The 142903-nt window shown below is 42.1% G+C and overlaps 3 protein-coding genes and 2 pseudogenes across 9 annotated transcripts; 3 read left to right on the top strand and 2 right to left on the bottom strand.

The window, feature by feature from the left end:
- Positions 1–33992: 33992 nt before the first annotated feature.
- ZNF182 (zinc finger protein 182) lies at positions 33993–61480 on the bottom strand. Of its 2 annotated transcripts, none has more exons than XM_077888483.1 (6): positions 61305–61480; positions 60881–61064; positions 59926–59984; positions 43263–43389; positions 42869–42961; positions 33993–36891 (listed from the first exon to the last, which is right to left on the bottom strand). In XM_077888483.1, the coding sequence occupies exons 3-6, from the start codon at positions 59938–59940 to the stop codon at positions 35264–35266; spliced, it is 1863 nt and encodes a 620-aa protein (XP_077744609.1). In that variant the 5' UTR covers positions 59941–59984; positions 60881–61064; positions 61305–61480; the 3' UTR covers positions 33993–35263. The 2 variants fall into 2 exon arrangements, with proteins under 2 accessions (XP_077744609.1, XP_077744608.1); XM_077888482.1 differs by having other exon boundaries at positions 33993–36894; positions 42869–42964; positions 61305–61476.
- A 5887-nt stretch (positions 61481–67367) lies between these two features.
- LOC144308188 (sperm acrosome-associated protein 5-like) lies at positions 67368–90607 on the top strand. 5 transcript variants are annotated; one of them, XR_013374782.1, is made up of 6 exons: positions 67368–67581; positions 67988–68146; positions 69756–69834; positions 85157–85325; positions 89019–89130; positions 90021–90607. XR_013374782.1 is itself a non-coding variant. In XM_077888540.1 (4 exons), the coding sequence occupies exons 1-4, from the start codon at positions 67425–67427 to the stop codon at positions 85167–85169; spliced, it is 408 nt and encodes a 135-aa protein (XP_077744666.1). In that variant the 5' UTR covers positions 67368–67424; the 3' UTR covers positions 85170–85567. The 5 variants fall into 5 exon arrangements, 4 of the variants coding, with proteins under 4 accessions (XP_077744666.1, XP_077744665.1, XP_077744664.1 ...); XM_077888540.1 differs by lacking the exons at positions 89019–89130; positions 90021–90607 and having other exon boundaries at positions 85157–85567; XM_077888539.1 differs by lacking the exons at positions 85157–85325; positions 89019–89130; positions 90021–90607 and adding an exon at positions 70839–71006.
- A 27060-nt stretch (positions 90608–117667) lies between these two features.
- ZNF630 (zinc finger protein 630) lies at positions 117668–129645 on the bottom strand. Of its 2 annotated transcripts, XM_077888450.1 has the most exons (5): positions 129065–129645; positions 125540–125641; positions 120073–120199; positions 119717–119812; positions 117668–119529 (listed from the first exon to the last, which is right to left on the bottom strand). In XM_077888450.1, exons 2-5 carry the CDS (start codon positions 125552–125554, stop codon positions 117803–117805), a joined length of 1965 nt encoding a protein of 654 aa, XP_077744576.1. In that variant the 5' UTR covers positions 125555–125641; positions 129065–129645; the 3' UTR covers positions 117668–117802. The 2 variants fall into 2 exon arrangements, with proteins under 2 accessions (XP_077744576.1, XP_077744575.1); XM_077888449.1 differs by lacking the exon at positions 125540–125641.
- Positions 123990–124105, top strand: LOC144309309 (small nucleolar RNA SNORD22; annotated as a pseudogene).
- A 9603-nt stretch (positions 129646–139248) lies between the features above and the next one.
- LOC144309125 (retinol dehydrogenase 12 pseudogene) lies at positions 139249–140196 on the top strand (annotated as a pseudogene).
- Positions 140197–142903: the final 2707 nt, after the last annotated feature.

The following is a 142903-nucleotide window of genomic DNA, read 5'->3' as shown; positions in this document are numbered from 1 at the left end:
TTGGGTAATAGAGGCATTTTAACAATGTTTGTTCTTTCAATCTGTGAGCATAGAAATTCTTTCCATTTCTTTGTGTCATCTTTAATTGCTTTCATTAGTGTTCTATAGTTTTCAGAGTACAGATGTTTTACCTTTTTGGTTAAGTTTATTCTTAGGTATCTTACTGTTTATGGTACAATTGTAAATGGGATCAATGCCTTGATTTCTCTTTCTGCTGCTTCATTACTAGCGTGTAGAAATGCAACAGATTTCTGTACATTGATCTAATGTCCTGTGACTTTACTGAATTCATGTATTAGTTCTAGAAAAATTTTCATGGTGTCTTTTAGGTTTTCTATATAGAGTATCATGTCATTGCAAATAGTGAAAGTTTGATTTCTTCCTTGCTGATTTGGATACTTTTTCTTTTTGTTGTCTGATTGCTGAGGCTAGGACTTCCAGTACTATGTTAAATAACAGTGTTGACAAGACATCCCTGCCTTGTTGCTGACTGTAGAGGAAAAGCTCTCAGTTTTTCCCCCTTGAAGATAATATTAGCTGTGGGTTTTTGCATATGGCCTTTATGATGGTGAAATGATTTAATGCCATTGTGTTACCTGTAAAGTTGGTGTTTCTGGTAATGGTCTCTGTTTCTCTCGAGTCTTTATTGCTTTTGGTCTTTTGTCCCCCCTACTCAAAGAGTCTCCTTTAATATTTCTTGCAGGGCTGGTTTAGTGGTCACAAACTCCTTTAGTTTTTGTCTTAGAAACTCTTTTTTTTTAAATAAAAGATTTTATCTACTTATTTGAATGTGCGTGCACATTCTCTTCAAGAGAGAGCATAAGAGGGCGAGAGGAGGCAGAGGGAGAAGCAGACTCCCCGCTGACCAGGGAGCCCAATGCAGGGCTCAATCCCAGGACCCCAGGATCATGACCTGAGCCAAAAGCAGACACCCAACGACTGAGCCACCCAGGCACCCCTGTCTTAGAAACTCTTTATCTCTCCTTCTAATCTGAATGACAGCCTTACTGGATAAGGTATTCTTGGCTGCATATTTTTCCTATTCAGCATGTTGAATATATCCTGTGAGTGTCTTCTGACCTGCCATGTTTCTATGGATAGGTTTGCTATGAATCTGATCTGTCTTCCCTTGTAGGTTAAGGACGTTTTTCCCCCCTTGCCACTTTCAGGATTCTGTCTTTGTGTATTTTCTGAATTTGACTATGATGTCTTGGTGATAGCCAGGTTTTGTTGTATTTAATGGGAGCTCTCTGTGCTTCTTGGATTTGGCTGTCTGTTTCCTTCCCCAGATTAGGGAATTTTTCAGCTATAATTTCCTCAAATAAACCTTCTGCTCCATTTTCCTCTTCAGGAATTCCTATGATATGAATGTTATTATGCTTTAAGGAGTTGCCTGAGTTCCCTAGGTCCACATTTGTGATCTGATACCTTTCTTTCCCTCTTTTTTTTAGCTTCATTATTTTCCATAATTTTATCTTCTACATCACTGATTTGTTCCTCTGCTTCATCTATTTTCACTGTCATTAAATCCAGTCAGTTTGCATATCATTTATAGCATTTTTAATTTCAGCCTGACTAGTTTTTAGTTCTTTTATCTCCACAGTAAGGGATTCTCTAGTTTCTTCTATACTTTTCTCAAACCCAGCTAGTATCCTTATGATGATTGTTTTATTTTTATTTATTTATTTTTAAAGATTTTATTTATTTATTCATGAGAGACACAGAGAGAGAGGCAGAGACATGGGCAAAGGGAGAAGCAGGCTCCCTGCAGGAAGCCTGATGTGGGACTTGATCCTGGGACCAAGGGACCACAACCCAAGCCAAAGGCAGACACTCAACCACTGAGCCACCCAGGCGTCCCGTGATGATTGTTTAAAATCCTAGTTCAGACATCTCACTTGTATCTGTATTGATTAAATCCCCAGCTGTGATGTCTTCCTTTTCTTTGTTTTGGGGTGAATTCCTCCATCTTGTCATTTTGTCTGGGTCAATGTTTTTTTTTTTGTTGTTGTTCTTTGTGATTGTTAGGAAAGCCTGTTATATTCCTGCTCCTGAGAGTAATAGCTATATTAGAAAGAAATCCTCTACTGTCTTGGGCCTGGTGCTTCAGGGCCTGTTTCAGAGTGTGCACTCTGCTGCTGTGTTGTGGCTGCTCCTTCCCTCAGGTCAGTCCTCTGCAAAGTGTCTCCTTGCCTGCAGTGGGGGATGTTTCGGCCTTGTCCTCTGTGTAGCAAGTTTAACTAGGTGAGTTTGGGTTGCCTGTTAAAAGAAGCAGGATCCTATTTCCCCAAGATCTGAGGCTTTGCAGCACTCTATCAGCAGTAGACTTGGTGCATGCAAGAGGTTTGTGCTGGTCTTCTGGGAGAGGTACTTCTTTGCTGATTCTCAGGTGGATTTGCACCTGTAGGATGCAGGGGGGCGGGGCTTGGTGTAAGTGGCTCCAGCCTCCACTGGGGGGCACTGTGTTGCTCACTGAAGTTGGTCTGTCCTGTTGGGCGAGTGGGTGGGGTGTATGGTGTCACCCTGCTGTCTTTCCCCGGAGTGGAGAGTTGGTGCTCACCACTTTTCAGAAATCCTCACAGAAGAGCAAACAATCTCCTCTCCTGTGTCCCTGGTTTCCGTCAGATCCCTGGCTTCACCTTGTCTGTGCTTGAGCTGTCTGCCGGCCAGGCAGCCCAGTACTCCTGGGTTTTATCACAGTCAGTCACACCACTGCGTTTCAAAGCTCCAAATTTTAGGGACCCGCACAGGTCAGACCCACACAGATCCTCTCAGGGAGGATCTTGCCACACTGTGGCTAGTGCTGGTTTGTCCCAGGAAGCCAGGCCCATGACCACACAGCAGTTCAAAATTAATGGCAAAGCGCAGCAGACAGTGGGCACCAAGGTTTGCTGCCCTCAGCAGGTGTCTCTGTTCCTATGCTGGTGAACAGGGCAGCACATTGGTGCCCACCAGCTCTTTTGTCCCCAACAAGGCTGTGCCGCCTCTCCCAGATGCACTCCAAGGAGGGGAACTGTTTCTCTCCGTGTGACCCAGGGGATCCTCAGACCATGCTCCTCACTCCCAGGCCTCTGCCCTCCTTCCCCACGCCTGCTAAACCCGCCAGGCGTGACCCCAGTGATGGCACAGACTTCCAAAACTTTAGACTTTGAGCTCTATTGCTAATAAAAACTTGCAGTAGTCAGCATTTCTCCTTTTCCCAGGCAGTGGCTTTGGGGAAGAGTTTTTCTTGTGTAATCCCCTGTGCACAGCTTTCACTCTGGTTCCCCCTCTCTCTTTCTCTCTCACCCCTCTCTCCGTGATCAGGGCTCCCTCTCCTCCCCAGACCTGCAATTCTTTTCTCCCTCAAATCAGCTCTCCACAGCTCCTACCTTCCATCATGTGGCTGTTTTTCTACCTTTAAATGTGCAGTCTTTTGCTCTGAGTCCTCGGATTGATTTCTCGGGTGTTCAGAACGATTTGACATTTATCTAGCTGTGTTTGAGGAATGAGGAAAGCTTAGGGTCCCCCTACTCCTCCACTATCTTAACTTCTTCCCATTGCCCCATTTTTTTTATTGGGTTGTCATCTTATTGTAAGGTTTTTGGTATATTCAGGATATAATTCCTTATACAATATATGATTTACAAGTATTTCCTCACAGTCTGTGGCTGGTCCTCTTATTTTCTTAATGATGTCTTTTAAGGAAATATTTTTTAAAAGATTTTATTCATTCATGAAAGACACAGAGAGAGAGGCAGAGACACAGGCAGAGGGAGAAGCAGGCTCCCTGTAGGGAGCCTGATGTGGGACTCAATCCCAGGACCTGAGCCAAAGGCAGATGTCCAACCACTGAGCCACCCAGGCATCTCGAGGAAATATTTTTAAAATTTAAGTGGAGTCCAATTCATCATTTTGTATGGATGGCGCTCTTAACATCTCATCTAAAAAATCTTTGTATAAGCTACAGTCACAAAGATTTTCTCCTATGTTTCTTTTTTTTTAAATATTTTATTTATTCATTCATGAGAGACAGAGAGAGAGACAGAGACAGAGACAGAGACACAGGCAGAGGGAGAAGCAGGCTCCATGCAGGGAGCCTGACGTGGGACTCGATCCCAGGTCTCCAGGATCACGCCCTGGGCCGAAGACGGTGCTAAACCGCTGAGCCACCTGGGCTGCCCTCTCCTATGTTTCTTTTGCAAGATTTTTTCATGTTAGACTTTACATTTAGGTCTATAATTCATTTTGAGTTATGGATGGTGGGATATAAGAGTCTAGATTCATTTTTGTTCTATTTTGCATATGGATATGCAATTGTTTCAGGACTATTTGTTGAAAAGATTAGCCTTTTACCATTAAATTGCCTTGGCACCTTTGTCAAAAATCAGATGATCAAAAATGTAAGGATTTATTTCTGAACTCCATTCTGTCCCATTAAGCTCTATGTCTACCCTTAGCTAAAAATATAGCTTATTGTATCTTTTTGTTAAGCTTTGGATTCAGGGAGTGTAAGTCCTCCAGTATTGCTCTTTTTCTTTTCTTTTTTTAATATTGCTCTTTTTCAAAATTATTTTGGCTACTCTATGTTCTTTACATTTCCATATAAATTTCAGAATCAGTTTGTCAACTTCTAAAAACAAAACAAAAACCCTGCAGGGATTTTCATAGGGATTACACTGAATCTATAAATCAATTTGGGGAGAATTGACATCTTGAAAATATTGAATCTTCCTGTGGTACCTGGGTGTCCTACTCTTGATTGCAGCTCAGGTCATGATCTCAGGGTTGTGAGATTGAACCCTGTGTTGGGCATGGAGCCTGCTTAGGATTCTCTCTATCCCTCTCTCTGCTCCTCCCCCCTTTCTCTCTCTTCCTCTCTCTCTCTCTCAAAAATGTGTTAAGTCTTCCAATCCTTGAGCATAGTATATCTCTCCATTTTTGAAAGGTCTTATTTAATTTCTGGTGATAATGTGTTGTATTTTTCAGTGTATGGGTCATGAAGTTCTTGTGTCAAATTTATTCCTAAATATTTTATTCTTTTTTCATTCCATTATAAATGGAATGACTATTAATTTTCTTCTTAAATTGTTGTTAATGTATAGAATGCAATTGATTTGGTTTACTTATCTGTTATCCTATGACCCCACTAGACCCATTTATTAATTCTAGTAGATTTTTTCTTACTGTAGGTAACTCAGGATTTTCTATGAAAAGATTGTGTTGTCTGTGAATAAAAACAATTTTGCTTCTTCTTTTCCAGTATGTATGCCTTTAATACATTTTCCTTGCCTTATTATATTGGTTGGAATCTCCAATGCAATGTTGAGTAGAAGTGGGGAGTACAGATATTCTTGCCTTTTTTTCTTTTTTAAAAAAAAATAATTTATTTATTTATTCATGAGAGACACAAAGGGAGGCAGAGATACAGGCAGAGGGAAAAGCAGGCTCCATGCAGGGAGCCCGATGTGGAATTCCATCCCAGGACTCCAGGATCACATCCTGGGCCGAAGGACAGCGCTAAATCGCTGAGCCACCCAGGGATCCTTATTCCTAGTTTTTAAAGGCTTTTACAGATGAAAGGTTATTGAAATTTGATAAGTGCTTTCTCTGTGTCTGTGGGATGATGGTCATGTGGTTTTTGTCTTTTATTCTATTAGTAGGATGTTTCTCATTAATGGATTTACTGGTTGTTTATAATTAGTTCAAGGGATTTCAGGGCTGTTCAAGGAAAAAGATGTGGTCACAAACTGGCAATAGCCTATGACAAGCTTGAAAAGGATGGGGGCAGCCTGGGTGGCTCAGTGGTTTAGAGCCTGCCTTCAGCCCAGGACCTGATCCTGGAGACCCGGGATCAAGTCCCATGTCAGGCTCCCTGCATGGAGCCTGCTTCTCCCTCACCTGTGTCTCTGCCTCTCTCTGTGTGTGTGTGTCTCTCATGAATAAATAAATAAAATCTTTAAAAAAAAAAAAAGGATGTGTGCAGGGGATTTCCTTCACAGCAGGTGAAGGCCATACCAATCTGAAAGGGAGGAGGACAAGGGAACTCCCCAGCAAGAGGTATCTGAGAGGGAACTTATATGTCATGATAGGTGGGGAATCTCCTGGTTAAAGAGTTCCAAAGGCAGCAGTGGTTTTGTGTCTTTTATAGATAGATCTAGGGTTTATTTTATCTATGGCAGGCAAATTTTGCCTGCAGTTTTGAGGGTATACAAAGCAGACAGGCTCTAACTGGCAAAAAATTCTGCTTATTGGGGCTATATTTAAAATACATAGGGAGGGGTACCTGGGTGGCTCAGTGGCTGAGCATCTGCCTTTGGCTCAGAGCATGATCCCAGGGTCTTGGGATCAAGTCTTGCATCCGGCTCCACACAGGGAGCCTGCTTCTCCCTCTGCCTATGTCTCTGGCTCTCTCTGTGTGTCTCTCATGAATAAATAAATAAATAAAAATATTAAAAAAAAACATGGGGAGGGGATCCTTGGTGGCTCAGTGGCTTAGCGCCTGCCTTCGGCCCAGGGCATGATCCTGGAGGCCCGGGATCGAGTCCCACATTGGGCTCCCTGCATGGACCCTGCTTCTTCCTCTGCCTGTGTCTCTGCCTCTGTGTGTGTGTGTGTGTGTGTGTGTGATGAATGAATAAATAAAATCTTTTAAAAAAGCACATGGGGAAACAAAGGATTCCAGAAAGGGAAGTGGGTACGGGAATAGGGTAGATGGGGAAGGGCATTAAGGAGAGCACATGATGAGATGAGCACTGAGTATTTATCCTATATGTTGGCAAATTGAATTTAAATTAAATAAGTCAAAAAAACCCACATGTGGATATTAAAAATTTTGGAAACAATGATTTTTGAACTAATGGTACTGACCTGCTGTGAAAAAGTAAACAACATAAGACCAATATATAGGGACTGTCATTGGCTCATTTATATAACAATCTGTCCCCTGTCCCCATGTTGTTTTATAGCTAAAATTGTAATTCTTAACACATGAGCTTGGGAGCAGTGTAAAGCATCTCTATTCCTATGAAGGTCAGTTTGCATGGCTTACTGAAGTTCCAGGGAGTGTTAATAGAAGGATAGAATGTTGCCGTCAGACAACTTTGCTTGTTCTCTACTGTGCATTCAGCACCTAGGTCAACTAAAATAGTCACGGGCACAGCCCACGGTTAACCACATATTTCTGTGAGATTAGCCTCTGGATATTGCTGTTGGATGTGGATACTTACAGGAATAGGCGTCTCTTGGTAAAAGACGTTGATGGAGGAGCTTGGCCAGGCAGTTATTATGCTACGTGTACTAAAATCAGGTTGGCAGAAGCAAGGACAACATGAAGTTAAATGTGCCATCTTGTGGATGGTTGTGGCAAAGGCAATATGCAGGTTTGGTTTGGTGGGGAAATTGTATCTTGTCCTTCTTCTGATAAGTGGGCTCTGATGCTTGGGTTCCCTGCCAGTTGCCAGTAGTAGTATGTAGCATCAGTGTGATTCCAGTGTGTGGGATACACTTTGCAGGTGCTCTCGGCAGTTTGAAAAATAAAAAGCTGTTAATTTAGCCACACACCAAATTATATCGTGAACTACGGGGTACTAACATATAGATAGGATCTTTACATGGGGACCAAAGTATCTCCAAAATAGACATTAACTGTATTATACATTTGGCCAATTTCTGTCCCTTTTTATCTTGACTTCGCTGTGTTGCAGTAGAAGACCACCTGCTCTATCACTTCTGTTCTAAGGGAGATTTTTCTAAGGCAGACTCAGAGGTTGCCCCTTGGAAGAAGGTGATGGGACCCACAACTAAATTTCCTCCCAGATTAGCCTTGCCTCTAATCTTGTGATTATTGTTTCTGTCTCTTCTATTGTGGGATTCTGGACATTTTTAAAAGGATTCTCCAAGGAGAGTGACAGTCTCACTCAAATATTTCTAAAGCCTTGTTAATGGTCTTGGTAGGCCCAGCAAATGTGATTGTAGCTGTAAGCAATGTGGATTTGGGTGGAAAGACTCCCAGGCAGAGAGCAGTTAGATTTCTCCATGGGATCGTATATGGGTTTTGTGGGAATTGTCCTTGCTGTAATACCTAGGAGCTCTGCTTGTTCACTGTGGCAGCTAATGAATGTTGCATCTGTTGCAGAGCCCACTTCCACTGAGTGTAGGGTCAAGTTGCCCTCGGTGTTGTGGAATGTTAGGAATTCCCAAGCTGATCATAGACTGATATTTTAGACATGCTTTGACCTAGGAAAGATGTAGTATACATTGCTCTCCTTGTATATATTGATTAGCAGCCAGGAAGGAAGTTTGTGGTAAAGTCCCCTGGGTCACTTGGTTAGTACACTTTCTTTCTCCTTCAATAAATGTGACTTGTTTTGAAGGAGGAAAGAGATCATTATTATTAATAGGAGGAGAGGCCAATTTTAAGGGTGTACATTGTTGGCAAGGTTTAATTTATCATCATCTGGGGAATAGGTAAGAGGTGTAATTTTCTCTCCGTAAGCCCCATAGGGTTTGTTGGTATTAGGTCTGGACTACAACATTTTTAATTTGATTGCACCAATCATGAGCATCCTGGTTGTAGTATTGGTGCACACCCTCTCTGGGAATACCTTAAATGAGATTCATAAGTAGTGGCCCATTGCTCTATTTGTTTGATGGCACTAGTTGGTGATAGTCAATTTCATCTGATTTGGAGTAAAAGTTAACCCATAGAGTTAGAAGGCACCTGGGAGTCACAAGCCATGTGTTAGAGTCTGGCTTAGCCAGACTCGGTGGTGCTGGTAGTAGTAGAGGAAGAGGAGGAGCGCTAGCCTCAGTGTTGGTGTCTGTGATCATGTTAGTAGGACTGAGCCATCTGAATAGCCAACGGCATAGTTCTAGTGCTCCCCATCCTGACCTATGTCACTTGTCACCCTGAGCTGTGCATGTGGCATGTTGTTTCCAGAAAGACCTTGTCAGCAGTAGGGTGTAGATTGCCAGGGCAGGGTGATCCATCAGTGGGTGTGTAGCTGACACTGGTGAAGGTAGGAAGTTCTCGGGTAAGGAGGAGGCAGAGCAGCAGAGCAGAGGTGAAAATCGGAGGTCACCTGCGGGCAGCAGTGGGGAGAGAGAGGAGGGGCAGGTATTTGTCCCTTGGGAATCAGTCAAATGGCCCTACTGGTCTAGGAGGGATTAGTTCTACCTCCTGGGTTTGGGGAGCAGGCCCAGGTTTGTTCCATGGTGTTTTTAGTGGAGTATGTGGGCAGCAGAGAAGGACGCCTCTTTCCAGACAGTGCTGAGTGGTTTGCTCAGCTTACACTAGATGAGGAGCAGAAGCAGGCTGAGAGGATGGTCCTGGAACCAGTGGTCCATGGCTGGTCCCTGTCAGGTTGGAAGTTCCAGTGGTTAGGCTCTGGGTTTTCTATAGGAGAGAAAAGAAAGGTGAAAGATACCATGTGGACATTGCTTTGCTGTTTGGTGGCAATGTCAGGGGTCCCACATCTGTGAAAACAGATTGAGTTATGTCCAGTGTGGATGTGTGCACTAGCAGAGGTCATAGCGTCTCTATTGGTGGCCTCTTCATTTGTTGTGATTTTTAATATTTTATTTTATTTTATTTTATTTTATTTTATTTTATTTGTTAGAGAGAGCAAGAGAGCAAGAGAGTGAGAGAGCAGGAGTGGAGGAGAGGGAGAGGGAGCAGACTTCTGGCAAGCAGGGAGCCTGACTCAGAGCCAGGATCGTGACCTGAGCTGAAGGCAATGCTTAACTGACTGAGCCACCCAGGTACCCTTGTTGTGAATTTTAATGATGCAATTATGCCACGGTGTGTGTGTGTGTGTGTGTGTGTGTGTGTGTGTGTGTGTGTGTGAATTTAATGTAATCAGGACTGCGGGCAGTACTTTTGAACTTGAAGGATCATTGTTCTCTCAGGAGTCCTTGTTTTAAAATACCATTATTTTTTTCTATGCTCTCTCTTGCCTGTAGGATGGCAGGGTAGGTGGAAAATCTAAGCTATGCTATTTTTTATTGAGGTATACTTCACATATTATGTTAGTTTCAAGTATGTTGTGTAGTGAGTCAATATTTTTATATATCGTGCAATGATCACCACAAAAGTCTAACTAACATCCATCACCATACATTGTTACAAAAACATTTTTTCCTTGTGCTAAGGACTTTTAAGATTTACTCTCTTAGAAACTTTCAAATATGCAATACAATATTATTGACTCTCGTTACCATGGTGGACATTGCATCCCCAGGACCTATTTAGCTTATAACTGCAAGTTTGTGCCTTTTGTCTCCTTTCACCCATTTGCCCACCTCACAACCGTGCCACTGGCAGCCATAAATCCATTCTCTGTATCTATGTGCTTGGTTTTCGTTTTGGGTTTCTTTTTAGATTCTACATATAAGTGAGATCATATGGTATTTGTCTTTCCCTGTCTGAGCTATTTCATTTAGAATAATTCTCTGGGGGGCACCTGGCTGGCTCAGTCAGTAGAACATCAACTTTTGATCTCAGTGTCATGAGTCCAAGCCCCACATTACACATGGAGCTTGCATACACACACACACACGCATGCACGCACACACATACATACATACATCAGGATAATGCTCTGAAGGTCCATCCATATTGTTGCAAATGACAAGATTTCATTCTTTTTAGTGTCTGAATAGTATTTTTTATATATACCATATTTTCTTTATCCACTCATTTATCAGTAGACACTTAGATTCTTGGCCTTTTCCATTATGCAGGACATACTAGAAATCTAGGTCTGTGGGGTAACTCGCTCTGCCCCAGAAAGGACCTCAGTTTCCCAAACTGCCCTGTATGCTGCCAGGAGTGGCCTCTCCAGTGGCAAATACATTTGGGCTGAGACTGGAAGTTGGTTATAGTAAAAGTCCATGGGTTGGAGTTTGCCTGTCCCAGAGGCCCCAGGAGGCAAATTTCGGTGGTGGAAACTTCTACCTGTATGTCCTGCCCCTGGGGCACTATTGGGAGAGCTGAAACTAAAGCCCCCTTTAGTTTATCTAGTGCCTCTTGTTACTCAGATCCTCACTGAATATGGAAGACCCCTGGACTACCCAGTAGATAGGGCCCAGCAGATAGCATGAGTGAAGAATGTGTAGGCATCAAAATCCAAACTTCTAGCAACCATTTAGCCTCCTCACAGATGTGGGAGGTTGGAACACTAGGAGATTTTCTTTTACCAGACTGGAAATAGTTCACCCTTTTCAGTTCCAAATGTAGCCCCCAAGCATAACAGAGTAGAAGAACCTTATATAGAGTACCTTAGACCTTGTACCTTATGGAATGGGACAATCCTCTATCCCCTCTCTGGGAGGCATTCACTCATTGTTGTGGGTCCTTGAGACAGAGACTTGGCTAGGTCCAGTGAAGAGGATATCATCAATATGATGCCAAAGCCACTTTTGGTAGGAGTGAGGGGCAGGCATCTGGGTCCTGTCAGCAAAACCCATATGCAATGGCAAGACTATTGACGTCTCCCCACGGACGACCAGGAACAAAACAGGTCTGTTGTTGACCCGCAAAGGTGAAGGCAGATTGTGGTCAATTCTCCTGTGATATTTTCACTGAATGAGACATGTTAGCCAAGCCTGTAACTCCAAACCATTTACCCATGTTATTTTGAATGTTGTTCATTAAAGTGCTGTTATCTGAGGGCACCTGGGTGGCTCAGTCAGTTAAGCATCTGCCTTTGGCTCAGGTCATGGTCCCAGGGTCCTGGGATTGAGCCTCCAGTTGGGCTCCCTGCTCAGCGGGGAGTCTGCTTCTCCCTCTCTCTCTGTTCCTCTCTCCCTCTGACTGCCCCTCACTCGTGCTTTCTCTCACTTGTGTGCATGCGCGCACTCTCTCTCTCTCAAATGAGTAAATAAAATCTTTAAAAAATAGAATTTAAAAAACTAAGTGGTGCTATGTGGTAAAGGAGCTCTAGTGAAGGGAAAAAGCTTTATAGCTTTATAGCCTCCACTCACTACCAGCGGCTGTCAGCACAGGCAGACGGGGGTTGAATGATGAAATGGTAGTACCGCTTCTTTACGTCAGCCATGACAGTACGTCATCCTTCAGCACCTTGCCATAATTGCTACTGTGGTGTCCTTACCACCCATGCCAATGAGGGAATGTTAACTGGTTATCAGTGCCCACCAATAGCGTACAAGCCTTAGTCTGTTACTCCCTGATGACTGAGACAGCCCGTTCCAATAATGGAAACAGGCATAGTCTCCAAGGGAACAACCAGGACAAAGATCTTTTGGCATTTTGCCTCCCCGAGGCCCTCACCTCCATCTTGTCTTCCCCCAGAGTCTGTGCTGTTAGTCCTCTCCAGGCTGTATCCTGGTGAGAAGCTGCCTGGAAGCAAGGCCCAGCACACCTCTCGTGGGTTCTGAGTCCCTATCCAGGAAGACAGCAACCTCCTTAGGGGTTCTGTGAGGGTCAGGAATGAAAACTTCCTTGCCTCGGTCACTTTAAGTAATGCTTTACCTGGATGAGCCCAAAGGTGGCGCTCTGGGTATCCCTCCAGGGACAGGCTAGCCGGTTGACACTTGCAACAGAGTAATTCAATGTCACAACAGCTGAGACATGCTGGCTGCTTACAAATATGTCTCCCCCACCCCACCCCACCACAACCACAACTGCACTAAGGCAACTGGCCTCAGCCTGTCACAGTGGTCTCCAGGGAAGAGGACATCCTCTCATCCCCAAGCCCCTGGCCCAGCCACGGGGAGCTCCTCCTTCTATGGCCTGATACGGAGTCAGGAGTAGCCCTCCCTCAGTCCAGGGGCAGACACTCCTCTTCTTTTTCTCTCAGGCCTACAGGCCTTATGGTATCCAGGACCTGCCTGGTATCAGAGACCCAAGCAGGCGAGCTGATCGCCTTCCCTGGGCAGCTCAGCACCTCTGATGCCAAAAGTCAGTTCTAATGGTGTGAGTTCATTCAAATACTGGTGTTACTGCTTGACCGGGCTAATGAAGCACAAGAGAAGACCACAAGGGCACCTGGGTGGCTCAGTTGAGCCTCTGCCTTCGGCTCAGGGCATGATCCCGGGATTGAATCCCACATTGGGCTCCATGCAGGGATCCTGTTTCTCCCTCAGCCTATGTCTCTGTGTCTCTCATGAATAAATAAATACAATATTTTTTAAAAGAGAGAGAGCATACCACACACACACACACACACACACGCACACGCACACACACACACACACACACACACACTGGAGCAACTGAAAAGAACAGTGCCATGCCAAACTGACACGGAGGCATTCCAGAGTTGAGCCCCAACCACTTGAAACCATCCAAAATGAATTTGCCATTTGAGTGTCCTCCTGACTAGGTAGACATGCCAGTTCCCCGTGCTTATGGCCTCACGTAGTGGGTTTGAGGATTTGGGGCTAATCAAAGAAAAGACATGATCACAATATGTCAGTATTTCTCAGCAAGGTTTTGTTTTGTTTTGTTTCGTTTTTGTGGTGGTGCTAGGACAGGGTGCATGTGACTGAGGTCCCTCATAGCAGGAAAGCTCCCGATTCAATGGCTTAGGGCCACCAGCTAGAAAAGTAAGAAGGCAGTGGAACTCCCAGTGAGGAGGGGTTTTGGGAGAATGAGGTATTGCACTCGGTGATGTCACTCAGCAGCAAGATGGGAGCCTTTGTCAGAGGGCTCTGACAGGCGACAGCTGCTCAGTGTCCGTGACCCCAGGGCTTGTCTCATCTATGGCTAGCAGATTTGGGGTACAGATTTGCAGGGTCCGTGAAGCAGGCAGGCTCTAAATGGCTGAAAATATTATTTGGGCTATATTCAAAGCAAGCGGATTTGTAAAATTTGAGTTTGGCACTGGCAAGCTTTGAAGTAATGGTCCTAGTTTGCTATGAAGAAGTAACAAATAGAAGAAGGCCAGGATTTAGGGGCCATATTTGCTTCATTTATGTAATAGCCTTTGAATTTTATGCGAGATAATAAGAGCATTTGTTTTGCAATAGATACTTGGTTGCTCCAACATTGCTTATTTCAAAAAGACTAATTTCTCTACTGAATTTCATTGTTCGTTGTTCATTGAATTTGTTGCAGTTCAGCTGATTTGTACATCTATTTCTAGATTGTTTGTTCTGTTTATTTGCTGGTCTGTCCTTGTTCTTCAAGTCTGGATTATTGTAGCTTTATAGTGCATCCTGAAATCAAGTAGTGTGAGTCCTCCAATTTTGTTTTTCCTGATCAACTGGGATATTCTAGGTCCTTTGTATTTCCGTGTATGTTTGAGAAGCTGTCAACTTCTCCAGAAAGTGTACTGGGACTACATTGAACCTAAATGTCAGTTGGGGGAAAATCGATGCCTTTACAATGTTTAGTATTCCAATAAATGCTATTTAGGGCTTGACATTCTTTCACTAATGTTTGTAATTTTCTCTACAAAGATCTCATGCATATTTTGTTATATTTATTCCTTGGGGTTTTTAAAAAAACATTTCTTGCTATAATTGTAAATTGCATAATTTTAAACTTTAATTTTCCAGTTGTTGCTGTGATATAGAAATACAATTGTGTGTATACAATTTTATATACTGACATTTTATTAATTTTGCTAACCTCACTTATAAAATCTAATAGATCTCTGAAGATATTTAAATTTTTTTACATTAAAAATATAATCTGCAAATTATGACAGTTTTATTTCTTCTTTCATATCCTTACTTTTTAAATTTCTTTTTCTTGATTTACTGCATGGCTAGGGCCTTCAGTTCAATACTGAATAAAAATGGTGTAGTGATAACCGATATTCTTTCCTTCCTCTTGATCTGAGGATAAACTTTAACTCGTTCACCAGTAACAATTATGTTTGCTGTAGGATTTATATAGATGCCCTTTATTAGATTAAGGGAGTTCTTGTTATTTCTAGTTGACTAAGTTCTTTTTTTTATTAAGATTTTAATTTTAATTCCAGTAGAGCTAACATACAGTGTTATATTAGTTTCAGGTGTATGATGTAGTGATTCAATAATTCCATACATTCCTTAGTGTCCATCATAAGTGTACCCTTTAAATCCCCATCACCCATCCCTCACCCACCTACCTCTCCTCTAGTACCCACCAGTTCTCTATACTTAAGTGTCTGTTTTTTGATTTGTCACATTGTCTTCCTTTGCTCATTTGTTTTGTTTCTTAAATTCCACATAGGAATGAAATGATATGGCATTTGTCTTTCACTAATTTCACTTAGCACTATACTCTCTAGCTCCATCCATGTTGTTGAAAATGGCAGGATTTAATTCCTTTATATGGCTGAATAATCTAGTGTGTGTGCGCACACACACACATACACTCACACATCACATCTTCCTTATCCACTCATTGGTCAATGGACACTTGGGATGCTTCCATTATTTGACTATTATTTGATGTTAAAGAATACTGCTATAAACATGGGGGTGCCCATATCCCTTTGAATTAGTTTTTTTCTGTTTTGGGGAGAAATTACAGTAGCATGATTACTAGATTGTAGGGTAGTTCTATTCTTAATTTTTTAAAAGATTTTATTTATTTATTCATGAGAGACACAGAGAGGCAGAGACATAGGCAGTGGAGAAGCAGACTCCCTGTGGGGATCCTAGGACTCTGGGATCATGACCTGAGCCAAAGGCAGATGCTCAACCACTGAACCACCCAGGTGCCCCTCCCACTATATATTCTTTCCTCCTTTACCAAAGATTAACCATATAATTGTAGCCATGTAATTGTATAATTATCTATTTGGTTCCAGTACCGTACTATTTTGATTACCACAACTTTGTACTGTACCTTGAAGTCTGGAATTGTGATACCTACAGGTTTGTTTTTCTTTTTCAAGATTATTTTGGCTGTTCATGGTCTTTTTTGGTTCCATTTAAATTTTAGGATTGTTTGTCCTAGCCCTGGGAAAATATGTTGGTAATTTGATAGCAACTGCATTAAATGTGTAGATTGCTTTGGGCAGTATACACATTTTGGCAATATTTGCTCTTCCAACCCATGAGCATGGAATGGCTTTCCATTTCTTGGTGTCTTCTTCACTTTCTTTCATCAGCGTGTTATAGCTTTAAGAGTACAGGTCTTTCACCTGTTTGGTTAGGTTTACTCCTAAGTATCTTATGGCTTTTGATGCAATTGTAAATGGGATTGATTTCTTAATATTCCTTTCTGCTGCTTCATTACTTGTGTATAGAAGTGTAACAGATTTCTGTATATTGATTTTATATCCTACAACTTTACTGAATTTGTATATCAGGTCTAGCAATGTTTTGGTGGTGTCTTTCAGGTTTTCTTTATAGACTATCATGTCATCTGCAAATATAAATGTTTTACTTCTTGCCAATTTGGATGTCTTTTATTTCTTTTTGTTGTCTGACTGCTGTGGCAAGGACTTCTAGTACTATGTTAAATAACGTTGGTGAGAGTGGACATCCCTGTCGTGTTCTTGACTGTAGAGGAGAAGCTCTCAGTTTTCCCCCTTTGAAGTTGATGTTAACTGTGAGTTTTTCATAGATGGCCTTTATTATATTGAAGTATGTTCCTCTAAACCTACTTGGTTGAGGGATTTTCATGAATGGATGTTGTACTTTGTCAAATGCTTTTTCTGTGTCTATTGAAACGATCATATGATTCTTCCCTTTCTTTCATTAATGTGATGAATGAGATTGATTTGTGAATATTGAACCATCTTTACAAAACAAGAAAAAAGGACTCCTGGGTGGCTCAGTGGTTGAGTGTCTGCCTTTGGCTCAAGGCATGATCCTGGGAGGAAGTCCCGCCATCAAGCTCCCCACAGGGAGCCTGTTTCTCTGCCTATGTCTCTACATCTCTCTGTGTCTCTCATGAATAAATAAATAAAATCTTAGAAAAAAAAGCTAGAAGAAATCTCACTGGATGAATGATTCTTTTAATGTACTGTTGGTTTTGGTGTGCTAGTACTCTATTGAGAATTTTTGCATCCATGTTCATCGGGGATATTGGCCTGTAGTTCCCGCTTTTAGTGGAATCTTTATCTGGTTTTGATATCAGGGTAATGCTGGCCTCAGAATGAATTTGGAAGTTTTCCTTCCTTTTCTATTTTTCTGGAAAAGTGTGGGAAGAACAAGTTTTAACTCTTCTTTGAATGTTTGGTAGAATTTGACTTTTGAACCATCTGGGCCTGGACTTTTGTTTGTTGAAAGATTTTTTATTACTGATTCAATTTCTTTGCTAGTTATCAATCTGTTCAAGTTTTCTATTCCTTCTTGTTTAAGTTTGGTAGTGTATATGTTTGTAAGAATTTATCCATTTCTTCCAGGTTGTCCAGTTTGTTGGCATATAGTTTTCCATAACATTCTCTTATAATTGTTTGTATTTCTGTGGTGTTGGTTGTGAGTTCTCCTCTCTTGTTTATGATTTATTTATTTGGGTCCTTTTCCTTTTCCTTTTGTTAAGTCTGGCTAGAGGTTTATCAATTTTATTTTTCAAAGAACCAGCTCCTGGTTTCATTGATCTTTTCTTTTTTTTCTTAGTTTCTATATCATTTCTGCTCTAATCCTTATTATTTCCTTCCCTCTTCTGGCTTTAGGCTTTGTTGTTCTTTTTCTAGTTCTTTCAGGTGTAAGGTTAGTTTGTTTGGGCTTTTTCTTGCTTCATGAGGTAGGCCTGTATGCCTTTCCTCTTAGCATCACTTTTGCTGCATCCCAATGGTTTTGGATGGTTGTGTTTTAATTTTCATGTGTTTCCATGTACTTTTTAAATTTCTCCTTTGATTCCCTAGTGGACCCATTCATTCTTTTCTAGCATGTCGTTTGCCCTCCATGTAGTTGTGGTCTTTCCAGATTTTTTCTTGTGATTGACTTCAAGTTTTCTAACATTGTGGTCAGAAGAGGTGCATGGTGTGACTTCCCTCTTTTTGAATTTGTTGAGGCCTGTTTTGTGTCCTAATGTGTGACCTATTCTGGAGAATATCACATGCCTGCATGAAGAAAAATTGGATATTCCACTGTTTTGAGATGGAATGTTCTGAATATATCTGTTAAGTCCATCCGGTCCACTGTGTCATTCAAAGCCACTGTTTCCTTGTTGATTTTCTGTTTAGATGATCTGTTCTTTGATGTAAGTGGGGTGTTAATATCCCCTCCTATTATTGTATTATTATCAATTAGTTCCTTTATGTTTACTCATTGTTTTATATATTTGGGTGCACCTATGTTGGATGCATAAATACCTACAATTGTTAGATCTTCCTGTTGAATAGTCCCCTTTATTATGATATTGTGCCCTTTTTTAAAAAAAATTTTATTTATTTATTCATGAGAGACAGAGAGAGAGAGAGAGAGAGAGAGAGAGAGAAGCAGGCTCCACACAGGGAGCCCAACGTGGGACTCGATCCCAGGTCTCCAGGATCACACCCTGGGTCGAAGGCGGTGCTAAACCACTGAGCCACCCGGGCTGCCCTATAGTGTCCTTCTTTATCTCTTGTTACAGTCTTTGTTTTAAAGTCTAGTTTGTCTGATATAAGTATTGCTATCCAGTTTTCTTTTGACATCCATTTACATGGTAAATATTTCTCCTTCCCCCTCACATTCAATCTGCAGGTGTCTTGAGGTCTAACATGAGTCTCTTGTAGGGAGCATATAGGTTGATCTTGTTTTTTTTTTAATCCATTCTGACACCTGTGTCTTTTGATTGGAGCATTTAGTCCATTTACCTTCAGAGTAATTATTGATAGATATGAATTTAGTGCCATTTTTTACTTGTTTTGTCATTGTTTCTGGAGATTTTCTCTGATTCTTTATTTTTTGTTATTTTTGGTCTTTCCTTCCCACTCAAAGAGTCCCCTTTAATATTTATTGCAGGGCTGGTTTAGTGGTCACGTACTCCTTTATTTTTTGTTTGTCTGGGAAACTCTTTATCTCTCCTTCTGTTCTGAATGCTAGCCTTATTGGATAGAGTATTCCTGGCTGCAGATTTTTCCCATTCAGCACTTTGAATATATCATGTCACTCCCTTCCTGATTGCCAAGTTTCTGTTGATAAATTTGCAGCTAGCCATATGAGTCTTCCCTTGTAAGTCAAGGACTTCTTTTGTCTTGTTGTTTTTAAGATTTCTTCTTTATCAGTATATTTTTCAAATTTAATTACAATATGTCTTAGTGTTGGCCTGCTTTTGTTGCTTTTGATGGGAGTTCTCTGTGCCTTGTGGATCTAGATATTTGTTTCCATCCTCAGATTAGGGGAGTTTTCACTATTGTTTCCTCAAATAAATTTTCTGCCCCGTTTTCCCTCTCTTCTTCTTCTGGAACTCCTATAATACATTATTACATTTGATGCAGTCACCGAGTTCCCTAAGTCTATTGTCATATTCCATAATTATTCTTTCTTTCTTTTGTTCAGCATCTTTGTTTTCCATTATTTTGTCTTCTCTATCACTAATTCATTCCCTTGCTTCTTCTAGTCTATCGTTCATTGCATCAGGCCTGTTTCCAATCTGTTATTGCATTTTTCATTTCGGATTCTTTTTTATTATTTATCTCTGTGATAAGCGCCTCCAAGATGTCTTGCAGTCTTTTCTTAAGCCCAGGGAGTATCTTTATGATTGTTGCTTTAAATTCTCCATCAGGCCTGTTACTTATATCTGTTTTGGTTAGATCTGTGGCCATGGCCTTATCTTGTTCTTTCAATTGGGATGAATTCCTGTGTCTTGGCATTTTGTCTAAGTCTTTACCTTTTTCTCTGTGTTAGAAAAGCCAGTTATGTTTCCTGCTCCTGGCAGTAACGGCTTTATGAAGAAGAGGGCATGTTGTGCCCAGGGCCTGATGCTCTAGGGAGTGCCTCTGGTGTGTGCTGCTTGCGCTCTGCTGTTATGTTCTCACTGTTCTTTCCTTCAGGCCAGTCACCCATAAAGGCTCATCTTGCCTACTGTGGGCAGCATTTTGTCCTTGGCCAGAATGTGAAGAGTTGTTTTTTGTTGTTGTTTGGTTGTTTGTTTGTTTGTTTTGTGGGGAGTTTTAACTAGTTGTATTCTGGTCTGCTTGTTAAATAAAACCAGATACCACTAGCACCAGAACTGAGGGGCTGTAGCACTCTCTGGTCAGGAGACATGACATGGGCGTGGGTTTGGGCTGGTCTTCTGGGGGAAGGGCCCACTGTGCTGGGACTGAGGCAGGTGTGACTGAGAAGGGGCAGTCCTGCCAGAATGGAGGGGCAGGGGACTTAGTATGAGCAAGTCAGGAAGCCACTGTCAGTGCCATGCTGCTTCCCTCAGGTGGCCGTGGGTATGCTGAGGCTGGGAGAGGGACATGGCACCAGCCAGCTCCTTTGTGCCCAGAGAGGCATCTCTGTGACCACTGCCTGATCAGGGAAGAACTCCAAGAAGAGCAAATAATCTTCCCCCATGTGTCCCAGGCATTTTTCAGATCACTGTTTCCATGCCAACTGCCCCTGAGTTGTTTGCTCCCTTCTCTCCAGGTGCTGGGATAGTGCTCTCCAGGCTCCATCCCAGCCAAGTCTGCTGGTACAGATGCATCTAGTTTCTTGGGTTGGTCTTTACATCCTATATCTTTCTCCATCCTTTTGCTCTCTACATTTTTTTAAAAATAATAAAGACACCTCACTGTTCTTGAATGCTGAAAGTCAGAGGTGGCACTATAGTCAGAACACCAGCAGATGAGCCAATACACAGGCCCACACATGTAGCTCAAGCACAGGCTTGGTGATGGGCCTTTATCGCTCAGAGCCCAGAACGCGTCCCATGTTCTCTGTGAGCATCATCCAAAATTAGTATGTCAGCACCATTCTGGTGGCCTGATCTCATGAGAGCCCTTGAAAGAAATGTGGTGCTATGTAGTAAGTGCAATCTGTTTGTGGTACTAGAACCAGACCTGGGGACCCACCCAGATAGCACTGGCCCCAGCTGGTTTCAGGCACTGGAGAGAGACTTAGAAAATTTAGAAGCAGCTACCCACTCAGGGCCTGGAGTCCCCATTTGCAGTGTCTATGGGCAAGACTAAAGAAAGTTGTCTCTCATATGCTATAGTTGGGCTCAGTACTCAACTGGTCTGACAGTTTTGGTCTTTTAATTCTCTGTGCTCTTGGCCTCTCAGATCTCCATCCCCTCAGCAGCTTTATGGTGCCTCCAAATAAATACTGTATTTTATCCAGTTTTTTAGTTGATCTCAGCAGGATAATTGGTCTGCTAAAAGTTTCTGTGTCATCACCAAAAGCAGAACTTTCTCCAATTAGATTTTTGTTTCTCAACATGTGACAAAAACCAGGTTGAGTGCAGGTGTTCTTTTTTGTGGGTTTTTGTTGTTTTTTTTTTTAAAGACAAAAATTAAAAATTAAATTTTTTTTTATTTGAGAGAGAGAAAAAGAGAGAGACAGAGAGAGAGAATGTGCATCAGCAGGGGGTGGGGCAGAGGGAGAAACAGACTCCCTGCAGAGCGGGAGCCCGAATCATCCCAGGACCCTGAGATTATGACCTGAGCCGAAGGCAGACACTTAACCAACTGAGCCACCCAGGCACCCCGCAGGCATTCTTTCTTGAACAGAGAAGATGTTCCTGCATATATTTTCCTCATCACCCAGCGATGGCCATTTAGATGTAGTCATTACATGTCATTACAGAATCAGTGATGTTTGAGGATAAGGACAAAAGATAGCTTTCAAACCCTACAAATAAAAGGTATTGTGTAGGACACAATAATCATGAACACCAAATTACCTGGGCAAGCCTACCTTGCCCAGAGGCCTGGTGGCTGTATTTCTGTAAGATCACATCTCCACACGGAGTTCTCTGAGCAGGGCCTGTGTGCTACCACTCCTGTCAGGGGAAGTCCTCAGCCTTGTCTTCAAATGTCCCCAATTTCGTGATGACTCCATCTAAAGTTGTCATTCTATTAAAGAAGGTCATCCAGAGGATGTGACCACCAGGGGACCTATGAGATGGACCCAGGCAATCAGAGGCTCCCACCCCCCTCTCCTGCCCTTGGAGTCCCTGCCATTTGCATAGTGGGAGCTGTTCTCAAGGAGCCTTAAGGGTGATACATGACTCAACCCCGCTAAGACATCTATAGTAACTTATAAGACTTGGGCAGGCAGATACGGAGATCCACTCATCTCATGGCCACCTACGACAAGCCTCGGAAGTTCCCTTGATTTATTAAAACTGCCACCTGCCAATCTGGAATGGGCGGCCTCCTTCTCTGGTCTGTCGTTGCTCTCCGTGTATGGGGGCCGGATTGTAAGACAACACCTGGTGAGCTGTCCAAAAGTCCAAACAAATCCACCAGTTTGCAACCCTCCCAGAACCTTCCAGGGCATACTCTGAAACTGGCTCCTGGTACTCAGAGGGCAGCGAGAGAACAATAAAAGAGGCAGGCCAGTCCAGGTTAGTATATAGCCAGCCAATTTAATAAGCAAGGAAACTTACAAGATTTGTCTTGGGGAGAAGTGAGATGAGTAGACCCCCGTGCCTGCCTAGCAAATCTTGAAAGTTTATATATAGAGAGAGTGGGTTTTTTTTTAAAGATTTATTTATTCACAAAAGACACAGCAAAAGGCATATGCAGAGGGAGAAGCAGGCCTGATGGGGGACTCGATCCCAGGACCCCAGGATCACAACCTGAGCCAAAAGCAGATGCTCAACCACTGAGCCACCCAGGTGCCCCGAGAGAGAGAGAGAGAGAGAGAGAGAGAGAGAGAGAGAAGGAGGGAGGGAGGGGGTTTAACTGTTCAGTCGAGTATACTTGCAGGTGTTCTCAACAGCACCTCATTATTTCAAGGCTGTGTCCTTGGAGCCACCTCTGTGAGCAGGAAAGGCAAGTGGAGCCCACGCTTCAAGGACAGGGTGGGGAATAAGGAGCCTCCAGGGGTCTGGGGCTGGCCCACAAGTTAACTGTCAGACACTTCCTTTCGATGACTTTCTCCAACACGATGGGCCTTGGGAAGGAAGCATCCGTAGGGGAAATCCTGAGCTGGTCACAGCCTCTTTGTGGGGAGGTGGTGATGTTCCCGGGCTGCCATGTGGGTGTTGGGATGCCCCATAACACTGGCTGGTCTGATGTGTGTGTCTGGGGAACCATGCAGAGTGTACTGCCCCAGAGAAGGGAAACAAATTGCTGTCTCAGTGAGCTGGCTGCTGCCTGCACCAGTTCATCTGCCCAACGGAGGCTGAAGCTCGAGTTAGAAAGCTGGGAGAGGAGCTGGGGTTACAGAAAGGCATGCAGTGGTCTACTGCTTCACCAGCTTCGGGGCTGGCAGACGAGGTAGGGGAACAAGAGAATAAACTGGAGACCTTCGCATGCCATTTTGCAAAGCTGGGAGGGGGCAAGCTGCAACAGATTAAGGTCTGAGCACTCGGGGTAAAATCTGATAAAGATGCCGAGAGGTGGAGTCCTTGGGAAGGTGAAGAGAGTGAAGACATGTGGTGATTGATAGTAGAAAAGGTGAAGTGCCCTGTGCCATATGACCCCTGATACAAAGGAAAAATTTAAATAGTAATCCTAGACTTTTAAAAAATATTTTATTTGAGAGAGGGCACAAGCATGGGGAGGGACAGAGAAACAGGGAGAAATAGACCCCCAGCTCAGCGGGGAGCCTGACGCAGGACTTGATCTCAGGACCCCGGGATCATGACCTGAGCTGAAGGCAGATGCTTAACCACTGAGCCACCCAGGTGCCCAATCCTAGACTTCTGATAGAGAAATGTACCCCAAAACTCGTAGGTGAAATCTTGCATTCTTTCTCTGTCCCTTGAAATTGTAAATCATATTGTGTCTTTGAAAAGTAAACACCCTGGGAGATAACTAAAACGCTGCCCATGATTGCGTGAGACTGAAAAGAAAAAAAGGAGAAATAAGCTTTTATAATAGTACTACAGAAGCTCCCTCGCCCAAAATGTAGTCCACAGCTTCCATAAGATTGCTTGTCAAGGGCAAATTCAAATCTTAAAAGTCTTCTCCCCAAACGTTAGTGAAAAGCCTTAGCCATGTAAGCCGGTAACCTTAATTTGCTCCATCTTCCACAGACACAATTTGGATTCAGCTGTTATCTATAAACTAATGAGCTTTGCCTTGTTCCTGATTCATGACTAAAGCTTTGGAATGAAAGCTAAGGGGTCTCTGTGTCTCTGTTTATGGATACATGTTATATATACGTGAGGTTTTCCTACCTGTGGAGGATATTGCTAAAATTGATTTGTAAAAGAGTGTGATGTAATTGGCTTAAAGAAAATTGACTTTTAATAGTACATGTAGGTAAAACTAAAACTTAATTTTCTCTCATCTGCTAGAAAGACAAAGTTTTCTTGTACTATTTGTCTGTTCCTTTTTAAAAAAAAATATTTTATGTATTTATTCTTGAGAGAGAAGCAGGCTCCATGCAGGGAGCCCAACATGGGACTCAATCCCGGGGCCCCAGGATCAGGCCCTGGGCCAGAGGCAGCGCTAAACCGCTGAGCCACCCGGGCTGCCCCTAGCGGTCTGTTCCTAATGAAGTTGTGAAAGGTTTTCCTTTACCTTTTCAATAACTTGCCTAGAAAACAGACTCTGTTTTATCAAAATACTTCCCTGTGCGCAAATGTTGTCTTAATCATGTCTTTGCTTAAGAAAACAGTGTTCTCTATTGAAAGAGCTAAGTTTTTTTGTAACTATGTAACTTTCTATATTTGGCTTTGATGTCTTTGTCACTGATTAAATGGACAGCTATTGTTTCACAGTGATCTATGATTCTGTTTCATCAAGTGTTTTTACATTATTTTGATATTTTTGACAAATTTCACAAAAATCAAATTCCGAAGTCTTTTTTTCCCCCAAGATTGAATTATTTTAGAGAGAGAGGGAGCATGAGCAGGGGGAGGAGAAGGAGAGGGAAAGGGAGATCTTTCTGCATGCTGAGCACAAAGCCTGATGAGGGGGGATGGGGGCCTGGATCCCATGACCCTGCGATCACGACCTGAGCTGAAACTAGAGTCAGACCCTTAACCAACTGTGCCACCCCGGCAGCCCAAATTCTGAAGTCTATTTTTTTTAAAGATTTTATTTATTTGAGAGACAGATTGTGTACAAATGGGGAAGGGAAGAGGGAGAGGGAGAAGCAGACTCACTGCCAAGCAGGGAGCCCAATCAGGGACCAATGGGGGGGGCTCCATCCCAGGACCCTGAGATCACGACCTGAGCCAAAGGCAGATGCTTAACTGACTGAGCCACCCAGGAGGTGCCCCTGAAGTCTTTTAGACCTCAAACTAACTTTGGGATTTTCTAGAGGTTCCCTGGAACATCCCAAAAGATGTGTTCTCTCTCCTTGTAAAAGCCAGGTATTAAGGTGATTAGGCTTATTTGATGTGTTAAATTACATGGGAAGCATTGTCAAATAAGGAGTGATACTAAATTTTAATTGGGTTATATTCATATAAATACATTATATTTGTATAAATATAAGTGTTCCAGAAATTATATGAGATTTCTAAAACTGGAATGCCTGGGTGGCTCAGTGGTTAAGCATCTGCCTCTGGCCCAGGGCATGATCCTGGAGACCCGGGATCGGGTCCCGCATTGGGGTCCCTGCATGGAGCCTGCTTCTCTCTCTACCTGTCTCTTTCTGTGTCTCTCATGAATGAATAAATAAAATATTTAAAAAAGAGAAATTTCTCAAACTCTGATATTTCCTGGTATAATGTTACCAATAATAATTCTAGTTGTTATTTTTTTAAAGGCTATCACAGAAATAATCAAATTTCCCCCAGATTTTTTCACCACGCTTCCCAGACTCCCTCTCTCCCAACAGGGCCTCAAGAGGCCTGTCACTCCCTTCCTTGTCTCCTGGGCCATAGCAAAATTTGTCTTGATGTGTCTTTTCCTTAACATGCCCTGTTTGTATAAATGAAAGATACATAAGAGTTGTTCTCTCCAAAGAAAGAAAGAAATTTCCTTGTCAATTGCATTATAATGAACTCTCATCAGATCTCTAATCAGGACTATTTTTTTTAAGTCTTCTGTCATTTATAGATGGTTGTTCTTTTACTGTAATGCTTTTGCAAAAGTGTCCCTGCAAAAGTACATCATCTTCAAGGAGATTCACAGAAAAGACTGACTGGTGCAGGTTTCTGATAACAAATGAATTTGCCTTCGTGTGGGAGGGGCAACAATGCATCTTTCGAATGCTTCCCCACGGCTACCTGCACAGCCCCACAGTGTGTCATGGGATGATAGCCCGAGACCTGTTCCTGTTCTCTTTCCTCACATGGTGAAATAAGCCCATTTCATTGATGATATAATGTTAACATGCGAAGACTTTCCTCTGCTGTAGGACACTCTGCAGACTTTGCTGGAACATTGGTGAGGCAGAGGATGAACCATGAACCCACAGAAAATCCCAGGCACCACTGTAGTTTTGGGAAGTTGTTTGGGTAAGGTGTGCCTTGTCTCAGAAGCTGTGATTGATAGAGTGCAAGCCTCCCCAATCCCTGAGAACATGAAAGAAAGGCAGACCTTTGTAGGAGTTTTGCAGTTTGTGGGGGGGAGGACTTTTATTCTCCCCTGGCACGGTTCCTTCATCCTTTATACTGCCTCATAAAGAAAGGGCACGTGTGGGCCTGGGGATCAGAATAGCAAGCCCCTTTTGAGAAGGCAAAAATACTAATGGAGCAGATTAAAGCTCTGGACATCTCCCGAGCCTGTAGAGCTATCATTTCAGTTAGATGTGACTCCAGAGGTATGAGTTGGGCACCTGTGGCAGAAACAACAGAAAAAGCGAGTACCCCTAGGATTTTGGTCCCAGCTCTGGAATGGGGCAAATGCCAAGTATACCCCCACAGAGTGACAGTTTCTGACAGTATGCATAGTGCTCCTTCAGGCAGAGCCTCTCATGAAGGAACAACACATCATGGTAAGAACCTCCCTCCCTGTGAAAGGGTCAGTTCAGAGTATGTTCCATCTACCCACGTGCCGTGCTTCAAGCCCTCATTTTTGAACGAGTCACATGCCTGTTTGCAACAGAAGAGCACCTTGCCCGCCAGCCCACTGTCTCTAGAAATACAGGTGCTACGAAGCTCTTCCACATGCCCCTGCCCCTAGTCCTGTGGCAAACCTGAAACTCATAGAGTGGGAGTGGGGGGGATTCCTGTTGATGCCTGGTAGACAGGTGCCTAGAAACAGGAACAAGCCATGGAAGCCATAAGGCTGAACTAAGAGTGGTTTGGCTGGTGATCACTCATGAGCTGCAGCTTAACCTTTTGCACAGACAGTTGGCTGTTTTAAAGGGATTTAATCCTATGGCTTAGACAATGGGAAACCGAGTGGTGGATGGTCATGAATAAGTCCTCTTCAGGTCAAGATAAGTGGAAAGGCATTTGGGTTCACTTTCAAGAGCGTGAGGCCTTCTTCACTGTCTTCTACACCCTGGGTCATAAGGCTCTGACACCCCCTGGCAATCGGGCAGCTGATGCCCCTGCTTGGGTACAAGGCCTAGCAACAGATCCTTCAGTAGATACGCACATTAGGTGCAAAGGAAGAGTGGCCACTGTATCTCCTGTGTGGGATGGTACATGTCCTTGAAATGCAGTGACTCAGTTAATGTGGTAACAGCATGTCCTGTGTGTGCTAAACAGAGCCCAAGACAGCTGCCGATGGGAGTCTGAACCATCCACTGGAGTTCCCAACTGGTGAGAGATTGGTGAATTGATCATATTGCTCCTGCCTCCCCCGAATCAGGGTTCTATATATGCTGTGGTTTGTATGGACACTGCATCTGGCCCAACCCAAGCTTCCCTCCATCACTTTGCAAACCAGGCTGCCACCATTAGGGGTAGAGAAGCTGCATACCGTGTACAGGTACCCTCGTTGAGCAGAGAGTGATGGGGGGGGTCACAGTTCCAAGGTCATGATGGGCGAGACTGGGCAAAAGAACATGGCCTTGAACAGAGGTTCCATCTCCCCTACAACCCACAAGAAGCAGGTTGGTAGAAAGGAAGAATGGAATGTTAAAGCAGCAGGTTAAATTACTAACAGGTGAACACACATTGGCCAGGTGTTGTAGCCTTTAATATAGTTGGATGGTCAACCAGTAGGGTCTCTTGTCCCCTATGCCAGACTGGGGGGCACTATGGAGACACCCAATACTCTAACGGTATGGAAGTCACAGGAGGCAGCCATTGCCCTTTCACCATGGCTCGACACACTATGCTGCTAACACTCTTGGGAAAGGCATTATGTACTGAAATTTGCAATGGGACATTTCACCAGGACGGGTGAATTACTTCACACCCCTTGGTGAAAGGGAACAGTGGTTCTCTTCTCCATTGAGATCCCACTGTCCTGCTATAAGCTGGACCCGCTGAAATGCACTATGCCTGAAATGGAACATGCACTATTGAAAGAAGGGAAAAGAAGGAGATCCTGTCATTAATCCATCTCCTCTTGTCTGACAGTACTGTCTCCAGCAGCCAACATATATGGTGTGCATAACCTGGTCAAGTTCCTAAAGCTTCCAATCTCCCTTTCCTCAAGACCAGGTGGGCACATTCTATTTTCCACTGGTATGATAATCTGGCTGCTGTCTTTGTCCCTTCCATTGACCTGGAGGGTGTTATAGCATACATAGAAACCTTAATTCACCCAACAAAATGATAGCCAGCAGCACCTTCCTTTTATTGAACACTAAAGGGTCTCTAGTGAGAAAAAATGTCCTCCAAAATAGGGTAGCCTTGGACATTATTACTGCCTTGCAAGGAGGCACCTGGATCACTGAGTGATCCAGTCCCCAGCTTATAGGAATAAATAAATCAGTGATCTGGGTCATAGGGTTCTTGATGGAAAGAAACTTATTTTGGGAATTATCATTTTAATCTGTGTTTTCTCTTACATGTGCCTATTCTGTTATGTGGGTGTCTGCCTCAAGGGCCCAAAGGAGCCTCCAAAGGAGCCACTTCCATGCTAGTGATACTTCTTGGTGACTGACACGGCCCATCACAGAAGAGGGGCTTGTGTAAGATTATAAGAACCAATTGCAAGGGCTGGAGTGTTGGAGGAGGACTTCCAGTTCATCTGTGAGCTGGACCCAGGCAGTGAGAGGCTTCTCACCCCATCTCCTGTCCTTGGAATGTATATTATGTCCACCATTCCCACAGTGGGAGCCATTTTCAAGGATGCAGACCTCAGAGAATAATGTACTGTTGAGCCCATCTGGTTGGTATATGTGACCAAACCTAGTTAAGGTCTCTGTATAAACTTTTAAGATCGTGGCCAGTAGGTGTGGAGATCTACTCACTCATCTTGTAGCCACCCTAGACAAGCCTCTTAGCAAGTTCCCTTGCTTATCAAACTCACCACATACCAGTCTAGAATAGTCTGCCTCTTTGGTCTCTCTTTGCATTCCGTGTGGAGTGGCCAGCTGGCAAACCAACATCATCCGTGGGTGATGATGGGAGCTTCTTGCCTGTAGAGTGCTGAAAATTTTCAGGGGCAAAAGATTCCTTATCCCCTTTGGCCCCTGGAGATGGTCTCTCACCTCCCAAGGGAAATGACCAGACTTGGACAAGATATAATTGGGCAGCTTTGTTATGTAGTCCATGAAGCTACCCTTTCCTCAGTCTTCAGAGGCCCCTGAGCCTAAGTAGGTGATCAAGTTACCAAACCAGACCTGATCTTCACCTTTGAGAAAGCCTTGAATGGCAGAAAAAATCTACAGTTGCATAGGTAAGGACTAGGAAGGTTGGTGATGGTGGGTGGAAGGTTCTAGCTGGTGAGAGGGAGATTTGACATGCCATTGACATATACCTTTGGTCTTCCTTAAAGGAGAGGAGGTAGGCCACTGGTGATTATAGGACAAGAGGGTGAGCTCCTTGGTTTAAATGACCTTTCCACATTCCCACAGCCCTTCCACCCCGTATTCTTTGCTTAGCTTTGAGAAAGAACCATGCCTGCCTTCCTTTTCCTCAGATCTCATCCCTGCCTCCTTCAGCTGGAATAAGCCCTTCTAGGTCATTCTCCCTTTCCCAGGCCTTTTCATTCTCCAACCCTCCAGTTGTCATCAGTCTCTTTTTTAATGCAGACATTGATAGATCTGTCCTTACCTTTGTGACCTTTGTTCCTTCTGCTTCCTTCTCTCCTCCTTGTGAGAAGCTGTAAGCTGCTTTTTCAGATTTCAGTCAGATTCCACCCCACCCACATGTAAACTCCTCCTCTCAGGGATCTCCGTTACCTGGCCCCATCTATTATTTGCTCTTCTGTTCCCCAAATTGACGCTATGGTATTTTTCTTTGTACTGACAACAACTAGAAAAGAATGTCTGTGTTCAAGCTTATATATAGCAGCCTTGCAAAATTCACTTAAGTCTATCAGTTCATTTATAGATGCTTTTGGGTTTTTCTGTGTATGTACATCAACTGTAAAAATTGAGGGGTTTATTCCTTTCCAGTCATTACTCCTTTTCACCCTCTTACTGTATATCACTAAGTCTGCCAGTACAGTGCATCCTAGTTCTCATTCCCAATCTCAGGAAGAAAGTTTTTACTGTTACCATTTTTTTTGAGACACCCTTTGTCAGACTAAGGAAGTTCTCTCTTATTCCTAGTTTGCTAAGAATTTATATTATGAATGGGTGTTGAATCGTATGAGATCCCCTTCTCTGCATCTATGGGGATTATTATGTGATTTTCTCCATTAATTACATTGACTAAAGTGTCAATTTTGTTGGCATAAAGTTTTTTTTCATAATTCCCTTTTTTAATGTTTATGGAATCTGTAGTGAAGTCCACTATTACCACTCCTAATTTGAAAGTTTGTTTTCCCTTTTTCTTGATCAGTTTAGGCTTTCTCGTGTTTTTTAAAAATATTTTGTTTATTTATTCATAGAGACACACACACACAAAGAGAGGCAGAGACACAGGCAGATGGAGAAAGGGGCCACATACAGGAAGCCGGACATGGGACTCGATCCCGGGTCTCCAGGATCACACCCCAGGCTGCAGGCGGCACTAAACCACTGCGCCACCGGGGCTGCCCTTTCTCATGTTTCTTAACCCTTTCAAAGAACTCCCTTTGATTCTCTTATTGTTTGTCCTCTAGAAGACATGAAAACAAATGTGATGGAGGAAATTCCTCTAAGATAATAGATAATAAGCATAGATAATAAGCTAGGAGCTTGAGATAGCTAAGCTATCACCCTAAGGGGTGAAGTATAAATAACAAGCTGCCTGGCTTTTTTTTTTAAGATTGTATCTATTTATTCATGAGAGACACAGAGAGAGGCAGAGACACAGGCAGAGGGAGAAGCAGGCTCCACACAGGGAGCCCGACGTGGGACTCGATCCCCGGTCTCCAGGATCACACCCTGGGCCGAAGGCAGCGCTAAACCGCTGAGCCACCCAGGCTGCCCCATACAATGTATTAACTAGCCACATTTTACTTAAATTCCCCACCAGTTGGTGACACTCAGTATTGTTCCATTGATCACAGATAAAACCCAGAACACTGCAGGAAGCTAACTGGTGAGCTACAGCTGAGGCAAGCAGGGGATGTCATTGGCCCCTTGTTTAAACTTCAGCTCGGGTCTTCATAACCAGTGAGGCTGATGCAAGAGATCCGGAGACACGGGAGACACGGAGCTAAGGGTGTATGAACGTTACATAACAAAGGAATCAGGGAAATGTCCATCACCCTGTTTGTGCCCTATTCTAAATGTGTTAACTACCCATCTCTTTCCGTTGCTTCTTGGTGGGTTTTTATATAGATCTTGTGCTTTTAAAGTGACAATAAGCCATGTGACTGGAGCATTTTATTTTGGTCTGTGAGCCGTCCTACTCTGTGACCTTTGGATAGCTTGCCTGGTAGTATGTCGGAGTCCATCATTATATCCGGGGGGATTTCTCATAGTAACAATTCCCAAAGGGTGAGGTGAAAAGGGATCATAATTCAGTGTGGAGTCTTCCTAAAGAAATGAGATAATGTGAAGTAGCTGGCTAAAAAACCGGGGGGGGGGCAGTGCTGATCTGGGTGGTTTACAGGGCCAGTCAAGGGTCACAGGGCTGATCTTCGGAATCTGAGTAGTCTCCAGGATCCTAGGAAACAGGCTAAAGACGTCATTATGTTTATCATCTTAGAGGTTTTAGCTAAAGCAGTAAGACAAATAACTGGCATAAATAATGGGAGACAGGACTTGAAGCTGGCCTATGGGCACAGCAGAGCTGATTTGGGGGTGGTATCAAGGATACATTGTGCTGGGGCCTCTCCCTCTCCCACTGTATACAAATAAGAACAAGAACATAGAACACGGGAGGAACATTTGCTGAGCACTGCATCACAAATGTGGGCTGTTCCCATCCTATCTGCTTATAATCACTGCAGGGTCTTCGGGGGCAGCTCCTCTTTGTGCAGAAACCCGTGACCATCTCCTGCCTCCTCCACTCAGTCCCCCCTAACCCTCATTGCCAATACCACAAGATCCTGCATCACCAAAACCCCAAGACCCTAAAGCCCAACTCCACAGATCCCAGCTGCTCACCAGAGAGCACCCTTTGTTCCCTGGATCCAGTGGCCTGTCCCGCACTGACACCCATACTCTTCCTCTTCACACTTGCTAATGCTCGGCCACGTTTTGCCACTTGTCTTGACTGTTCTGTTCTCAGCCCCATTTACCACCATCATCCCCAGTAGGCTTCACATCCCAACTTACTCCATGCTGTCCACATGTCCAACATCCACTCTTGGCCCATTCACTCAAACTACTTACTCCCACTTTCCCCCATCATCACTCCTACTGACTTATACTCTTTCTTCCCCAGTAACTCACCCCACTGGCTATTTAACCCATTTTCCCCCTACTCTTCCCTGTTCGCCCCACCCCGCCTCTTCAGTCCCCCCATTCCTCCAACACTCGGCCCTTCATTACCCTCCTCTACTTTCCCCTAATTCATCCATTTACCCACATCCTGCTGTCACCCTCCCTTTCCCTCCTCGGTCCACACTGCACTCACTTCCACTCACACACATGGCCCATCAGACTGCCATCTGTGTCTCAGGACACTGGTGTCCACGATCAACCTGAAACGGCAGATCCAACACCCTATTCACACCGCACTGCAGGATGACCTTTGAGAGGCCTGAATCCCCAGGAATATTCCTTATGAGCAGGAAGATGAAAGGCTTCATTCTTAGGACCTTTGGGTAACCTCTCAACTGACTGCACCAGAAGCAAGTCAGCCAGCCGCATATTTTTTCTCCAAGTTTCCTTCTTCCTAGAAAGGCACTAAATGGGACATGTCTGACTTACAGAGCTCATAAAAGTGGGCCCACACCTCTTTTTCTTGCAGGATAATTTACAGGAAAAAAAAAAGGCCCAGAAGGGCACAGACAGGTCCTGGAGGTCTGACTCACTCACTTGTTTTGTTAAATCCGAACACTGACCATGCCCAGGTTTTACATAGCTCGGGTTACCCAGTTCCACCAGAGAGAGCCCCGGAGAAAAGCCACAGACCTGTGAGGGCCACAATATGGCACATGGTGGGACCTCTTATTCTGGAGCAGACATGCTGCTACCTGGTCTTTGGTAGCATTCAGACCGTGGCTACAGATACATCAACAGCAGTAGTGTGACCTAGGGGGTGAGCTACCCAATCTCCCTTTGTATTCATGCTTTTATCTCATAAAAATATACATACACGCAAACTACAAATGAAATGATTTAAAATCATTTTGTTCAAATATGGAAAGACAATGGTGGGCTTTATTACAGGATATTTTCAGAGGTCACCAGGCTCACCAAATAAATGTATTCTGGTCTCAATTACTTCCGGTTTCCATGATGTCATCCCAACTGACCTAAGAATCACCTTATTTGGCACCCTCAGGAAAGCAATGCCTGTGTGCCTTCGGAACTGGCTGGGTACCTGTTGTTCTGACCCATTCTTCTCCTTATTCACTCAAAAATAATTAAACTCTCCATTGAACATATGTGTGTTAAATGTTATGAAATCCCATGTCTAGAATCTAACTTCATAATCACTGCCATGGAACAAAATATTCATTTTTAAAAGTTTAATTCATTGAAAAGGTAGTACATCCACATAGCACAATTTTCAAAAGTTATGAAAGGACATACAGTTGTCTCCCTCCTGGTTCCATACCCCTAGCCACCCACTTCCCTTCCCCTTCCCCAGAGGTAATCAGGGTACTCAGCTTCTTTTGTAACTTCCCAGAGCTCATTTATGCATATATGCTCAATTACGTACTTGCCATCTATTCTTTTTATATACGAACAGTAGCCTATTATATTCACCATCCTGAACCTTGCTTTTTGCACCTAATAATAATGTATGTTGGAGATCATCCCACATCAGTACACTCAGGACACTTGATGTCCAAGTTCTCTTTATATATTCACTTTGTCTACCTAGGAGTTTGCTGCATTAAATGGATTTCAGGATCCAGACCCCTGCCACCTGGACAACTTTCAACCATGCACCAGTGAATATCTGATGTGCGTTCATCATTTTGTACGTGCATGAGTATATACATTTCCAGGCGCGGAATTGCATTTGTGGTTTTCATTACTTCAGAATAGTTTTTAAGTAAGAGTTTTTCCTGGACTTGCTGTTTCCTGGAGGTTCATGTGGGATAAGAAACCAGGGCGACATTCTAGGCGGATAAGTTTTTCTTACAATTGCTTTTTTTTTCTTTTTCCATTTGGTATTTCTTTTAGAGTTGACCTCTAAGAGTCAGTAAACTGGGCAGCTGTAGGGTTCTTCAGAAGGAACACTCCCCTTCTCTCACCCTAGCCCCTGCCAAGTGCTCTGCTCATGAGTACAGACTACTTTCTACAAATATGGCTTGTCTGAGCAATCCCTTGTCGAGGCCTCTCCCTTGGACCCCCAAATGGGTCTAAGAGACCTCCTACCTCCTTCCTGCCCATGCCAGCTGGTACTGCTGTGGATGGTGGTTGGCCTTGCACTCAGAGGCTATCCTGAACCTCTACTAAGTGTCCTCACCAGTGCTGTCTCACAGCTGCAGCCCTGAGTGTTCCCTTTGACGTCTCCTGCCCCGGTGCTCAATCTCCTCTGCCTCTGGCAGTACTCTCATCGGGATTTCGGCTATCTTCTCATTGTGTCACATTAGAGATGACACTTTTGCTTTTGCTCCTTGTAGTGTTTTGGTGAAGACTGAGCTAAAAAGAAGAGAGGCTGACTTTTACTCCCTGTATTTGAACCAGAAGTCAGAACGTACTTTTGAAGTGTTAATTCAACGGACAAAACTTTCCCTCAGTGAACGTAAACAGGCACCCTTGATCCTACTCTCTAATGTGCAATGAGCTTTGACTTACGGCTGTGGCCTTTCCCATGGGCCTTCTTTCCCGTGTGTGTTCTCTGATGCACAATAAGGTTTGATTTTTGGGTAAAGGCTTTTCCACATTCTGTACACTTGTAGGGTTTCTCTCCAGTATGAGTTCTCTGGTGTACAGTGAATGTGGATTTTTCCCTGAAGGCTTTGCCACACTCGGTGCATGCATAGGGTTTCTCTCCTGTGTGTGTTCGCTGATGTATTATGAGCTGAGACTTTTGGCTAAAAGCTTTCCAACATACAGGACATTCGTAGGGTTTCTCTCCTGTGTGAATTCTCTGATGTATAATGAGCTTAGACTTTTCTCTGAAGGCTTTGCCACATTCGTTACATTTGTAGGGTTTTTCTTCCGTATGAGTTCTTTGATGTATAATGAGGTATGATTTCTGGGAAAATGCTTTTTCACATTCACTGCATTCATAGGGCTTCTCTCCTGTATGACCTCTCTGGTGGAGCATGAGATAGGATTTCTGAGAGAATGCTTTCTCACATTCATTACATTCAAAAGGTTTCTCTCCTGAATGAGTTCTCTGATGTACGCCAAGGTTTGATTTTTGGGTGAAGGTTTTCCCACACACGTCACATTCATAGGGTTTCTCTCCCGTATGAGTTCGCTGATGCACAATGAGGGTTGACTTCTCATTGAAAGACTTCCCACATTCGGTACACTTATGAGGTTTCTCCCCCGTGTGAGTTCTTTGATGTATAATGAGGGTTGACTTATCACTGAAAGTTTTCTTACACTCATTACATTCATGGGGTTTTTTTCCTGTATGCGTACTATGATGTATAATTAGATCAAGCTTCTGTATGAAAGATTCCCCACATTTAGTGCATTCGTAAGTTTTCTCTCCTGTGTGGGTTTTCTGATGGACAATGAGGTTTGACTTCTGAGTGAAGGCTTTTCCACATTCATTACATTCATAAGGTTTCTCTCCTGTATGAGTCCTGTAATGTATTATGACAGTTGACTTTTCTCTGAATGCTTTTCCACATTCTGGACACTCAAAAGGTCGCTCTCCTGTATGACTTCTCAAGTGTATAATGAGCTGAGATTTTTGGCTAAAGGCTTTTCCACATTCAGTACATCCAAAAGGTTTCTCTCCTGTATGAGTTCTCCAATGTACAATGAGGTGTGACTTCTTGCTGAAGGTTTTCCTACACGCGGTGCATTCAAAGGGTTTCTCTCCATTTTTAATTCTCTCTTGTAGACTAAGACCTTTCTTTCGCCTGAGGGCTTTCCCACACTCTCTATATCCATGGGGTTTTACTCCAGGAGTTGTTTTCTCATATTCGGTATGGAAGAATAATTTTGCACATCCATTATCATGTTTCTTTCCTACAGAGCTTCTGGTAAATAGGTCTAAATTATCTACCATACTATTTCCAAATGACTCATGCTTATGGGATCTTTGTATTGAAGCAACAAGGTTTGTATTCAGATGAAATGCATTTCCAAATTCATTATAGTCATAGCCAGTCTTGGTGATAATTGTTTTGTCAGGGAATCCAACTTGCATCAACAAATATCTATCTTGGTCAACTTGGTGCTGTCTCTCAATCTGTTCATCAACTTGACAGGCTTCTTCTAGAAGGAAAAATAAATCATTTTTGTAATTTAACATTCTATAATGGACCTTCTTTAAAAATACCCTACCCTATAAAAGCTGACAGTATTATCTCATTTTATCTGAGTTCCTAGAGAGAGTCTTAACCATCAAATCTTGTTCTTTTACTGAAATCCCACCTGCTAGTCTCTTTGTTACCAAGAACAATCTTACCCTGACATCTCAGTATTTCTTACCTTTACTTTTACATCATCTCGGATTTCCATAAACTCTGGGGAACTTATCAACCTTTAAGCATACATGACTTACGCTATTTCTAACTAGGTAAAATGCAAGTGTGGTTAGTGGATTCAAATCTTACAACAATCCCAAATCCACATTCTTAGTGAATAGGACAAAGATCTAGAATAATTAACCTTACAAAAAACAAAACAAAACAAAAAACCCTTAAAGAACTTTCCCATTCTGGATTCATCTAAGTTTGCATTCATAGTTCAATATTACCTTCTGCTCCTGTTTTCACTATTTTCTGCTCCTGTTTTCACTATTTTCACTAAAAACTATGTCTATATTAATGCCAACTCCTTCCTCATGTTATGCTATAATCAGAATTCAGATAACTTTCAAGAAGCAATTCAGTCTTTCCACAAAAGCTTACTCTGATCTTCCTAACTTTAATTTTTTAAATTTCTAAAGTAGTCATCTGTACTGCTCACTTAGACAGTTAAAGTTGCAAAGATTTGCCTTAAATATACCATATTTCATCAACTGTAAGATGCATATTATTTCACATTTTAACACATCTCTGAATCCAAATGTACCTTATAACCAATGGCATGTCATCAATTAATTGGTGCCAATTTTTCTTAGTATGTATTAAAATCAATTGGATCTTGAAGTCAGTAAAATATGGTAAATAATTTTTGCATATATAATGAATTTTAATGATTTCTGTAGTTTTCACCTTCTCCTAAAATTTTGTATCAAAATTATCAAACATACAGAGAAGATGAAACAGTAAAAAACTACTCATACTACCACTTAGATTTAATAGTAATAACATTTGAAATAGTAAAACTGAATTTTAAAATGGAGCATGTTGTTAGGACATCCTTAATTTCATTAGCAAAGCACTAATTCTTGTCATACATGAACATCAGAATCACAGAAAAAGTTTTTTTTTTTAAGATCTTATTTGAGAGAGACTGAGCTGTGCAGTGGGGAGGGGTAAGGAGGTGGAAGACAGATCAGCAGACTCCCTGATGAGGAGGAAGCCCCATGCGGGGCTTGATTGCAGTACTCTGAGATGCCCAACCGGCTGAACCACCCAGGTTCAGAAAAAAAAACTTTTACAAAGTACACCTAATAGAACACAAGCTCCACCAAGCATCTACTAAATCTGGTGGTAAGAAGCAGCATAATTAGGGCCATAAACCTTCTAACCCAGGATCAAATCCTGACTCAACCACTCACCTGCTCTGTGACCTTAGCAATTTAATCTATTCATATTTTATTTCCTACCTGGAAACAGGAATTATAACAGTGCCCACCTAAATATGTTGATGGGATTAAACTATTTGTAACAGGGCATGCATGGCACACAGGAAGTACTTTCAACTGTTTACTAAAACAACTGATGCTACTCCTGCAAGAACAACTATTATGATTAAGAGCCACTACACTACTATAAAAAGGAATTATATTTAACTTAATCCTGGGATCAAGCCCTGCATCAGGCTCCCTGCTGAGCAGGAAGCGTGATTCTCCCCTTCTCTCTGCCTGGCACTCCCCCTGCTTGTGCACTCTCTGTTAAATAAATACAATCTTGGGACGTCTGGGTGGCTCAGCCGTGTTGAGCATCTGCCTTCGGCTCAGGGCATGATCCTGGAGTTGTGGGCTGTGAGGAGCCTGCTTCTCCCTCTGCCTGTGTCTCTCATGAATAAATAAATGAATCCTTAAAAATAAATACAAAAAATCTTTAAAAAAACTGTACATAGTAGGCTACCATTTTTCTAAGGAAAGAAATATATATTTATATACACTCATCATGTAAACAATGGAAGAATATACCTTTCAATTTTAATGAATGGTTACCTACAGAAGGAAGGAAAAGAGTGAAATGAAGGGAAAGAAGCTGAACTGCTTCAAATACACCTTGTTTTCTAGACTTGACTTTGGAACCAAGTATTTTACATTATCATAAAGCAAAACTGAATTTAAAAGGATTCCACAATAATAATATATCCTCATCTGTATTTCTAAACCATTTCCAACCATGAAGTCTTGATTATCAATGATACCAACATGATTACCTCAATTGATTCAAACCACTATAGACAGCAGTCTCAGAATAATATTAACAATATTACCATCAGATTTAAGATTAACAGAGCAGCCCAGGTGGTTCAGCGGTTTAGCGCTGGCTTCAGCCCAGGGCATGATCCTGGAGACCAGGATCGAGTCTCACATAGGGCTCCCTGCATGGAGCCTGCTTCTCCCTCTGCCTGTGTCTCTACCTCTCTCTCTCCTCTCTGTATTTCTCATGAATAAATAAATAAATTTTTTTTTAAAAAATGATGTAAGATTAACAAATTAAAAACCTTTAAGTCCGGAATTAGATTTGGAAATACCGATTTTTTTAAATGAAGTGGAAATACCAATTTGAAAACATGATATGTTTTCTTTTAAAAGCCTTTTTGTGAGATGCCTGGGCGGCTCAGTCAGTTGAACATCTGCCTTCAGCTCAGGTCATGATCCCAAGGTCACAGGATCAATCCCTGCACTGCATCAGGCTCCATGCTCAGAGGACAGTCTGCTTCTCCCTCTGCCCCTCCCCCTGCTCATGCTCTCTCAAATAAAGAAAGAAAATCTTTTTTAAAAATATTTTTTACATAGTTCCAAGCTCTGTCAATTTTTAAAAGGCCTAGAAACAATTCCCTAACATCCAAATTGTGGTCTCAAAACAGTATTTATCACAAAAAAAGGAAAAAACACAGGGTTCCTTAGAGAAATGTCTGATTCCAGGCCATGAATTGAACCTGGAACAACCTGTAACATCCGAAAGCAAGGAAGCTACCAAAGACTCAGGAGCCAATTTGAAGGGGTTTCTGTTGGCCAGAGATAGGGCAATTTGATTCATAGTGAGAATAAGGCAATGGATTAAAACACACAATAGTCATCTTTTGAATAATGCTACAAAACCAAGTCATTACTTTTAAAACTGGTAAACAAATAGAAAAACATACATAACTGAAACAGAGCTCATGCAACTAACATATAAGCAAATAACAGATGAAAGGCAGTCCTCTTTATAGAAGTATTCCAGCTAATCAACAAAGAAGGAACAACAAAATATCACCATTTTGCAAACATTTTTTAAAAATTTTTTAAAGATTTTATTTATTTATTCATGAGAGACACAGAGAGAGAGACAGAGGCAGAGACACAGGCAGAGGGAGAAGCAGGCTCCATGCAGGGAGCTCGAGGTGGGACTCGATCCCGGGTCTCCAGAATCACACCCTGGGCCGAAGGCAGCGCTAAACCACTGAGCCACCAGGGCTGCCCACATTTTGCAAACACTAATGAAGATATAAGCAATAGTCACTACTGTTAACTACAATAAACAACCAAGCATTACACGCCTCCTGATGGAAGTATGTCACACCAGCTAGGAAGTAAACTTGTTAAAAGAAAAAGTAGAACCCTGAATCTGATCAAATTTCAGAATCTAACCACCAATTTATAAGAAAAACAAGGGACAGACGACTATATTAAATACCATAAGGCACGCAGCAAAGTCCAGATTGTGGGAAACTAAAAGACAAATTGACTAGTTACTTTAAAAAAAATAAAAGGGGGGTGGGGGAAAGATAGACAGGAATCATTTGTAGGTTTTGAGAAACAAGAATCCGAGCACACTCTGCATTCAAATCCTGATTTCTCAATGATATTCACCACTAAAAGGAATCAAAGATCCTTGGAGAAGTTGCTGATTCTGGGTCTGAAACAGGGAAAGTACAGCGTGAACCTAGAACATATTTTTGTGTTAGAAAGTACTCAAAGAAAGATGGGGTCATGTTAAAAGACAGAGGAGCCAGCCTGAAAGGACTCCTACTAGACAAACTGAGGTCAATTTGAACATCAAAATGAATAATGAGGGTTGCCTGGGTGGCTCAGTCAGTTAAGCATCTACCTTCAGCTCAGGTATCCCAGTATCCCAGGATCGAGCCCCGCATCAGCTCCCTCCTCAGCAGGGAACCTGCTGCTCCCTCTCCCTATGCCCCCTCCCTCTGCTCATGCTCTCTCTTGCTTACTCTCACTCTCAAAAATCTTTTTTTTAATAAACCCAATAAGATGTATAATAACAGTAGACTTTAATGCATTGGAGCATACTGGAAAATAAAAATCTGAATCCATACTGATACTAAAATTAGTTCATTAATGGGATGGGGTAAGAGAAGAATGCCAAGTTATAAATATATAAGGAATGATAGAAAATTCACTCTTCTTCCAACCATCTTATAAATTGATTCAGGCAAGAATCATCTGTGAGTGTTAAAACACTGGACAAAAATTTTTGAGAACAGAATATTCACCATTTGACAGTTCTACAAAATGTTAAACACGTGTCTGACAATTCCATTCCCATGTACATACTCAAAACATACATCACCATAAAAATTCTATGCAGGGATCCCTGGGTGGCGCAGCGGTTTAGCGCCTGCCTTTGGCCCAGGGTGCGATCCTGGAGACCCGGGATCAAATCCCACGTCGGGCTCCCGGTGCATGGAGCCTGCTTCTCCCTCTGCCTATGTCTCTGCCTCTCTCTCTCTCTCTCTCTCTGTGACTATCATAAATTAAAAAAAAATTCTATGCAAATGTTCATAGCAGCTTTTTAAAAAGATTTTATTTATTCATGAAAGACACAGAGAGAAAGAGGCAGAGACACAGGCAGAGGGAGAAGCAGGCTCCATGCAGGGAGCCCAATGTGGGACTCTATCACAGGACCCAGGAATCACGCCCTGAGCCGAAGGCAGACGCTCAACTGCTGAGCCACCCAAGCTCCCACATAGTAGCTTTATAATAGCCAAAAAAGTGGAAACAACCTAAATATCCATCAACAGATAAATGGATAAACAAAAGTGGCATATCCAGACAAGAGAATATGATTCTACCATAAAAAGAATTGAAGTCCTGATACGTGCTACACTATGAATGAACCTTGAAGCCGTCAAGTGAAAGAAACCAAACATAAAAGGCCACATTTTGTATGCTTCCATTTATATGAAATCTCTGGAATAGGAAAAACTATTGAGGCAGGAAGTAGTTGCCAGGGCATTGAGGGGAGTGGTGGTTGGAAATGGAGACTGACTGATAGGGGTGAGGGTTTCTTTTTGGGGTGATAATGACATTATAGAATTAGATAATGGTGATGGCTTCATAACCTGGTGAGTATACTAAAAATCGCTGAATTTGTATACTTCAAAAAGAGTGAATGTTATGGTCTGTGAATTATATCTTGATAAAGCTTTTTTTTTAAAAAAAAAGACAATCAAGATGAAAACAGGCAAACAAGTCTGATAGGACTATCTAAACTGGATAGAAACAGGTAATTCAATTTGGAATTAGACTATCAGTCCCTTGGCCCGTGATTCCTTTGGGCCTGGCTTCAGATAAGGCAATGGGAAATGAAAATGAGAGAAGTGGCAGGGCTTGGGGGTGGGGACTGGCACTTAACAGGACATGTATCCACTGGGGAAAGTAAAGGAGCAGAAACTTCTGGGTAAGCACCAACTTAAGGGAAGTGGTCTGGTAGGTGTGGGACAAGGGTGAGGAATGTCAGTCTCATGTCTGGGGTGTTCTGGTCTCTTGTCCAATAACATCAAAGGGTCACAACCCTTCTCCAGACACCCCTGAAAGCTCTTTCAGAGGTCCTCACCCCTGGTTGACAAGCTGGCACCTCCTGTCTCCATCATCTGAGTCAACCCCACTTACCTGGAAAGCTCCAAACTGAGATTTTTCTTTCTGCCAGGCATGGACCTTCTAACTCCAATTTGAGGATGAGATCTGGTTTGGTATCCTGCTGCCCTGCTAATGATAAATGACAGTGATACCTCCTTGGGTCTTCAGAGCCTCTGAGAAATAGGAAGGTGGAGTTTGGGGCAGCATGAGAGACCTATCACTTGACTCAATGGTCAAGTCAAACCATTTCACCTGGGTTTTGAGTTCACAAACACCCTGTCAGGAAACTTTGATCCCGGAACATTTCAATGTCAAACTTTTCAAGCAGTTCGGAGACCTTACAAGTTTTCCAAACTGAGAAAGGAATGGCCCTCTACCATACACAATAATCAGAAGCAGCAAAATTACTCGATGTAGCCATTCTTACCCACAGAGACCAGGTTGCCGTAGGTCTCCAGCATCACTTCTCTGTACAGAGTCTTCTGTGAAGAGTTCAGGTACTGCCACTCTTCTGGGGTGAAATCCACAAGCACATCCTCAAATGCCACGAGTTCCTGTAATTGCACATTCCTTTTACTCTAAAACACTGACAACTGGGTGATGAGGATGCAATGTAGGGAACTGCTGACTGGGTTCCCAGTTCATGATGATGACTTAATACAGGATGCCTACTTCCTTGGAAAATTACAAACCAGGGTAAAAAAAAACCTATTCCATCAAGTATATGGAATATTCCATAAGAATATAGGATATACGTAAGACGATGCAGTATTTGCACAAGGATAGACAAATAGTCCAGTAGGACTACAAAGAGAATCCAAGTATGTATGGACACCTGAGTGTCAACAAAGTTGACACTGGCAAGGCAGTGGGGAAAAGATGATCTTTTCAAATAAATATGGACAGATTAGCTGGATACCTATATAGGGGGAAAAATCACATTTAACCACTAACTCACCATACGCAAAAATAAGCTACAGATAAATTATAAATCTAATGTGAAAGATAACACAATAAGGGGCCTATAAAAGAGTACAGGAAAATGTTTTCATAGTCTTGGGGTAGAGAAAGAATTCTAAAACAAGATGTGAAAAATGCTACTCATAAAGGAAAAAAAAGGTTTATAAATGTTACAAGATTAAAAGTACAACAGGGAAATACAAATCAAAACCACGATGAGAAACCACAAATCAAAACCATCTCACACTTGTCAGAATGGCTAAAATTAACATAACAGATGTTGGCAAGGATGTGGAGAAAAGGTGGTGGGAATGCAAACTGGTGCAGCCACTCTGGAAAACAGTATAGAGGTTCCTCAAAAAGTTAAAAATAGAACTACCCTATAATCCAGCAATTGCTTTACTAGGTATTCATCCAAAGGATTCATAGATACTAATTTGAAGGGATACATGCACCCCAACATTTATAGCAGCATTTTCTACAATAGCCCAATTATGGAAAGAGCCTAAATGGACAAAGAAGATGTGGTGGTATATGTATACAATGGAACAGCACTCAGCCATAAAAAAAGAACGAAATCTTGCCATTTGCAATGTGGATGGAGCTAGAGAGTATTATGCTAAGTGGAATAAGTCCATCAAAGGAAAATAAATACCGTATGATTTCGCTCATATGTGGAATTTAAGAAACAAAATGAACATGGAAAGGGGAAAACGAGAGAGAGAGAGACAGACAGGCAAGCCAAAAAACAGACTCTTTTTTTCCCCAAAGATTTATATCTATTTATTCATGAGAGACACAGGGAGAAGCAGGCTCCATGCAGGGAGCCTGACGTGGGACTCAATCCCAGGTCTCCAGGACCATGCCCTGGGCCGAAGGTGGCACTAAACCGCTGAGCCACCCGGGCTGCCCCAGACTCTTGACTACAGACACCAAACTGATGATTACCAGAGGGGAGGTAGGAGGGTGGGTGGGTGGGAGGATGGGTGAAACAGGTGATAGGGATTAAGGGAGGCACTTGTGATGAGCACCAGGTATTATATGTAAATGTTGAATCATTATATTGTGCATATGAAACTAATATAACACTATCTTGGGGCACCTGGGTGGCTGGTTGAGCATCTGCCTTTGGCTCAGGGTGTGGTCCTGGGATCAAGTCCCACATCTGCCTATGTCTGCCTATGTCTCTGCCTCCCTCTGTGTGTCTCTCATGAATAAATAAATAAAACCTTTTAAAAAAACACTATCTTAACTAACTGGAATTTAAATAAAACAAAAAAAATAAAAGTACAACAGTAAAAAGGCAAGCTTTAAATGGGGAGATTCTCTGCAACATTCAAAAGTTATGAAGGGATCTTATCTGGAACATATAAAATCCCTGCAAACCAGTAAGAAATACACAACACAGGAAAACAGAGAAGAGATGTGGATATGTACTTCACTAAAACAAAACCCAAATGACCTATGAACATAAGAGAATGTACTCAACCACATTAGCACTCTGGTAAATGAAAATCTCTGGTGAGACATTCCTATGCTCCCACCAGAAAGGTTCTAATTAAGCACACTAAAGTATCGTAAGATTGTGTTGAAATGAGAACTCTCATACTTAGTAGGAATATAAACTGGCATAGTTGCTTGGGGAAGTTAATTGACAGTATTTACTAAAGTTAATGATTTGTATACATTATGACCCAGTAATTCTATTTCTAGGTACACAGCATAAAGAAAATCACGCACATATGCTCTAGATGTTCACAGAAGCACTACTTCTAAAATGAAATTGTAGAAAAGATTCAAATGTCCCTCAACAACACAATGGGTAAATTGTGGCACAGTCATTCAATGGAATCCTGTGTGATAATGAAAATAAATGAACTACAAACTGCATATCCAACACAGATGAATCTCACAGATGTACTGATGAGCAAAAGAATCCAAACACAAGAGTACACACTGCATGATTCTCTTTACACATAGCAAGACAACAGGCAAGGTGAATCAATCATGTTAAAAGTCAGGAGACTGATTATCTTTGTGGGTGATACTGATTGGGAGAGGGCGTGAGTGGGAATTCGAAGGTCCTCCTTACGTTCTAATCTTGACCTGGGAAGCAACTACTCAGTGCATTCACTTTGTGATAATGCATCAAGCTGCACACATATAAACTGCATTTCATGTACAATTAAATGTATTTTCTATCTTTATACTTAGAAATTATTGTTAACAAAAGTGCAAAGGCAATTCAAAGGAAAATGGGAGTTTCCTTTTCAACAAATGGTGCTGGAACAATTGGATATACATATGCAAAAAAAAAAAAACCACTCCAGTAAATACCGCCAACCTATATAAAACTTAAAACCTCAAAACAGATCACAGACCTAAATGCAAACTCTAAACCTATAAAATTTCTAGAAGAAGATACAGGAGATGGCCCAGCAGTTAAGTATCCAACAAGCTCTTCTCAGCTAAGGTCTTGATCTCTGAGTTGTGAGTTCAAGCCCCATGTTGGGCTCCACACGGGGTGTGGAGCCTACTTAATAAAATACACACACATGCACACACACACACAGGAGAAAATTTCTTTAACCTTCTTAGATGGGACAGCAAAATTCAAAAGACATTGTTCAAAGAAGAAAAAGCCACAGAACCAAATAAAATACTTATAAATCATACTCTGGCAAAAAAAATGTATTGAGAATAAAGAACTCTTAAAACTAAAAAAAAAAGGCAGAAGAAAGATATTAAGCCAAAGAAGGTATACAAATGACAAATAAGCACACAGAAAGATATTTAACATCATTAGTCGTGAATAAACTCCAAATTAAAAACCACAATGGGAGGGGCACCTGCCTGGGTGGCTCAGTGACTGAGTGTCTGCCTTTGGCTCAGAGTGTGATCCTGGGGTCCTGGGATCAAGTCCCCTGCATTGCACTCCCCACAGGGAGCCTGTTTCTCCCTCTGCCTATGTCTCTGCCTTTCTCTCTCTGTGTCTCTCGTGAATAAATAAATATTTTAAAAAATAAAAAAAATATTTTAAAAATAATTTAAAAAATAAAACCACAATGGGAGTTCAAGATGGTCCTATGGGAAAACCATGAAATCACCTCCTTCCACGGACACAACAAACTTATAGCTAGATATAGAATACTCTTCCTCACATAAGCAGAGTGAATGGCAGGCAGAGGGAGAGGGAGAGGGAGAAGCAGGCTTCCTGCTGAGCAAGGAGCCTGACACAGGACTCGATCCCAGGACTCTGAGATCATGACGTGAGCCAAAGGCAGATGCCTCCCTGATTGAGCCACCCAGACACCCCATTTTACTGTCAACTTAAAAATGACTGTTAGATGCAAGTTATATGTAAACCTAACGGTAACCACAAAGAAAAATTTACAGTAAATACATAAAAAGACAAAGGAATCTAAACATAACACCAAAGAATACAAACCACAAGGGAAAAAAGAAAAGAAGAAACAAAGAGGAACTAAAAAACAGCCAGAAACATTGAACAAAAGGGTAGTAAGTACATACCTATCAATAATTAAATGTAAAGACATGGGGTGGGTGAATGGTGGGGGGGAACCCTTTTATATGCTGCCTGTAAGAGACTCATCAAACCTAAAGACTCACAGACTGAAAGTAAAGGAATGAAAAAAAGATTTAACATGGAACTGGAAATGAAGAGAGATTGGGTAGCAATACTTGTATCAGACAAATTAGACTTTAAGACAAAGATCATAACAAAAGACAAAGAAGGGTACTACATAATGATAAGAGAATCAATCCAACAAGAGAACATGACATTTGTAAACATCTATGCACTGAATATAGGAGCGTCTAAATATACATAGCAAATATTCACAGAAATAAAGAGAGAAATAGCAATACAATAATAGTAAGAGACTATAACACCTCACTTAAATCAATGGATAGTTCATCCAGACAGAAAATCAATAAGAAAACATTGACCTTACACAACACATTAGGCTACATGGACCTAATAGACATACACAGAACACCCCATTCCAAAACAGGAGAATGCACATTCTTTAGTGCACGAGGAGCATTCTCCAGTATGGACCACATGTTAGATCACAAAACAAGTCTTAAAAAATTTTTTTAACAAGTCTTAAAAATTTAACAAGACTGGTATCATATCAAGCATCTTTTCTACCACAATGGTATGAAACTAAAAATCAGCTACAAGACACAATTGGAAAAACACAAACATGTGGAGACTAAACAACATGGTATTAAACAGCCAATCAAGAATCTTCTCCCTCTCCCCTCCTCCCATCTGCTTGTGTACACACTCTCTCTCTAATAAATAAAATCTTAAAAAAAAAAAGAAATCAGGGATGCCTGAGTGGCTCAGATAGTTAAGCGTCTGCCTTCAGCTCCGGTCATGATCTCAGGGTCCTGGGATCCAGCCCTGTGTTGGGCTCCCTGCTTGGCGGGGAGCCTGCTTCTCCCTCTCCTCCCTGCTTGCGCTTTCTGTTGCTATCTCTGTCTCTCTCAAATAAATAAATAAATAAATAAAATCTTTAAAATATTTAAAAAAAAAAGTGGGACACCTGGGTGGCTTAGAAGTTGGGCATCTGCCTTTGGCTCAGGGCTCACGTGATCCTGGAGTTCCAGGATCGAGTCCCACAGTGGACTCCCTGCATGGAACCTGCTTCTCCCTCTGCCTGTGTCTCTGCCACTCTTTCTCTCTATTATCATGAATAAATAAAATCTTTTAATAAATAAATGATTAAAAAAAGAAAAAATCAAAAAGAAATCAACAGGGGTGCCTGGGTGCCTCAGTCAAGTGCTAACTCTGGATTTCAGCTCAGGTCATGATCTGAGTCTTAAGATTGGGCCCTCTGTTAGGCTCTCTTCAACATGGAATCTGCTTGGGATTTCCTATCTCCCTCTCTCTCTGCCCATACCCCCACTCACATGTGCTCTTTCTCTCTATAAAATAAACAAACAAATAAAAATCTTTAAAAAATATAACATGAGACAAATGAAAATAGAAACACAATGTTCCAAAATCTTTGGGACACAGCAAAAGCACTTTTAAGAGAGAAGTTCACAGAAATACAGACCTACCTCAGGAAACAAAAAAACATCAAATAAACACTGTCTTAACATTCAAGGAAATAAAGAAAGAAGAACAAAGCCTGAAGTTAGTAGGAAAAAAGGAAAGAATGAAGATCAGATTGGAAATAAATGGAATAGAGACTAAAAGTACAGAAAACATCAATAAGGGGCGCCTGAGTGGCTCAGTGGTTGAGCATCTGCCTTTGGCTTAGGTCATGATCTCCGCGTCCTGGGATCAAGTCCTGCATCAGACTCCCCACAGGGAGCCTGCTTCTCCCCTCTGCCTATGTCTCTGTCTCTCTCTGTGTGTCTCTCATGAATAAATAAGTAAAATCTTAAAAAAAAAAAAGAAAAAAAACATCAATGAGGCTAAGAGCTGCTTCTTTGAAAAGGTAAACAAAATCAACAAATTGTTAGCCAGAACTCAAGAAAAGAGAGAGAGCCCAAATAAATACAATCAGAAACAATCAAGGAGAAATTACAACTCATACCACAGAAATGCAAAGGATTAAGAAAATACTATCAACAATTATATACCAACAAATCAGACAGAAATGGATAAACTCCTAGAAACATACAATTATCCAAGACTGAATCATGAAGAATTAGAAAATCTGAAGAACAATTACTAATAATGAAAGTAAATCAGGGGCAGCCTGGGTATCTCAGTGGTTTAGCATTGCCTTCAGCCCAGGGCCTGATCCTGGAGACCGGGGATCGAGTCCCACATCAGGCTCCCTGTGTGGAGCCTGCTTCTCCCTCTGTCTGTGTCTCTGCCTCTCTCTCTCTTTCTGTGTCTCTCATGAATAAATAAAAAAATAAAAAATAACAGATTTACAAGTGCATCAAAAAAACTAAAATACTTAGGAATAAATTTAACCAAGGATACAAAAGACATGTATTCTGAAAACCATGTATTTTGACAAAAGAAATGGAAGATGACACAAATAAATAAATGGAAAGATATCATGCTCATAGGCTGAAATAAAAAATATTGTTAAAATGCTGTAGCTAAAGCAATCTACAGATTTAATGCAACCTCTATTAAAATACCGAGAGCATTTTTCACAGAACTATAACAAATAATCCTAAACTTTAAAAGGAACCACAAAACATCTCCAACAGACAAAGCAATCTTAAGAAAGAACAAGGCTAGGTATCATGCTCCCTGATTTTAAACTATACTACAAAGGTAATCAAAAAAAGTATGGTACTGGGACAAAAAGAGACACATATAGATCATGGAACAAAATAGAGACCCCACAAATAAACCCATGCTTATATGGTCAACTAATCGAGAACAAAGGAGGCAAGAATAGAACAATGCAGAAAAGACAGTCTCTTCAATAAATGAGTGCTAGGAAAAGTGGGCAGCTACATGCAAAACAATGAAACTGGACCGCTTTCATATAGCATATACAAAAATAAGCTCAATACCTGGGTAACACAGTAGGAAGATTATTCACTCTTCTTGGAGGGTATGCCTGAGAGGCAACACTCATGGAGACACCTCCATGGGAACAAAGAGGCTGGCCAATGCCATTTCAATTCCCTACCCCTCAGCATACACAGGGCCATCTGTAGCAAGGAACGTGTCGCTGACGCCGGCTACCTGACTTGCTTACACCAAGTCTATTGCTCCAGCACTCGGGTGGAACTGCCCTTCTCAGTCACGCCAGCCTCAGTCCCAGCACGGCATGCCCCTTCCCCAGAGGCCAGCACAAACCCCTGTCCACCCATCTCCTGACCAGAGGGCTCTGCAGGGCCTTAGTTCCAGTGAAGTTGGTGATGGGTCTCGTTTCACAGGCAGACCACAGCACACCTAGTTCAAACTCACTACATTCAGACCAGGGACCAAATGCTGCCCAGAGCAGGCAAGGAGAGCCTCTGCAGATAACTGGCATGAAGGACAGAGCAGCTGGAACTACAACAGCAGGGCTCAAACAGCACACACAGGAGACACTCCATGAAGTGCCAGGCCCTGGGCACTACACAGCCTCTTCATAAGGCCATTACTTTCAGAAGCAGGATAAATAAATGGTTCTCTACCACACAGAAAAAGGCAGAGACTTAGATAAAATGTGAAGATAAAGCAAACTCTTAAATGAAAAGAGCAAGGCCATGGCCAGAGATCTAACCAAAACAGATATAAGTAAAAGGCCTGATAGAGAACTTAAAGCAACAATCATAAGGATACTCACTGGGCTTGAGAAAAGAGGAGAAGACATCAGTGAGACACTTAAAAAGAGAGATACAAGTTAAAAAAAGAATCAAGGATACCTGCGTGGCTTAGTCAGTTAAGTGTCCAACTCTTGATCTCAGCATTGTGAGTTCAAGCCTCACACTGTGGGAGGGGGGGCTAATTTAAAAAAAAGAAATAATCAGAGATGAAAAGTGCAATAAACTAGAAACATGGGCAGCCCTGGTGGCTCAGTGGTTTAGCGCCACCATCAGCCCAGGGTGTGATCCTGGAGACCCGGGATCGAGTCCCATGCATGGAGCCTGCTTCTCCATCTGCCTGTATCTCTGCCTCACTCTCTCTCTGTGTCTCTCAAGAATAAATAAATAAAATCTTTAAAAAAAAACCCTAGAAACACACCTGATGTAACAAACAGCAGGCTGGAAGACTCAGAGGTAAGAATCTGTGATGTAGAAGACAAAGTAACGGAAAGTAACGGAAAGTAACGAAGCTGAATAAAAGAGAGGGAAGAATTATGCAACATGAGAATAGACTTAGGGAACTCAGTGACACCATCAAATGTAATAACATTCATATTGTAGGAGTCCCAGAAGAGGAAGAGAGAAAAGGGGGCAGAAAATTTATTTGAAGAAATAGTAGCTGAAAACTAATCTGGGGATGGAAACAGGCATCTAGATCCACAAGACACAGAGAATTTCTATCAAAATCAACAAAAGCAGGCCAACACCAAGATATACTGTAATTAGATTTGTAAAATATAATGATAAAGAATAAAATCTTAAAAGCAGTAAAACAAAAGAAGTCCTTAAGGATGCCTGGCTGGCTCAGCTAGTAGAGCATGCAATTCTTTATCTTGAGGTTGTGGGTTTGAGCCCCATTTTGGGTATAGAGATGACTTAAAAAATAAAATCTTTACCAGTTCAATAAAGTGCACACCTTAAAGAAAAAAAAATAAAATAAAAATAAAATCTTTAAAAAAATTAGTCCTTAACGTACAAGGGAAGACCCATAAGGCCAGCTGCAGATTTATCAACAGAACCTTGGCAAGCCAGAAAGAAGTGGCAAAATATATTCAAAGTGATCACTGGAAAAATCTGCAGCCAAGAATACTCTATCCTGCAAGGCTATCATTCTGAATAGAAGGAGAGATAATGAGTTTCCCAGACAAACAAAAAATAAAGGAGTACGTGACCACTAAGCTAGCCCTGCAAGAAATATTAAAAGGAAGTCTTTGAGTGGAAAGGAAAGGCCAAAAGTGACAAAGACAAGAAAGGAACAGAGAAAATCTCCAGAAACAACAACAAAAGAAACAAAATGCCAATAAATGCATATCTATCAATAATTGTTCTGAATGTAAATGTACTAGATGTTTCAAAAGACATAAGGTGTCAAAATGGATTAATAAAAAACAAGACCTGGGGAATGCCTGGGTGGCTCAGCGGTTGAGCGTCTGTCTTCAGCTCAGGGCATGATCCTGGAGTCCAGGGATCTAGTCCCACATCGGGCTCCGTGCATGGAGCCTGCTTCTCCTCCCTCTGCCTATGTCTCTGCCTCTCTCTCTGTGTCTCTTGTGAATAAATAAAGAAAATCTTTAACAAAAAAAAACAAGACCCATCTGTATGCTGCCTACAAGAGATTCATTCATTCATTCATTCATTCATTCATTCATTTTTAAAGTAATCTCTACACCCAACATGGGGCTCAAACTCACGACTCCAAGAGTCACATGACTACTGACCTAACTAGCCAGGCACTTCACACAAGAGAATCATTCTAGACCTAAAGACATCTACAGATTGAAAGTGAAGGGATAAAGAAAAATTTATCACATAAATGAATGTCAACAGAAAGCCAGAGTAACTACTTATACTGAACAAACTAAACTTTAAAACAAAGACTGTAACAAGAGAAGAAGGGCACTATAGCATAATAAACGGGACAATCCAACAAGAAGATAGAACAATTGAAAGTATTTATGCTTCCAACCTGGGAGCACTGAAATATATAAAACGATTAACAACAAACATAAAGAAACTAATTGATAATAATAGTAGAGGATATTAACACCTCACTTACATCAAGGGACAGAAAATCAACAAGGAAACGATGGCTTTGAATGACACACTGGACCAGATAGACTTACAGATATATTCAAACATTCCATCCCAAAACAGCAGAATATATATTCTTTTCAAGTGCATATGGGAGGGGATCCCTGGGTGGCTCAGGGGTTTAGCGCCTGCCTTTGGCCCAGGGCACGATCCTGGAGTCCTGGGATCGAGTCCCGCATCAGGCTCCTGGCATGGAGCCTGCTTCTCCCTCTGCCTGTGTCTCTGCCTCTCTTTCTCTATGCCTATCATGATTAAATTAAAAAAAAATCAAAAAAAAAAAAAAAAAAAAAAAAAAAAAAAAAAAAATCTCAAGTGCATATGGGAGATTCTCCAGAATAAATCACAGATTAGGTCACAAGATAGGACTCAACAAATACAAAAAGATTGACTACAATGCTATGAAACTTGAAGTCAACCACAAGAAAAAATCTCTTAAGACCACAAACATATGGAGTTTAAACAATATGCTCCCAAACAATGAATGGGTCAACCAGGAAATCAAAGAAGAAATTTAAAAAAAATACACAGAAACAAATGAAAATTAAAACATAAAGGTCCAAAACCTTTGGGATGCAGCAAAAGCAGACCTAAGGGGGAATTATATACCAATACAAGCCTATATCAAGAAGCAAGATAAAAGGGACACCTAGGGGGCTCAGTGGTTGAGCATCCGCCTTCAGCTCAGGGCGTGAACTCAGGGTCCTGGGATCGAGTCCGCTGTCAGGCTCCCCACAGGGAGCCTGCTTCTCCCTCTGCCTATGTCTCTGCCCCTCTCTCTCTCTGTGTCTCTCAAATAAATAAATAAAATCTTCAAAAAAGAGCAAGAAAAAAACTCAAATAAAAAACCTAACCTTACACCTAAAGGAGCTAGAAAAACAACAACAAACGAAGCCCAAAGCTAGCAGAAACAAGGAAATAATAAAGATTAGAGCAGAAATAAATGATACAGAAACTAAAAAAAAAACAACAATAGAACAGTTCAATGAAATGAGGAGCTGGTTCTTTGAAAAAATTAATAAAATTGATAAACCTCTTGCCAGACTTACCAAAAAGAAAAGAGAAAGGACCCAAATAAATAAAAACACAAATCCAAGTGGAGAGATCACAACTAACAGCATGGAGATCAATTATAAGAGAATATTATGAAAAACTATATGCCAACAAATTGGACAACCTAGAAGAAACGGATAAATTCCTACAAACATATAAGCTACCAAAACTGAAACAGAAGAAATAGAGAACTTGAACAGACCCTAACCAGCAAGGAAATTGAATTAGTAATCAAAAAATTCCCAACAAACAAAGTCCAGAGTGTTCACTTCGGCAGCACATATACTAAGAAGTCCAGGACCAGATGGCTTCACAGACAAATTTTTTTACCAAACATTTAAAGAAGAGTTACTACCTATTCTTCTAAAACTATTCCAAAAATAGAAAAGGAAGGAAAACTTATAAATTCATTCTAGGAAGCCAGCATTACCCTGATACCAAAACCAGATAAAGACACCACTAAAAAAGAGAACTATAGACCAAATATCCCTGATGAATTCACATGGATGTAAAAATTCTTAATAAAATACTAGCAAACGAAATCCAACAATACAGTAAAAAAATCATTCACCACGATCAAGTGTAATTTACTCCTGGGTTGTGAGGGTGGTTCAATGTTCACAAATCAATCAATGTGATACATCACATTAATAAAACAAAGGATAAGAACCATATGATCATTTCAATAGATGCAGAAAAAGCATTCGACAAAGTACAATATCCATTCATAATAAAAACTCTCAACAAAGTAGGTTTAGAGGGAACATACCTCAACATCATAAAGGCCATCTATGAAAAACCAACAGCTAAAATCATCCTCAATGGGGAAAAACTGAGAGCTTCTCCTCTATAGTCAGGAACAAGACAGAGATATCTACTTTTCCACTTTTATTTACCTGAGTACTGGAAGTCCTAGCCACTGCAATCAGAGAACAAAAATAAATAAAAAGCATCCAAATTGGCAAGAAAAAGTAAAATTTTCACTACTCGCAGATGACATGACACTGTCTATAGAAAACTTGAAAAAAAAAAAAAAAAGAAAACTTGAAAGACTCCACCAAAACACTGCTAGAACTGATACACAAATTCAGTAAAGTCTCAGGATACTAAATCAATGTACAAAAATCTGTTACATTTCTATTTACCAATAATGAAGCAGCAGAAGAAAATTAAGGAATCAATTTACAACTGCACCAAAAACAGTAAGATACCTAGGAATAAACCTAACCAAAGAGGTAAAAGACCTGAACTCTGAAAACTAAAATACTGATAAAAGACATTGAAGATGACACAAAGAAATGGAAAGACAGGGGTGCCTGGATAGCTCAGTCAGCTAGGGCTAAGACTCTTGATTTCGGCTCGGGTCATTATCTCGGGGTTGTGAGATCAAGCCCCACATCAGGCTCTATGCTCAACGTGGTGCCTGCCTGAGATTGTCCCTGTCCCTCTGCGCCTTCCTCCTGCTCGCCCACTCTCTCTCCCTCTCTCCAATAATAAATCTTAAAAAAAAAAAAGAAATTGTGGAGATGACACAAAGAAATGGAAAGACATTCTGTGCATATAGTTTGGAAAAGCAAATATTGTTAAAATGCCTATACTACCCAAAGCACAATCTACACATTTAACGCAATCTCTATCAAAATACCAACAGCATTTTTCACAGAGCTAGAACAAACAATCCTAAAATTTGTATGGAACCGCAAAAGGCCCCGAATAGCCAAAGCAACCTTGAAAAAGAAACACAAAGCTGGAAGCATCACAATTCCAGATTTCAAGTTATATTATAAAGCTATAGTAATCAAAACAGTATGGTGCTGGCACAAAAGTAGGCACATAGATCAACAGAACTGATGAGAAACCCCAGAAATAAGCCCACACTATATGGTGAATTAATCTTGGACAAAGCAGGAATTTGCATTCTACAAATGGTGTTGGGAAAACTGGAAGGCAACATGTAAAAGAATAAAACCAGATCACTTTCTTATATCATACACAAAAATAAATTCAAAATAGATGAAATGTGAGACACAAAACCATAGAAATCCTAGAAGAAAACACCAGCAGTAACTTCTTTGACATGGGCAGAAACAGCTTTCTAGGTATGTCTCCCGAGGCAAGGGAAACAAAAGCAAAAATGAACTATTGGGACTTCAACAAAATAAAAGGCTTCTGCACAGTGAAGGAAACAATCAACATAACTAAAAAACAACTTACAGAATGGGGGAATATATGTGCAAATGACATATCTGAAAAAGGGTTAGTATCCAAAACCTATAACAAATTAACAAAACTCAACACCCCAAAAACAAATAATCCAATTTTAAAAATGGGCAGAAGGAGCACCTGGGTGGCACAATCGGTTAATCATCCAATCTTGGTTTCAGCTCAAGCCATGATCTCAGGGTTGTGAGATAGAGCCCTGTATTGGGCTCCATGCTCATCACACAGTCTGCTTGGGATTCTCTCTGTCTCGCTCCCTTTGCCCCTCTCCTCTGCACACTCGCTCTCTCTCAAATATATAAATCTTTAAAAAAAAATGGGCAGAAGACAATAGACTTTTTTCAAAAGAAGACATCCAGATGGCTAAGAGACACGTGAAAAGACACTCAACATCACTGATCATCAGTAAAATGGAAATCAAAACTACAATAAGTTATCCCCTCACACCTGTCAGAATGGCTAAAATCAACAATCATAAAAAAACAGCAAGTGTTGGGTGCCTGGATGGCTCAGTGGGTTAAGCATCTGTCTTCAGCTTTTTTTTTGGAGGGGGCTCCCTGCTCAGTGGGGAGTCTGCTTCTTTCTCTGTCCCTCCCCCACCCGTGCTCCTGCACTCTCAAATATAAAATCTTTAAAACATTTTTAAAAAAAACAGGTGTTAGTGAGGTTGTGGAGAAAGGGGAACCCTCTTGTACTGTGGGTAGGAATGCAAACTGGTGCAGCCACTCTGGAAAACAGTATGGAGGTTCCTCAAAAATTTAAAAATAGACCTATTCTACAATCCAGCAACCACACTACTAGGTATTTACCCAAAGAATAAAAAAATACTGGGACGCCTAGGTGGCTCAGCAATTGAGCATCTGCCTTCGGCTCAGGGCATGATCCCGGGATCCAGGATTGGGTCCCACATCGGGCTTTTGCGGGGAGCCTGCTTCTCCCTCTGCCTGTGTCTCTGCCCCGCCCCGTGTCTCTGATGTCTCTGATGAATAAATAAATAAAATCTTTTTAAAAATGCTAATTCAAAGGGATATCTGCACCCCAATGTTTATAGCAACATTATCTACGATAGCCAAATTATGGAAACAGCTGCATGTTAACCAACTGGAATTTAAATGAAAACTTAAAAAAAAGACAGCATGGTACTGGTAAAGGGTTAGGTAAGATATATAGATCAATAGAACAGAGTCCGAATATAGATCCACAAATATGGTCAACTGATTTATGACAAAACTCCAAAAGCAATTCAAAAGAGAAAAATGATCCTTTCAACAAATGGGGTTGGAACAAATGGAATTCCATATACAAAATAATAACCCTCAACCTAATCTCCACACCTTATATAAAAATTAATTCAAAAGAGATCATAGGTCTAAATGTAAAATTTTAAACTATGAAACTTATAGAATTGGAAAAAATCTTCACGACCTAGAATCCAGCAGAGAGTTCTTAAACCTGACACCAAAATCACAACACATAAAGGAAATAATTCATAAACTGGACATTTTCAAAATTAAAAATTCTTACTCTGTGAAGAGAGTTAAGAGAATTAAAAGAAAAACCATACAAACTATGTATCTGACAAAGGACTTGTACACAGACTATATAAATAACTCTCAAGTCTCAATAGTGAGAAAACAAAAAATCCAATTTTAAATAGGCAGAAGAGCTGATTGCACACTTCATCAAAGAGGATATACGAAAAGTAAATAAGCATATATAAAGATCTTAAACATCACTAGCTATTAGTGAAATGCAAATTAAAGCCATGATGAGATACCAACTATACTGCTAGAATGACTAAAATTAAAAATGCTGACAATATCCTGTGCTGGCAAAAATGTGAAGCAACTGGAATTCTTATACGTTGCTGGTGGAAATGAAAAATGACTCAACCATTCTGGAAAACAGTTTGGCAGATTCTTAAAAAGTTAAACATACACTTACCGTATGACCCAGCAATCCAATATTTATTCTAGAGAAATGAAAACATATGTTCACACAAAAACCTATGTATGAATGTTTAGTTGTACTCATAATTTCCAAAACCTGGAAACAATTCAAATGTCTTTCAACAGGAGAATGGATAGATAAGCTGTGGTACCTCTATACCATAAATACTATCCAGCAATAAAAAAAAGAACTGATACACACAACTTATCTCAGTCTCCAGGGAACTACAGCAAGTAAAATACCCTCAGTTTCAAAAGGTCACACACTCTATGATTTGATTTTTTTTATCACATTCTTGAAATGACAAAATTCTAGAAATGGAGAATGGTATTTCCCAGGAGTCTAACTAAGAATGGAAGGACTGGGGAAAAGGGGTGGATTTAGCAATAAAAGGGCAACATAAGGGATCTTTCTGGTGGTGGAACTATGTCTTGACCATATCACAGTCAACATCCTGGTCATGACATTATACCATAGCTTTGTTAAGATGTACCATTGGGGGAAACTAGGTAAAGGATACACAGGATTTCTCTGTATTATTTTTATAATTGCACATCAGTGGATTATCTCAAAAGATCATTTAATTTTTTTAAAAAAGGTTACGTGCCATATGATTCCTTTATATGACATTCTTGAAGATTAAACTATAGTGACACAGAACAAATCTGTGGTTGCCTGAAGTTATAGGTGGGGAAGGATTAGACATAAAGGGGTAGCATAAGGCATTTTTTTTTTTGGCCTGATGAAACCATTCTCTATCCCATAGATTAGTTACACCAATCTGTATTGGTGACATACCTTCATCCCAGCACTGACTTTAACAATGCCAAATGTGTTCACATTTATTGTACTGGACAATAACAACAAAAACAATTACTAATGCACACTAATTTTAAACATTTTTTAAGTGAATAGAAAAAGATGGCTGGCTGTGAGCACCTACAGGACTCTGTCTCTTGGCCAAGTGAAAATCCTAAGTCTGACTTATAAAATTACGTCAGGAAAACGATTCCAAGAAAAGCAAGTTCCCTAAGATATTTCATTCCCAAATTCCACTTTGACATTGTGTCTTCAGCTCACTAAGGAATGCCATAAGAAATATCTGCAGGAAACCAGGGATTGCATTTATCACTGCTGTAGCTGAAGACAATTCCACCATCCATATGAAGACTCAGAAAAGAAATGCCTTGGAAGGCAATTACAGGAAACCTTTACTTCCCTGAGGACTCGGTGTGCTCTCTCCTGATAACTAAGGGGAGCCAGCTTCCTAGTTAAGTTTCCCTCTGGCAGCCAGAGGCTCAAAGAGATATCTGTAAGTCAATGTTAGTATATGTTACATCCTAAGTCCTCCATGTCTACATTCTAACTTGGCCTTGCGGCTGCCTCTCATTTCCCAATCCTAATGCTTATTTACAAATAATTTCCTATTTATGTCAGAAATTCCTACATAGCTCATCACATCCATGGTTCAAAAAGGGGGGGGTGCGGTGGGGAGGAACAGACAACATACTTACCTGGGACTTGGCCATTTCCTGCTCTTCTTGGGAAAAGGCAGAGACGTGTGAAGGCTGAACTGGAAGAATGGAGAAGTGTACAGCATATGAGAGTACTCATCAGGCTTATCTGCCCGGAACTATCTGCCTAGAAATACCCTCATTGGCTGGGAATGAATCCAATCTGTGGAAGTTTGGGCACCCTTGTGGTTTGAACACCCACCTGTGTATTCTTGACTCTTCCTCACATAAGCATCTAACACAAAAGATTTTTTCCTATATACACTTGTGTACTGACCCAAAAATTGTATTTCCAGCCATTTTCCTTAATGAAATAATGTATTCTAATGTATCACGATTCCTCTATAAGTACCTTCATCTCATCTCTGACTTTATAGATGCCAAAATTAACCTTATATGACTCAAGATAAGAGATTATTAAGAAAATACAAGGGAAGAAATGCTACACAGCTATTAAAATATTGTATGGAACTGTATACTTTAGTATCTGTGTACTTTTCTGTACATATTTCTAAATTAAAAGTTTTTAAAATGTCACAATAAATTTTTAAGCTGAATCACAGTAAACTTCTGAATGAAAAAAAGGTAGGTTATAAAACTGCAGGAACTCATTTCAAACTATATGTGAAATGTTTAAAAATGCATACCCCTAATACACACTAAAAACTGTCTAAGAATGGACGTTTAAATTTAGGGGGATAAAATCAATTCCTTTTGATTTTCTTTCCCTCTATTTTTAATTAATCTGTAATTCAAATGTGCTAGCATTTGTTAAACACCAAGAACACTGAACTTTGAAAACTATCATCCTCGTGATATTTGAATCCCGACGATCCCACCCCCCCGCCCCACCCCCCGCAGACCCCGTAGCACTAGTGTCTCCCACCCCGCCCCCCAAACCCCAAGCTTTAAGCTCTGAGGTGAGTCCTCTCAGGTGCCTCTTCCTTCTCCTCACCTCACTGGGGCCGGCTTGCCCAGGAGTCAGAAGGAAGCCTTCGGGTGCAGATTCACTTCAGAGGTTGTATTCACACCAGGCCCCTACCCTGGGGCGCGTGGGCAAGGGGAGAGGGGCAGAGAGGGGGGCGCGCCTAAGGAGGGGCCTGAGAAGTGCGTATGAACCCTTAGCGCAGGTCACTGTGCTGGAAAATGTGTAAAAGTCAACGTTTAGCAAGCCCCATTCAACCCTGACTAGTCCCATAACTTTGTTCACTATCGTGCCCAGAGACCTTCAATCGGTCTCCCATCACCCCATCACCCCCTAACTCCCCACATCAATGACCCCCCACCACCAAATCCCCCTTCGTTCATCCCCCGCAGAAGTCCCCATCACAGCCCATCACCTCTAGCGCTCGCCCTCTCAACCCCCACCCCCCTCTCACCCTCTCGACAATAGATTTTCTGCTCACTGCAGAGAAGACCAGTACAAGAACTGGCTCCGAAAAGCACTTCCGCTTCGGGACCGACTCGGTCTCCGCAGCCTACAGGGCTGCAGCAGCTGGGCGTGCGCACGCTCAGTGGGGGCTTTGAGCCCGCGTCCGCCAATAGTCACCACTGGGCCCCCTCTCGCCCCCCTCCCCCTGGCCCCACGCGAACGCGGCGGGGCCGCGGCGCCTGCGCGGAGGGAAGATGGCCGCACCCGCGCGGTCCCTGCCTTGAGATGGCCGCGCCCACGGGGCCTCTTCCCCTCGAGGGCTGCTGCGTGGGGCAGGTGTTTACTTTGTTCTGCCGAGGCTGTCATTCCTGAGACTTCGAAAACCATTTTCCTTATGGCAGGGAGGGGAATTGCCCAATTGAGGAAAATTCTGGCGGGCGGGAATTTGGTGTCTTGAACCCGAAGGGCAGCATCGGGTGTACAGGTGTAACTGAATAGGAAGCCGGGATGCGTGGCAGAACTGCGCGGCGTGCACAAAGGCTGGGAGGTGGAGAAAGATCACACTGGCTCCCTCCAGTGTCTAGAGCTGGGAGTTTTGAGGGACGGCATAAAAAACAAGCTGAAGAAAAAATAAACGGCGACCTAGGATTCTCACACCCTGGGGTGAAGGGAATGTGTTAAGCAGGGGCTGACGAGTTGCTTTCTCTGGATGGCCAGGAACGAAATCCTTTCCTCGGAGGTGACAATTTTGCTGACCAAAAGGAGCTGGCCACACAAATAGCTGAAGCTATGACCATTCTTTTTTTTTTTTTTTTTAAGATGTTTTATTTATTCATGAGAGACACAGAGAGAGAGAGAGGCAGAGACACAGACGGAAGCAGGCTCCATGCAGGGACCCCGACGTGGGACTCGATCCCAGGACTCCAGGATCACGCCCTGGGCCAAAGGCAGGTGCTAAACCACTGAGCCACCCAGGGATCCGAGCAATGAACTTTCTGATGGAGGGCACATCTTGTTGCAAAGGCCCGGAAGTGGGATCTAATTCCATGTGTTGGAGGAATGGAAACTGGCAGTGTGTTGGGAGCGTAGGAGGTGTGAGGGAGGGAGAGGCAGGTGGGTGCCAGATGCACAGGACCTCCTTTGCCAGGAACAGAGCTCATGCTTCATTCTAGACAGAATGCGAAGGCGTAAAAGGGGAAAGATTTTTTTTAAGATCTTATTTATTTATTCATGACAGACACACAGAGAGAGAGAGAGAGAGGCAGAGGGAGAAGCAGGCCCCATGCAGGGAGCCTGACATGACATGGGATTCGATCCCAGGTCTCCAGGATCACACTCGGGGCAGAAGGCAGCACTAAACCACTCAGCCACCGGGGCTGCCCAGGGGAAAGATTTTTAAAAGACCCCCTCAGAAGCAATCTCTCTCATTGTTTATTGCGAGTCTTGGACCACTAGAACATGAGCTCCACCGAGATTTGCTTAAGCACTTCCTGTAGGACAGTATTCTAGACCTTGGGAATACAGCAAGGGAGAGGACAGAACCAAACAAACACGATGGAGACAGCCTGGTTTCAAACCCCCACCTACCAGCTTTGTAACTAACTAGGGCAGAACTCTCCTCTGTGCTGTTTCCTCATCCAAAAAACGGGGACAGTGACAAATGAATTGATAATTATGATGTAGGATGAGTTAGGGGCAGATGGGGCTAGACAGGGAAAGATAAGGTAAAGGCCCAAAGTCAGGCTCCCATAAACCTGTGGGCTCCCATAAACCCCAAGGACACTGAGAGGCCCTAGAGTCAGGCTTCTACTCATCCCAAGAAAACAGAGATAGGGCAGCAAAAACAAAAAGAAACTTGTCTCCCTAGCTCCAAAATGTTAGGGAGAATCTCCCTTTAATAGTTACTAAGTAATAATCAAAGAAACTCACCAGACCACAAAGAAATAAGTCATTAAGGCATTATCAACAGTCCCTGCTCAAACTAAGACTGCACAAGAATCTCAAGGCCATGGGCTACCTGGCTAGCTTCTCAATAAAAGACTGCCACTAAAAGCCCTCAGTCACAACTCTTGTCAGGACCTGTCTCACTTCTGAGAGCTTTCTTTGTATCTTTGCTTAATAAACTTCTATCGCAAAAAAATAAAAAATAAAATAAAAATAAAATAAATAAACTTCTATTGCTTTTGTCTGTGAGATTCATTCTTCCACTCCATGAGACAAGAACCTAGCTTTCCCGTATCATTTATGTTTAGAACAATGCATGGCACATAGCAAGCACTACATGTTTTATTATCATGATTATTTAAATAAAATTAGGTGTGTATAAGTATTAAGCTTTTTTTAATAAAAAGGAAAAAAATTAAAAGATAACCTGCAGGCTCCTTTGGAGAACAGACTACAGATGGCAAGGGTAAAAGCAGGAAAAACAGTGTGGCTTCAGCCAACAGGCCCAGCAAAGTGATAATGGCGGCTCGGACCTAGCTCAGTATCTCCTGTGTGCCACATGCTGTATAAAGCACAGGACACGACCTACTTCACTCATATAGTCCCCACTATCTGTGAACAGTCCCATGGCCTCCATTTGTCAGATGAGGAAACTGAGTCCTGGAGAGACTAAGTAACTTGCCCAATGTTACACAGTTTCCTAAGGTTGGATCCTTGACTTCTACCCAATAATATTCCTCTTTTGTTTACTTAGTATCCAATACAACTTCCAGAAAGTATCTGAGGGTCTTCATCCCAGAACCATTAAAACTAGCCAAGGAAATGATTCTATCAGAAATCTAGATGGAGCTTCCTAGCAGACAAAGCAAAGAGAGGAAACAGAGGAATAACTCCTACCTCTTGTTCCCCGAAGGATCAGCACTTCTTGGGTACAAAACATGTCAGTTCTCTCTGAATGCATTAGAAGGTGGGAAGTAGGAAGGGCTGGACCTGTAGGGCTCATCCCAGCCTGGCCTCTTCCATCTTACAAATATCATCCCCCCAACCTTGTTCACATACCCCTGTGTGCAGAGAGAATCTTTTAGGGTTGGTGGGTATTGGGATACAGTGAATGCCAGCTCCAGAAATGTCCCTGAGCCAGGGATACAGCCCCCAAAAAACTGTCCCAGGGTTCACAATGCACAACCACAAGCTTTGTGAGGCCAGCTTTTCTGCGCAGAGCCAGGACTCCCACTCTGTCCTGGGCATCCTCTGCCGTCAGTCCCCACAGGTGCAACCTCCTCATACCATGGTCTAAGCAGCACATGGCTAGGTGGACGGGTATGGAAAGCTAACAGTAACTGATCCCACCACAGAATCTGTAAAATGTGACATTCCCACCCAAAGGCCCCCCCCCCCACTAGTGAGTCATTATCACAATTGCTCTTAAGAGCCATTTCATCCAAGGAGTGTCTCGCTGGCTTGGTCAGTAGGGCATGTGACTCTCGATCTTAAGAGTTATGAGTTCAAGCCCCACATTGGACATAGAGCTTATTTTAAAATAAAAGATACTGGGGATCCCTGGGTGTCTCAGTGGTTTAGTGCCTGCCTTTGGCCCAGGGCGTGATCCTGGAGTCCCAAGATCAGGTCCCACATCGGGCCTCCTGCATGGAGCCTGCTTCTCCCTCTGCCTGTGTCTCTGCCTCTCTCTCTGTGTCTCTCATGAATAAATAAAATCTTTAAAAAAAATAATAAAATAAAAGATACATTTCATCAAAACTATATTAGTGTGAAAAATAAATAAATAAATAAATAAATAAACAAACAAACAAACTATATTAGTGTGGCCAATTGTGAGGAGTCATTTTGGGCCATAAGGTAACAGGTGAGTTTGTCAGAGCACACGAGCCAGTTCTTTGAAGTTGCCATGCTAGCTCTGAACTACTTGCTTCCAAGAGAGGAATCCCCTTCCATTCTTCTGAAGCCACTGGTATTTGTAGTATATACCATCACTTGTATATGAATCCTGAACAATATGTCAGACTTCTCTGTCTTGGCCAATGCAAGTGTCATTAAATCGGGGGCTTATGGGACTGGTTGGGGGCAGGGGTGAATAATGGTGAATGAAGGACAAATTGTGGGTGAATGCAGCAAGGAGAGATGGAGGGTGATGAAAGGTGAGGTGAATGAGTAGAGTGGAGTGAAAGTGGGTAGTGTGGAGCAGCATGAGGGAATGACTATGCATTTAATTTTGAATTAATGTGAGATCATGCATAAGGGCTGAGTAAATGATGGGAAAATGAGGCATGGTCTAAAGTGACAAAAAATGAACATGGGAGCAAACTGAGTGAATGGAGCAATTCAAGGTGGTGAATGTGAATAGAGCTAATAAAGCAGCAGAGTGCAAGTTATTCTGAGCACTAAGGACCAGAGTGTGAATAAATGATGGTTTATGGGGCATATAAGAGCAAGGGAGGTGAATTTAGGGGGAGTGGGAGTGAATGGAGGTAATGTGGGCCATAGAGGGAAAAATGGGGAGCACAAGGGACAAAGAAGAGGGAATAAAGATGTATACAAGGTAGAATGTGAATATGTGAATCAGGCTGAGTTTGAGTGGCCACACTCTGAAGGAGAAAGGGAGTGACTAGAAGTGAATAAGGGGCAGACTAGGGTAATGAGGGGCTCTAGGAATGTCCAGGGATCCCAGAGTCAATCAGCTCAGGGGAAGGAGCTGATGCATGTGCATGAATGGACCTAATGCTGGGAAGAATGAGAGGGAATGGAAGCAAAGAGCAGAAGAACATGAGGAACTGTGGGTGTTGTGAGTCAAAGGGCAAGATGAAAGTCACATGGCCCCACGGGAATTAAGGGGGGGGGATAGGGCCCAGTGTTAGCAAAAAAGTGGTGAATTCAAGGCAGAATGTGACTGAATGAAGGCACTATGGGCACAACAGAAACAACTAGACGGGCAATCAGGTGCAGAACAGGAGTGGTAAGTGGGAATAGGGGTTACATTGGAAATGAATTCCAATGAACGAGATCATTTCAATGAATGAGAGGCTGAGTGAGAGTAAATGGAGTCGATGAAGAGAATGTGAGGAATGGGGGTGAGCAAGCATAGAATGAGAATCTGTGGGCAACGCGAGCTAGTGTTTGGGAGTAATATGGAGAATAGGGATAACATGGGAGTAGCATTTGAGAGAATAAAGGGGAAGAAGGGACAGAAAGAGAATGAAGGAGGGAAAGAATGAGGCCCAGAGTCCATGAACAAAGCCGAAGGATGGGCCCTTTGAGAGTGAATGAGAGTCACTTCATGCAGTGTCCAGAAGTGGAGGGGGAAGTAGAAAATGAGAGTCTGAGAGTGAACGGAGGTGAAGAAATATGATGTGAGAGAATTGGGGTCATGCAAGGAGAGGGTTAAGGAACTGTGGCAATATGAGGCCCAGGGTGACTGAAGGTAGGTGGACGAGAGGCACTATAAGTGAACGAGGGAATAAATGATGGAACAAGAATGGAGGTGGAAACAGTAGTAGGGTGTGCATCTACATGTAATGTGTTGTGTATAGTATGTAATGGAGGGCAGAGAGTGAATGGGGCTAACGTGGGCCAGATTCCAGTAAATTGGGGTGGAACGGTGCATAATAAGTGAAGTGAAGGAAGTGCTGAGAATGGAAGGGCATGGTGGTAATATTGTGTGGAGCGGGAGAAACTGAGGCCATAGTAGGCACAGTGTCGTGAACAGTACTGACTGCTGAGCAGAGTGGGGGGAAGGGAGACAATGAGGGGCAGTGTAAGTGGAAATGGAGGTAACCAAATGGTATAGCATGATTAAAAACAGTGGAGTGGGACAGTATTTAAGGAATGTGGGGGAATGTGGGCTGATCATGAAGCCCAGGGCCTGAGTCCTGTCTGTGCTCTGCATCTCTGGCCCCTCTCTTCCTGCATCTCTTTCTGACATCTCAGGGTTTCTCCCTGGTTTTGCCTCCTCCCTTCTCTGTGTATAGGTCAGTATCTTTCTTTTTCATTGTGTGCCTGTCTCTAATAAGGGTAGCACTGGGAAAGATGTTGAGGTGTCCAGCCCTCTGGCTGTGTGTTCCAGAATCTACCATGTAGCTATTTCTTCATAGAGCCCAGAGTTCCAGAGTGCCGCTAGTTCTAAACAGGGCAGGGTGAGTCTAGAGCAAAGAGTTGGGCAGGAGGGCCTATGGGTGTTATAATGCAGGCCTGGGTCACCATGGTGGTGACCCTGGCCACGCTGACAGTTGCCCCTGTGGATGCCAAAATCTATGAACGCTGTGAACTGGCAATGAAGCTGGAGAAGGCGGGCCTCAACGGCTTCAAGGGCTACAGCATTGAAGACTGTGAGACTCCAGCTGCCCCAAGTCCCACACACACCCCCAAGCCACCCATCACACTCAGACCCAGGCCCCCCTTGTCACTTATCATCTCCCTGGGCCAGGGCACCATCCTCTCGGTCATCCCCAGACTGACTTCTCTCATGTCCTTACCATCACTGCCTTCACAACCATCACCCTCATCTCTACCATCAATACCATCGCTACCATCAAAATCATGACAAGTACTATCACTATCACCACTGCCATCACTGAGATCTCACCAGAATCACCAACATCATCACCACCACCAAACCAGGATCATCACCCCCACAACTGAGATGACAACCATCCCCGCCCCCTCCCCCTTGTCCTGCCATCCCCTTGTCCCAGGACCCATGCCTACCCGCTACCTACCCCCTCCCTGTCCCAGGGCTGTGCATGGCACACTATGAGAGTGGCTTTGACACCTCCTTCGTGGACCACAATCCCGACGGCAGCAGTGAATATGGCATTTTCCAGCTGAACTCCGCCTGGTGGTGTAACAATGGTGTTACACCCACCCAGAACCTCTGTCACATGGAGTGTCGTGGTGAGGCAGCACTGGGGACACCCTGAAGCCCTGCCTGGCCCCACTGCCCAACACACAGAGTGCAAGGTTGCCTAAGCCATAATCTCCGGTAACAAGCAGAAAAATGATAGGGAAAGGAACAGACTTGCCTGGGCTGTTAGAGACACCATCCTGTATCTTTACCGACTACACTGAGATGTTGTCCAGGTCAGGAGGGCTCAGAGCTCCTGGACCTCACTGAGAATGGAGGCTGCAGTTTTCTGGGACTCAGAAAACAGGAAACTTGGCTCCATGCAGAATGGAGGGGGAGATTGTCCTGATTTGGGGCTGAGGTTGTTCAGGCTCTGAGGGAAGAAACATGTATCTGGCTGTAGGAACAGAAATAAAGTGTATCTGTGCAGAAAGGAGAGAGTTTTCCAGACAAGAGTGTGGTGTTATTGCAGACAAAATTTAATAGCAGTAGTTGTTCAGGGTTGGCCAAAATGGTGCTGGAGGTTGTCTGAGACAGACCAAAATGGGAACTGAGGTTACTGGGGGCTAGACCAAATGGAGGTTGAGGTTGTCCAAGTCCTGCTACAATAACAGAAGAGGTTACCCAGGATTGGTCAGCTTGAAGGTTGAGGTTGTCCAGGACTAGCCACCACAGAGGTTGAAGCTGTCTAGGACAAGGTAACATGAATAGTACAGTTTCTCAAGACTGGCTAAAATGGGTTAAGGTTGTTCACTTTGATGACTTTGTGTGTTTCACTTCACATGGAAGTTGAGGAGGGATCAGCTCCAATGGAAGCTGAGGTCCTAGAATGGTCAACATGGAGGTTGGAATTATTTATAACTAGTCAAAATGGCAATTGACCTTGTCTGAGGAAAGCATCCTCATCCTATGGACCGACAGGAAAGTGGCTTCTCCAGCCCAGCCGTCCGTGCTGCAGACCGTCTGCCCCTACTGCCTATGTCCTCTGGTCCTACCCATTACTCCTGCCAAAAGGACATCTGGACACTTCGAATTTTTCCATAAAACTTGATCGTTGGATCATTAAATCTTTAGAACTGTTAGGAACCAAGGGCCTCCCTTCAGTAGACTTTTCCCTGATTCCAACTACCTTAAGTTTGCTCAGATTTGTGGGTGGCTTCATCCCCTCGACTAAACATTTAGTCCTTTGTTAGGATGACATCACAGAAGCACTGAAATCAACAGTCCAATAAAATACAAACTAGCCGTGAAAAAAAAAAAAGGCAATTGAGGTTGTCCAGGACTGGTCACCATGGTGGTTAAGATCATTAACCAGTCAGAAGGGCAGTGAAGGTCACCCTGGTTGAGCAGTTGGGATCATCAAGAACCAAACACAATAATGACTGAGGTTGACTGGAACTAGACAGCATGCAGATGGAGGTCATTTGTAACCAAAGTGGCAGTTGAAGTTATCTAGGAACTAACAACATAATGTTTGAAGTCAGCAAGACTGAATTCACAACCAGCTGACAAGTGAATCCAAGGTCATCCAGAATCAGCCAATGTAGTAGTTGAAGTTATTCAGGCTCCAAGGAATACAGAACCCCTGGGCCAGCCATATACTGTCACCCTGTCCCCAAAGCACCAGATCACTATGTCTCTTTCTTCCTTCCTCCCTAGACCTGCTCAACCGCCATATTCTGGATGATATCTTGTGTGCCAGGCAGGTGGCATCATCAAAGAATGGTATGACTGCCTGGTAAGTTCATGGGGGTGGCTTGGGCCCTGGGCAGCTGGGATAATGGCACTGCCACCCCATCAGCCTATACACTTCATCCTCCCATCCTCCCTCCCTTCATTTCCCAGGGATTCTTGGACCCGGCACTGTTCTGGCCATTATTTATCTGAATGGCTCAAGGGATGCAATATGCATGCCAAATCTGACTCAAAGAAAATTAATTCATGACTCAGTTTCCCAGAGATAGAGATTTCCTGGATTTAATAAAGGATGCTATCTATAAATAATGCAAGAGACCTCTGATGCCTAACTCTTCATTTTCCCAATGCCTGGAGGTATCCCCATTCAATCACTTCCTCCATACATTCAGAGTTCTAATCAGAGACACCAGATAACTCAGGGTGTAAGTAAGAGCGCAGCTTCTCCTGGGTTCAAATATCATCTCTACCACTTATGAGCTGTGTTGTGTTGGGCAAGGCATTTAATTTCTCTGTGCCTCAGTTTCCTCATTGGCAAAATGAGGATGATAATGATAGCAACTATTTCATAGGATCATTGGGAGAATCAAATTAATGAGTGTTCAGCAAGCACATAAAGTGCTTGGTACACAAGGCAGGTATAGGTCTGGAAACAGAAGGGCAGGATGAGTGTCTGTGAAAATTGGCTTTCCTTAAAAAGCATCACTTTCAGAAGTCACTACAGGGTCTTTAATTAAGGTCTTCCCCAGGGAAAATAATATTGGTTTCAGCTTACACTGGAGGCTCAGTGGGAATTAAAGTGTTCACATTCTCCCACATCCTCCCACACTTTCCCATTCTAACATTCTGCACACCCCCTCAGCCCCACCCCGCCACTCCCTCTTTCACCATGAGTATCCTAAATTTCAAATGACAGGGTGGGAATTTAGGCCAGGAATTCAATATATACACAGGGTAGTAATTTCTTTTCACGAATGCCTGGATTTTGATGTGTCTTGGGCAGAGAATTTAGGATTTTAAACTTGCCACTCTTTCTCTTTGTACCAGCCCCATCAGAAGCCGCCATCCCCGTGAGGAAGCAGTCCCCTCACGTCTTTTGTACTTTTTGGTTGGGGGTGGATATTCACCCACCTAAAGCCTTGTTTTCAGTGTTTGTTTCCTCCAGGGTAAGCACAGGTGATCATTAAAGCACATATCCACCAGTGTAAGAATGACCGAGCCTCCTTCCTAAAATGCCAATTTGATTTCTGCCTTCAGCCCCAACCAGCCTAGATGACCAAATTTCACATTTCCCTGGGGATCCATAAAGGGGGCCATCACTCTCGGTACCAATTTCAGTATTTATCAAAAGCAGCAAAAATAAACTCTGCTGAATTTAAGTAAATAAGTGGGTCTCCTAAAAGCCTATAGGTAGCTCATAGCATTTCTGGAAAGACTGCATGATCAAGCCCAGGAAGAGGAGAGGTATACACATAGACACAAAGCCAAAACTTTTTTATTTTATTTTTATTTTTAAAAAGATTTTATTTATTTATTCATGAGAGACAGAGAGAGGGAGAGAGGGGGGCAGAGACACAAGCAGAGGGAGAAGCAGGCTCCATGCAGGGAGCCTGATGTGGGATTCAATCCCAGGACTCCAGGATCAGGCCCTGGGCCAAAGGCAGGTGTTAAACCACTGAGCCACCCAGGGATCCCACAAAGCCAAAATCTTGACTGTAGAACAGGCTAGAGCAGAAATACTGGCAGTATCAACTGCTGCTACTTCTGGAAACTGGTGCCCTAGTGGTGTTTTCTTCACATCGTTCCAATTATGCACCCTTTCTAATAATGTCTAACATTTATATTTATAGTCATTTTTCCTTTAGGGATTATCTTTATTTTTTTAAGATTTTATTTATTTATTCATGAGAGACAGAGAGAGAGAGAGAGAGAGAGGCAGAGACACAGGCAGAGGGAGAAGCAGGCTCCATGCAGGGAGCCTGATGTGGGACTCAATCCCGGGACTCCAGGATCACGCCCTGGGCCGAAGGCAGGTGCTAAACTGCTGAGCCACCCAGGGATCCCCATTATCTTTATTTTTTAAAAATATTTTATTTATTTATTTATTTATTTATTTATTTATTTATTTATTTGACAGAGAGAGAGAGAAAATATGCACAAGTAGAGCAGAAGGCAGAGGGAGAGGGAGAAGCAGACTCCCCATTGGGCAAGGAGTCCCATGCAGGCTCCATCCCAGGACCTGAGCAGAAGGCAGATGCTTAATTGACTGAGCCACCCCGGCACCCCTAGTAATTATCTTTAAATCTGTAGCTTTATATCAATTGGCAAACTCTTTTTTTCTTGTGGATGGCACTTATTCCCCATCATGAGAGCCATCAAAATATCTAAACAGATTTTGTTACTTTTTTTCTATTGAGAGTTTGGTGTTAAATCTGGACTATTTCCCTCCCCAGAGGACTATGTTTATTGAAGTTAATTAAATTGGGTTTCTCTCGATACCTGTGCCCAAATTTATAGCAAGGCTTGGCTTCCAGCTAAAGCTTCTCATTATATTCAAGGCCCCAAAGACTGAAGACATGAACCACCTCTCTGATGTAAAATAGTCATTCAACACACACCCATGGTAGCCAAGTACAGAGGCCATGATTTTTGCATCAAGACCTTGGCTCATGCTACTCCTTCCTCTTGGAATGTTCTTACCCCTAGTATGGCTGGCACCTCATTTTCAGGTCTAAGCTCAAATGGCACCTTCTCAGAAAAGCCTTCCCCCACCATGTTAGCTAAAGCAGGATCCCTCACCCTGCCTTTTTCTTTTCCTTTGACTCTATAAAGGATTTCCCATTTTCATTTCTTTCACAAAGTTTCTTTTCTCTCTGAGGTCTTTAACTCACAATGAGCTTTTACTATGGAAGAAAGTTTTTCTCATATTCAAGAGAGGTCTGGGGCACCTGGGTGGCTCAGTGGTTGAGAGTCTGCCTTTGGCTCAGGGTGTGATCCCAGGGGCCTGGGATTGATCCTGTGGGGAGCCTGCTTCTCCCTCTATGTCTCTGCCTCTCTCTGTGTATCTCTCATGAATAAATAAATAAAAATCTTTAAAAGAGAAGGGAGAGAGAGAGAGAGAGAGAGAGAGAGAGAGAGAAGTCAAAGGGTTTTTCTCCTGTGTGGGTTCTCTAACATATAGTGAGTTTTGACTTTGTCCTGAAGGCTCTACTACACTTCTCAGACATAGAGGGCTTCTCTCTTATATGAGTTTTTTTTTATGTATAATTAAATATGATTTCTGGGAGAAAGCTTTCTCACATATATTATACCCATAGGGCTTCTCTCCTGTGTGAACTCTCTGATGAATAATGAGATGTGATTTCTGTAACAAAGCTTTATCACATTCATTGCATTCACACATTCATTGCGTTCACAGGATTTCTCAAGTTTTTCTTCTATATGAGCTCTCTGATGTAACATGAAATAGGACTTCCAGGAGAAGACCTTTCCATATCCATCAGTTTTTTTCCTGAATGGATTCTTTGATGTACATTAAGAGTCACCTTGGGGCACCTGGATGGCTCAGCTGGTTAAGCATCTGCCTTCAGTTCAGGTCATGATCTCAGGGTCCTGGGATCTAGCTCCCTGCCCCTGGCCCATCAGACTCCCTGTGCACTGAGCAGGGAATCTGCTTCTCCCTCTCCCTCTGCCCCCTCCCAACTCTCTCTCTCTCTCTCTCAAATAAATAAAATCTTTTTAAAAATTTAAAAAGGGGTGCCTGAGTGGTTCAGTCAGTTAAGTGTCTGCCTTCACCTCAGGTCCTGATCTCAGGGTCCTGGGATGGAGCCCCATGTCAGGCTCTGCTCAGTGGGGAGTCTGCTTCTGCCTCTCCCTCTGCCCCTCCCCCCACTCACTCACACTTGCTCGTTCTCTTTCTCAAATAAATAAAATCTTTAAGAAAAAAAGAAAAAATAAAACAAAAAAGTTTTCTTTTAAAGATTTTATTTTTTTATTCATGAGAGACACAGAAAGAGAGGCAGAGACACAGGCAGAGGGAAAAGCAGGCTCCACGTAGGAAGCCCGATGTGGTACTCAATCCCAGTACTCCCAGATCACGCCCTGAGACAAGGCAGAGGCCCAACTGCTGAGCCACCCAGGTGTCCCAGAAAACAAAAAAGTTTACAAATAAATCAAAGTATTGACAACAGAGTAATGAGGAAAATACCAAATAAATAACAAAACATCTCTTTCCACCAAAAATAAATAAAATAAAATAAAATAAAATAAAATAAAATAAAATAAAATAAAATAAAATAAAAACATGACAGATTAGAAAGGGTATTTTCACTCAGTAGCGGGGAGTATAAACTTGCATGAACTTTTTCAAAGGCAGTTTGGCAAGGTCTATGAAAGTTCAAAATGGGGGGCACCTGGGTGGCTCAGTGGTTGAACATCTGCCTTTGGCTCAGGTCCTAATCCCGGGATCCTGGGATCACGTCCCACATCAGGCTCCCCCAGGGAGCCTGCTTCTCCCTCAGCCTATGTCTCTGCCTCTCTCTATATATGTCTCTCATGAATAAATAAATAATTTTTTTTTAAAAAAGTTCAAAACATGCCCATCTTTTGAACCAGAAATTCTAGAAACGCTCAGCACAGTACAACAAGACAGGACATGAAAGATTATTGCCTTGCCATGCAACATGACACAGGCATACAAGACAAAAAAATGTGCAGCTGTTAAAAATCTCTGTCTTGGCAGTGAAATATCTTCTATCAACAAGTATTCATGGAGTAGGGACTATCCCAGCTATGCCAGTAACCAGCTCTGTAACCCCACGCCACTTGCTTATCTACTGTGGAACTCAAGTTTTCTCATCTGTAAGATGCGGATATTAAAGGTACCCACTTCTCCCACTTCTCAGGATACTTGTGAGGACTAGGGTGGTCATGTGTATAAAGTACTTAGTATAGTGCCAGGCCCAGTGCAGGCTCTTTAGGTGTTAGCTGCTGTTCCTGCCACTAATATTCTCATCATCATCTGTATTATCATTATCATTATCATTACTCCTACCACCTTCATCAATGTTACTATGTGAAGGGAAAACAGTGAGTTGCAAAACAGTTTGTGTATTATGAGCAAATGTTAGCAAAGGAAGGTTTATATCAACTCTATACTTTTATGTGCATGTAAATATAAAGAAGGAGGGACAGAGAGGTGTCCAGAGATGGCAATTAAATTCACCATAGAATTGGTTATCTGGAATGAGCAATGATACGAAATCCTGAGATACTTTCTCTTTTTATATTGTACATTCTTAAAAGAGTTTGAGGTTTCGGTGCCACTTCTATTGCCGCGAGGGGGAAAAATGACAAAATAATATAGACATTTTTAAAAAGGGCATAGGGGAGGGGTGCCTGGGTGGCTCAGTGGGTTAAGCATCTGCCTTCAGCTCAGGTCATGATCCCGGGATCCTGGGATCAAGCCCCGCATCAGTCTCCCAGCTCAGTAGAGAGTCTGCTTCTTCCTCTCCTTTCTGCTCCCTACCTCGTACTCGCTCTCTCTCAAATGAATAAATAAAATATTTTTAAAAAACAAATAAGGAAACCAAGGCACAGAGAAATTGGAGACTGCCTAATAGACTTAGGCAGCTATTATGAACATTTTGGCCCAGAGTCCATGCTCTTAACCAACACACATTACCCTTCCTTTGCTTCTAAGTGTTTTCACACAGGTCAGGGAGAGGGGAGCAAATAAGAACTCACCTGGAAATTAGTCATGTCTGCCTTGTGAAGAGAGGGCAGTGGCCTAGAAAAGCAAAGCTATTGAGAGAGGGGGGAAAGGAAAGAGAAGAGTTTGTAACAGCATGGGAAAATGGAAAGTTCACCAAATCATCAGGCTGGCAATCCATAAATGCCAGCTGGTAAAATGGCCATGCTGTAGCCAAGAAAAACGGGAAAGAACATTCGTTTGCCTCACAGAGCCCCATCATTCAACAACTCCGCTCTGTTATGCACCTCCAGACCTCCCAACACTCCCCCTCACCCATCACTGGCTCTAGACACTCCCTATCGCCCCAAATACCCCCATTATTCACCCCACAGCCCCCATGACTCACTTCACAGATCCCCCGTCACTGACTCCAAGGACCTCCCATCACACCCCCAACACCCCAGAGACCCCACCTCCACAGCCCCCGTCGCTCACCTTAGAGGCTCCCCATCACGTACTTCCCCAGACCCCCAAGGCCCATCTCAGAGCCCCCTCCAAGTACTCACCTGGCAAGTTCGCGTCTTTGCAACGCCCACACTGGCCGGTGCCGCTGCAGCCGCAGACCAGCCCCGTCTCCCCGCCGCTCCCAGTGAACCCTCCGCCCTCCATCCCCTACTCTTCCTGTTTTCCACCCGGATTCCGGCGGCGCCTGCCTGGAGCTTCTCAAATCAGTCCCAAGTTCCTGGGACGAGCCCTGTCTCGGTGTTTTACCCCACCGTCGAGGGGCTGGGGCTCTGCCTCCGCGAGCGCATTTGGCCTCGCCCGAGCGGTCAGTGCCAGCGGCCAGTGCCGCCGCCGCGCGTTTGCGGTTCTGCAACTGCGTGGACCACACGGCGGGGAGGCGGGGGAGGGGGATGGCCGCGCCCCTAAACTGATTTGTCACGGAGCAGGCATCTTTCAAAAGTTCCAGTTCCGTACAGCGGAGGTCTGCGCCTCGGAAAGTTCAGAAGAGAGGGGATTTCGGGAGGACTTTGAAAACTTGCCGGGAGTGAGGTCCTCGGCGCAAAGGCTAGTGGTGGGCGAGTTACGCGCGTAAAGGCGGGTTTAATGGGAGCTGGTGTGGACAAACTAGGGCTCAGGACAAGACCACCCCCTCCGCGGGAAGATACCGCGGCAGAGTTGGGGCTGGGGGGACCGGGAAGAGCACAGATAGCCCCGGGAACCATGAGTGGGAAGAAAGGAGGCAAACCGGGAGTGAGCCCTTCCTCTACAGATCGGTACCCCTGGGAGAGGGGGAGAAAGTGGAGGGGTCGTAGACCTTGCAAGAAAGTAACACTGGGGGGCGCCTGAGGGGCTCAGCGAGTTAAGTGTCTCCCTTCGGCTAAGGTGTGATCCCAGCATCCTGGGATGGAGAACCCTGCTCCGCGGGGATCCTGCGTCTCCCTCTCTGTCTCTCTCTCCCTGCCACCATCCTGCTTGTGTTCTCTCTCTCTGTCAAATAAATAAAATCTTGAAAACAAAAGTAACACCGGGGAGAGGGGAGAGGGAGAACTGGGGAGCAACAGTCCTAATAGATACTATTGGGCTAGCCGTCCTCTGTGGGAGATTCCAGAAGTGCAGATGGAAGAAATTGCGTCCTGGGAGGATGAGATGTGTGAAGTGACCAAGGAGAGTCAGAGACAGAAGCCTGGGGGGATTGGGGCGACTTGGACCTAGATAAGAATCCAAACCTGACGGTAATCTGCCAGGCACACATTCCATCCCTCCTTCTAGGAATCTGCCCCCAGAAAGTTGTGTTGTGGGAGGGTCGAGATGCCAAGTCAGAGTCCGATAGCGCCCCCCCCCCCTTTCCAGGCCTGCAGGTCTCAGTTACCTGTGGAGGAGCAAAGGGGACACAGTGCTTGGGTGTCTTAAACACTCTACCCTATTAATCACTCTACCACTTAGTCGTGTGAAAGGTAAAATGCACAGGCTAATTAAGGAGATGATTTTTTTTTTCAGGCTATTGCAGTGGGGGAAACTCGTTAATGAGGAACATCTCAAAGGCAAGAAAAGGGACCTGGGGTTTCAGAAAGTGTTAAATAACAAAATTTAACCAAGTAAATTTGAAGATCTAATTGGTTTTGTTAAATGGTTCATAAATCCAGCAGCACCTCACCTAGCAAGTGGAGAGGTGCTCTAAGGAGTTGTAAGAAAGGCAGGTTTGCACAGAAGATGGGTGGAGGCAAGAAAGTTACTAGCCAAAGAAAAGGATTGTACCAAACCAAGCCTCACTCTAGAGGGAAAAGCAAGGTGTCTTATCATGCAGATTATCTCATCTTTCTTGGAAAGGAGGATGGAAAGGGCCCAAGTGGCAGATTCATTGGTATGGATTGAAAAATCCCTTGCTGTCTGGTTAAGACTATACTTCTGCAGGAGATTGAAGCTGCAATTAGATTATGTCTTGGGGGAATAAAAAAATATAGATTTCAAGGGGTATATTCACCCCAATGTTTATAGCAGCATTATCAACAATAGTTAAACTATGGAAATAGCCCAAATGTCTATCAACTGATGAATGGATAAAGATGTGGTATATATACAAACAATGTACTATTACTTGCCCATCATAAAGAATGAAATCTTGCCATTTGCAATGATGTGGATGGAGCTAGAGGGTATTATGCTAAGTGAAATATGTCAGAGAAAGACAAATATTATATGATCTCCCTCATATGTGGAATTTAAGAAAGAAAACAGATGAACATAGGAGAAAAGAAGAGAGGAAAACAAGACATAAGTGACTCTTAATAGAGAACAAATAGGGTTGATGGAGGGAGGTGGGTGGAGGATGAGCTAGATGGGTAATGGGAATTAGGGAGGGCATTTGTTGTGATGAGCACCAGGTGTTGTATGCAAGTGATAATTCACTGAATTCTACTCCAGAAACCAATATTGAAGTGTATGCTAACTAACAAAATTTAAATAATAATTTAAAAGACTATGTTTTTGGGAATATATTTGAGAACTTGGTCTAAGTGACACCATTTTGAGCCTGTGGGTTGTTTTGTTTTTGTTTTTGTTTTAACAAGAGGCAGGTAAAAAAAAAAAGTCATCCTTGAGTCATGAACAACAGAGATGGGTCTTATCTTGGAATATGCAAAAGTATTGGGAATTGCTATGGACTGAATTGTATACCCCTCAAAATTCATATGTTTCAACAAAATGTCCCCAAAATGATGACATTTGGAGATGGGACCTTTGGGAGGTTAATTAGGTTAGATGAGATCATACAGGGGACCCAGATTGGATGGGTTAGCATCCTTAGAAGAGACACCTCTGCCACACGAAGAAGAGGTCATGTGAGGACACATTGAGGAGGTGGCTCTCTGCAAGCCTGGAAGAGAGTTCTCCTCAGGAACCAAATCAGCTGGTGCCTAGATTTTGGACTTCCCAGCTTCCGGAACTGTGAGACATTATTTTCTGTTGTTTAAGCCCCCCAGTCTATGGTATTTTGTTATGGCAGCCTGAGCTTACTAATACTGGGAAACTTGTAGTTCTCTATTTCCTGGAACACAAACATGTGGCGGTATTTCTTCTCTATCGGTGCTTTCTGGAAGAACAGGACTCATTCATATATAAAGTCTGACTCTGCCAGGCCCCTCCAGTCCAGCTCACCTTTGCCCCTCATGGCTCCCATTCCTTCCTACTCTACCAATCATTTAAATCTATGTCATCCCACTGTGCCCCAGATTTCCTCATTCAGTCCCACTGTTTATTCACTTCCATCCACTCTGCTTCATAGCCACCATTCACGCATACTGTACCCCATATTAATACCTTTTTTTAAAAAGGTCTCACATATCTATTATTGAAACAACCTGCAAATGCAGAAGTACAGAAAAATCATTTTCCCAATTAAACATGTCCAGCTGTCCAGGAGTGATGTTTTCAGCTTGATAGGGTGAGATGCTAGTGACCTTGAAACAGCGTAAACAGAGGATCCCTGGGTGGCTCAGCGGTTTAGCACCTCCCTTCAGCCCAGGGCATATGATCCTGGAGTCCCAGGATCGAGTCCCAGGATCGAGTCCCAGGATCGAGTCCTGCATCGAGCTCCCTGCATGGGGCCTGCTTCTCCCTCTGCCTGTGTCTCTGCTTCTCTCTCTCTCTCTCTCTGTCTGTCTCTGTCTCTCATGAATAAATAAATGAAATCTTAAAAAAAAAGAAACAGCATGAATATGTGTGCAATCTCATGTACAATTCCTTACACACCTACCTTGGTTCTTCCCTGATGTCTCCTCTTGGAGTTGCACCTGGTTTTATCACCAGTTTTCATTCAAACCCATTGAGGAATAAGATGATTCTGCTTACATTTCTTGGTCAAGAATCATTTGATCTTGAAAGTCTCATGAAAAGACATGACGAGGAACAAAATCAATCATGCACACCACAATAGCAAAGAAAGGGAGAGAGAATTAACACCTTTTTTATTGTGGTAAAATACATATAACATGAAATTTATTATTTTAACCATTTTAAAGTATACGATTCAGTGTCATTTAGTACATTCCTGGTGGTGTGCAACCATCACCACTATCTAGTTGCAGACTATTTTCATCACCCCAAGATGAAACTCTGTACCCATAAAGCAGTCATTCCCTATTCCTCCACCACTGTCACCCTCAGCCCCTGCTTCACAGTAATCTGTTTTCTGTCTATGGATTTGCCTATTCAGGATATTTCATATAAATAGAATCATACACTACATGGCTTTTGTGTCTGGCTTCCTTCACTGAGCATAGTGTCTTCAGGATACATCCATGTGGTGTCATGTATCAGTATTCATTCCCTTTTTAAATACTCTATTGTAGAGATATACCACATTTGGTTTATCCATTCACTGATTGGTAGACATTTGGGTTGTTTCTATCTTCTAGCTATTGTGAACACTGCTGCTATGAACATTTGTGTATAAATTTTTGTTTGAACACCTGTTTTTTAAAAAATATTTATTTATTCATAAGAGACACACACACACACAGAGGCAGAGACACAGGCATAGGGAGAAGCAGGCTCCATGCAGGGAGCCCAAAGCAGGACCCTATCCTGGGTCTCCAGGAACACGCCCTGGGCCAAAGGCAGGTGCCAAACCGCTGAGCCACCCAGGCATCCCAGAACACCTGTTTTTAATTTTATTGTGTATATACCCAGGAGTGGGATTGCTGGACCATATGGTATTTCTATGTTTAACTACTTAAGGAACTACCAAACTGTTTTTCACTATGGCTACACTATTTTACATTCCCACCAGCAATGTAGGAGGGTTCCAATTTCTCCACATCTTGCCCAACAGCTGTCATTTTCTGTGTTTTTTTTTATAGCCATCCCAGTAGGTATGAAGTGGTATCTCATTGTGGTTTTGATTTGCATTTCCCTGATGACTAATGATGGTGAGAATCCTTTCATGTGTTTATGGACCAGGTGTATATCTTCTTTGGAGAAATGTCCTTTCAAATCCTTTGCCCATTAAAAAAAATTAACTAGGCTCCATGCCCAACATGAGGCTTGAATTCATGACCCTGAGATTGAGAGTCATCTGTTCCACCAACTGAACCAGCCAGGCACTGTTGCCCATTTTTAAAATGGATTTTTGTCTTTTTGTTGTTAAGTTGTAAGAGTTCTTTATATATTTTGGATACCAAACCCTTATCAGATATATGATTAGTAATACCTTCTCCCATTCTCTAAGTTGTCTTTTTTACTCTCCTGATAATGTCCTTTGATGCACAGAAGTTTTCGATTTTGATGAAGTCCAGTTTACGTATTGTTTCTTTGTTGCTGATGGTTGGTGTCATATCTCAGAAACCATTGCCAAACCCAAGGTCATTAAGGCCCTATGTTTTTGTCAAAGAATTTTATACTTTTGTTCTTATATTTAGGTCTTTGATACATTTTGAGTTAATTTTTATATGTGATGTGAGGTCAGGATCCAACTGCCTTCTTTTGTATGTGGATATCCAGTTGTCCTAGCACATTGTTGAAGAGACTGTCCTTTCCTCCATTTAATTGTCTTGACACACTTGTTGAAATCAATTGACCATACATGGATGGGTTTGTTTCTGGACTTTCAATTTTATTCCACTGAAATATATATGTCCATCTTTGTGCCAGTACCACACTGTTTCCATTGGAATTTTGATAGTGATTACATTAAATGTATACATTGCTTTGAGGAGTATTTGCCATCTCCACAATGTTAAGTTTTCCAATCCATGAACACTGGATGTCTTTCCATTATTTAAGCCTCCTTTCATTTCTTTTACTGATGTTTTGTACTTTTCAGTGCACAAGTCTTGAACCTGCTTAAATTTGCTCCTAAGTATTTTATTCTTTTTGATCCTATTATAAATAGAATTAATTTAATTTCTTTTTCAGATTGTTCATTACAAGTGTACAGAAAGACAAGTATTTTTGTCTGTTTATCTTGTATTCTGCCACTCTGTTGAATTCAGTTATGAACTCAAATAGTTATTTGTGGATTCGCTAGGACTATATATATATATATATATATATATATATATATATATATGACTATATATATATATGAAATATTATCTGGGAATAGAAATAGTTTTACTTCCATTCCAATTTGAGTGCCTTTAATTTCTTTTTCTTGTCTGAAAATTGCTCTGGTGAGAACTCTGAGTACAATGTTTAATAAAATTGGCAGAAGTGGGCCTCCTTGTTCCTGATCTTAGGGAAATACTTTTGTTCTTTCACTATTGAGTATAATGTTAGCTATGAGTTTCTCATAAATACCTTTTATCAGGTTGAGGAAGTTCGCTTCTATTCCTAGTTTGTTGAGTGTTTTTATCATGAAAGGATGTTGGATTTTTGTCAAATTTTTTTCTGCATCAATGAGATGACATATTTTCATTAACATGTGGTCCAAGACATTTCCTAATGTGATTTTTTCCTGAGTTATTTACAAGTGTGTGACTTATTTTCAAACATTTGAGGATTTCCTAGTTATGTTATAGATATATAATTTAATTCCATTGTGGTCAGAGAACATATACTATAGAACCTCATCCTTTGAAGTTTGTTGGAACTTTTTTATAGATGAGCATAGGATCTATTTGGGTAAATTCTCTTTGTGCACCTGAAAAGAATGTGAATTCTTCAGTTGCTGGGTGTGGTGTTGTCTATGTACTAATTATATGAAATTCATTAATTGTGTTGTTCAAATCTTTTATATCAATTTTTTTCTGCTTATTATATCACTCAGAAAAGTACTTTAAAGTGCCTAACTATGTTGTGGATTTGCCTATCTCTCTTTTTAATTCTATTGAGTTTCACTTTATTTATTTTGAACCTATATGATTAAGTGATATAATAGGCAGAATAATGGACACCCAAAGATATTCTGCCCTAATTCTCAGAAACAAATATGAGTTTCCATATACATGAATATGTTTTGTCATATTGACAAAAGGGATTTTACAGATGTAATTAAGATTATTAATCAGTTTATCTTAATGTAGAGACATTATCCTAGATTACCCATATGGGCCTAGTGTAATTACATGAGCCCTTAACAGCCGATGTTGGGGGATGGAGGCAGGAAGATGGCAGCAGAGTAGGAGGACCCTAGGCTTGCCTCATCCCACAAACAAAACTAGAATAACCATCAGATCATCCTAAATACCCCAGAAACCAACCTGAAGGCTGACAAAACAAACTCCACAACTAAAGGGAGAGAAGAGGCCACCTTGAAAAAGGTAGGAAGTGTGTGGATTTAGTTTAGGGGACCAAACGGATGGATCACAGGCTTTGCAGAGGGGAGGGAGCCATGATCACTGAGAAGGCCAAGAGAAGAAGAACACACAGGGGAACACACAAGGAAATTTCCCCAAAGCCATTGGATTGGAAAACAAGAGGGGTTGAATTTCATGAGTTCTTGCAAGCAGTTACCAAAATTGAAACAGGAAAAAATAGAACATGTGAACAGAGCAATAACCAGCAAAGATATTGAATCAGTAATTTAAAAACTCCCAACAGAAATATCAGGGAGGGAAACAGAACATGAGAGACCCCTAACTCTGGGAAACGAACTAGGGGTGGTGGAAGGGGAGGTGGGCAGGGGGTGGGGGTGACTGTGTGATGGGCACTGAGAGGGACACTTGATGGGATGAGCACTGGGTGTTATTCTATATGTTGGCAAATTGAACACCAATAAAAAATAAATTTATAAAAAAATAAAAATAAAAACTCCCAACAAACAAAAGTCCAGGACCAGATGGCTTCGCAGGCAAATTCTACTATTTTAAAAAGGATTGATACCTATTATTCTCAAACCATTCCAAAAAATAGAAAAGGAAGGAAAACTTCCAAATTCATTCTATGAAGCCAGCATTACCCTGATACTAAAACCAGATAAAGATACCATTAAAAAAGAGAACAGGCCACTATCCCTGATAAACATGGATGTAAAAATTCTTAATAAATTACTAATGCTAAGTGAAATAAGTCCGAGAAAGACAAATATAACATGATTTTACTCATATGTGGAATTTAAGAAACAAAACAAATGAGCAAAGGGAAAAGGAGAGAGAGGCAAACCAAGAAGCAATCTCTTAACTATAGTGAACAAACTGATAGTTATCAGAGGGAAGGTGGGGGGGGTACATAAAATAAGTGAAGAGGATTAAGGAGTGCACTTGTCCTGATGAGCACCAGGTGTTGTATGGAAGTGTTGAATCACTGTATTGTACACTTGAAACTAATGTAACACTGTATGTTAACTGACTGGAATTTAAATGAAAACTTGATAAAAGAACAGATGCTGGGAGGTGGGAAAGGAAGGCAGAAGGGAAAGTTAGAGATTTGGAGCACATAAAGAAGTTGATGTGCTATTGTAGGCTTAAGGATGGAGGGGGCCATGTGCAAAAGAACTGAATTCTGCCAACAAACTGGATGACTTTGAAAGTGGATTCTTCTCCCAAAGCCTCCAGAAAGGAAGGCAACCTTGCCAGCACCATAATTTCAACCTTATGAGACCCTAAGAAGAGAGCCCAGCTGAGCTGCATGTTGCTTGGAATTCTGCCCTATGGAGACTGTGAAGTAATAAATGGGTGTTATTTTAAGCTGCCAAGTTTGTGGTAATTTGTTAAAATAGCAACAAAAAATGAATGATACAGGTAGATTAAAAATTTAGAATTGTTAAATTTTCCCTTGACTTGACCCTTTTATTATTATGAAATTTCCCTCTTTATATCTAGCAGTACTTCTACTTTACAGCCTACTTGACTATTAGTATAGCTATAACAGCTTTCTATTATTGGTTTCATGGCATATCTTTCTCCACCCTTTTATGTTCGACTTTTTTATACCTCTTCATTCCTTTCTATAATTCTTGCTTCCATTTGGGATCAGATTAAATAACTCCCTTTAGTATTTCTAGTACTACAAGCCTACTGGTGATCAACTCTCTTAGGTTTCTTTGTATGTAAAAGGCTTTATTTCACCTGATTTTTTAAACAAATGGGATAGATTGGGTATAGAATTTTCGTTTGGCAGATTTATTTCCTTTCATCAGGGCAATAATTTGTCCACATATACTTTCCAATATAAAAGTACCTGCCACACTGGCCTCTGAACACTCTGTTCTTCCTTTTATGTCCTTTCTAAACAGGAATAGAAAATGATACAGTCCCTACTGAGATGTGCAGTTGAGACTTAATTCACAAGGCCTGGGCTTTCCAAACCTGACACCTTCCAAATGTCTTCAGGACTGGCACTTAATAAGCAGCTCCTGAGAGATAACCTCTGAATCCTTGGAACATCTTGCCTGATAAGATATGGTATGTCTTTGTATACCTAAGTCCTCAGGCCACACCAGATAATCTATGCTAACAATCTGATTTATGGAGAATGTACATTTTTATATGTCTGGATGTTCAGATCACACTGTATTAGTTTGGCCCCTAGGGGGCTAGAGACTAAATAGCTGAGTCACATAAGTGCCCATTGCTTAAGACTGACCCCTAATAAAAACCCTGGACTCAAGGCTCCAGGGAGCTTCCCTGGTTGGCAATACTTTATACCTGTTGTCATACATCATTGCTGGGAAAATTAAGTGCTGTCCATGTAACTCCATTGGGAGAAGAAACTGGAAGGTAGCACCTGGTTTCTCCTGGTCTCTGCCCTGTATACCTTTTTATTTTTTTAAGATTTTATTTATTTATTCATGAGAGACACAGAGAGAGAGAGAGAGGCAGAGACACAGGCAGAGGGAGAAGCAGGCTCCATGCAGGGAGCCTAACGTGGGACTCGATCCTGGGTCTCCAGGATCACACTCTGGGCTGAAGGCAGCACTAAATCGCTGAGCCACCTGGGCTGCCCTGTGCACTTTTTTCATTTGATTTTAATCTGTGTTCTTTTGCTATAATAAACCACAATCGTGCATACAATCACTTTTCTGAGTTCTATGAGTCTTTCCAGTGAGTCATTAAACCTAAGAGTGATCCTGGAGACCACATATTTGGCATCAGGAATGATGTTCACTAAAATGACCCTGGTTCACTGAAACATGGCAAAGGCATTGTTTGAGAAAAGGATGAGGTAGTGGGAGTTCATGAATCTTTGATGCCTGGATAGCTACCAAGTCACCCATGGTATAAAATGGCAGCTATACTGTGATCAGTTACTAGAGGTAAAAGTTACCAGTGGAATTCAGAAGTGACAGACCTAACTCCTGAGCAGTTGGGTCACTGAATGTATTAGGGTCCTCCAGAGAAACAGAACCAATTATATATTTTTTTAGATTTTGATTTATTATTGGTTCTTTTTAAGATTTTATTTATTTATTCATGAGACACACACACACACACACACACACACACACAGAGGCAGAGACATAGGCAGAGAGAGAAGCAGGCTCCATGTGGGGAGACCAATGTGGGACTTGATGCTGGGACTCCAGGATCACGCCCTGGGCCGAAGGCAGACTCTCAACTACTGGGCCATGGAGGCGTCTCTTATTATTGGTTCTATTCTATATTATATTATACACATTTACCAGTTTATTAAATACAAATCAATAGCCAGATGAAGAGATACATAGGGCAAGGTATGGGGGGAAAGAGTACCACTGTCCTAATGTCTCCATGTGTCCAGCAACCCATTATCTCTCTGAGTCCAGTCCTTTTGAATTTTTATGGAGGCTTCATTGCATAGTCATGATTGCCTAAGTCATTGGCTATTGGCTGATTCAACCTCCAGTCCCTCTCCTCTCCCCATAGGTCAAGAGGTGGGGCTGAAATTTTCAAACTTCTAATCACATGGTTGGTCCTCCCGGCAACAAGCTTACCAAGAGTGGGCCCAGGAGTCACCTTCATTAGTAACAAGACACCCATGTCACCTTTATGTTTCTGAAGCCCTCTTAGGAACTGTTGATGAAAACCAAGTATATCTGAGAAATATATTTTGGTCATCTGAATGACCAAATACATATTTCTTATCAATTACTATATCATAGATGCTAAGAAAATTAGAGTGATTCACAAAAGAATGGAGAAATAAAAAAGGGAGGGTCAAGGAACTTTAACAGGGTGGAAATCTTTAAACAGTTATTGAGAAATGGGATTAATAAAGCAGATATTAATGGAGCCAAAACCAAGGCCTTAATGCAGCTCTATTGGAGGTTGGGTGGACTGATGGGACCCTCTGCTGGTCCACCAACATTGACGTGCCCTAAACAAATCCACTCTATTCTCCCTAGTTTGGAGAAATTTTAAAAGCCAGAATGCAAAGGTAATGATGGGAAAACTGACCTTGAGTTACCATGGGTAATGGTTTGGCAAATTTATCAGGATATGGATTGATGAAGGAGCCACAGGGTCCCTGACAGATCCCTGGACTGGGGACTCAAGGCTATATGAACATGAGTAAGGCTATATGAACATGAGTGAGTAAAGTGGCCAGGGTAGGGAAAAGCTTTCTGGGATTCCTTGACATGGAATCCCATTGCACAGTTTTCCAAAACTTGTTGGTGAAGTCCTCACACCTATATTGGGAGAATATTGAGCTGTAGTAGTTGATGAAATTAAGATGAAAGTTTGGATGAAAATTGAAATGTCTTGGGGCACCTGAGTGGCTCAGTCAGTTAGGTGTCTGCCTTCAGCTTGGATCATGATCCCAGGGTCCTGGATCGAGCCCCATGTTGGGCTCCCTGCTCAGTCTGCTTCTCCCTCTCCCTCTGCCCTTTCCCCCCCCCAACCTGTGCTCACTCTCTCACTCTCTCTCTCCTGTCTCTCTCTCTCACTCTCTCTGTGGATGTGTGCTCTCTCGAATAAATAAAATCTTTAAAATAAGAGAAAATTGAAATGTGTAAATGGACTTGATGTGAAGTGGTTGCCATCTCCCTTACCTGAATGTGTTATTGGGATAAGTCTGACTGCAGAACACTTCTCCTACCTAGTATTGTAGGACAGAAGGCATGTAAATTTACCCTCCATTAACTGAACATGCTAAACAGGAACCTACAGAATTGCCAGAGCCCACACAGGTTCTTAATTAGAAACAGTATAGAATACCTGGTGGATAGAAGGTAATAGACTGGAACTTATGACAAAAGTCCATGAGTGCCACCCAGTGGCGATCACTAAGAATCTGGACCAGAAAATTTCCAGACACCAAATAATAGACACTGGTTGAGAAAAAATTACTAGCTTGCTATTAGGCATCAATTGAAACTGTCCCCATGACTGAAGGTCATACAATGATCTTGAAATATGAAATACCCATAATGTCTTGGGTAATGTCAGAGAAATGCTCCAAGAAAGAAGGCAGTGCCCAGAAGAGTTCCATAATAAAATGGAAATGGTTTACATAGGAACACACTCCCAGAGGAATGCAAGAAATCGTATTCATAAGCAGATAGACTCCTCTCCTGAGGGCTGATTTTGGAATCACCTGAGGCACTCCCAAATCCTATAGCTATGTGGATGGGTCCTATAAACAGCTCTAAATTGAACAACAAAAAGCTGCTTAGTCTACAGATGGCAGTTCCAAGGTAGACAGATGACACCCTGTGTGGAAGGCCACCACACTGCAACTGACTGATGTAAAAACGCTGGTGGAAGATGGTGAGAACAAATCAATTCAGTGGGCTGAATTGCATGCTGTTTTCCTTGCAGTGATGGAAGAAATAGCACAAGGATAAGAACCACTATATTTGAGTTTCTACTGAATAATGGGTAGTAGCCACTAGCTTGGCCATATGGTCAGGCAGATGGGCAATAGAAAATTGGATTATTAAAGGGGTCCCCATATGGGTCACAGTCCTGTGAAAATCACAAGTGGAATTTAAACGGTGCAGTAAAGTAGAACATGTCAATGCCCCTCAGAAGAACCCCTTTCCAGAAACCAAAGGAACTGGCAAGTGGATATCCTGGTGTGTTGGCTCGAGGCAGTCCTCCGGGTCTATGAAATGAGTGGATGTGGGATAGATGCAACAATATAGACATGAGCTAATCATTGACATATTCCTCCAGCACCCACTGAGACACAAAATGTCAATAAGAACTGTCCTGTCGAAGACAAGATGGAGACCTCAGATAACTATGGAGCAGATAGTCCTTTGGGGAAGGTCCCACACATAAACTGGCAAGTAGATTATGGCAGACTACTGCTGATAGCTCCAGGAGGCTGTCAACAGGTCTCTGTTTTTTAATTGAGATATAACTGACATATAACATCATGTAAGTTTAAAGTATACAGTGGTGTTGATTTGGTACATTTACATATTGTGATATGATTACCGCTATAGCATTAGCTAATGCCTCTATCATATCACATAATTATTTCTTTTATAAATGGGTCTTGACAGGAATAGACACTGTGCCGGGCTTTGCATACTTGGTGGTAGCTGCAAATATTCAGAATACTATTTTTTTTATTTTTATTTATTTTTTAAAGATTTTTATTTATTTATTCATGAGAGACACAGAGAGATAGAGGCACAGAGACATAGGCAGAGGGAGAAGCAGGCCCCATGAAGGAAGCCCGATGTGGGACTCAATCCCAGAACTCCAGGATCACGCCCTGAGCCAAAGGCAGATGCTCAACTGCTGAGCTACCCAGCGTCCCCAGAATACTATTTTTTAAACTGGAATAGAAGATGCTATAGCAATTGGAACCCCTGTGTTACATTTTTTCAGACTGAAGAACACATTTTACAGCTCATAGTGTCTAACAATGGACAACGAGATATCACATCAAATGGATATATCATTTTGCATATCATCCTCAGAGTACTGGTTTGATAGAGAATTAGAACAGGCAATTGTGTAAAACGAGGGAGATAATGGCATGGAGAGTTGCCTTACACCCCTTCATGAACATATGCCTGCATTTAACATGATGGGCCAGAGGAGGGTCTCCACTAGATTCCTACAGTTTTCTGAGAGGTCTGAAGCTGAGGGTGGGGAAGATGCTGGTAATACAATACAATTCTTTCCCAATCTGACATCAATTTTCTTCTTCCCTCCCTGAAGCAGTCATCCTGAGACCCCAGCTACACCTGCAGATGCCAGAAGCAGGCATGATCCTTAAATGAGAGACTGTAACTATACTTCTAAACTTTATTCCAGCATTCCTAAGGACCTAATAGGATGGATTATGCCTTTGCCTGTTATATAAATGGGCCAAAGATGACCTCTGTGTATTGGTCCCTAGGTTGTTTATATCTTCACTGCAAGCTGAGACCAAATAGCCCAAAAGCCTGCTGGTGCCAAACTTAAATGTTTGCAAATCCAATTATCTTATAACCCAAACAAGCAGATTTTTCACCAATTAGAACCTACCTGCTTTGCACATCCCATGAAACTTCACCCTACATCTGCTGGCAATAGGTAAGGTAAGCCCTGGGCTATAAGAGACCCAAGTTGCCACTCCCCTTCAGAGCTCTCTGACCCAGAGACTCCCCACTTTGCTGCTGAATGGCATCACCTAGATACATAAGCTCCCTCTCTGATCCTCTATCCCCCAGCAGTTCCCTCGCCCTCTTGCCCTTCTTAGTGGCCCTTAACGTTAGCCTCTGTACAGACTCTCACGGTGAAGCACTTACCCTGCCTGCCAACCCTGTCCAAGTGTCACCCAATAAAGCTTGTGTGTGCTACCGCCACCTTGTGGTCATATAGTTTTCCTTGATCAGCCCCCACATACCTCAAACTCCTGCAAGTGGCAATGAGGAGGAAGAGAGGATCTCTGGAGATAATTAGGAAATAGAGATGGGGGCCACCCAGTCAGTAGGACAACCAACTGGCAAAAATCCTGGACAGCCTCTAATGGCTGGAACTCAAAATTTGAAATGCCACTGCTGCACTTTGGCATGACATTATTCTGTGCTGCATTACGTATTTTGCATCATCTCCCCATGCCTCATCACCTTAGCCAGGCAGTTATACCAGTATTTGAATGAATCCAAGCTATTGTAAGTGACTTTTGAGGTCAGAGGCACTGAGCTGCCTGAGGAAGGAAGTCAGCTCGCCTGCCTAGGTGCCCCATTAAACAGGGCGATGAAGAAGACCTGTAGGCCTGAAAAGAAAAGAGGGAGAAGTGCATGCCCCTGGACCAAGAGTGTGCTACCCCCACCCCATCACAGGCTATGGTGGGAGGAACTCCCTGTTACTGGCCAGTCACTCAGGGGTACTTTGAGAGGAGAGCTCATCCTCATCTCTGGGGACCACTATGACAGTTAAACAAGCTTATAAGGCAGAGACATCAGGCCAAGGCTGGTCTCCTAAGTGTGGCTTGAGGAAGCCCCTTTGCACACAGCCGCTGGCCTGACTCTGATCTGCTATTGCAGATCCCATTCTAGTCTCTCCCTGGAGAGGTGTCCAGACCCCCCTTGGGTTGAGGTGGCCAAATCATTAAAGTGACTAAAGACAAGGAAGTTTATATGCATGCTCCTTCCGAGACTCCTAAACTGGGGGCTGTCCTGCTGAACAGGGGCTCCAAACCAGGAGAGGTACACTAGGCCTTCCCCTTGGCAGCTTCTCATCAGGACAGGGCGACAAGATAGAGGGGAGAACCCAGGAGAAGAGGACTAGTGTCCTCTAGAGGAAGAGTCAGCACTATCCCACAGTGGTAGCAAAGAAAAGACTCTACCTTCTTCCCATTACCACCTGCAAGGTAATATAGACAAGAGACAAATGGGAAGGGTCAAGAAGGAGGGGCTGGTTTTCATTTGAAGGAGGAGACTCCTCTTCTTCCTCCTCCTCCTCCCTCTTCTCTCTCCCTACGCCCACCCCCACCCTGCTCTTTCACTCAGATATCCACCTAATAGGGGCTGAAAGAAAAACAATTGGCTGCCATAGTACAGGATGGAAAAGTGGAGTCCCTGCTAAAGGATCCTGCACAATTGATAAGGAAGGTAGGAAGCCCCCAGAGGAGACTTTGGACCCCAGTCCACATATACCTTGTTGATGCAGATTTTTATGGCTTAGAGGACAACCCATCCTACATGAGGCTTTATTGCCACCTGAGCAGACTGTCAATAGAAAATGCTAGCTGAGGCCAAAGATCTCCTCCATCAGCTGGGAATGCTGGAGTGGGCTTATCAGGTAACAGATGGTGTGCTGCATGACTTGGCAAGTCAGAGGAGGCGGAATTGAATCCTGAGTCCACACAGTTGTTTCTCGGGGGCGGGGGGGCAGGGGGGACTCCTGACAAATATAAGTCATCTTTACTGACAATGATAGCTAATGCTAAAACAATACAAGAAGCCATAGCTGCCCTGAATTTAATAGAAATTCATAAAAAACATAGAGCCAAGTGTTTAAGGCCACCTGACCTAAATCAAAATTACTATCAACAGTGAAGCCGCCCCTCTCCTGAGCCAAACAAATCACCTAAAGCCAGGCCTCTGCTTAAGCGTAAACCCTAAGAAAACAAGACAGGTTATACATTAGTCAGGATTCTCCAGAGAAACAGAACTAATAGGATGTACACATATAGAAAGAGGTTTATTATAAGAAATTGGCTCATGTGGTTAGAGACACTGGCAAGCCCCAAAATCTACAGTCCTCAAGCTAGAGCCCCAGGAGAGCCAACAGCATAGTTCCAGTCCAAAGACTTGCTGGCTCAAGGCCTAGGAAAAGCCAATGATTCAGTTTGAGTCCAAAAGCAGAAAAAATAAACCCACCACAACAAAGTCCCTGCTCAAGGCAGTCAGGCAGGAAGAAATTCCTTCCCACTCATGGGAGGGTCAGCCTTTTTATTCAAGCCTTTAACTGATTGCATGAGGGTCACTCACATTGGGGAGGACAATCTGCTTTACTCAATCTACTGATTCAAATATAATCTCATTCAGAAACACCCTCACAGACAACACCCAGATTAATGGTTGGCCATATACCTTGGCGCTCCATGGCCCAGTCCACTTCACACATAAACTTAACCATCACAGATTATATCGAACCCTGAGAGACAAGAGGGTCCCAAATTGGATGCTGTCTAACAAATAAGCCGAGTAATCACAATACTAGGATTAGGTTATTAGCTACAGCAGGCTTCCCCTTCAGAGGCAGCCTTACTTTCAGGACCTACCTCTTATCTCCATCGGTACCCAGGACAGCCCCCACATAGGGATCCAGCAGCCACAGAAGTGAGGAGCCTTCTAGAAGAAAATCACCCTTGTATCATAATAACTGTGATTTGGGGCTTCAAAAAAGAAGTATACTGGCTGGCTCTGTTGGACATGAGTGCTGAATCCTCCCTAATCCGAGGGAGCACTCATGCTTCAAAGGCACTATTCAAAGGAGGTGACCAGATAGGGAGGAGAATTAATTTTTTTAGAGCATGCATGTCTGCTTTTTAAAAAAGATTTTATTTATTTATTCAGAGAGACAGAGAGGCTCCCACAGGGAGCCTGATACGGGACTCGATCTTAGGACTTCAAGATCATGACCCTGGGATCAGATGCTCAACCACTGAGCCACCCAGGTGCTCTGGGAGATAATTAATTAAAGGGAAAATTACCAACTTAACTATTAAAATTGGCCCTGGGGGTGGGGGGCGGGAGAAAGAAATAAAAAATAAACTTGGCCCAGATTTGCTAAAAGATGTTTTTCTCCTGGTTGTTCCCTTGGAGACTATGCCTGTTCTGTTATTAGAATGGACCATCTCAGTCAGCAGATAACCTCATGGAACAGACCTAAGGCTTTTACACTGTTGATGGGCACCACCCAGCAGAAATGAGTTAATGTTTCCCTATCTGTGTGGGCAGTAAATAAACCACAGTAACAGCTACAAGCAAGGCACTTAAGGATCACATCCTGTCATGGCTGACATAGTGAAAGAAGGAGTATCTACCTTCTCACCTTTCAGTTCCCCATTATGGCCCGTGCTTACAGACTCGACTAGTGAGTGGAGGCTAATTATAAATGATAGAGGATTAAACAAGGCTTTTCCCTTCACTAGAGCTCCTCTACCACATAGCACCACCTTAATGATCAACATTCAAAATAATATGAGTAAATGGTTTGGAGTTACAGGCTTGGATAACATGTTCCATTCAGCGAAAATATCACAGGAGAATTGACTACAATCTGCCTTCACCTTTGAAGATCAACAACAGACCTTTTCCTCATTGCCTGTGGGGAACATCTATAGTCTCGCCATTGCACATGGGTTTTGCAGACAAGACCTCAATGCCTGCCCCCTATCCTACCAAAAACTCGGCTTTGGCATCATATTGATGACATCCTCTTCGCTGGATCTAGCCAACACTCTGTCTCATGAGCTGTCACAACGCTGAATGAACACCTCACTGAGAGGGGATGGGCAATTCCCCTCCCATAAGATACAGGGGTCCTCCTAGTCTGTTAAATTCGGAGGTTACATTTGGAACTGAGAAGAGCAACTATTCCCAGTCTGGTAAAAGAAAAGCTCTAGCGTTCCAAACTCCCACATCAGTAAGGAGGCTCAACATTTGCTAGAAAATTTTGGATTTTGGTGTTAACACATTCCTCACCTTAACTATCTGCTAAGCCCTATATACTGATTAGTCCATAACTCTTCCATATTCAGTGAGGACCTGAGTAACAACAGGTACCAGATAAATTAAGGGGGGCTTTCACTTTAGCTCTCCCAATAGTGCCCCAAGGGCAGGACATACGGTTAGAAGTTTCTGCCACTGGGGTGCCTGGGTGGCTCAGTTGGTTGGGCATCCAACCCTTGGTTTCAGCTCAGGTCTTGATCTCAGGGTCATGAGTTCAAGCCCTGTACTGGGCTCTGCGCTGGGTGTGGAGCCTACTTTAGAAAAAAATGAGAAGTTTCTGCCACCACAAAATTTGCTTCCTGGTGCCTCTAGACCAAATGGGCAGGCAAACTCCTACTTATGGGCTTTTGCTGTAAGCGGCTCCCAGTCTCAACCCAAATGTATTTGCTACTGGAGAGGCAACTCCTGTTAGCATACAAGCCATTTATGGAAACTGAGGCCCTTTCTGGGGCAAAGCCAGTTACCCGCAGACAGAGATTTCTAGTATGCGTTGCATAAAGGAAAAAGCTCCTCATAAAAATCAGATCAGCAATAGAGGCCCCCTTATTGAAATGGAAATGGTATCTAATGGTGGAGGTAAACCCAGCCCTACTGGAATGTTATAAACTCCATGAAGAAATAGCTACATACCCTGCCACTGAGGCTAACTTGCCCAAATCGCAGAAATGCCTCTGCTTCTGCTCAATGGGGACAGCAGGGAGAATGGTCCACACTCTCAGAACAAGAAAGGCAGTGGTCTTCCTTTACCAATGGAGTGAGCAGCAATGGATAGCTACAGCCTGTCACTCCTATTCAAACACTCCAAAGTCCATATAGGGGACATACCAAAGTGCCCAGTGGGTGGAACTATGTGTAATACTTGGTCAGGACTCTGGCAAAATCAGGCTAAAAAATACAAGCTGATCCATTTGGGATACAGAGATGTGAGGAAATCACCACAATGGCTCCCGCTATCCCATCTGGATACAACGTATCTCTATTCATGCCAAACAAGTGACAGAGGAGGCATGCTACAATGCCAGACCTTATGAATTAACCAAACCACCAAAGGAGGTAGGGCTCTAGAAAGAAGGGGAGTCTCCAGACCTTTGAGAGGAAACACCCTACCCCTTTTATCAGTGGACACATGAGAGGTCAGAGCATTTGAGCATCATGTGGTTATAAACATGGATTTCTTTTCTTTTTAAGATTTTATTTATTTATTCATGAGAGACACAGAGAGAGAAGCAGAGACATAGGCAGAGGGAGAAGCAGGATTCCTGTGGGGAGCCCAATGTGGGACTTGATCCCAGGACCCTGGGATCATGCCCTGAGCTGAAGGCAGATACTCAGTCACTGAACCACCGAAGCATCCTGGATTTCTTTTTTTTAATGGGTTATTAATACAGGAGTCTATGCAACAGGGAGTTATTTAAACAAAGCCATTAGGGACTGCACTAGATGCCAGAAATCTAGACACTGGGCTTAACTCATAGGAGAAAGATTCACAAAGAAGGGGGGCTACATCTGAAATACCAAATCAATTTCATTAGGCCCCTCACGGCAGTGATAGCTTTTGAGAGTGCCACGAGTTATATAATCAGATCAAGGCTCCCGCTTCACTGCAGAGAAAATGCAACAAGCATGATAAAAATAACATTGTTTGGGTTTTTCATCTACCCTATTGTCCTACAACAGCAGGTATCACAGGAAGATATAATGGTATCTTAAAACTGTTCTAAGAAAACACGGAGGACAATGGTTCCTCGGATTCAAAAGTACTGCCCATGGTCCTGATTACATCAAATTCACACCCCTATGGCATAACTGCACTATATTAAAATTCACAACAAATGAAAGAGACCACTAATAGAGATACTACGACTCCTGCTAGTATACACACCCATACTGGGCACAACTTAATTGCCTATTTTTTTTAAAGTAGGTTCCATGAAGCCCACTGCGGGGCTCGAACTCACAACCCTGAGATCAAGACCTGAGCTGATATCAGAAGTCATATGCTTAACCAACTGAGCCATCCAGGCACCCCTCAATGATCAGTTTTCACAGATGTGGGACCCCTTATATTGCCACCACAGCAAAGCAATGTCCACATGGTATCTTTCACCTTTCTTTTCTCTCTTATAGAAAACCCAGAGCCTAACCACTGGAACTTCCAACCTGACAGGGACCAGCCATGGACCACTGGTTCCAGGACCATCCTCTCAGCCTGCTTCTGCTCCTCATCTAGTGTAAGCTGAGCAAACCACTCAGCACTGTCTGGAGAGAGGCATCCTTCTCTGCTGCCCACATACTCCACTAAAAACACCATGGAACAAACCTGGGCCTGCTCCCCAAACCCAGGAGGTAGAACTAATCCCTCCTAGACCAGTAGGGCCATTTGACTGATTCCCAAGGGACAAATACCTGCCCCTCCTCTCTCTCCCCACTGCTGCCCGCAGGTGACCTCTGATTTTCACCTCTGCTCTGCTGCTCTGCCTCCTCCTTACCCGAGAACTTCCTACCTTCACCAGTGTCAGCTACACACCCAGTGATGGATCACCCTGCCCTGGCAATCTACACCCTACTGCTGACAAGGTCTTTCTGGAAACAACATACAGCTTGTGACTCACAAGTGCCCTCTAACCCTATGGGCCAACTTTTACTTCAAATATGTGGCAAATCATGGTCTGACATAACCAATTGATTTGACCCAGGAAGTGAATATGAAGTGGATAGCACATAGGTTTTTTTGGCTATACTATATATAACATTATAAGCATGTGTTGATACCACCTGGAATTGCATTAAGCCACACAACTTGCCTTCACAGGAACACAGAATACAGGCAACAGAAGGAGCCTGGTGGGCCTATAAGGGAATCCTTTGTAAAGGGCTTCCCCTATTACAGGCTTCCCCTTGTCCAAAACTGGACATTGGACTTGAGTCAAAATTCTAGTAGATTTTTCCTCAGCATCAACTCCCTCCATGACTTGCCCTCAGCAACCACACTAGCCACAACTCTCCATCACTACAAACAAGCTTTCCAAATATTCCTGATAGGGATACCTGGGTGGCACAGTCAGTTAAGCATCCGACACTTGGTTTCAGCTTGATCCTGAGATTGAGCCCTGTGACAGGCTCCATGCTCAGTGTGGAGACTGCTTGAGATTCTCTCTCCCTCTCCCTCTGCCCCTCCTGCTCATTCTCTCTCTCTCTCTCTCTCTCTCTCTCTCTCTCTCTCTCCCCCAAATAAATAAATAAATAAATAAATAAATAAATAAATAAATCTTTAAAAATTATTTCCCTAATACCAACCACTTAAGGATCACTAATTGGAGTAGGGGGAAGCAATAAGAACAGCATATGTACAAGACACCACACAACAATGAAAAGAAATCCAGATAGCTGTGTCCTAGGAGTTATCCACACAAATTAAATAAATTGTCAAGAATTGCAACTCTTGGCCAAATCATACCATACTTTAGCAGACATGGTGTTAGACAACAACATAGGCCTGGATTACCTATTGGCTGCTGAAAGAGAGGTCTGAGCCCTTATTAATACATCTTGCTCCATGTTGGTTGTCAAAGAAAAACAAATCAGGACTTAGTAAGGAGAAACTTTTTTTTCAGAAAGAATTATTGCAAGGGAGGGAAAAGGACCATTTCAATGGTGGAGGGAGGGTGGTCGCAATGGGGAGAGTGCTATAACTAAGTTTGCAAGGGTCTCAAAATGAAGCAGAAAAAGAGACTTAAAAAAAAAGATTTTATTTATTTATTCATGAGAGACACAGAGAGAGGCAGAGACATAGGCAGAGGGAGAAGCACGCTCCCTGTAGGGAGCCTGATGTGGGACTCCATCCCAACACCCTGGGATCACGATCTGAGCAAAAGGCAGATGCTCAACCGCTGAGCCACCCAGGTGTCCCAAGGCTTTTATTTTATAGGATAAGGAGGAGGCAACCAAAGACAAGCTGAATCTTTGAGGGGGAAGTTGGAAGGGAAAATGACTAGTGGGGACTGACAGCAAAGTACCTGGCTATTGTCAGTCAGTTCCCAGGAGAAGCTGAGAAGGGGGGCATGTTCTGCTTTTTATGTGTTTGTTCAGGCTTGGAGATAAGCAGAGTTCAGGAACCTGGAAGAAAGGAGAAGCCTGACTAAAGTTAGGTCAAGACAAAGCAGAGGGTAAGCAACGGGTAATTTTGAACACTTAGTCCCCCCGTTAAGACAGACAAGTCTGTCCTTAAACACTATTAGGGGATGGAATAAGACTCATTGGGAAGTTGAGTTTGGTCCAAATAGTTTCAAGAGGTACTGACCTTCATCTCCTTTGTTGTTCCTGTTGTATCATCTATTGATTGTGCTGTCAGGCCACCACCTGTTGGAATGTCTTAGAGATTAGGCATTTAACAAGAGATATACCTAGGAATAAAATAAAATAATAGTTATTAAAGGTTAAATAAAGGAATAAAAGCAAAAGTTAAAGTTTAGAGAGATCCTGTCAAGAAGATTCATAAACATTGGGCCTGAAGCATATTCAGATAGTGGAGTGAGGATGACAGTGGTGATGTGAAGAATTTCCTGAAATGTTTGAATGTTTTTGGGGATGGCATAAACATCAGGGAGGTTTCAGGGAGTACAGGCATAGCAGTACCTTCCAACCATTAAATAGGTGCCCCCTTGAAAAGCCAGGATCATGTCCAATGCTAGAAAATTATGAAGGACCACCTGGAGTTCCTGGAGTTCTTTGGTAATCATCCTGGTGGTTCTGATAAAATTGTCCACAGTCATGGTTAATTCCTGTGGCAGAGTATGGAAGATGCAGGAGTTCTGGTGAACTTCAGAGTGGCCCACATGGCAGCAGCAGGTCTAAGTATGGAGGTTGCCCATACATGATTTGCTGCAGCAAAACTTTTAGATTTACTCCTAGTCTAGTCTCTTGTTCTAAGGTTTATTAAGAATATGATGAGAAAAAAGGGCCACAGCCTACTTCTGGGACTTGAAGTATGCCTAAACGTATAGATATAACATGCTTTTATAAACCTTCTGGCTCATCTAGAATCTGGAAAACCTGAATCAGAAGTAATAGAGTACTTAAGATGAAAAAAGAGGGATGCCTGGGTGGCTCAGCAGTAAAGCATCTGCCTTTGGCTCAGGGCATGATCCTGGAGTCCCAGAATCGAGTCCCACATCAGGCTCCCTGCATCTCCCTCTGCTTGTGTCTCTGCCTGTGTGTGTGTGTGTGTGTGTGTGTGTGTCATGAATAAATAAATAAAATCTTTTAAAAAAGGAAAAAAGAAAGCAATCTGGTTAAGCATAGATTGCCCTTCTTGAAAAGTATTGAGATTGAAGGAGATTCCTTATATCTAGGGAGAAAAGCTAAAGCACCTCTGAGTGATAGCACTAAGGATGCCCTTAAATCTGAAAGGGCATAGGAATTTAGGGAAAACTGGAGGCTCCTGAAGAAAAGAGAACACATAACCAGCAATGAAAAGTAGGGTTGTAGGGCGCCTTGGTGGTTGAGCATCTGCCTTTGGCTCAGGTCATGATCCCGGGATCCAGGGGTTGAGTCCCACATCGGCTCCCCACAGGGAACCTGCTTCTCCCTCTGCCAGTGTATCTGCCTCTGTCTGTGTGTCTCTCATGAATAAATAATAGATGATAGATAGATAGATAGATAGATAGATAGATAGATAGATAGATCAGATCCTAAATGAGCCAGATTGGGAAAGCCTCGAGTTTTCTAGAGTTTACTGAAGTTCCAAATTGCCTTTGGTAAATTTTTGCTATTTGTGAAGATCTTAAACTAAGTGCAGTAATGGCAAATCATGTAGTAAACAGGGAAGAAGAGGAAGGAAGGTGCCTAAAAGAATGAGTTACCTATGGGATTAACAGATAGTTAAACCAAGATTAGAGAGTTTAGGGAACCCTTCATGCAATCTTCAGGACAGGGAGCCAAGTGAACCCCCACATGCAATCTCCAGGGATTGGAAAGCTAAAGGAATTTTCACACCAAATCCAGGAAATTCCCGTGCATAATCCCCAGTTTAGGGAAGCCAAGGAAAAACAGAAGAGGCCTTACAGAAGAACAAAGAAACATGTGTTTTCCAGAAAAAAAGTAACATCTTACTACCATGCTACAACAGACAAATGTCCAGAGCACTGGACTAAAAGAGATGTGATTCACCACTATGAATCTGTATTTTTCCACTCAGAAAAGGACACAAAGGTTTCAGAAACCAGTATGACTACCTGGGTGTCGATACCAGCATGACTACCTAGAAGTCCAAATAGCCCACTAGTTCTGTACTCATGAAACCCTACCCCATATGAATGCAAATGGACTGAGAGGGGAAGCATTGCTAGACTGATACTGTCATTGGCAATCTGAACCATCACAGTGGCTGACCTTTCCAAACGTGGAAAAGTTTGGGTTCAAATCACTGACAAGGAACACCTGGGAGGCTCAGTGGTTGAGCATCTGCCTTCAACTCAGGGCGTGATCCTAGAATCCCGGGATTGAGTCCTGCATTGGGCTCCCTGAAGGGAGTCTTGCTTCTCCCTCTGCCTGTGTCTCTGCCTCTCTCTGTGTGTCTCTCAAGAATGAACAAACAAAAAAAATTTTTTTAAAAAAAGCAAATCACTGACAAATGGAGAGAAGGAGGAATAGCAGTAAAGGAAAAGGAATGAATAAGTTTTTTAAATAAATAATGCAATGAGGCAAATCAATATTACATTGACGCCTTGAGAAAGGCTCAGAGCAAAGTAATGATATTGTCTTTTAACACAATTATACAAGATGCTTAAAAAAGTGAAGCCATGGGGCACCCGGGTGGTTCAGTGGTTAAGGATCTGCCTTTAGCTCAGGTCCTAATCCCAGGGTCCTGGAATCAAGTCCTGCATGAGGTTCCCCACAGGGAGACTGCTTCTCCCTCTGCCTATGTCTCTACCTTTCTCTCCTTCTACCTTTGTCTCCTTCTCCCTTTCCCTCTGCCCCTCCCTATGCTCACACTGCTCTCTCTCAAATAAATAAGTCCTTAAAAAAAAGGTGCCTAAAAAAAAGTTCCCTGGTTATAATGGGCAAAACCACAGAAGCAGCACAGCATGCTGTGCCCTTGCTTTTATGGACAGAAAACTACTAAACAGAATGGTGGGGGAGTGGGTTTCGCATGGGGAATAAAGCAGTAGTTATCACATGGTGGGTTTAAATTCCCTGCGGGACAGCTTCTCTCTGAGATGAAGAAGTCTATTGGAGGCCTGATGGCATTCTCAGATTAAATTACATCTTGATGTGCCCACCACTCATCTAACACTAGCGGAGGTCCCAAAATTTTGAGTACAAAATATATATCCTAACTACACTCAGGCCATTAGTTCACAGTGGCAGCAACATGCATGGTGGATTAAAACAACCTAAGTCCACAAAACAAAAAAAGGCTTCAGGGAATATAGGTGCTAGTTTAAATATCATGGGAAAAGTTGAATTCACTTTTAATGAAGAGCAATATTCAGAGGGAAAAGATTTATTAATTAGAATGAGCAGACTTGGGGCACCTGGGTGGCTCAGTGATTGAGCATCTGCCTGTGGCTCAGGTTTTGATCCTGGGGTCCTAGGATTGAGTCCTGCCTCGGGCTCCTTGCAGGGAGCCTGCTTCTCCCTCTGCCTATGTCTCTGCCTCTCTCTGTGTCTCTCATGAATAAATAAATTTTAAAATCTTTTTAAAAAAATAGTATGAGCAGACTAGAGGGATTCTCTTCCAGGAGGAAGGCAAAGGATAGGCATCAGCTGTTTAGGGAAATACATCAGGCAGACTCGACAAATAATGCAGGATGATGTTAGGGTCTAGTGCTTGTACCCTAACCTAACAGGACCTCTTGACTGTTTTAATACAGATGGAAGCTGAAATGGCCTTTGGGAAGTAGCTCTCCATTCAGCTGATGAGATTCAAGGGACACACCTATGGTAATATTATGGTCTCCAAACCTGTGGAAGGTCTCTGGGGACTCTTGTAAATAACATACATCAACGTACTATAACTACCATTGACCCAGGAATAGATCAGAATGAGATATATCCTGCAGTACAGTTAGCAGAGATAGGAACCTACGCCTGAATACCACTTGTGTCCTCTACACAGGAGGGAAGTAGATCCTGCTATATAAAAGCATACAAAGCAGTATACAAAAGAAGCCAATCCCAGTCCTATGAATCACGCATAGGATGACTAATTTTCTCCCTGACTGACTTGGAACCCAGAAATAATCAAATTATAATACATTACAAATTGTAATGACATATGTCCAGCTTAAAATCTGGTATATGGGTAAGAGTTGATTCTGTTGGGCAGCCCAGGTGGTTCAGCGGTTTAGCACTGCCTTCAGCCCAGGGTGTGATCCTGGAGACCCAGGATCGAGTCCCACGTCAGGACCCCTGCATGGAGCCTGCTTCTCCCTCTGCCTGTATCTCTGCCTCTCTCTCTCTCTGTGTCTCTCATGAATGAATGAATAAATAAATAAAATCTTTTTAAAAAAAGAGTTGATTCTGTTGAGAAGACCTAGTAAATATCTCCATAATTCCTTTTTTAAATTGAAGTATAGTTGACACACCTTTGTATTTCTTACTGACTTGAAATGAATCATACCCTGACCATTACTGTTATATGGTATAACACTGGCACTGTCAGTAAGATTCAACTTCCTTATGTAAATAACTCAAGTGATGGTACTGGTGTTCATGATAAAATTATCGGGAAATTTAGTTAAAGCCTTTTTAAGATATAAGATAGTAAAGAATGACTAGCCTGAGGAAAAATTGGATTTGCCTAATCATGAGCTCATTTCTATGCTAAATAGCTCTACACAAGTTTATCATAAGGTACAAATAGTAGAAGATCAAGAGGACAAATGAGAAATGAAATGAGTACAAAAATGTAATGGCTTTATAGAAGGATTAGTTGTTTCTTTAAATCCACCCTTACCTTGTACAAGTTCCTCCAAATATATAGGGATATTCATACTAGTACTATTGCTATACCTAATACATGTTGTATTAAATATGACACTAAATGTAGATGTTCAGACAAGTCTGATCATTTTGCTGTTAGAGAGTCTAGGCCAAAGGCCAGGGGGATGAGCTATGTAGTAAAATAGTTAGCAGGCCTGAGCTGACCAAACTCTACATATTCCAAATGTCTTCAGGACTGGCCTTTAACCAGTCTCTGGGACATAATTCCTGAGCCCTTGAAATATCTTGTCTTGGGTAGCCTAGGTGGCTCAGTGGTTTAGCGCCACCTTCAGTCCAGGGCATGATCCAGGAGACCCGGGATCAAGTCCCACATCGGGCTCCCTGCATGGAGCCTCTTCTCCCTCTGCCTGTGTCTCTGCCCCTCTCTCTGTGTTTGTCTCTCATGAGTAAATACATAAAATCTTTAAAAAAAAGAAATATCTTGCCTGATAGAGAATGTCTTTGTATACCTGAGATCTTGGGTCATGCCAGACAGTTTAAGCTAACAGTGTGACTTATACAAAAGCCTGTTTTTGTATGCTTAGGTCTTTAGGCTACACTGTATCAATTTGACTTCTTGGGAGCTGGAGACTGAATAGCTAAGGTCAACCACTCCATTCCCACAGCTGGACACTCCATGCCTACATGACTGACCACCAATAAAAACTCTGGATAGCAAGGCTCAGGTGAGCTTCCCTGATTGACTATATGTGGAGGCCGAGAAAATTAAGGCCATTCCACTTTGAGTTCAGCGTTATCACAAGTACAGCCATCCCAGGCCCCTGTGAATAAGAGCTGAACTTTACCTTACTTCAGTTACAGGAAGAAAACAGCTTACAGCTTAACGTCCTAGAAAGCACCATCTTAGAATAAAAACAGAGCCCAAGCCAAGGGCAGGAAGCCCCTATTAGAATGAGAACAGAGCTCAATGCCCTTGAAGGCCCCATATCAAAATGTAAACAGAACTTGAGGAATTGCTCCACCCCTTCGGGAGGTCCCCTAGACCAGTCCTTAAAACTAAGCTGAAACGCACCTCGGGGTCCAGGTCCCTGCTCTGCTGTGTCGGGTATACTTGGACCCAAGCTCGATCTTGTAAATAAACCCTCGTGTGTTTGCATCGGTGTCGGCTCCTTGGTGGTTTCTCAGATTCGCAATCTTGGGCACAACATTTGGGGGCTCGACCGGGATCCGAGAAACCCCCAGGACCCCATCCGGAGGATTTCACGCGTGGTGAGTGCACTCAACTTTTTCCACCTTTTGTGTGCATATTTTCTGAGAGCTCTAAACTGTACTTTTACCTGTAGGAATTCCAATCTGTATTGGGTCGGCATTGGCTTAGGCGGATGCGCTGGCGGGCCGGCGACCCGGGGTCTTGAGGAGACGTCCCTTGCCCCTGCCTGGAGGACGGGGTCCTCATCTGTAAGGAGGGCCGGCTGCCAGCCCTTCAGGTTACTTTCTGTTTTGTCTCCGCGACCCCACGGAACATTTGTCTGTTACCGTGTTCTTGTTAACTGTTTGCACGTTTGTCTGTGTTACTATGTCCTTGTTAACTGTTTGTGCATTTGTCTGTGTTGTTGGGTCCTTGTTAATCGTCTTTACTGTCTGTGTCTTGGTGTGGATTGGGGACATAATGGGGGAGAGAGAAACCACTCCCCTGTCTCTTATGCTCTCCCACTTCTCGGATGTTAGGGAAAGAGCTCGTATTCTGAGCATAGACATACAGAGAAAGAGATTCCAAATTTATTGCATATCAGAATGGCCAACCTTTGACGTGGGATGGCCCTGAGAAGGAACTTTTCACCTACCTATTATCTTACAGGTTAAGGCTGGGATCTTCAGGGACAAACCGGACGGCCACTCTGACCAGATGCCCAACATCCTGGCCTGGCAGGACATGATCGAGAATTCCCCTCCTTGGCTAAAACCCTTTTTACCCCCCCAAAGTGCACAACTCGGCTGAAGGTAAGGAGAGACCCCGGGTCCACCGCCAGACTCTAGGGGCAGGTCTCCAGGCTGCCGCGCACAAGCCTACCAATCTGGCCAAGGTCTATGATGTGAGGCAGGGTAAGGATGAGAGTCCAGCAGCCTTCTTAGAGAGAGTCATAGAGGCTTTTAGGCAGTGCACCCCTATGAACCCAGAAGCCCCGGAAACAAAGGCCGCAATTATCATGGCTTTTGTTAACCAGGCCGCTCCGGACATTAAAAAGAAATTGCAAAGAGTAGAGAGGCTGGGAGAGAAGAGCTTGCAGGACTTAGTGATAGTGGCTGAACGAGTCTATAATAATAGAGAAAGTCCGGAAGAACAACAAACCAAACTAAGTGACCGGCAGACCCGAAACCTGGCCAAGATCCTGCTGGCCACAACCATGGACGACCCACAGGAAAGACGGAGGCACCTCAAGAAGCTGGCTTCAGGGACCGGTAAGGAGGATGGCCCTGGTCCCCCTCGGGAGCACCCTAAGCTGAACAAAAACCAATGTGCTTATTGCGAAGAAGAGGGCCACTGGGTAAAAAGCTGCCCTAACAAAAGATCTAAGGCCCCTGCCAAGATCTTGAAAATGGAGGACCTGGACAATTAGGGGAGTCGGGGTTCGGCACCCCTCCCCGAGCCCTGGGTAACTCTTAAAGTGGAGGGGCAACCTGTTGAATTCCTAGTGGACACTGGGGCACAACATTCAGTTTTATTACAACCCCAAGGGAAATTGGCAAACAAGACTTCATGGGTGCAAGGGGCCACGGGCACCAAACAGTACTCATGGACTACCCAAACAGTGGATCTTGGCACGGGCCAGGTATCCCACTCCTTCATGGTCATCCCTGAGTGTCCCTACCCGTTGTTAGGTCGGGATTTGCTCACCAAGATGGGGGCACAAATTTGCTTCCATCCCGAAGGGGCAAAAATCCTAAACAAGGAGGGGCACCCGATTCAGGTGTTTCTCCTGAGTTCAGAAGACAAATATTGTCTCCACCAAACGCCCTCAGCCCCAATGACTGACATTGACCATTGGCTGCAGGAATTTCCCCAAGTGTGGGCAGAACCTGGGGGAATTGGGCTGGCCGGGCACTGACCAGCCATAACTAAAGTCGGGGGCCGACCATGTCAGGGTCCGCCAATACCCCATGCCTCTCATCTCCCTAACCCAGACTGGGACCCCCCTCTGCATGACTGTCAAGAAATTTTGGCACAGGTGCATGGAATCAGAGCTGATCTCCAGGACCAGCCACTGCAGAATGCGGATGCTACCTGGTACAGGGACAGCAGCAGTTTCATCTGAGAAGGAATCGGATGTGGGGGCAGCTGTAACCATGGAAACGGAGACCTGCTCCGGGGGCACCGACCCTGCCTGACACCCCCAACTATACTGATGCTGATTTACACTGGATCAAACGCTTGCCCATGACCCAGTGCTTGCGTGGCTGGTGGAGGGCCGCAGACTCCAGCATCATCCTGCCAGAGGAACTAGGACGGCGAGTCCTATCCAGAATGCATCGGAGCACTCACATGGGAACGAGGAAGATGGGAGACCTCATACACATGCAAAGATCACTATTAAAGACTCTCGAGCAAAGATCGAACAGATTGTGGCGAGCTGCCGCGCATGCCAGTTAACTAATGCCTCCGCCCATGGATCTAACCCGGGCACCCGGCTCGGGGGGGGGGGGGGGGGGGGTGCCGCCCAGGAGCCTACTGGGAAGTGGACTTCACTGAGGTAAAACCTGGAAAATACGGATACAGGTATTTAGTAGTGTTTGTAGATACTTTTTCAAGATGGACAGAGGCATTTCCCACCAAACATGAAACAGCACAGACCGTGACCAAGAAACTGCTGGACGACATCTTACCGAGGTATGGTTTTCCTGTTAAGATTGGGTCAGACAATGGCCCAGGATTCGTCTCTAGGTAACACGGGGGGTGGCACTAGTACTTGGGGCAGATTGGAAATTACATTGTGCATATAGGCCCCAGAGCCCAGGACAGGTAGAGAGGATGAACAGAACATTAAAGGAGACCTTAACTCAATTAGCCCTGGAGACTGGCGGGGACTGGGTGACTCCTCCCCTTCGCCCTATATAGGGTGAGGAACTCCCCATATAAGATGGGACTGACTCCCTACGAGATCATGAGATCATGTTCGGTCTTCCTCCACCTGTTATCCCCAATTTAAAACCTGAGGTGCTTGCTGAATTTGATGATCACCAACTTCTTTTCTCCCTCCAAATGTTACAACGAACCCATGAGCAGGTGTGGCCTAAGCTGAGGGCCCTCTACGAGACTGGGCCACCCCCGGACCCCCATCGATATCGGCCAGGTGACTGGGTATATGTGCGGAGATACCAACACCAGACACTTCAACCTCGCTGGAAGGGACCCTACATCGTGATCCTGACCACTCCCACCGCTCTCAAGGTCGACAGGATTACTCCCTGGGTCCACTACACCCACGTCCGGCCAGCTGACGCACACGCCGTTCTCAAGGACTTTGTTCCAGAATGGAAAAGCCAACCAGACAAGGACCATCCCCTAAAGCTAAGACTGCGCCATTCTCACTTATTTCCCACCTCCAAGGCTCCCTAGTCTGAGGTTGTCTTTCAAAATAGAAGGGGATTAGACTTAGTCTTCTTACAACAAAGGGTGGGGTGGGGATGGTTATGTGCTGCCTTAAACGTAAGATGTTGCTTCTTCCCTGAAATGTAAATGGGAGCGAGAACAGCAACAAGCTTGGTTCAAATCCTGGTTTAATCATTCCCCCTGGCTCACTCTGAGAGCAACCTGGACCCATGATTGGGTCCTTCCTTAGGTTCCTCTGAGAGGGGGAAATGTGGAGGCCGAGAAAATTAAGGCCATTCCACTTTGAGTTCAGCGTTATCACAAGTACAGCCACCCCAGGCCCCTGTGAATAAGAGCTGAACTTTACCTTACTTCAGTTACAGGAAGAAAACAGCTTACAGCTTAACGTCCTAGAAAGCACCATCTTAGAATAAAAACAGAGCCCAAGCCAAGGGCAGGAAGCCCCTATTAGAATGAGAACAGAGCTCAATGCCCTTGAAGGCCCCATATCAGAATGTAAACAGAACTTGAGGAATTGCTCCACCCCTTCGGGAGGTCCCCTAGACCAGTCCTTAAAACTAAGCTGAAACGCACCTCGGGGTCCAGGTCCCTGCTCTGCTGTGTCGGGTATACTTGGACCCAAGCTCGATCTTGTAAATAAACCCTCGTGTGTTTGCATCGGTGTCGGCTCCTTGGTGGTTCCTCGGATTCGCGATCTTGGGCCCAACACTATACTTCTTATGTATTGTAACGCATCATTGCTGGGAGAATTAACTACTATCTATGTGACTCTACTTGGAGAAAATAGCTGGAATCTTGCTCCTGGTTTATATTGGACTCTTGCCTATGGACTTTGTCCTTTTGCTGATTTTAGTCTGTATCTTGTGCTGTAATAAACCATAATCACAAGCATAACAGCTTTTCTGAATTCTGTGAGTCCGTCTAGTGAATCATCATAACTGAGAATGGTCTTTGGGACCCCCAACACAGTGTTCCCCACCTGTTTTTCCATACAACAAAGTGGAAAAGGGAAAATAATTGAAAAAGGGGATTTGAGAAATTTGGAGAGAATAAAAAGGTAATAGCTTATATGTCCCTCCTTCTATATAACCTACATACATATTTGTCTGTTAGCTTCCTAACAACCACAATAAAAAAAGGCAAATATAATCAGCTACATGATTTGCATTCACCATACAGAGAAAATGAATCCGCTCCTAAGGAAGTAAAGATTTCCAGACACTTAGGCCTATTAAATTTTATTGTTGGTTCTTTCTAAAGTTATGCCCCAACTCAAGGTAAGTTCCTTCTCCTATGCTCTTCCACCTGAAGAGCAATTTTTCTCCACAAACACAATCCATATGTGGAGAAAAAAATGTAAACAATATAGGTTAACATTTTTTTTTGTTTTAATTTTTATTTATTTATGATAGTCACAGAGAGAGAGAGAGGCAGAGACACAAGCAGGCTCCGTGCACCGGGAGCCCGACGTGGGATTCGATCCCGGGTCTCCAGGATCGCGCCCTGGGCCAAAGGCAGGCGCTAAACCTCTGCACCACCCAGGGTTCCCAATATAGGTTAACATTAGGAAAGGAGGGATCCCTGGGTGGCGCAGCGGTTTGGCGCCTGCCTTTGGCCCAGGGCGCGATCCTGGAGACCCGGGATCGAATCCCACGTCGGGCTCCCGGTGCATGGAGCCTGCTTCTCCCTCTGCCTGTGTCTCTGCCTCTCTCTCTCTCTCTCTCTGTGACTATCAAAAATAAATAAAAATTAAAAAAAAAAAAACATTAGGAAAGGAACGATCTCTGTAACAGGAAAAGGAAAATCCTCCATAATGTATTCCCTGACTTCCAATCCAACGTAACCATGATCATCTGGTCTGAACAACTTCTGGCCAGATTTTGTTTAATATACATATAAGCCCATCTATGTGTAACTTTGTGTAAAGTGAGTGTGTTGCTCATTATATCCTGTATTTTCTTTGACAAAAAGAAAATCAATCTACTATATGTTCTGTCCTATTTGCTTTGGGTTTTGTTTTTTTTTTTTTTTTTTTTTAGATTTTGTTTATTTATCCACGAGAGACACACACACACACACAGAGAGAGAGAGAGAGAGAGAGAGAGAGAGAGGGAGAGAGAGAGAGGCAAAGACACAGGCAGAGGGAGAAGCAGGGGCTCCATGCCGGGAGCCCGATGCGGGACTCAATCCCAGGTCTCCAGTATCATGCTGCAGGCTGAAGGCAGCACTAAACCGCTGAGCCACCCGGGCTGCCCCTATTTGCTTTGCTTATGGTAGATTTTGACATAATTTGACGAAAAAGATGTTTATAGAGAAAAACTTACCAATCTTTTCTTATATACAATCTAGGTTTCATATAATGCCTTATAACGACTATTCCACTAAGAAGTTATAAACAAAAATTCTCTTGATTCTTTTGTATTTCTCTTATTGTTTCTCTCCGTGTTTTATGGTTTCAATATTTTAGGTTTAAGTTTTTGTTACATATGGAATTCTTTTTTCTAAGGTGTGAGATAAGAGTCCGACTAGATTTTTTTTCCCTCAGGGCTACTTGTTTTTTTTTGTTTTGTTTTGTTTTTTTTTTTTTTTTTTTGCTACTTGGTTTTAAATAATCTATCTTTACTCCATGGATGTAGAATGCCACTTATATCATATTATTAAATTCCCATTTGTAGTTGGGTCCTTTTTGGACTCCATTTTGTTACAATTACTGTTATACTGATGGCATGATTTTATTTCTCTTATAAAGTACAGGCAAAATCTAGGTGCATGGTAAACATTCTACACAAATGTGATAAAAATGATGAGAATGATCACTTCAGGCTGAACAGGGATCAGTAACATTTAAGGACGTAACTGTGGACTTATCCCAGCAGAAGTGGCGGAACATGAGCCTTATTCAGAGGATGCTGAATAGGAAAGTGAAGCTAGACTTACAACCACCTGGTCTCTGTGGGTAAGAATGGCGACCCTCTGTAGTTTAATTAACCTAATCCTTTTCTCTGTCCCTCAGAGCTGTCCGTATGTTTTTCCCATAACAGAGTTTTTCGTCTTTTATTACTTTTATGGTTTCTGGGATTTTTTTTTTTTTACTGTTTACCTTTCTGTTACATATGGAGTTTATTTTTTGTGTATGGTATGAGTTAGGGATTCAGTCTCGATGGGAGGCTAATGGGCAGCTTCATTATGATGTCCCTGAAACTGCTTCTTTTATTCATGAATTTTTGAACTGTTAAGGCAAAGACCTTTACGATTTTCCTTTAACAGTATTTTTTTAAGAAGTCAAACTCTCCCTCTTTGCAGATGACATGATACTGTACATGGAAAACTCAAGAGACTCAACCCCAAGATTGCTAGAACTCCTACAGCAATTTGGCAGTGTGGCTGGATACAAAATCAATGCCCAGAAATCAGTGGCATTTCTCTACACTAACAATGAGACTGAAGAAAGAGAAATTAAGAAGTCAATCCCATTTACAATTGCATTCAAAAGCATAAGATACTTAGGAATAAACCTGACCAAAGAGGTAAAGGATCTATACCCTCAAAAGTATAGAACACTTCTGAAAGAAATTGAGGAAGACACAAAGAGATGGAAAAATATTCCATGCTCATGGAAATGTGGAATCAAGAGTGGGACACTTAACGAACTGAGTCACCAGGTGCCCCATAGTTTCTGTTTTATTATAAATGTCGAGCTGGGCAGCCCCGGTGGTGCAGCGGTTTAGCGCCACCTGCGGCCCGGGGTGTGATCCTGGAGACTTGGGATCGAGTCCCACATCAGGCTTCCTGCATGGCGCCTGCTTCTTCCTCTCTCTCTCTCTCTCTCTATCTCTCTCTCTGAATAAATAAATCTTTAAAAAATAAAAATAAAAAAATAAATGTTGACGCTGTGCTATTTGAGACATATGTACTGGTTCTATTTAGATCTCCATTTTGAATTCCATGCTTCATCATTAAAAACTGTTAGGGTAAAAAAATAATAAAAATAAAATAAATAAAATAAAAACTGTTAGGGTGCCTGGCTGGCTTAGTCAGTAAAACATGTGACTCTTGATCTCTGAGTTGTGAGTTTGAGTCCCACATTGGGTATTGAGGTTACTTAAAAACAAAATCTTTTAGAAAAACTGTCTATATTTTCTCATTTTTTTGCTTATTGCCCTAAACTCAACATTTTCAGATATTAAGACTTTTTTCTCACTTCCTTTTGTTTGCAATTGTCAGGTGTGATTTTATATTTGTCCTTCTATTTCTAATCTTTGTAAATTGTCTCTTATATTTTGGGCTTCATTTTATATTTCAAACTGAATATATTTGGTCTTTAAATAGATAGGGTTAGGGATGCCTGGGTGGCTCAGGGGTTGAGAGCCTGCCTTAGGCCCAGGGTGTGATCTTGGAGACCTGGAATCAAGTCCCACATCGGGCTCCCTGCAGGGAGCCTGCTTCTCTCTCTCTGCCTATGTCTCTGCCTCTCTCTCGCTGTATCTCTCATGAATAAATAAATAAAATCTTTTTTAAAAATTAATAAATAAACAGGGTTACCCTGATTTTGTCTGTACTCCTGACAAATCTATTTGGTCTTAAAGTCTCCCAGCATATTCCCTATTGGTCGGGCTGTTTTCATCGCTTTTGTCTTTTAATCTTTTGTCATGTGGTCCTGGTTTCCTTCATATTATTTTGGGTACATTTCTTGTATAACAAAAGGAGGGACACTCCTAAAGGGTTTGTGGGAAGTCAACATAATTGTAAAACAGAAATCTGAAAAATATGGACAAAAAAGCAAGCTATAGATCAGATTTATTTGCAAATATCAATGCAAAACTACTAATTAAAATACCAGCAAAATTGCATTTGCTGCACTCTGGTTCATAGCATGAACAGATGAAGTTTATTACACTAATGCAAGAAGGGTTCAATATAAGCATATTTATTAATATATTTTACTATATAATGGATCAAAATGAATAGTCATATGATCATCTCCATAGATGCTGAGATGATTCAAAAAAATAACTCCAACAAAATAGGGACAAATGGATACTTCCTTACCATCATATATTATCTCTCTCTCAACTCAAGCCTACATGTTTTGTGGAAAAACAATATATATGCTGACTCTCAACAATATGAGAAGCCCAGGAAGAGCAAGTGCTATTGTTTAATGTTGTTCTAAAAATAACCTGACAATGTCTTTAGACTTTAAATATGTCTCTTAAAATGGCATATAGCTAGATTTTATGTCATGCAACCTGACAATTTTTTTAACTAGTGAGTACAGTTCATTCATATTTGTTATGATTGGTGATATATTTGTATTTATTTCTATTATCTTATTTTGTGTTTTTTATTTGTAACATTATTTTTCAATATTTCTTTTTGTCTCCCTTCTTGCTTTCTTTTGGGTTGTTTTTTTTTAATCCACCTGTGATAAGCAGGATAATGACCACCAAAACTGCCTATGCCATAATGCTCAGAACCTGTGAATATGTTACCTTACATGGAATAGGAGTCTTTGCAGATATGATTAAGGTTAGGGACCTTGAGATGGGGGAATTATCTTGGATTAGGAAGGTGGGCCTAATCTAATTACATAAGTGTTTAGAAGTGGAAAACCTTCCCCAGTTATAGTCAGAGAGAGATGTGACAATGTAGGAAGAGTAAGAGAGCTGTAACACTGCTGGCTTTGAAGATGGAGGAAGGAGGTCATGAGCCAAAGAATTCAGACAGCCTTCAGAAGCTGGAAAAGGCAAGTAAATAAATTCTCTCTGAAAGCTTAGAAATGAATGTAGCCTTGTCAACACTTTGAGTTAGCCTAGTGAGACCTGTGTTAGACTTATGACTTACCATGAGATAAATCTAAGTTGTTTTAAGCTGCAAAGTTTGTGATAATTTGTTACAACAGCAATAGGAAAATAATACACCATTCCTTTTTTACTGTATTAGTTTGGAGTTGTATACTTTTTCTACTATTTTTGTGGTCACCTTAGAAATTTCAGCATGCATTTTAACTTACTATAGTCTAAGTTTAGTCAATATATTTCCTACTAAGTTTCACATGAACATTTTGTTTCTGTCTTGTTCCTATACCCATGATTTATCATTACTGGATTTTTGTAGTTAGTGTTCATTCAAACTTACCCACATCTTTATCACTTTTTTTGCTCATCATTCGTGTATCTCAGATCATTATTTGGCATCAGTTTCTCTTTGAGATACATCTTTTAAGATACCCATAGTGAGGGTATACTGGTGGCAAGTTCACCTAATGTTGATTTGTCTGAAAATGTCTTAATTTTCACCTTGCTCTTGAAAGATATTTTTGCTAGATATATAATTTCATATTGACAGTTCTTTCCTCTCAGCATATTGAAGATATAAATCCATTATCTTCAGGGATGCCTGGGTGGCTCAGCGGTTGAGCATCTGCCTTCAGCTCTGGGCGTGATCCCAGGTTCTGGGGATCGAGTCTGCATCAGGCTCCCTGCAAAAAGCCTGCTTTTTCCTCTGCCTGTGTCTCTGCCTCTCTCTCTCTCTCTGCATCTCTCATGAATAAATAAATAAAATCTTAAAAATAAATAAATCCACTATCTTCTGGCTTCCATTTTTGCTGCCAGGATGCTACCTGAGAGTCTCATTGTTATGATGGGTTGATGTCTTCTTCTCACTTTTGGAAAACTCTCAGCTATTATCTTTTTAAAATATTGCCACTGCATTTTATCTCTCATCTTCTATAAGATTCTGATTAAGATATACACTATCCTGCTTATTCTATCACCCTACCTCTTAATGTCTTTAGAATTTCCATGGCCTTGGCATTTGGTCCTGCCAAATGATCTTTCAGATCATTCCTCTAGTTCATGAATTCTATGTTCAGCAAAGCTTCATCTGCTCCTAAACCTGCCTATTAAGTATTTATTTTCAAATGTTATATTTGTCATTTCTAGAAATTCTGTTAGAGTCTTAAAAATCTGCTTAGTCATTTTGGATTCTCTTATTCTTTGCTTATGTGTTTCATTCTTGTTTTACAGGTTAAATTGTTTCCCAAAAAAAATTCATATGTTGAAGTCCTAACCCCCAATACCTTAAAATGTGATGTTATTTGGAATAGGTACTTTACAGAGGTAATCAAGATCAGTTCATTAAGTTGGGCCCTAATCCAGTATTACTACTGTCCTTATAAAAAAGGGAAATTGGGCACAGAAACAAACAAAGGGAAGACAATGTGGCATAGGGAGAAGATGTCCATCTATAACCAAGGAGAGAGGCTTGGGACTTATTTTTCCCTAATAGCCCTCAGAAGGAACCAAACTTGGCAACACCTTGACTTTGGACTTCTAGCCTCCAGAACTGTGAGACAGTAAATTTCTTTTGTTTAAGTCACCTAGTCTATGGTACTTTCTTACAGCAGGCCTAGCAAACTAATAAATCTTCTTTTGTTACTTTAAATATTTCCTTATTTTGGGGCGGCCTGGGTGGCTCAGCGGTTTAGTGTCACCTTCGGTCCAGGGCCTGACCCTGGAGACCCAGGGTTGAGTCCCACGTCGGGCTCCCTGCATGGAGCCTGCTTCTTCCTCTGCCTGTGTCTCTGCCTCTGTGTGTGTGTGTGTGTGTGTGTGTGTGTGTGTCTCATGAATAAATAAATAAAATCTTTAAAAATAAATAAATAAATAAATAAATCCTTATTTTATAGTCTATATCTGATCATTCTAATATCTGAAATTTTATGGATTTGATTCTGTTTGTTGCTTCTTATGGATCTTACTAATATTGTCCTCTTTACTTGTGTGTTTTGTGATTATTTTTTCCACTGTTGGCTCTCATATCTTGGAATTTTATCTACGGGTTGAAAGGTGGCTTATAGTAGAGTGAATTCACATTTATTTCTTTCAGTGACCTGGGGTCACTATAACCTGGAACCATTTAATCCTTGAGGCATATTTGGAATACATTGGGGATGTAATTTCAGGCTGCATGATGGCAGGTATGCCTCTGCCTCAGGGCCTTTATACTTCCTGTTCCCTCTGTTTGGCATGCTGTCTTTCAAACATACATTCCCTCACTTCCTTTAGATCTGTGCTCAAATGGTATATTGAGGCCATCCCTGCCCACCCAGAACCCACAAGCCACTCCTTGTTCTCCTATTTTGCTTTACCTTCCTCCACAGCATTTAAGCATTTATCAACAGAGGATATATGTAAAGTGTCCCTCTCTTTGCTATGCTCTGGAACACAAATAACACATTCAAGACAGTAGAAAAGAAAGTAGAACACATGATGAAAGATTAAGACATAAAAGCAATGGAAACAGGATGCACAACAGGCAATATGCTAGGAGGCCTACAACTAAATAGATCTGTTTTATCCACAAACAAAATTGGGTTAAACAGTAGGACTTAACCTACCAAAACACAGAATACTCTGAGATTGAACCAAAAATGGCTAAAGTAGTCCTCAGATTAATACCAGCCCAAAATACATGTATAAACAAACCAGAAAGAATGAGATTAATTGACTCACACATTTTACTAAAGAAGATAGAAAAAGAGGGATCCCTGGGTGGCGCAGCGGTTTGGCGCCTGCCTTTGGCCCAGGGCGCGATCCTGGAGACTTGGGATCAAGTCCCATGTCGGGCTCCCGGTGCATGGAGCCTGCTTCTCCCTCTGCCTGTGTCTCTGCCTCTCTCTCTCTCTCTGTGTGTGACTATCATAAATAAATAAATAATTTTAAAAAAAGAAGATAGAAAAAGAGGAAAGAAAATAGAAGGACATTAATGAAACAAAAGTACAAATGAATCGATCAGAAAATTAAAAAAATATATTAGTGCAAGAACTGGTCTTTGGGTGGGAGGGCATAAAATAAATAAAACATTAGTATTAGTTTACCTAATTGAAGAAAAAGAAGTCACAAATAGCCTCTATGAAAAATGATAGTGGAGAAATAACTACATATGTAGAGAAAATTAAATGAATCATATGAAATAACTATGCTTAAAATATCACAAATATATTAAGAATTTTGAGGAAATGGATGACTTTTATGAAAATTACAGGGATTCATATATCTATATCTATATATTGACAGATATATCAACATAAATACATATGTAATCTAGAGAGGGAAAATATGATGAAAGAAATACAGAAAGATGACAATGAGATTGCCTTCAAATAATGTACCATACCCAAGTAAATTCAAGGAGAGTTCTACAAAGGACCTTCAAGGACCAAATAACACCAAAACAGTGCTAATTCTTCCAGATACATTTTATTCTGTGAGAGGAGATGGGATACTTTGAGGGTGAGCAAATGCATTCCATATTTAGAGTGTTTAAAATATTCTGAGAGCCAGATCAGATCATTCTGTGGAGGGGTAATCAGAAATATTCAGGAATGGGGTACCTGGGTGGCATAGTCAGTTAAGCATCCGACTCTTGATTTCGGCTCAGGTCATGATCTCAGACACCTGACATCTAGTTCCTCATCAGGCTCCAAGCTCAGCACAGAGACAGCTTGTCCCTCTCCTTCTGCTCCTCACCCCTGCTCAAATAAATAAATAAACAAAATCTCTAAAAAAAAAAAACACTTAGGAACAGATCTGTCTGTTCTACAGTTAAGGAGGTGCCGCATTTTTTTCATGACCAACATATCCGTAGGATTTCTGTTCAGTGTGAGATTTTTCATGCACAGTGAGATCTGCCTTTTGGGAAGGCCCTTCTCACAATCAGTACATAGAGGAGGTTTCTCTCCTATGTGGATTCTGTTGTCTAGTGAGGTGTATATGCTGGCAGAATACCTTCCCACATTCACTGCATTTGGAGGGTTTCTCCCTCATGTGTGTTCTCTCATATGTGATCATCTGTGATTTCCGAGAAAAGGCCATCCCGTATTCAGCAGATTCAGAGGGTTTCTCCTTTGTATGAGCTCTTTGATGTACAGCTAGTGGAGACTTCTCCCAGAAGACCTTTCCACACTCACTACATTCATATGGTTTCTCTCCAGCATGAGCTCTCTGATGTATAATGAGGTGTGATTTCAGGGAAAAGGCCCTTCCACATTCCATACACTCATAGGGTTTCTCCCCTGTATGAATTCTCTGATGAATAATGAGGGGCGATTTCTGGGAGAAGGTTTTGCCACAGTCCCTACACTCATAGGGTTTTTCCCCTGTATGAATTCTCTGGTGTATAACAAGAGGTGATTTCTGAGAGAAGGCTTTTCCACATTCTGTACATATATAAGGTTTCTCTCCTGTATGAAGCCTTTGATGTCCAGTAAGGTGTGACTTTTGGGAAAAGGCTTTTCCACAGTCAGTACATACATAAGGTTTCTCTCCTGTATGGATTCTTTGATGCCCTATGAGGTGAGACTGCTGGCAAAAGGTTTTTCCACATTCACTACACTTATAGGGTTTCTCTCCAGTATGTGTTCTTCGATGGATGATGAGTTGTGTTTTCCGAGGGAAGGTTTTCCCACATTCGGTACATTCATAGGGTCTCTCCCCAGTATGAGTTATCTGGTGTATAAAAAGGTGAGACTTCTCACAGAAGGCTTTTCCACATTCACTGCATTCAAAGGGCTTCTCTCTAGCATGAACTCGCTGATGTATAATGAGGTGTGACTTCTGAGAGAAGGCTTTTTGACACTCAAAACATTCATAGGGTTTCTCTCCAGTGTGGACTCTCTGATGAACGATGAAGGGTGACTTCTGGGAGAAAGTCCTCCCACACTCAGTACATTCATAAGGTTTCTCCCCAGTATGAATCCTCTGATGCACAATGAGGTGTGATTTCTCGCTGAAGGCTTTTCCACAATCTCCACACACATAGGGTTTCTCTCCAGTATGAATTCTTTGATGTATAATAAGCTGTGACTTCTTAATAAAGCCTTTCCCACACTCACTACAAACATTGGGTTTCTTACCTGCTTGGCCTTTCTTATACTGAATATGGACTTGTTTATGATTGACGACTTTTTCACATTGACTATGTCCACAGGGTTTCATGCCCGTGTAAATTTTCTCAGGCACAGAACAGGAATCACTATAGCTAGGTGGTGTCCCACATCCAAATATCTCAATGGGGTTCTTTCTTGCATAGCTCCTACTGCATGTCAGCGAGTCTAAATTAGATTCCAAGCTCTTTTCACATGAATCAAAATCATGGAGTTTTTTACATGAAGGATCAAGGTCTATGCAGCCACCAAAAATTTTTCCAAACGTATTACACTTGGGGCCTTTCTCCCTGGCCACTGTTTCACGGCTAATGACTGTGATCTGCTTCAAAACTCTGTCTTGGTTTCCTTGATATCTATCTATCTGACCATCAATATGCCAGACTTTTAAGAGAGAGTACAATGAATTATCCTTTGGGGATGTTTCCATTATCTCCTTTTGAAACAAAAGTTCTTCAGAAATGACCTGCTGGGAAGAGTCAAAGCTTTCCTCCCTGTCTGAAAAAAGAAAAGATAAAATCAAATAGAAACCAAAAAAGGAAACAACAAATAGAAATGCTAGGAAAGTGCTGATGTAGGATGGATGTTATAAAGAAGGCCTAATGAATTTTAAGGAAGAAAGGAGGCCAAAGATGTCAGAGATAAAGAAAATACCCTCTCAGCCATCTACCCAATTCTCAATTACCTGAGTGAATCCACCTTGACAACTCACTCTTTTTGATCCATGGGTCCTCTTCATGTTCCAACTTGAAGATTATACCTGGTTTTATACCAGAACACCCTGTTAAGGGAAAATTATAATGGTCTTGGCCTTGGCAGCTCAGAAATTCATGAAGAAAAGAAGCAGTCTCAGGGGCCTCCCAGGAAAGATGGATCCTTAACTCACAAAAATAAATTCCAGATATACCAAAAATATAAACATAAAATATAAACTATAAAAGAAAGGACCCTATTAATGGAAAATCATAAAGGTCATGGCCTTGAAAGCTCAGAAGGATGAGGAGGATTTGCTTCATTGCTACATGGAGAATTTGTCCTTACCCACAGAGACCAGGTGGCTGTAGATCTCCAGCATCACATCTCTATGTAGGGTCTTCTGAGCAGGGTCCAGGTGCTGCCACTCTTCCTGGGTGAAGTCTACAGCCACATCCTCATATGTCACTAGTTCCTATAACAGCACATTCCTATACAATCTGCTCATTCTGATCATTTTTATCACACTAATACATGTAGGATACCTAATTAGCATTTTGTGTAGCTATTAATGAGAAAAACTGTAAAATTCTGCCATTAGCAAGAATAGCTAGTGGAACAGAATGAACAGTCTAAAACTAGATGTAAATAAATGAGAAATTTAATATATAATAAAGAGGTATTTTAAAAGATTTCATTTTAAAAATGAAAATGTGAGAGACACAGAAAGACAGAGATGCAGGCAGAGGAAGAAGCAGGCTCCATGCAAGAAGCTCAGTGTGGGACTCGATCCTGAGACTCCAGGATCATGCCCTGAGCCAAAGGCAGACGCTCAAGCACTGAGCCACCCAGGCATCCCTAAAGCAGTATTTTAAATAAGTGTTGAGGTGCCTGGCTGGTCAGTCAATGGAGCATGTGACTCTTTTTTTTAAGAGTTTATTTATTTATTTATTCATGAGAGACACAGAGAGAGAGGCCGAGACACAGGCAGAGGGAGAAGCAGGCTCCCCAAAGGGAGGCCAATGTGGGACTTGATCCCAGGATCCCGAGATCACGACCTGAACCAAAGGCAAACACTCAACCACTGAGCCACCCAGGTATCCCTGGAGCATGTGACTTGATCTCGGGTTTGTGAATCTGAGCCCCAAGCTGGGTATAGAGATTACTTAAAAATAAAATTTATAACTAAATAAGTCCAGAAAAGACAGATTATTCAAAACTGGGTAGCTATCAGAAAAAAAAGTAAAGTTGGACTCCTTATTTCACACTATCCAAAAAAATAAATTTGAGATATAACAAAATTTTAAACAAAAAAAAGAAGTCATAAAACAAAGACAAGAGAGTTTTTAAAAATAATTTCAAAGTGGAGAAAACTCTTCTCACTAGGCATGGTACAAATCCAGATGCTACAAAGGAAAATACCGGTAAATTTGATTACTTTATGTATTGCATAGCAAAATATAAACAAACTCAAAGGGCAAGCAACTAACTGGGGAGTATATATGTGCACAACACATAAAATGGACAAAAAGCTAATTTCTTCAATTTATAGAACTCCTAAAAAGCAAGAAGAAAAAGACCAACAACTTAACCTTTTAAAAAATAATCAGAGGAGCAACCCGGGTGGCTCAGCGGTTTAGTGCCTGCCTTCAGCCCAGGGCGTGATCCTGGAGACCCAGGATGGATTCCCACATCGGGCTCCCTGCATGGAGCCTGCTTCTCCCTCTGCCTGTGTCTCTGCCTCTCTTTCTCTCTGTGTCTCTCATGAATAAATAAATAAAATCTTTAAAAAATAAATAAATCAAAAATAAGCAGAGGACATGACCATCAATTCACAGAGAAGGAAATGCAAATGGCTTTTAAACATGAAAAATGATGTTCAACTTCATTCATGTGAAGAGAGATGTAAATGAAAACAAACAAACATCATATTTTTCTTACATATTATCAAAGATTAGAGTTTAAGAAGTCATGAAGTTGGTAAAGATATCAAAAAAGGAACACACTCAAATTATGGGTATACACTGGTACAATATATTTTGAAGGCAATTTATTTGACAATATCCATCAAATTTAAATGTATATACTATCTGATCAGCAATTCCATTTCTAGAAATTATTCAACACATATACTCATATATGTGAGCAAAACAGCATATGTGAAGTCATTTCACTACAGTACTGTTTATAATTGCAAAATAATGAAGGCAACCTTATGGGGGATTGGATAAATTATGCTTCAATCCCCATAAGGGAATACCATTAACAACCATAAAAAGCAACAAGGAATGATATGTAACAATCTCTAAAATACACTGTTAGGTGAAAAAAAATTCATCTATTCAGCAAGCAGTTATTGAGACCCCACTGAATATCAGGCATTATTCTAGGAACTGGGGATACAGCAAAAAAGAAATCTGGCAAAAATATCTCCCCTCAAGCATCACATATTCTAGTGAGAGGACACAGCCAACAAGACTGAGTGACAAATAGCCAAAAAAGAAAAGTTTGTAATGTGCACTTCAAAATTCATATCACTCATATAAAAAAGCTCATAGAAAGCAATAAGCAAAAGACTGACAAAAAGGGAGATTGACGGAGAAATTTTTAAATGGCAAATATGTGGGGAAAATGCCGAATTTCATTTAATCATTAATGAAAAGCAAATGAAAATAAGATACAATGTTCAACCATAAAAATAGTAAGAATGAAAAACACCGATGCTATTTAGTAGTAAGAAAAATATTGGGAAATGGGCCTCCTTGTAAATGATTTATAGCCACATGTAGAAGCTAATTATATAATATCAAAATACAATTTGAGAAACATCCTTTAAATTTTAAACAGGCTTTGCTCTCTGATCTAGCACAGTCATGTCCAAGAATTTGGTCTACATAAATATTTGATAAGGTTGTTCCTTTATTTGTGACTTTCCTGCTTTAGAGTCCTGGCTAACCTATGTACTAGCCATGCCCCTGCTTTTTTCTCTGAAAAACAGCGATAATAATAGTATCCAGCACAAAGTAATTCCATTATAACGTATTATAATGGTGCCGGGCACAAAGTAAGCATTCAATAAACAGTAGCTGTAATTATTCTTATTCTTATTACTGTTAGACATCAAAGAAAAAAACAGAACAATAAAAGAGCCCATCAACAAGGGGCTGGTATCCTACAAACATTAAAAGAATATAGTAAAAGGATGCCAGGAACAATTTTATGACAAGAAATTTGACAATACAGATCTTAGGACAGCAGAGTATAACACGCAGGCCAAATATGGCCCAGAGAGCTAAGAATGGTATTTACACTTTTACATGGTTGAAGAAAAAAGCCAAAGGAGAATATTTTGTGGCATGTGAAAATTATATTCAAATTTTGTTGGATTACAGCCATGCTCATTGGTTTGCATATTGTCTACAGCTGCTTTCAACCTACAAAAACAGAGCTGAGTAGTTGCAATAGAGACCATATGGCCTACATGCCTAAAATATTTCTATTTGGCCTTCTGCAGAAAAAGTTTGCTGACCCCTGACTTAGACAAACTGGACAAATTACTTGAAAATCACAACTTAACAAAAGCAATATACAAAGAAACCGAAAATCTTAATGGTACTAAATATTTTCAGTAAGTCAAATTCATATTTAAAAACCTACTCACAAAGAAAACTCCACACCCTGATGACTTCACTGGAGAACTCTTCCAAATATTCAAGACAGAAATAATACTAATCTTACCCAAACTCTTTCAGAGAATACTTCCCAACTTGCTTTTTTTTTTTTTTTAGAATTTTTTTTTTATTTTTATTTACTTATGATAGTCACACACAGAGAGAGAGAGAGGCAGAGACACAGGCAGAGAGAGAAGCAGGCTCCATGCACTGGGAGCCTGACGCGGGATTCGATCCCGGGTCTCCAGGATCGCGCCCTGGGCCAAAGGCAGGTGCCAAACCGCTGCGCCACCCAGGGATCCCCAGCTTGTTAAATAAAGTCAACATAACTGTGATTCCAAAACATAAGCAAGAATACAAGAAAAAGTACAGACCAATATGTCTCATGGAACATGGTAGTAAAAATCCTCAACAAAATATTAATAGAAGACTGGCTTAGGGGGATCCCCGGGTGGCTCAGCGGTTTAGCGCCTGCCTTCAGCCCAGGGCGTGATCCTGGAGTCCGGGGATCGAGTCCCACATCGGGCTCCCTGCAGGGAGCCTGCTTCTCCCTCTGCCTGTGTCTCTGCCTCTTTCTCTCTCTCTCTCTCTCTCTCTCATAAATGAATAAATAAAATCTTAAAAAAAAAAAAAGACTGGCTTAGGTGAACCCACTGGGGCTGGCTGGGGAAAAGGAGGAGGCTTGCTCCAGAAGGAACTGTCTGAGGGATCATAGGGATTTCTAAATATGGGAAAGGGGAATAAATCACTTGTTGAAGTCAATTGTACATATATTTTTGTAGGTCTAAAGAAAGAACAAAGCCTATATAACAGGAATCCAGTTCTTCAGGGATACCAAAAGGAAATTTTCAAGTCATTTTTTGTGCAATCTAGATGTGGAAATTAGCATACAATTGTTTGAACCTTGCTGAATAACAGTTCAACCTTCAAAAAAAAGACTGGCTTGATGATAATGATGAGGAGGAGATGACAGAAATGGGTGAAGATTAACCATAGATATAACAAGATTGGCCACCAGTTGATAATATTTGCAACTGGGTGATAAGCACAAAGACATTCACAAAAATCTACGTTTGTGTATGTTCAAAATTGAAATTTCCCATAATAAAATGTAAAAACTATATGTATTGGAATTTTTTTGAAGATTTTTATTTATTTGACACAGAGAGAGAGAGAGAGAGAGAGCAGGAGGATCAACAGGCAGAGGGAGAAAAAGAAGCAGACTCCCTGCTGAGCAGGGAGCCCAATGTGAGGCTAGATCCCAGGACCCTGGGATCATGACCTAGGTCAAAGGCAGACACTTAACCTACTGAGCCACCCAGGTGCCTGGAAATGTTTTAGCAATACATTCTTTTTAAGTTACAGAATATATAGTGTGTATGGTAAAGAAAAATACATGAAAATAATAAAATCACTAGCACACATTTATACATATATATCTATATACACAGAGGTTATATGTATCTGGAAAGAGCATCCCCAAACTACATAATACTAGTTATGCCAGAGGAGAGGGCAGAAGTTAGATTACAGAGATATTTCCCTTACTTTTTAAGTTTTACTTTGCAATATTATTTACATTCTTTGCACCATGTATAAATTACCCTTGCAAAGAGGGGATAAAAAGACATAAAATGGAAGAGCAAAGAAGGAAACTGGCCTTGCGTTGGAGCATGATCCCACAAACTATGAGATGATAACAAAGGGGCCATGGAAAACCAGGAAACCACCTACCCTCTAAGCCTCTGCCAGAAAATTTTAACTAAAAATAGCCTCTTTGAAACAACTACCGATAATACCACACTGGCCTTTAGGAAAACTCAACAATCAAATTTCTTAAGCTAAAGTCCCAGAAATCTTGACCTGCTGAAGAGCTAGACTGATAAAGTGATTTCTCTTGATGAAGAATGCAAACCATCTGATATATCCCCTTTGCCATTTTCACTGTGGCTGCCAGGAAGCTCAAAGGTAAAATGTTTAGCTCAGTTTATATGAAGCAAGGCCAGATAATCTATGTATCTTAACAGCAACTTTACCTGCATCTTGATCTTCTATTCTGTCTAGATTTCTCTAATTCTTATTGCCAATGTATTGCCCTTTCTCATTTTACTATGGGAAAACCAAGTGGGAAACAAACAACTTACCTGGGACTCAGTCATTTTCTGTTTGTCTTTGGAAAGCAATTGGGGGTGCAGTGGGGTACAGAAGTCTTCAGAGACCAAGCTGGGTTAACTACTCTTCAATGGCTGAATGTAGAATGTGTTGCTTGTTAATTTATTGCTAACTTGTGTTTATCATCTGACCAGCAATTCCATTTCTAGAACTTTATTCTAAGGTAATAATCATGGATTGTGCAGAGATTTAACTGAAGGAACTTTCATCACAGCTTTGTCTTTAACACCGTAATTCTGAAAATATTCTCAAAATGCCCAATCGCTGAGGACTGAGAAAATAATTTATGGAACCTCCAAGAGATAGAAAGGCAGGTGACCATTTAAAGTAACACCAAAGACAATTAAGAGGCTCAAAAGATACAACAACCAACTGTAAAGTATGGACCTTGTCTAGATCTTAATTTGAACAGATATAAAAATCTTTGAGATAATCATTAAAGTTCGAACCCTGACTAGATATTTGATATTAAGAAATGTAACCAAAGGGATCCCTAGGTGGCGCAGCGGTTTAGCGCCTGTCTTTGGCCCAGGGCGCGATCCTGGAGACCCGGGATCGAATCCCACATCGGGCTCCCGGTGCATGGAGCCTGCTCCTCCCTCTGCCTGTGTCTCTGCCTCTCTCTCTCTCTCTCTCTCTCTCTCTGTGTGACTATCATAAATAAATAAAAATTTAAAAAAAAAAAGAAAGAAACTATTATAAAAAAAAAAAGAAAAGAAATGTAACCAAAAAAAAAGGAAATTTAACCAGTGATGATCTGACGTTACTATTGTTAAATATTTTACCTCAAATAATAATATTGACATTTAAGACCTTATCTTTTACAAATACATGATGAAGTCTTTTTTTAAGATTTTATTTTTTCATGAGAGACACAGAGAGAGTGGCAGAGAGAGAGGCAGAGAGAGAAGCAGGCTCCCGGAGAGGAGCCTGATGTAGACCTCAATCCCGGGCCCTAGGGATCACAACCTAAGCCAAAGGCAGACGCTCAACCACTGAGCCACCCAGGCACCTGCATCATGATACATCTGGGATTTCTTTCAAAATAATAAGGACTACATATGTAAAGATTCATTCAACTATACACTTAATATTTGTGCATTTTATGTTATCAGTAACAAAGAAAAAACAATCTGGGAGGGAGAAATAAATGGGTGATCTAAATTAGGAATTGGAAAACTTTCTCTGTATAGAGACAGATAGTAAATATTTCAGATTTGTGAAGCCTACAGTCTCTGTTGCAACCACTCAGAGATTGAAAGCAGCCACAGACAATACGTAAGCCAATTCTGTTTATTGGCTGTGTTCTAATAAAACTTCATTTATGGAGCATGTGGGTGGCTCAGTTGGTTAAGCCTCTGACTCTTGGTTTCAACTCAGGTCATGATCTACAGGTGGTGAGATCAAGCCCTGCATGGGGCTCTGCACTGAGCGTGAAGCCTGCTTGAGATTTTCTCTCTCTCCCTCTGCCCCTCCACTCCCACTGCTCTCTCTCTCTGTAAAAAAAGAAATTTTAATACTACTGTTTAAAAACTTCATTTAGTAACACTATAATTTGAATTTTAATCATTTTCATGTCACAAAATATTCTTCTTCTGATTTTTTCCAAACATTAAAAAATGTGAAAACCATTTGTAGCATACGGCTGTATAAAAACAGCACGAGGCCAGATATGGCCCACTGCCTAGTTTTCCATCCCCTGGTCTAGATGAAACAACAGTGGCCATCGGGTGATGATTGATAAGACTGGGTGATGGACGTAATGGGAGTTTATTATATAAGTCCCTCTATTTTGCTGAATGTTTGAAAATTTCCATAGAAATAAGCTTAGTAGTATTATGGAAATAAAGTTAATAGCATGGAAACATAGCTACAAAATGAAGAAGAGGCAGATCACAAGATCACACTCCCAATTATTTAATAATATCTGTTCCCCAAGACATCACAATGGTTTGTGGCCCTCCAGAGATCAACCCTACCTGACAAAATCTTATTCCTTGGCATTTAATTTCCTTTATTCTATTTTCTTGGCTATTACATGAATAGAACTGACCTTGAGTTCATGGAAGATCCATGAAATATATCCAAGATCAGTGCTACAAAACCAAGGTGAATAAATAATAATCAGGTATTAACTCACTTAACATCCCAAGCCTCAAAGGATAGACTCTGCTATTATTCTCATTTCACAGTGAGGAAACTGAAGCCTAAAGAGGTTAAGTGACTTCTCTATGATCACACAGCCAGTGACCAGGGGGTGGGGTGGTGGGAAAACAAAAAGCAGAGAACTCCTCCCTAGATGTCATGGCATCAAAGTTTTCAGAGATGCAACTCTGTTTATTTCTGAATGCCCTAAAAAACTAATTCTCATCCTAAATTACAAAGGACATTGTCTGATTTTTAACTTGAGAATAACGAAACTAAATTTACATCGTGCTTTACAGTTCAAAGTTAACTTGAAACCTTAATATTAGGATGCCTGGGTGGCTCAGTGGTTGAGCGTCTGCCTTTGGCTCAGGCATGATTCCCAGGTCCTGGGATGGAGTCCCGAGTTGGGCTCCCTGCATGGAGCCTGCTTCTCCCTCTGCCTGTGTCTCTGCCTTTCTCCCTGTGTGTGTCTCTCATGAATACATAAAGAAAATCTTTTAAATAAATAAATAAATAAATAAATAAATAAATAAATAAAACCTTAATATTCAAAGACACAACAAGGAAAAGAGAAGCCAAAAATCAAGGAAATATTTGCAAAACACGGATCATTGATAAAGGAGTAGTATCAGAATATATAAAAACAAGCCCTACAAATCAATAAGCCAAACATCCAATAGAAAAATGAGCAAGAGATGTGAACAGGTGCCTCACAAAGAAGGATCTAAGAGATCAAAACATATATGAAAAAGTAGTCATCAGGGAATTACAAATTAAAGCCTGGATGTCTGACCCCTCCATTGGAATGTTGCCACCACAAGGGCAAGGATTTTTGTTTATTCATGGATGTATTATTGATCTCAAAGAGCCACCCATCATGGACCACACAGAATCCCAACATTGACACTACATACTCCCATTCCTGTCCCCATAGACTCTCATTACTCACCCTAAAGACCACCCCATTGCCCCCCCAGACCCCCCATCATTCACCCAACAAACTCTCCATCACTCACCTTACAAACCCCTTTCACTCACTCCCTTGAAAACTTATCACTCACCCTAAGACACCATTGCTCACTGGATAGACTCTCCATCACTCAGCCCAGACTCCATTCATTCACCCCCACAAACCCCTTTCCCTCACTTACTAGAAACCCCATCATTCACCCTGCAGACCCCATTGCTCACTTCCATAAACTCATCACATATCCCACACACAGTCCTACGGACTCCCTTCCCTATCACTGCCCTCTACATCATTCAGTCCAAAGGACCCCCTCATTAGTCTTTCCACATGTCCCCATCACTGACCACACAGACCCACATCACTCAACCGGGCCCCTCACCCTGGCTCTGCTCTCAGGACCCCAAAGCTCCTTCTCAAGTCGAGCTTGGCTCCCTGCTTGCACAAATGGGCTCAACATCGCCCAAAATTCCCTTTCTCCTCCAGCCCTCCTGGTGGGTCTGGATGACGCATCAGCTTATCTTTCGCAGGCTCAGAAACAGCCTCCAAGCCGAGCTCTACCAGTAACAAAAATGGCGGCATTCAGTCTGCGCCGGGAACTCTGCCGGCCAGGAAAATGGCCAGGGCCTCGCACTGCTTCCTGAGGCTCCCATTCCAGCCAGAAGAGATTTGCGTTTTAGCGTCCGGGAAGTCCCCGTGCTATTTCCGAGGCAGGGTATTCGGAATTTGTGCTTCGAAAGCAGTGTGAGGCTCGGCTATGTAGCGACTGTTCCGGGCGGGTGAATGGGCGTTCCCGGCCATGGGCAAAGGCCGGGCCCGAGCAAAGGCGTGGCGACGGGCGGGTAGGGGAGTTCGGTGGGAACCGGGCCCAAGGGGGGCAGCGGGGAGGCAGTGGTAAGGCCCGAGGGTAGAAGCACCGCCCGGGAGACAGCTCGGCAGAAGCCACATTTCTAAACCTCTGGTGAAAGTGAAGTCTTTTGACATAACGTCTTCTCTCACTCGCACACCCCGCCTGCCTCTCACAGCTTAACGTCACCGCCGTCCAGCCTTCCTATTGTTCCTTCGATGGGGCGGAGCCCCCGACTCGTCTGTCACTCAAGGCTCCGCTTTACGGCGCTCCTGGTCTTCTATTGGCTCATTCGGACACAGAAGGCCCGCCCTTTCTTGTCACGCACAGGCCCGACTTTCTGCCCGGTCTCTTAAAGTGGGCTGATGTGGCTCTATTGCAGCCTTATTATCAAAGCTGAAAGAAGTATGAGAAGCAAAGGTTTATGGCTAAAACTTAAGGAGGCATTTGATTTTAGAAAACTTAACAGAAGACTAGATCCTGGGCGTGATCCTGGGGTCTGAGATCGAGTCCCACATCGGGCTCCTTGCAAGGGAGCCTGCTTATGTCTCTGCCTATGTCTCAGAGACACAGAGAGAGAGGCAGAGACATAGGCAGAGGGAGAAGCTGGCTCCCCGTGGGGAGCACGATGCGGGACTTGATTCCAGGACAGGGGCGGGGCATCACGGCCTGAACCAAAGGCAGACGCCCAACCACTGAGCCACCCAGGCGTCCCTAAATAAAATATATTTTTTTAAATTTTATTTCTAGGTCACACCAGAAGGGCACTGACGGTAAAATAGTGGCCTAGTTATGAAGTCTTTCCAGAGAGGCTTTGGAACGGAAATGCTAACTTCTGTTTCAAACTTGAGGGAAGCATCAGTGACGGCCTAATTACAAAGGCCCTTAAGTTAATAGACATCCAGGTTGGAGGACATAGATAAGGGATTTTGATGGTGGAACAATTAACAATGGTTAGGATTTGAGGTCACACAGAGGGGCATGGATGGTGGAAGGTTAATAAGGACATGGTTTGGGTGTTGGGCAGATGGGCATCAATGGCAGAATTTTTCAAAGATGCCTTTAGTAGTTTCCCATTGCTGCTCTAACAGAGTACCAAAAAACTTACAGGTTTAAAACAACACAAGTTTATTATTTTACAGTTCTGAAGGTCAGAAGTCCAAAGTGAGTTTCCCTGGGCTGAAATCAAGGTATTAATAGAATCATACTCCCTGGGGAGGCTCTAGGGAAGAATACATTTCCTTGCATTTTCTAGCTTCTAGAGGCCAGCTGTCTTCCTTGGCTCATAACCCCTTCTTCCATCTTCAAAGCCAGAAAAGTAGCATGCTCATATCTCTCTCTGACTATGATCTTTTGCTTCCACCATCACACCTTCTTTGACTCTGACCGCGCTCTTTCCTTCTTATAAGGACCCTTGTGATTACATTGGACACATCTGATAATCTGTAATAATCTACCCATCTCAAGATTTTTAATTTAATCATATCTATGAATTACCTTTTAAAATTTTTAAAAAGATTTTATTTATTTATTCATGAGAGATGCAGAGAGAGAGGCAGAGACACAGGAGGAGAGAGAAGCAGGCTCCCTATGGGGAGCCCAATGTGGGACTCCATCCCAGGACCTCAGGATCACGACCTGAGCTGAAGGCAAACGCTCAACTACTGAGCCACCCAGGCGTTGCTACTCCCCTTTTTAAAGATTACAAAGTCCCTTTTTCATGCAAGATAACATATTCAGAGGGTCAGTAGTGGAAGACTATTGACTGAGGCATAAGGTATTAATAGGGAAAAGCTATTATTCCAGTAGATCTGGCTTGAATTCAAACCAGATGGGTATCGATTAAGGGGCCCAGGCTGTTCTCTCAGGATTTCTTCAAAGGCCTGGGTTCAAGGTCAGAACAAAGGAAATTGATGGAAATCTCAATAGGCACCTGGACCCTAGATAATGATCATAAGAGCATTGCTGGTGGAAAAGTTAACAGAAGTCTAGGTTTAAGATCTAGAACATAGACACATTGATGGTAGAATACTTAACAAAGCCCTGGGTTTAAGGTTAAAGGATCATCAATGAATAAAGATTTAATAGACAGCCAGAGTCAAGGTCAGAAAAAAAGGGGCATTGATGGTAAAATCTATATAACTACAATCTTGATTTAATATATAAATCAAGGATCCCTGGGTGGCACAGCGGTTTGGTGCCTGCCTTTGGCCCAGGGCGCGATCCTGGAGACCCGGGATCGAATCCCACGTCGGGCTCCCGGTGCATGGAGCCTGCTTCTCCCTCTGCCTGTGTCTCTGCCTCTCTCTCTCTCTCTCTCTCTCTGTGACTATCATAAATAAATAAAAATTTAAAAAATAAAAACTCAGGATATTAAAAAAATATATATATATATAGATCAACAGGGGAAACTAATGTTTTTAAAAGACTTGGATTTCATTTACAGATCATATTAGGCATTGATCGAAAAAGTAAAGACTCATGTTTGGTTTTCATGACAGAGTAAATTGATGATAGAATAATGAGTTGACAGACACCTAAATTAAATGCCCCCAACAAGTGGAGCATTAATGGCAGACGCATTAATAGCAGCCTGTGCAGAGAGAAAACTGAGCAGAGAACCAGGTGCAAGGTCAGACCTGAGTGCCTATGAGAGTGGAAAAATTAACGGAGAACAAGGACCAAAGTTCATAACTGAGGGACATAGATTCATTATTATCTCATGTTCAGGCCCAGGGGGAAGGTGCTGGGCCCCAGGAGATATGTTCTCCATGATTCTATGCTCCAGTTCCCTTCTGCAGTAAATGTCTCCAAAGCCCTGATTGCAAATGTCCTTGCCTTCTGTATTCCCTGGTTTGATGTGTTGAAGGGAGGTAAGATTCACCTAAGCTCTTCATTGTTAGATTTGTTCAGTCTAGACTCAGAAATTGAGGAGTTTCACCATTTTATTTAATTTAGGGGTTTTTTTAAAAGATAAAGTTTGTCCTGTACACCAGGGCAGCCAATATATAGTTCTTATCTCTAGAGTAATTGCTACAATGGTAGGAAATAAAATGTAACAAAATTGTTTTTCTAACTAACAAATATGAATTAAGGTTGTCCTCTAAATAAAATCTGGTTAATTATGCAATATATACTTTAAGGTTTTTTGTTTTTTGTTTTTTGCAAAAAACAAGAAGTTTGTAGGTATAAGAAAAAAAAACATCCATGAAAACCTACCACATGGGAAGAGGGACGGCTGAGCAGATGGGCCCTTTCCAGTTCAGGAGTCTTGGACCTAAGTGGGAAGATGATGCTGGGAGTTCCTCAACTACCCCTTGCTGCCTCCCTGGTGGCTGATGCCACATCTTCAGAGGTGGTTTGCAGTGAATTATTTCATTCAAAGCTGGCAGGGAATGATGCACCGGTGACCTCAATGGGGTGTCAGCATTGTCAGGGTCCCCCAGGATGTGACAGCAACAGGTGATTAAAGACAATGTCACTGCCCCTATTTGTAGTTGTATTAGGTGCTGCAGCCAACACCTTTAGTCAAGAGGTAAAGAGAACAAAAGAGGAAGCCTGTGGGAGAAGGAGAGAGGCCTCTGAGAGACTATAATATAAGAGAAAGAGAATGGAGAGAAGGAGATAAAGAGAAAGAGATAAGCAGAGAAAACCAGAGACAATGCGGGCATCTAACATGGTGAATCAGGTATATAAGGTATATAAGGTACTTTTTTACAGTTTTGGGGGAAAGGATAAAATTTATATGAAATTTAAATGAGCCCTGCTACATTTGTCTACAATGTGTTGTCTGAATAAGACATTTATTGTGAGGATCACATCTGTGTATTTACTGATTTCTAGTGCAGAATTTCTGAACCTTAACAGTATTGACATTTAGGGCTACATAGCTCTTTGTTGTGGAAGGCTATCTTGTGCATTGTAGGATGTTTAGCATCATTCCTGGCCTCTACCCACTAGATCCTAGTAGCCTCCTCCCAGTTGTAAGAAACAAAATTTTGCAGGCATTGCCAAATGTCCATTGGGGAGCAAAATCACCCCTGGTTGAGAACCACTGTTCTAATGGTTTATTTATAGTGAGTATAGTAGCAAAAGCTCAATAAAAGGTTTTGTGGAATGGCTTCTGTTTTTACTTTTCAATACATATTTTAGGGTGGAGTATTGAGGAACACATTAAAATGACAAATCTATGGTTAAAAGAAAGTTCATTGTTAAAAACAAGACAACGTCAGAGATGACATAACCATCTTTGTAGAAAATCCAATGGCATTTAATAAAAAGCTACTAGATTTGGGGCAGCAGGCTGACTTGGTCGGTAGTGCATGTGCCTCTTGATCTTGGAGTTGTAAGTTCAAGCCCCAAATTGGATAGATTATAAAAAATAAAATCTTTTTATTTTATAAAAAATAAAGTCTTAAGGGGTGCCTAGGTGGCTCAGTAATTTAAGCATCTGACTATTGATTTCAGCTCAGGTCATTATCTCAGGGTTGTGAGATCAAGCCCTGAATTCAGCATTCGGCTCTGCACTCAGCAGGGAGTATGCTCGAGATTCTCTCCCTTTCCCCCACCTACTCACACACACTCTCTCTCAAATAAGTAAATAAATCTTTTTTATTTTCTTTTTTTAAGATTTTATGTATTTATTCATGAGAGACACACACACAGAGAGAGGCAGAGACACAGGCAGAGAGAGAAGCAGGCTCCATGCAGGGAGCCCGACGTGGGACTCGATCCCGGATCTCCAGGATCACACCCCGGGGCTGCAGGCAGCATTAAACCGCTGTGCCACTGGGGCTGTCCAGTAAATAAATCTTTTTAAAAAAGAAAATAAAATCTTTTAAAAAGTTACTATATCTAATAAGTGAGTTTAACAAGGTTGCAGGGTACAAGATCCATATACAAAAACCAATTGTATTCCTATATAGCAGCAATGAACAATTGGAAATTTAATGTAAAAACCAATATCACTTACAACATTATAAAAAAAACATGAAACACTTTTAGATACATTTGACAAAGCATGTGAAAATCTATACACTGAAAATTACAAAATTACTGAGAGAAACTGAGATCTAAATAAATGAAGAGATATACCTTGTTCATGGATTGGAAGAGTCAATATTGTTAAAATGTCAATTCTCCCCAAATTTATCTATAAATCTAATGCTATCTAAATGATAACCTGAGCAAGATTGTTATAGAAACTGACAAGCTGATTCTAAAATTCATATAGAAATGCAAAGTATATAGAATAGCCAAAATAACTCTTACAAAAAGGAAAATGAAGTTGGAGAGCTTAACACTGATCCAAGAATTATCATAAAGCTGCAGTAATTGACGCTGTCAATTACCAATTGACACTGGTATTGGTATAAAGATCAAATAGTAGATAAATGGAGCAAACAGATATGTTAGATATAAACCCACACATATATGTGGGTTATAACTTTTTTTTAAGATGCAAAGACAATGCAGTAAGGAAAGGATGGCCTTTTATTTTTTAAAGAGTTTACTTATCTATTTGACAGAGAGGACACAAGCAGGGGGAGTAGCAGAGGGAGAAGGAGAAGCAGGCTCTCTGCTGAGCAGGGAGCCCAACAGGGGCTCAATCTCAGGAACCTGGGACCATGACCTGAGCAGAAGGCATATGCTTAACTGAGCCACCCAGGTGCCCAAGGATGGCTTTTTCAACAAATGGTGCTGGGGCAATTGGATATACAAATGCAAAAGAGCATAGTTGGATCCAAACCTTACACTATATTCAAGAATTAACTCAAAATCTGGACACCTGGGTGGTTCAGTGGTCATGATCCCAGAGTCTTGGGATCAAGTCCCACAGTGGGCTCCCCGCAGGGAGTCGGCTTGTCTCTCTGCCTGTGTCTCTGCCTCTCTCTGTGTGTGTTTCTCATGAATAAATAAATAAAATATTTTTTTAAATGAACTCAAAATGAATCATAGACCTACATTTAAAACCTAAAAGTATAAAATTTCTGGAAGAAACCACAGGGGAAAATTTGTGACATTAAGTTAGGCAAAGATTTCTTAGATTTGACAACAAAAGCACAATTTATAAAAGAACAAATGGATAGATTTCATCAAAACTAAAAAATCCATTCTTTACAGGACAGAGTGGGAAAAGTCTTTGCAAACACATGTATCTGAATGTAAAAATGACTCACAAAACTCAACAATAAGAAAATAACCCAATAAAAATTGGGCAAAAGATTTGAGCAAAAGATATACAAGTGACAAATAAATACATGAAAATGTGCTCAGCATCATTGGCGTTAGGGGAATATAAACTTAAAACATAAAGATATACCTCTACACACTTAATATAATGGCTAAAATTAAAATGATCAAGGTGCCTGGGTGACTCAACCTTCAGTCTGCCTTCAGCTTAGGTCATGATCTCTGGGTCCTGGGATCATGCCCAGCCAAAGGCTTCCTGCTCAGCAGGGAGTCTGCTTCTCACTCTCTCTCTCCCTCTGCTCCCCCTCCACCTCTCATTCTCTCTCTCCTTCTCTAATAAATAAAATCTTTTTTAAAAAATTAAAATGACCATAGGGAGGTGCTTGGGTAGCTCAGTCAGTTGAGTCTCTGGGTCTTGATCCCTGGGCTGTGAGTTTGAGTTCTGTGTTGACCTCTGTGCTGGACATGGAGCCTACCTTAAAATTTTTAAAAAATAAAGGAAGTTAAAATGATCGAGTCCTGCATTGGGCTCTGCCAGGGAGGCCTGCCTCTCTCTCTTCTTGTATCTCTGCCTCTCTCTGTGTCTCTCATGAATAAATAAATAAAATATTTTAAAAATAATAAAAAATAAAATATTTGTAAAAACCTGAAAACAACCCACATATCCATGAATGAATAAACAAATTGGAGCATATCCATACAATACAACATGGAAGAATCTCAAAATAACCCTGAGTGAAGAAAGTTATTCAAATAAGGGTACATAATGCATGTTTTTTTTAAGATTTTATTTATTTATTCATGAGAGACACAGAGAGAGAAAGGCAGCGACACAGGCAGAGGAAGAAGCAGGCTCCATGCAGGGAGCCTGACGTGGGACTCGATTCCGGGTCTCCAGGATCACACCCTGGGCTGAAGGCGGCGCTAAACCGCTGAGCCACCCGGGCTGCCCACATGTTTCTATTTATATAAAACTTAATAAAATGCAAACCAATCTTTAGTGACAGCATCAGTGAGTCTTAGAGTGAGGATGAGAGAGTGATGAATATGTTTACTATCTTGATTATGGTGAATATATATGTAATATATAAATTTATCAAATGGTATACTGATACGTACAATTTATTGTATGTCAACTATATCTCAATAAAGCTGGGTTTTTTTCCTCTTAAGATTTTATTTATTTATTCATGAGAGAGGCAGAGACATAGGCAGAGGGAGAAGCAGGCTTCTTGTGGGAAGCCAGAAGCAGGACTAAATCCCAGGACTCTGGGATCACAACTTGAGCCAAAGGCAGACGCTCAACCACTGAGCCACCCAGATGCTCCAATAAAGCTGTTTTTAATGCCACAGATATCAATAGTCTGGGGGCACCTGGGTGGCTCAGTGGTTGAGTGTCTGCCTTCAGCTCAGGTTATGATCCTGGGGTTTTAGGATGGAGTCTTACATCGGGCTCCCTGCAGGGAGCCTGCTTCTCCCTCTGTCTATGTCTCTGTCTCTCTCTCTCTCTCTCTGTCTCTCATGAATAAATAAATAAATAAATCTTTAAAAGCAAAACAATAATCTGCATGGCCAGTCATACCAGAACTACATGCAAAGAAGTCAAAGTTGTTGAACCATGAAACTGGCAGATATATTTTTCTGATCTCAAACTCAACAGCAATGATTTACCTTGAGGAAATAACACCAACTCTCAGATCCTGAGTTCCCTTACTTCTGTCAAATGATAAAGTTACAATTTGTGCAAGATCCCATCTTTATGTTATACTTCAATATAAAATCTAAATTTCTTTTTAAAAAGAAGTGGAATTATACTATAAAGTGAAAAGATTTTGGGCTCAATGAGCAATATTCTTGGGAAATCATGAGAAACTCCGAGTCACATGGTGCTGGCCTTTTCATCCATTCAGCCTAGAGTCAGAAGGTCCACAGGATCCTGGGTCTTGATATAGACCTTGCTCTCATGCTGGAGTCTGTCACCACCACTGGTGCACAGAGTCTCTTGTCTTTGTGGGAAAGTACTGAGAACAGAGATGTCCACCATCGTGGTTTTCCACACCAGAGTCTGCAGCCCTAAGAGTTGGCAAGTCCCTCCATACAGCTGGCCACAGACTTTCCTGCTTGCAGACGTGTTTATCATTTACATATGCTCTCTATATGCCCTGGGATTTGCAATCTCCTCCTGTGGTGGAGACTAGCATTGTGTTGAAAGATCAGCCATACATGGTCTTCATCTCTTCCTCTAGTATTTGTTGACTGTCTGACTCTGGACAAACCCTGGCCTCTTTTTTTAAGATTTTATTTATTTATTCTCCCACAAGCAGGGGGAATGGTGGAGGGAGAGGGAGAAGCAGGCTCCTTGCTGAGCAGGGAGCCTCATGCAAGTCTCTATTCCAGGACCCTGGGATCATAACCTGAGCTGAAGACAGACACAATGGACTAAGCCATCCAGGCAGCCCCTGGCCTCTTTTTAAAAAGAATTTATTTTAAAATAAATAAATAAATAAAAAGAATTTATTTATTTATTTATTTATCTATCTATTTATCTATTTATTTATGAGAAAAAGAGAGCATAAGCTGGGGAGGGGGAGTGAGGGGGGAGAGCAGTCTCCCTGCTGAGCAGGGAGCTCAATGCAGGGTTCAGTCCCAGGACCCAGAGATCGTGACCTGCGCTGAAGACAGATGCTTAACTGATTAAACCACCCAGGTACCTCAATCCTGGCCTCTTGAATCTACATCTGTGACATGGGGCAGTAAGGCCATCTATATCATATCTTCCTGGGAGTGTATGTTAAGATCCCTTGTGAACCCAGAAGAAAGTAAACACAGAATAAGTGCATGCTATTATTGTCACCATGTTCCTGATTTAATAATAACAGCTAATGTTTGTTGATCACCACGATGTGCCTAGCCCTATGCTAAGTGCAAGTGATAACAGCCCTGTGAGAGAGAAGTAGTTATTATGTCATTTCACAGAGGGAGAAATGGGGAGTTAGAAAGGTTGAGTGATTTGTCCAAGGTCCTCAGATGTTGGGACTGGGAAGTGAATTCAGGTCTATTTGACCACAGAGTCCATATCCCTCCCATCAGGCTGCACTGACTCCTGCCTATGTGGCCTCAGAAAGCTCCAGTCACTCCTTTCAAAACCCAGTGATCCTAGAACTTCAGAGCAGAGTGTCTGACTTACTCCTGGTAGTAGGCTGAATAATAGCCCCTAAAGATAGTAGGTCCTAATCCCTGGAACCTGTAAATGTTACCTTATTTGGAAAATGGTTCTTTGCAAATATGATTAAATTAAGGCTGTTGGGATAGGGAGATTATCCTGGATTATCCGGGTGGGCCCTAAATGCAACCACATGTATCCTTGTAAGAGGCAGGTCAAGCTGTTAGTGAGAACCTAGTTGCTGAAGAAGCTAAAGGAAGAGGAGAGAGAAGCAGCCAAGAGTTGGAGCCAGACCAGGAGACCGAGCCAGAGTTGAAGTAAAAGCTGATTTTGCTAAAGCAGCAACAACTAAAAGTATTGAAAGATGCTGGTTACCTTGGGACAGCTCACCTCCTTCCTTTCTTTCCTATATATAATAGTTATATCCATTAAGCTGTTCTTTGCTGCTGGGGTTTGGAGAACAAACATGCAGCTTCCCAGGAAGATAGTGGTAATTACCAGAGCCAACATAGGCATCAGCAAGGAGACGGCCAGAGCTTGGTAGCAGAGAAGCCCAAGTATGCATTGCCTACTGAGATATACTGAAGGCATAATCTGCTGGCCAGTGAATTCCAGGCCAATACAAAGAACTCTCAGATGCTAATTCAGAAACTGGACCCATCTAATACCAAATCCATCTGAGCTTTTGCTAAAGGCTTTCTGGCAGAGAAAAAGCAGCTCCATATTCTGATCAACAATGCAGGAATGGTGATGTATCCATATTCCAAAACAGCTGGTGACTTTGAGACTCACCTGCGAGTCAACCACCTAGTCCACTTTCTTTGTACCCATTTGCTCTTGGAGCCACCAAAAAAGTCTGTGCCCTCACAGGTGATGAGCCTGTCATCAGTAAGCCACCACACTGGCAAGATTCACTTCCACAACCTCCAGGGTGAGAAACACTACAGCTGGGGATTTTGCTCATTGCCACAACCAAGTGGCCAATGTGTTTTTAATTGGGAATTGGCCAAGAGACTCCAAGACATAGGGGTCACCACTTATGCAGTGCACTCAGGCATCATCTACCCCTGACTAGTCTGGCACTCCTTCCTGCTGTGTCTGTTCTGGAGGCTCTTCTCCCCTTTATCAAGTCAACATGGTAGGGAGCATAGACCAGGCTGTACTGTGCCTTAGCTGAGAGCCTGGTGCCCCTGTGTGGCAAGTACTTTGGTGACTGCAAGATGACCTGGGTGCCCCTAGGGGTCTGAAATAGCAAAACCATTGAGCACCTGTGGAATGTCGCTGTGAGCTTCTAAAAATACACTGGGAGTAGAGCTGATGGAAGAGTCTCAGCTTTATTAATACCAATCCAGACATAATGAAAGGGAACAAAGGAGAAGGCCCACCCGAAAGATTGTCCTTCCAGGTAGCTACTGTTAAAAATTCTCCCTGTTCTGATTCTCCTGACCCTTCTAGAAGTCTTTGCATACCTGACTTTCTTGTGAAGCTGGTTCATGGTACAAGACAATCACACCTACAGAGCGTTCTTCTCCAAGACTTACAAGAACTGGCTGCTCTCTTGGGGCAGGGGGACTGGGCAGATCCCAGGCTGGTTGAGGAAAGCAGAAGGGCCTAGAAAACTGGAGCAATTTTGTCATCAATAGCAGAAATGCTATCCAGCATGCTCAGCTGAGGTGATAGGAGCATCAGCATTACATATTTCCAAGGACTATAAGACAAACTTTTGACTGATCACTTTCATCTTTGAAATACTAGTCACTCAGGAAATACTAGTCATTCAGGAAATACTCAGGAAATTTTTGGTTAACCTTGGCCAACTTTGATTTCTTCCTCTGAGCATAGTGGAGCTATTGCATGAAGCTGGACCTTCCCATTTTCTTTTTCCAGTTTTTTTGTATTAAAAAAAATTTCCCAGATTTATTGGGAATAATTGACATATAACATTATATAAGTTAAGACCTATCCATTTTCAAGCATGCAGATGATTTCCTTTTCAAAACAGTTCCCTTTACCTCAATTTTTAGAGAAAATAAAGACTGTGCATTGAGAAAAAAAGGAAAGAAGCAGAAGGAGACTTGAAGAGATACAGAAGAGAAGGCAATGTGAAGATGAAACACAGAGAGATATGAGATTGTTAACCTTGAAGATTAGAGCAATGCTACCAGAAGCCAAAGAATAATGACAGCAACAGAAGTTGGAAGAGGTAAGGCATGATTCTCCCTAGAGCCTTTGGAGGGAGACAGCCCTTCTGACAACTTGGTATTGACCGGTGATACTGAATTCAGACAATATGGCCTACAGAACCATGAGATAATAAGTTTTTGTTGTTTTGTGCCATCAAGTTTGCAGTAAATTGTTACAGCACCCACAGGAAACTAACGCAGATTTTGGTATCTAGAAGTGGAATGCTGCCATAACAAATACCTAAAAATGTGCAAGTGAATTTAAAATTGGAGAATGGATAGAGACTAGAAGAATGAAAGAAAAACCCTAGATTGGGGCACCTGGGTGGCTCAGTTGTTAAACATCTCTTGATATCTGCTTGGGTCTTGAACTCAGGATCATGAGTTCAAGCCCCAAGCTGGACCCTGCACTGGGCATACTGCACGGGGCCTACTTTAAAAAAGAAAAGAAAAGAAAAATCCTAGATTGAATTAAACAAATTGTTGGTAGAAATACAAACATTGAATATTATTCTGGTGAGCTCTTAGAACCTCATGGTAGCTCATGCTCTTAGAAGAGCATGGTAGATAAAACGTACATCACTTTAGAAAATACATACATATTTCTTTAAAGCAAAATGATGGTAGAAATATAAATATTAAAGGTGTTGCTGACGAGAACTCAGACAGAAATGAGGAACGTGTTATTGGAAACTGGAGGAAAGGCAATCCTTGTTACACACTGACAAAACTTACCTGAATTATGTCCCACAGTCACGTGGAGAGCAGAAATTGTAAGTAGTTAACTTAGATATTTAGATAAGAAGAATTCTAAGCAAAATGTTGAAGGTGTGGCTTGACTTACTCTTGCTGCATTAGTAAAATGTCAGAAGAAAGAGATAAATTGAGGAAAGAACTATTAAGCAAGAAAGATCCAGGACTTGATGATTTGGAAAATTCTGATTCTATCAAGATTACAAAAGACACTAAAATTAAGAGATTTACTCTTAGGAAGGTGTGCTATGGTGAGAAAGTCAAGAGTGTGGTTGTGCTTGCTAGTACTAAAGAGATTAGGTTTGTGACTGTGAATCTCTTCAACCATCTCAACCATAGCCAGGAATACAGATGGGATTCTCTGGGAAAGATCTGTGGAGGACCACCTAGATTAGTGGCATGAATTGCTGTGCCATATGGGAGATCCACAAGGTTTTTGAGAATATCATAAGAAAGATTCCCAGATTGTACCGAAAGAGACAGAGGCAGAACAAAATGGAGGAAGGCTGTCAGACTCCTAAAGTGCTGCAGACACATAAAAAGGCTGATAGAACTGGAAATTTTTACCTCTTAATCCCCTTTATCTAATTTTCCCATCTCCTACCCCTCCCTTCTGGCAACCACAAGTTTGTTTTTTGTATTTATGACTGGCTTTGTTTGTTTGTTTGTTTTTAAGATTTTATTTATTAATGAGAGATATAGAGACAGGCAGAGACATAGGCAGAGGGAGAGAAGCTGGCTCCCTGCAGGGACCCTGATGCAGGACTCAATCCCAGGACCCCCAGATTACGACCTGAGCTTAAGGCAGATGCTCAACCACTGAGCCACCCAGGAGCCCCTGGCTTTGTTTTGTTTTGTTTGTTCACTTGTTTTGTTTTTTAGATTCCACATATAAGTGAAATCATGAATCAGTATTTGTCTTTGTCTGACTTATTTTACTTAGCCCAACACCCTCTAGGTCCACCCATTTTGTTGCAAATGGCAAGATTTGATTCTTTTTTATGTCATATAGAAGTATATACATACATATATATCTATAAATCTACACATAGATCTGTAGATATATCTCACATCTCCTTTATC

Source organism: Canis aureus, chromosome X, assembly GCF_053574225.1.
Source record: "Canis aureus isolate CA01 chromosome X, VMU_Caureus_v.1.0, whole genome shotgun sequence".
NCBI classification, from domain to species: domain Eukaryota; kingdom Metazoa; phylum Chordata; class Mammalia; order Carnivora; family Canidae; genus Canis; species Canis aureus.
The sequence above is the reverse complement of the archived record's forward strand: the minus strand, read 5'-3'. Positions and strand labels throughout refer to the sequence as shown.

Excerpts from the sequence above, each read along its gene's own strand:
- ZNF182 (XM_077888482.1), bottom strand. Across the intron at positions 42,965-43,262 it reads CGGCAACCTGGTCTCTGTGG|CAGGGCAGCAGGATACCAAA; the intron begins GTAAGAATGGCT and ends ATTTATCATTAG. Across the intron at positions 36,895-42,868 it reads CTCAGTTTGGAGCTTTCCAG|AAGAAGCCTGTCAAGTTGAT; the intron begins GTAAGTGGGGTT and ends TTTTCCTTCTAG.
- LOC144308188 (XM_077888537.1), top strand. The coding sequence starts at position 67,425 with ATGGGTGTTATAATGCAGGCCTGGGTCACCATGGTGGTGACCCTGGCC. Across the intron at positions 67,582-67,987 it reads GGGCTACAGCATTGAAGACT|GGCTGTGCATGGCACACTAT; the intron begins GTGAGACTCCAG and ends TCCCTGTCCCAG. Across the intron at positions 68,147-69,755 it reads CTGTCACATGGAGTGTCGTG|ACCTGCTCAACCGCCATATT; the intron begins GTGAGGCAGCAC and ends CTTCCTCCCTAG.
- ZNF630 (XM_077888449.1), bottom strand. The coding sequence starts at position 129,142 with ATGTTGAGCCCATTTGTGCAAGCAGGGAGCCAAGCTCGACTTGAGAAG. Across the intron at positions 120,200-129,064 it reads GTCCTGAGAGCAGAGCCAGG|GAACTAGTGACATATGAGGA; the intron begins GTGAGGGGCCCG and ends GTGCTGTTATAG. Across the intron at positions 119,813-120,072 it reads CAGCCACCTGGTCTCTGTGG|GGTGTTCTGGTATAAAACCA; the intron begins GTAAGGACAAAT and ends TTCCCTTAACAG.